The 144,179-nt window shown below is 38.3% G+C and overlaps 2 protein-coding genes across 2 annotated transcripts; one reads left to right on the plus strand and one right to left on the minus strand.

Annotated features, from left to right (window-relative positions):
- The first annotated feature begins 40,500 nt into the window (after positions 1–40,500).
- Positions 40,501–40,911, plus strand: LOC140244108 (bursicon-like). The gene has a single exon (XM_072323752.1). The coding sequence runs from the start codon at positions 40,504–40,506 to the stop codon at positions 40,909–40,911; it is 408 nt and encodes a 135-aa protein (XP_072179853.1). The 5' UTR covers positions 40,501–40,503.
- Positions 40,912–57,524: 16,613 nt separating this feature from the next.
- On the minus strand, positions 57,525–109,991 carry LOC140243775 (alpha-1D adrenergic receptor-like). The gene is made up of 2 exons (XM_072323446.1): positions 109,180–109,991; positions 57,525–57,942 (listed from the first exon to the last, which is right to left on the minus strand). Exons 1-2 carry the CDS (start codon positions 109,989–109,991, stop codon positions 57,525–57,527), a joined length of 1,230 nt encoding a protein of 409 aa, XP_072179547.1.
- Positions 109,992–144,179: the final 34,188 nt, after the last annotated feature.

Genomic DNA, 144,179 nt, shown 5'->3' on the forward strand with positions numbered 1-144,179 from the left:
GTTTCACATCAAGGTTCTATACAATCTAAGAAGTCATATAAAACCATATATAATAAGTATAAAAAGCAAACAATAGTTGAAGAGACAAACACACAGCTGAAGTCAGTTATACATTTTAAAACCAGGTTCTGAAAATAACAGTTAAAGATATAAGTTATTACAGTTATAGTTGAAATAGTTATTAAAACATGGTGCATATACAACCAAAGCCATTGCAATACAAGCTTAAAGGGATGGTACAGTATTGGCGGAGATGAGAATTGGGCTTTTAACTTTTTGCAAGATACCAAGAAAACACTTATGAAATAGTACAGAGCATACCATTTTAAGAGGAATTCAAAGTTTATTTGATGAAAATCGGGTTTTGACTGAAACATCCAAAAACAAAGTAAAACAAAGCGATCGTAATAAAAGATGGGTCCCACACTTTATTTGAGTCGCTCTGTTTTGGATATCTCAGCCATTTCAAACCCAATTTTCATCAAATAAACATTAAATTCCTCATGGAATTACATGCTCTTTCATATTTCATATGAGGTTTCTCATTATCTCACCAAAAAATGTTAGAAACCTGAAATTAGGTCTCAACCAAAACTATACGATCCCTTTAAAAATAATTTACTCTTCTGCGGCAAGAACTTGAATTGACAAACCCTTCATAACAGAAAAATGAAGGTACATTAAAGTCAACAATAATATTTACGCAGAAAAGTCACGAATACAAGATCACACATAGTAACGCCCATCCAAAATCAACGATAAAAAGGTACCATACCACCCATTTCAGCTCTCATGAGCGTAAGCAGCATTAAATTTGTAGACGCATCTTAAAGGGAAAGTAAACCCAAAGAGCAATGTCGATTGAGTGAAAGCAGTAATATTAATAGAACACATCAGTGAAAGTTTGAGGAAAATCGGGCAATCGATGCAAAAGTTATGAATTTTTAAAGTTTTGGTGTTGCAACTGCTGGGTAAGGAGACTACTAGAGGTTATGACGTATGAGTGGACTACAATATAAAGAAAATAAAAAGGGAATTCAATAAAAATTCATTTTTCATGAAAATTACACATTCCATCAACTTGATACTGACATATGTTAGGGGTAGCACTTATTCCCCCTGCTTTCTGAAAGCGGTTAGTCAAGAACTCTTTCATTTTGCTAGAAAAGTGAATTTTTGTGGAATTCCTTTTATATTTTCTTTATATCGTGGTCCTCTCATACGTCATAACCTCTAGTAGTCTCCTCATCCAGCGGTTCCAACACCAAAACTTTAAAAATTCATAACTTTTGCATCGATTGTCCGATTTTCCTCAAACTTTCACTGATGTGTTCTACTAATGTTACTGCTTTTACTCAATCCACATTGCTCTTTGGGTTTGTGTTCCCTTTAAGAACAACGAGGTAAAGTGATCCCTCAAGCACGTAATTCAGATTCTTACCGGAAGGCACACTATATCAACAAAAAAGCAGCATGAAAGCATAGGGCTTTTAGAACCGACACATTGTACAAGAAAAGCAAGATAAAATAATTACTACTGCCACAGTGGACGTTAAGTGGAATCAGTGAAAGTACATTTTCTTATACAAGTTCCATACCTCACCTCCGGCACATCTAAAACAGCTTTTAAGCCATTCAACTTTTGGTTTACGTGGTACTACAGTCAAAGAATCAGAATTAGCTGCTCTTTTATTGAGACCGTACCTAGATGTCAAAAGTTATTTCGATATTATTGCACATTCGGGTGGCGGGCATTAAGCACACGGCTGCATGTAGACGTCTACAAAAATTAGTTCCTTAACTATTTTCAAATGCTTGTAATAAGAAGATTTGTGACATTGGAACTTGATTTGGTCATTCCCATGAACGGTTGGATAATCAGAATTTGATGTATTGATTCGTGTTGCTCTCTTTTGGAAACGATAATAATGAGATCGTTTGCTATGTTGACTCTCTGTAACGACACATCAATCGATCAACCGTGATCAAAGTATTACATAGACACGATAGAAACATGTATCGCTGGCCCCCACCTGCACCCAATCGCAAAACTCCCATATCATGATCTGAGTGCATTATGTACGTGCGTGTGCGTGCGTGCCACCGAGGTTATAGTGTTATCGATACAGTGTCCCGATGATTCAGAGGCAATACGCAATTGACGTTTGTGTATTATTAAAGTGCACAAACATACGAAACTTGAGGAATTTTCCTTCCATAAAAGCCACTTATAATTTCTTTTTTTTTTTCCATCACAGCAGTATCATAGCCATTAAAATAAAGCTAAATATTTCCATGACATGTGTTTTTGCAACAAAAACAAATAAACACAAGTCTTTCCTAACCTGAGAGTCCCCTTTAAGTTGCGATGTTGAAAACAAACACAAAAACAAAACAAAAAAACAAAAAATTGTTGCGGTTCAGCTTTGAGCAACCAAATTAAAGCTGTAGTTATTCCAAAAATGTTTATCATACTTTTGTATGACGCATAATCCACATGGCATGATGATAGCAGGCAGTTTACTGGAAAGAATATGCCAAATCTGGGGAAATGCACAAATCCCGTATTTCTTTCCCAAAGGCGACAGTTGTATGTGTTACGATCTATATTCTTGGATTAATGTTCTCCTTTTGACAGACACTTCCGAAATAATGGTGTAGTTATCAACAGTTTACTGACATCGGCCCTAAGGAGTATAGCGTGGGCAAGGAAGGGAAACATAACATAACCGCGGAGAGCAGCGCCGTGAAGCTGCCCACATAACGACGTTCCACAGGAACGCATGCTGTCAAGCACGTCTTTCTGGAGAAAGAGGGAGAAAACAAAAAAAAACAAAAACGAGGAACGCCAGAACCGGAAACGTAACATTCAAAAAAAAAAAAAAAAAAAAAAAGAAAGAAGAAGAACGTCTGCATCTAAAAGCCAGAGAGACAGTGTGCTTGTGGATTCCGAGAAATATTATATCATAATCATTGCTGCCTTTACGGACATTCTTGTGTGGTGTGTTATCATGGTTATGTGATTCAACTGGTTTAATACTTCGTTATGACCATGTCGAATATGACCATGTCGTCACTGGGTTTCCCTCTCAAGCAAAAGAATATCTCAAACGAATCCTGAACAGTAAAATCGAAGTGCTCTAGTTATTTTCGTGACATCGCCTGTCTTTTAACGATGAAGAGTTGAATCATTAGTCTTGACAGGGCTTACATCTGATGACTGATGCAACAAAATTTGTATCACCATACCCCACTACGCATTCCATGGTCTGGTAAAAACGACAAAGCGCAGATAGAGAATTTGTTCCTTTTCTTCTCCTCCATGTCTGTGAAAAGGAAAGAAAAAAAAAACCTGGTCATTATCGTAATGTGGCGTTTGTTCAAAAGCATTTGTAGCTTTTCTACATGTTTTTTGTTTTGCCAAGAATTTCTTGATGAGGGAAACGCTCATTACTTCTGTAGGTGTACGTTAAAACGTACATCTTACCAGCTTATTATCCGCTGCCATCTACACGGGACAATTGCGAATGTCAATTAAAATGGTAGACATAGCGTTGTATGATGTGCTCATGACGCTGATAACAGTGATGATTACAGCTGAAGACATCTCAACTTTACATATTTCAACAGTTCTTTTCAAAAACATTGAAAAAGAGGCTAGTTTTGATATTTGTGAGCCCAAACTGTGGAAAAGTTTGCTAGCATATTTACGGATATGTTTGCATCAACATAATCTGTAAAGAAAAACTTAAAGACACTCCATTGTCGTGGAACAATATTGGATATCTTTATGTAAAGTTCATAATTTATTATGCGCAATAAATTAAAGTGCAAGTTATTACTGTATAGTTGTTGCGTGATCATGATGGTTCTATTGGTGATACAATGATACTGATGTCATTTCATGAGTCATACTAATGTTCAAGGTGTTTATGGTGCCACTGATGAAATTTCCCAGTCAACTCCCTGGGTCCTTGAGGGTGGTCATAATGGTAGTGGTGATTATCACATTTTAATGAGTGCAACACCAAAGAACAAGGAAGAACAATCGAGACACATTACAAGACGCTTTTGGACGTTCGGCGTTCTCGAGTTTCTCAAGATGATTTTATTTGCCTTTGCAAATAACAGTAGGAAAAAAAACAGTAGGAAAAAAAAAGAAGAAGAACGTCTGCATCTAAAAGCCAGTGCGCTTGTGGATTCCGAGAAATATTATATCATAATCATTGCTGCCTTTATGGACATTCTTGTGTGGTGTGTTATCATGGTTATGTGATTCAACTGGTTTAATACTTCGTTATGACCATGTCGAATATGACCATGTCGTCACTGGGTTTCCCTCTCAAGCAAAAGAATATTTCAAACGAATCCTGAACAGTAAAATCGAAGTGCTCTAGTTATTTTCGTGGCATCGCCTGTCTTTTAACGATGAAGAGTTGAATCATTAGTCTTGACAGGGCTTACATCTGATGACTGATGCAACAAAATTTGTATCGCCATACCCCACTACGCATTCCATGGTCTGGTAAAAACGACAAAGCGCAGATAGAGAATTTGTTCCTTTTCTTCTCCTCCATGTCACTGAAAAGGAAAGAAGAAAATACTTAGTCATTATCGTAATGTGGCGTTTGTCCAAAAGCATTTCTAGCTTTTCCACTTGTTTCTTGTTTTGCCAAGAATTTCTTGATGAGGGAAACGCTCATTACTTCTGTAGGTATACGTTAAAACGTACATCTTATCAGCTTATTATCCGCTGCCATCTACACGGATGTCAATTAAAATGGTAGACATAGCGTTGTATGATGTGTTCATGACGCTGATAACAGTGATGATGACAGCTGAAGACATCTCAACTTTACATATTTCAACAGTTCTTTTCAAAAACATTGAAAAAGAGGCTAGTTTTGATATTTGTGAGCCCAAACTGTGGAAAAGTTTGCTAGCATATTTACGGATATGTTTACATCAACATAATCTTTAAAGAAAAACTTAAAGACACTCCATTGTCGTGTAACAATATTGGATATCTTTATGTACAGTTCATAATTTATTACGCGCAATGAATTAAAGTGCTTACTGTATAGATGTTGCGTGATCATGATGGTTCTATCGGTGATACAATGATACTGATGTCATTTCATGAGTCATACTAATGTTCAAGGTTTTTATGGAGCCACTGATGAAATTTCCCAGTCAACCTCGCTGGGTCCTTGAGGGTGGTCATAATGGTAGTGGTGATTATCACATTTTAATGAGTGCAACACCAAAGAACAAGGAAGAACAATCGAGACACATTACAAGACGCATTTGGACGTTCGGCGTTCTCGAGTTTCTCAAGATGATTTTATTTGCCTTTGCAAATAACAGTAGGAAAAAAAAGTTGTCTAATTATTGCAATCGTTTTGTTGATTGAGTAAAAAAAAAAAAGGTTACGATTTTATAACTTTCGCGCAATTACGATGAGAAAACTCACATATTTCTTTCCACGAATTGTAAACTAATCAAGGATGTTACATCAGTACTGTAGAAAATATCTGTAATATGTTAAATGAAACAAACCATTGGAAATCGGAGAAATCTCTCCACCTGAAGCTTAACAATATATTGTCATATCAATAACAGTCAAGTTTCTTTACAACTCGTCGTAGCTACCATCAACCTTCTTGGCGACCATTTCTTCGCACTCAGCCGGAAAAGGACAGCTGAAACAAGTTCTGCAGTCGAATTCCCGTTTGAAAGCTGGACAGAATCTCTCCTCCAGCTCTTAAGTATTACAGGACGACATAGATTTTAGCAATTATATTACAACCATCACGAAGGCCGACGACCAGTTGAAGTAAATGCCGCAACAGAATAAAAAGGCAAACCCGGTGTTAAAATACAAAGATTTGATTCAATGGTGTGTCAAAGAACACAAATATCAATGTATTCTACAGCAACAGAAATGACAGAAGTTAACGGAGTTTGACAAAGAACGACGACCAGCTGAAATAAGTATTAGAATGTTAGTCTAGTTCCCGTTTGGAAGTCGGACAAAATCTCACCACCTGATGCCAAACAATATTATACCACTAACAGTCAAGTTTCCTTACAACTCGTAGCTACCATCTTTTAATATCATCACAAGCCCCTTTTTACACTTTCACGGATTGCTTCACGGATGACCACGGATCGTCATCCGTGGTGTTCCGGCATGCAAAATATCGATTTTCCTTTCAATGCCGGTGTGAATACAGTCCCAACTGGTTGTCTACACGGACAAGTACGGAAGCTACAAGGACAAGTACGGTGCCTACACGGACAGACAAGGAATGAACGCGGACCACAACGGAAACGATACGGAGCTAACACGGATATCAAGGAAGAGCACGGATGCAACTGGGTCCCTTCGCGGTGTTTACGCGGATATCCCCAAAAAGTTGACACATTACATTTGCTTTTTCTTTTGATACTTTGGGCGACATGCTTCCAGAGCTAAGTAATATGTAACAAGCACACCAGAAAATCTACAGCAGATTACATACGCATCTGCTTGTCGACATCATAAAGGCATATCTCTTTGTTGTAAAATCTCATTTTGCGGGAACATAACAACATAAAAAGCAAAACAAACTAAGACAAATCAACCCCCCCCCAAAAAAAAAAAACAGCAAGAAGATGTGTGTGGGTCACTTGAAGATTCTCATGCGATATAAACCTACTAGAGGAGTCGATTGGCTGTACTGATGGGTGAAGATGTGAGCAAATTTCATTGACTTTCTGAGCTTGTATTGGCAAAATATACACGAATTTCTCATCCCGGATGGAGTCGATGCTAATACGGACGTTCCGATGTCTTCACGGAGGCAACACGGAGTAGCCGGTGCCTACAAGGAAGGAATACGGATGCAACACGGAGTAGACGGTACCGACAAGGAAGAGTTTGTATTGATTTCCATCCGTGATGTCCGGGATGAAAAATTAAGCAAGCTCATTTTTTTTTTTTCGGCGGACATGCCGGATGATCAAGGATAATGTCGGATGACTTCACGAAGTCAACACGGTCATGCCGGAAATAGTACGGATGATCCCTGACCGACGATCCGTGGTCATCCTAGCCTTTTGTCAAGGCCCTCTCGCTGTAATGGGCGAGCGAAGCGAGCCCAGCCGAGCGCGCCAGCGCGAGGGCCTTTTGAGATCTGCTTCACACATTATTATTCATGACACGTGAATTCTTCTGAATACTCATTTTAATGGCTTCCGGTCAACCAATGGAATGGCGCGCTCCCCGCATCCTCAGCCTTGGTGGTCATGCCTGTTCGCATGCATCACTGACCACCCGAGTAGGTCTGCCACGGAACTCTACACACTCTGTGTGTAGAGTTCTGTGAGGTCTGCGGCAGCTGCGTGCTTTCGCTCTATTCAAATCGGGTTCGAGCAGACAGACACGCTGATTGGACCCCGACTTTTGCTCCCGAAATCGGGGAGCAAAAGTCGGTAATTCAAAGGGCTAACAAAAGGATACGAAGCAGATCTCAAAAGGCCCTCGCGCAACCCCACTCAGCTGGGCTCTCTTCACCATACAGCGAGAGGGCCTTGACAAAAGGCTATGGTCATCCGTGATGCAATCCGTGAAAGTGTAAAAGGGGCTAATAGCGACCAATTCTTCGCACTCGGCCGTGAAAAAAAAGAGTTCCGTGTGTGTGTGTGTGTGTGTGTGTGTGTGTGTGTGTGTGTGGTTTATTTTGTATGTGTGTGTGTGTTCCCGAAGACATCATCTCCCGAAACATAATGGCAAAAAGTGAAAACATTTGCATAATTTTCCTTTGGTGCTAGTTTCTGGTTGCGGAAAGTGGGCGAAAAAAAAAATCCGCCTTTACAGTAAAGTCAAAAGGCGAACGCAGATGACATTCTATGGTATGTTGACAACATGAAATCAATTTTTTCTTTGTTTTGTTTCTTTCTCTAAGAATAACAAACAATAAGAACAGTTAACAGGGATCGACAAAAGCGGGATGGACAGCTGAAACAAGTTCTTCAGTCGAATTCCCGTTCGAAAACTGGACGGAATCTCTCCTCCCGCTCTAAAATTTTACAGGACGACATAAATTTTAACAATTATATTGCAACCATGACGAAGGCCGACGACCAGTTGAAGTAAATGCCGCAACAAAGTAAAAAGGTAAACCTGGTATAAAAATACACAGATTTGATTCAATGATGTGTCAAAGAACACAGAAATCAATGTATTCTATGCAGCTACAAAAATGACAGAAGTCAACGGAGTTTAACAAAGAAAGACAACCAGCTGAAATAAGTATAAGAATGTTAGTCTAGTTCCCGTTTGGAAGTCGGACAAAATCTCTCCACCTGAAGCTTAACAATTAATTCGATAACAGTCAAGTTTCCTTACAAGTCGTCGTAGCTACCATCAACCATCTTAGTGACCAATTCTTCGCACTTGGCCGTGAAAGAGAGTTTCGTATTTTACCGAAACCAAGACATCATCTCCTGAAACATAATGGCAAGTGAAAACATTCGCATAATTTTCTTTTTGCGCTAGTTTCTGGTTGCGCAAAGTGGGTGAAAAAAAAAATCCGCCTTTACAGTAAGGTTAAAAGGCGAATGCAGCTGACATTTTTGGTATGTTGACAACATGAAATCAATATCCCTTTTTTAGCATAACAAACAATGAGAACAGTCAGCAGGGATTGACAGCTAAAACAAGTTCTGCAGTCGAATTCCCGTTTGAACGCTGGACAGAATCTCTCCGCCCGCTCTAAAATTTTACAAGACGACATAAATGTTAACAATGATTACAACCACGCGAAGGCCGACGACCAGTTGAAGTAAATGCCGCAACAGAATTAATAGGTAAACACGTTGTTAAAATACAAATATTTGATTCAATGTTGTGTCAAATAACAAAAAAAAAATCAATGTATTCTACAGCAAAAAATATGACAGAAGTTGTCGGAGTTTGACAACGAACGGCGACCATCAAATACGTTTTGCAACGATGGTCAAGTTTTCGTTTGTAAACCGGACAAAATCTCTCCGCCGTGTTTCCTACGCGTAAAGACAAGATAATACAAATTCAATGTCTATCGACTGCGGTCAAGTCTCCTTTCACATCGCCGTAACTACCATTTGCACAAAAGACGGAAAGTCAGCCTGTTATTCACAATTATCTATAGCAGCGAGAATACTTTTTTTTCTCGTGAAAACACAAAACTTCCCATTCATTATCGTACTCGGCATTGCGAATCATATCACCCAGCGGATTAGCTGTAGCCACGCGTTTTGGACGTTGCTCGACGATGGAACAGAGACGGAATTTCGGTGGTACAGTAATGGTAATTCGTCGGGACGATATGCGACGTTTTAGATCACACGGATAACAGGCTTTATGCTGTGACAACTAAAGCTGAACAAAACATAAACTTGAACACGAACGGCATTGAAACGAAGCCATATAGTCAGAACGTCTCCCGACGGTTGAACAATGATTCGTCGGGAACGATATGCGACGTTTTTAACAAAAGAAACGCAAGGCACAATAGAAGCCGAACTTTGAAAATAGCTAGTAAGTCGGGACGAAGAGCGACGATTAGTGAAAGGGAATCCTTTCTCTATCGTCGCTTATCGTCGGGACGAATAAACAAAGGTATGAATAGAAAGTACGTGTATTCATATGCACGGTTGCTTATTCATATGCACGTGACGCCTGTTCATATGCAAATCATCAAACATGCACAATACGACATCGTCGCGACGAAGATATCTCTCTATCAGGTTTTTCTGTGGTGCCTTAGTAAAAGTTATATTTTGGGTTAATAAACAGCTGATAAAAAGTTACGGAGGGTGGAATATTGTGTTAACTTCCGACCAACAGATGTGCATTATCTGTTTCATACAATGTTGACATGTTTCAAATTCCCCGATTGCAATTATCACAATGATTCACAGGTCAGCACAAGCTCCAAGGTAACTGAACGCAAACAATTATGATACACGTACAGGCTATGCTGCTCAGCGCAGACAAGCGATTGCTGGGCCTCTCGTTGGTACTGTATACTAACGCCCTATTTGATTAGTGAGAAGTACAATTTTGAGCATTTGGGCGAAATATATGTAAAGAAGCTTTCGTGACGAGTGAAAACTATCAGATACGTAATTGATAATGATCCACATCGCCATTTTATAATAGCTTTATAACAATGACATATGAAGAGTGTGATCACAAAATGAGTTGACTTCGTCTTTGTTAATTTGAGATATTTTAATTAAAGCTGCTAATTAGCAAATAAACATCATACGAAAATAATCATTTGAGGTTTTTCGTCATAACTTCAAGAATATTCTTTGCAATCAAAACAAGGTGAACTTACTGGAAGGGTTTTAATTTGCTCCACGGGACGCTGGACCTACTTTAGAGTGTCAAAAAATGACGTTTGACCGGTTTTGCGATCGAACTCTTCATAAATACATTCTACATGCTTATCGGCATTTTAATGACATAATACATGCATAAGATGTTATGTGGGCCTATACTAATGTTAAGTAGTGTGTAAGATGAATTATTCATAAAGTAAAACATATGAGTAAATTCGTGGAAAACAACTTAAATAGGTCAACATGAACTCGATTGATATGCTGCTCATGGGATTAGACTATACCTCTCATGAGAAATGTGGAAAAGAAGCTTGAATATGAGGATTTTCTATCAAAGGGCAAAAGAAGATAATTCGTTTTCGTGACTGCAGCACCTCTTCAATTTCAATTAAAATTTTTGATTGCCTTCATATGGATTGCTATACCGGACTGGAATTTGTTAATTTGGTGGCAAGGATTTCTCATGACTGTTTAATATGCATATACTGTACATGACGAGGTTAAACTTGAAACTTTCGTTTCCGCACTAATTCCTTTGAATAACTGGATATAGAACAAAAAGAAGAGAAGAGTTCACCTACTTTGTATTTATTTAGACACCTTGCTGGTCAAAAAGTATCTAGTCAAGCTCACACACAACGGAATTCTTAGGGCTTATCATTAATGATTGGTGAAACACTAACCTTATTTATCTGAATAAACTTGCAAGGCTTATTTACAAAAAAAAAAACCACAAAACCAGATAGATTAAAGAATAATATTGGTACTGAACCAATGAAAAGTTACGAAATACATGTATGGAGAAGTATAGCCAGAATCAATCTTGATCAGATATCAATAACTCAAAAGTTGGTTAATATCCATGAGAGGTAGTCACGGTGACCTACTTATTTTTTTTTAGAAAGTAATATTCTTAAAATTCGACCCTTGTATATTTAATGAAATTATGCTCTTTGATGCACAAAATTATCAAATGTGGACCTCCTAAATTGTTAAAGACTTTTATATGAAAAGTCAAGAAGAATAATAGGAACAGAGCGAGCCGGACAACTCAATTCCTCAAACATGATGAGACACACAGCCTAATTTTGCTCGCGCTTAAAGGGGATGTCTAGTAACCGATCAGTGGGAATCAGTGGGAATGCTGAAGGATGATCGTTCCAATCCTTGTGGGATTCATTTAATAGTACATTATATATCTACTGTGGTGTGAAATTTATTTGCTTCAGAATGGTCTCATATTCAAGTAATGTGCAAATTAATGCCCCGTCACTGACCAGGCACGCTAACCTGGAAACATTAAACTGCACATTACTTGAATATGAGACCATTCTGAAGCAAATAATTTTCACACAACAATCATGACAATAGATATATAATGTATTCTTAAATAAATCCCACAAGGATTGGAACAATCATCCTCCAGCATTCCCACTGACTCCCACTGATCAGTAACTAGCCATCCCCTTTAAGACAGTTTATATTGACTGATGATTGACTGACTGATTTACTTGGTTGTCCACAATTGAAATTCGGTAATTTAATGCAATTAGAAATTTGATTTACAACACATGCGCATGAAATACATTCAAGTTATAGGTCCTATACACACAAAGATATTACGCAAAACTGGAAATGAAACTGGAACACATCGACGTACAATACAACATACACCATCACTAGTAATACATCAAAGGTCCTGTTTATCTTTGGAAAGAGTGATAAAAAATTCAAGATATGACATTTAACATATCTGTATTTTCCTCAATAAACCGTAACTGTAGACGGTTTAGTCTGAAAACATTTTTATTACATCTATTGTTCACAATTTGTATATTTGACAACACTTAACATCGATTTTACCGATTAAAATTTTTACAGTGGTTGTTTCTATCCCAAACTCACAGTTTAGAACTATTCTAAAGCACTAATACTGGGTTTTTGTTTCATCTACAAATGGTAAATTGTGCCTTTAAGGGGAAGTTTACAAATAAAAGAAATACTGCCCATGTTAACGTCTTTTCTTTTCTATAGTTATCCCGCTCATGACAATATCAATCAATATTGGTTTCTGAGATATGAAAAAGAAAGTTAATCTTAAAGGTTTATATGCCCTACTATCCAACGAAAAAAAGAAAAATGAAAAAAAAAAAGGTCAAAATTGTCCACCGATATAATCTAACCTCCGTCGCCTCCCCCCTCCTCCAGGCTATACAAAATATGTAGAATACTTCATTTTAGGACGGAAGATATCCATCGCTGCAGTCAAGTCTACATGAGATCAACGACCGTACGGCATGGTAACAATCGACTCATAACTAATGCATGGATTTGTGTTATTTATTAAAGTGATCATGATAACGATTACTGCGATGCAGTAAGGGGTAAATGGTGTCAAATTTTTGAAGAGGTGACGTTATAATGATACTCAATGTATTCCTGATCATCGTTATTTAGTACCACCACACTCATTCGTTCTCGGCAGATCATTTGTATCAAAGGACCAAAAGGACAGGGACTTGTCGGTTATACCCCTCTTCTTTTCAAAGAAAGGAAGAAAATGATGACGGTATATAATTCATGTGCTTTCTCTATTTCACACCAGCAAGTTGGCTCATGTAAAGCACCTTATTAGGGACCTACTTGGTGACATGAACTCTACTTAAGCACCTGAATGTTCCTTTTCATACCCGTGATCAATTTTCTGATGTTTTCGTTGTCCGTCGTAGCTAACTTAAGCGATGATACTGCATGGATACGGGAGGGGATTGACTAACCATGGACACTGATGGAGTTACTGTTTAGTAGCTCCGTCCGTGGACTGGCATTCGAGTTAACGGAAGTGCGTTATGCGAGTAAAGACATCCACTACCGACCATTATAAAGTGAGAAGTGATAAGTCATGGGAGGAGGTCGTTCGAGACAGAAAAGACTGGTCATAACATGTATGATGAAGTTGTCATACTATTATACGCTATATTACACTTTTTTGTTGTCTGTTACTTCACCTCTTAATCTTGTGAATTCTTATGTTTTTCTTTCCTATTGTGTTTGTTTCTTCACCCCTTCCATTCTACTTATTCTGAGTCTCTCTTTAGCAATCTCTCCATCTAATCGACCTCCCCTAGCTCTCCGCCTCCGTTTTTACTCGCCCAATTTTTTTCAATGCTTCTCTCTCTTTTCTTCATCTTTTTACGCATATCTTTCTATCAACTGAGAGAACTGTAATGTTATAACTATGAATAATGATGCGCATCAGGTTGTAGAATGAAGTTGTCATTATAGTCGTGTTCCACATAATGCGATTATCTTTTTGTTAGACGTACATGATTTTTTTTTCTTCTCCGTACACATGTAGTTGCTGAATCGTTAATTTGGTGTAGAAGTACATCAAACATAATTCAGCCATTGGGCTGCCAAGTTTTTGGAAAAAAAAACACATTTAATTCAGTTCAAATCAATTCAATTCAATTCAATTCAATTCACTTCAGTTCAATTCATTTATAATCAAACTGTTGTATACTCTCTCCGATGTGCTCATAATGTCCTCTCTCGGATAACAAATTCCGTCATCGGTAAGACTAGAAGACATTCAGGGTTGGAAAAAAGAAGAAGAAAGAAGTCGATCATTTATGAGAAACAGATAGGAGTAGAGCTGCCTGCCAGCGGTGAAGGACAATAATGGGAATGTGAATGTCAATTCCTGATGGCTCTTGCAGACATCCCTTGCTTGTCCATGTCGGGACCACGAAAAACCGGGGTTCCTTCACCTTCTTTCCATGAACTCTTCCCTTGCTTTTTTGACAACATCGAGTTGAAGGATGCGTTGAGCTTTCTGGAAGAGAGTCGGAGAAGGGGGTGGGGAGGGAAAAGGGGGAGGGGTGAGAAGAGATATAGGGGTGGTCTTGAGAGCCATGGATGGCGGCATATTGGACCTATTGCGCTGATGACACGGCCAGGCCGGTAAGGAGAGAAGAAAAAGACACATGTGCGAATCCACCCCATTCCTAATGTCATCGCCTATTACCTTTCCCCACCATCCACCCTACGTCATCACTATTTGTTCAATTTATGCAGCGCGACTTGCAGAGAAGGTGCACGTCCCCCGGCGCTATTGGGGCTAAGGTGCTTGTTTTTGCGCCGCCTACTAGCTGTTATCGGACTTACACGGGTTGTAATACAATGTACAAGGAGACTGGTGGCACTTTGAGAATTCACTTCCGTTCTCTTGGATGTCAAACGTCGAGTTGTGTTGACCTGCAGATGCCTACTTGAATGGAAGTTGCTTTTGAATGGCCCGCCGGTCCACATACTATTCCCTCTCCTGCATGTTCGGTTTCCTGCGAAGCAATATCTTTGCGCGTCCGTTGGCAAGGAGATGGCATTGATACAAAATGTTTAATGAAAACTATCGGGTCTTTCTTTAGGTTCATAAAATGTTGCAGATGACGATGCAGAGTCAACGTCAGTTTGAGGTAAAATGAAGCGTCACCGCTGGAGAGGCTTTAATGTTTAATACAACCTTAATGTTGTATTGTGTAATTCCTGATAAAACATGAAAGAAATGTCCATTTAAAACAATCGATTTCTTAGGGTATTCAGAACTTCAGAAAGTTTTACGCCATCTTAAACGCCGTCTGGTCAAAAATCAATAGATGAATGCGCACAAAAACCACGTAAAGATGTCAAAGGCTTGTGCATCTGAAGACCTTTAATCTTTTGAATCCTCTAACATTCTAGCGCACTTAGCAAAATGTTCATTATCATACCTGCATACGGTGTTGGTAAAGAAAAAAAATGTTAAAACACCTGTCTTGCACGTGTCGGTGATGGCCCTACACATTGCAAGGACAGTAAATATTGGTACACATTGACTTTGAACTCCGCAACCTTCCCTTGAGAACTGTTTGGAGCTCCAAGCTCCAACTTGCCGAATAAATGTGATAGAGCAGCACAGTGACACTGAGTACATCCATGGTATTTCTTCTGTAGAAAGATGAGGAAGGAATGTTCCTCCGTAGAATAATCTTCATTTCCCTATTTTTTTTTTTTGCAACAAAACATAACACGGAATAAAACAGGAATTACTTAGTATATCATAGGCATCCATTCGACTGTGCAAAGGATAAATGATAGTTAACAGATAAGGATATACATAAGTATTCACCCCAAATCTTATTGACAGTGTGAATTATAAAGGATTATTACAATTATATAAAGTATTCATAGACATATCATTATGTTATTATTCCTCATCATGTTCGCGTTAACAAATAAAATAATATCACACTGACAGATTAAAAATGGTTTAACAGTCTGATATCAGGGTTCCATGACATACGCTCCTGCGAAAATATTGCTCCCATGAAATATCTGCACGCTATAAGCCAAACAATTCTACCCCTAAACATAACCCCAACCGTAATCCTAATCCTCACATTAAACCGAACCTAAAACCCTATCACAGCCCTTATCCAAACCCTAAGTCCTTGGACAAAGTAAGACTGGAGTATCAATATGTCCCAGGAGCAAATGTCGTGTGACCGATATTGCATAAATGTGGTGCGTCCCTCAAGCAGTGACCTTCTGCAAATTCTGAATTAATGTCTCTTTTCTTTTGTTAAGGAATAGCAATGAAAATCGTGTTTTTCCAATGCATTTCAAATAGTATATCTGTATCATAGAAATTTATATTTGAACATATATGTACATATTTATTATTATTATATATATATATATATACATATTACTAGGTGCTGCAAAAAACATTTCCCACTTTTTATCCTTAATAATAAAAACTATATATCAGACAACACTGACATTGATATTATGAGCAATAGCTGAGAAGTGTACAATTTTATTGGAGGTAATTTAAAAATGAAAGCACAAATCAGTTTCATTACATTCAAGATTTATCTTTAAGTTAGGTCCCAATGAAAACATGTGCTTATTTTGTCATGTGCATGCATTTTACCCTTTACTATGAATTCAGACTAGCAGTGCCCAGGGCAATCCACCATGAATTATTAATAAAGTATTCATGTGCCTTGGAGGAAAAGTCCAGAAGCCTAGTCAGCAGAGCTCTGAAAATATTTTATTCGTGGTATTCATGTCTATTGGTCAGGGTCATTGTGAGGACACACTCACATACACATCCTTGGTTCTTGCGCAAAGTTCCATTTTGTACAGAGGGTTCAAATTTGACCAAAATCTGGAAACTTTACTTTCAAATTAATCATGGATTTAACGAAACTGGTTCATGCTCTCGTATTCAAATTACCTCCAACTAAATTGTACGCTATTCAGCTATTACTCATGTCAATGTCATCTGATGCATAGTTTTCAAACTATTAAGGATCAAAAATGGAATTTTTTTTTTTTTGGTAACACCTAGTACATGCATAACCATGTGCATATGATTATATACATTCATATATATTATATATATGTATATATGACTGTGTGTATGTGAGTGTGTGCTTATGTGCGTGTGCCACCTTTGATAATCCGACCTTTATCCGTCTGCCGTGAAGATCAAGGCAGTGAGAACTAGGACCAATGTGTTTCTGCCCACGTGGTTATCCCCTATTTTGTGTGGGATGCGTATTGAGATGAAGAGGCTTAAAGTCTCAACATCCAACCTGGCCTCCGGCATTGACTGGGAGACTGTAAATAAAGTGTCCGGCACACCAGTCAAGCAAACGAACGCCATCAAGGAATGCCACGGTCATGTGTGGCAATGATGAGAGGGAGGGAGAAAGCTGGAGAAGGAGAGGGGAGATTAAAAACGGAGAGAAAGAGGATGAGGGATGGTGATGAAGGAGAGGAGGATCTGTCTCATCCCCCACACCCATCATGCCCACGCCTTTTAACTATTAGCCTCGTCTAAGCCGCTGCCACTGGACTTACAACGTCATCATAACCTTAAGAAACAGACTAAACCCTCTTTCGAACTCTTTTCGTATTTGTATTGTTTTGATTCAATGTGGTTACCACTTGTTGTGGAAGATTTGATGCTTCTCCAAATTCCCAATAGATGTTTAACCGAAGAATAACCTATACAAGTCCGAATTTCCTGGATGACGTGGTAGAGGCGACGACAGGTGAAACCAATGTACAAAGCTGTCATTGATTTACTTGTTGAGATTACGTCTGTTCGGATTAGCATTTTTGTTTGCGCTGGATTTCACTTCTGTAGGTTCGTATTCTAATTTGTACTTGAGAGCCGCCCCCACCTTATTCTGGATTTATGGAAAAGGTTGATTGCATTCATATCACCACTCACGATTATATCAAATGTTGGCGTTCTTCTGGACTTTCCTGAAACAGGTGTCTCCAGTGACCAAAAATCAATCACTGGAGAGAGTACATCCGCGTTGTATTATTCCATTATTAGTTCTCAATCCATCGTGATCCTGTGACATATACATGCAAACTCCTGAATAGACGAAAAATCATGAGGATGGAACAGCCATCGCTGCGGCAGATGGCATTTATCATTTATCTGAATCCGCGACCACCTTTCACTAAAAGGTGCAACAAGATGATATTGTATTGATGGTGGCATATCCTGTAAGTTTACGGTTACCCTACCCTCTAACCCCCTTTTCCTTTAAAAGAAAGCTAGAGAAAAGAAAAAAATATCGGTAGACAGATATATATGTATTTGCATGGATATGTATAAGTATATATTTATTATATCTATTATGCACATAAGCATCCCCGAAGTGATAGACCCTTGTTTCAGAAGTTATCGAAGAAAACGCAAAGAGTGGTTTGACCCCTCAAACAGATAGTCGCCACGAATTCAGCAGCAGGTAAGATCATCTGCCTCGAGCGACATGAGGGATCCATGCAGCCACTACGCCTGGAATAATGGCGGGTTGGCTGACTGAGATACACACCGTGAAACAACGAGAAAACAGACAAGCGAATGAAGAGAGGAAAAGGAAATAAGATGTGTCAGTAGATTGTTGTGTTCCCCTCACCCCCCCCCCCCGAATGTCCTGAGATATCACTGATATTTCTGCGAGTGAATTGTCCTTGCAGCAGGTGAACTAGAGTTGACATCAGTGGCATCTCCGGACGTCCTTGGAAACATTGAAGAACATCAGCATTGGTCGAAGAGAACTACAAAGTGCGAGTTTGGAAGGATTCACTCTTTCATTCTCTTTAATAGGCAGACTTGAACCCGAAAGTATGAATTGGCTGTATTTTTTGGAGAGTTTTGTTTGCTAGTTGTCGTTTTTATTTGTTTTGTGTGTCATTATACAAATGCAAATTGTTATTACCATTATTATTATCAGTATTATCATTATTATTATTATTATCATTTGCATTATAATTCATTATTATTTCTAAACGTGGTGCTTCGATTGGAAAATCAAAAACAAAAAGAAATATTGTAAACCCAGCCATATGATTTTCTCAAAATCATTCCTTTCTAAGGTGTCAAATCTCTAAGAAATGTTTCCTGTCAGTGAATAAAGCAAGAGAATTAATACTTTATTCATTGTGTATCTTTATATTACTTTGATTTTTCTCTCACTCATCATTCTGTTTTTTTATCATTATCATCTTATTAGTTTTTAGAGTCATTGGCTGCAAAGCTACCACAGAATGCTGGATACTACTGCAAAAAGAAAATTGGAAATAAAGAAATCGTCAAGGCGAGGCGAGATGAGGAATTTAAACCCGTCCAATCGGTCAACTCAGAACACCACAAATATTATAGCCTCATCTAAACTAATCAAGTATCTTGTAGACTGAAAACTGTGAATATTCTGAACACTATATTAATAGAAACAAAAAACAAAATTTCCTGAGTTTTACTTCAAATATGAAGTACTTTTAAATAGTCAACTTTTTGAGGTTTTAATTCCAATAAGTCAGTTTGTAAATAGATTACATTTTATGAATTATGATTTATAATTCATGATATTTTGAGGTCATAATATTTACAGAATTATATATCACTTCAGAGTTTGTTTGTTTTCCATTACCTTATTTGTATTTAAATGTTGTAAATATCTGTTTGAGATGAAATGAATGAAATGAAATAATTTGTAGGTAAGTCTGAAAAAGATTCATACTTTAGGAAGGGTTAAGTCACTATGTGCCCCTCATTAAATTATTGAATTACAGTGATTTCATTTAAAACAGAAATCGCTCTTCACGGTTTGTTCAGAAGATTACAAGCACTTTTCCACAAATCTTTCTTTTCCAAACTCTCTCTCTCTCCCTCCCAGCCTGTCCCTCACTTTTGCTCTCATCTAATGATCAGTTAATATGAACTGATGACTATTATTCGCGCTGATTTTGAGGTAAATTCAAACTGGAGCACGAATTCAGCTTTGAGTATTGGCTGTGAACACGAATTTGGAATTGAATCCGAGTTTGGGATTAATATGTCTGGAACAGACAATCATACAGTCAAAAGCGTCGTTGTGAGTATGTTTATAAGATTAACGTGTACCCATGTTGAATTCAGCATAGAACTAAGCATAATCCAGAGTTTATTGATTGCTGAAGACTTTGCCTATACGTTTAAAATTGACGTTTGATTAGTACTTTATAGTGTACGACAGAGGCTACTTTACTTTATAGATCTTAAAGGGATGGTACGGTTTCGGTTGAGGTGGCTTTTGAGGTTTCCAAAATATTTTGATGATGATGATTTTTTTTTTTGAATTAATGATAAACCTCTTATGAAATAAGACAGAGCATATAATAATTATTTTAAGAGGGATTCATGGTTATTTACATGATGAAAATTGGTTTTGAAATGTCTGAGATATCGAAAACAGAGTAATCCTAATAAAAAGGTGGGACCAACCTTTTATTAGGATCGGTTTGTTTTACTTTGTTTTTGAATATCTCTGCCATTTCAAAACCGATTTTTAGAAAATAAACTTTGGATTCTTATCAGAATTGTATACGTTGAACGTTTCAAAAAAGTAGTTTTTAAATAGGCCTAATAATTTCTTTTTTTTGGCCGAAACAGCTTTCAAAAAGATCAGCCAGACAAACGTATGAATTATTTTGCTTCCTTTACTGAATGTCCTCTTTCGTTCACATTCTTGAGGTAAATTCTGTAGTGGAGACAAGATCAAGCATTTGATTTTCTATTTCCACTGATATTTCATTTCCTCACATGATATTAAGTATCATTTTTATAAAAATATCAAAAATTGAGAAACATGGAGGACTTCTTTCAGTCCTCGAACGCTAGTAGAAGTAGTGTATCAGAAGTCTATTGCAAAATTACAATTAATCTGATAGAAAGTAGATCCGGCTTTGAAAGAAAGATTTTTTCCCCCATTTTTCCCCCTAAATTTCCAAGAGCCCAATTGTTTTTGTGGTGCTCTGTACTCCTCTATCAATGATTTAGGGGCCTGCAGTAACTACAGACTGTATTGGAGAGGGTAGGGGAAACGTGGATGGTGTATAGAAAGGAATACCCTACTTAATCGAGTATAAGTCTTCGTGTCAGCGAGATTTTATAAAAAAATATATATATTTCAATGTGACTTACGCTCGTCAGTCAGCAAGCAAATTCTGCTGCTTACATCTTCGTGTCGTCTACGTCTATATCAATGACAGTTTGGGGTCAAATGGGGAATATAAACGTGGTGATGTGTATTTACATTGGACACCAATGTTTATGAAACAATATCTTTGGTCAGACGCCAGGTACTTTGTGAAAGTCAAGGTCGAAAAAAAAATGCTTAAACTGAAAAAAAAAAAAAGGTTCAAACGTTACCCCAAAAGGATTGGAGAGTTAATTAATGAAGCCCCCCACCCCTTCAAAAAACAGGGAAAAAAACACACACACACAAAAAAACAGATGTGATCGATATGTGCGATGAAAGAGGGAGGTAACCACACAATTGACCATCCATTCTTCCATTGTTTGACGGATTCACATGTTGTTATAAAAAAAAAAAGAATGCTTAAAGTATATAATGCTCCAGGATATAGAAGAAGAAATGATTAGAAAGCAGGGTGCCTACACAATGATGGGAAGGTTGCATTTCTACGTAATTGCGAATATGGAGGCTGAAGATTGTGAAGATCTGATATTCCTAGATCTGATAGTCCTCAAAACGTTTGCGTATATGGCATGGTCATTCGATTAGAAACTTCATGATGAATGATCAGTATCTTCCATGACTCCAAAGAGCATTGGATAAAGAAAAAAAAAATAAGGTCAAGCATGCTTTGTTTTCACCACACCTAGGAAAAACAAAAAACAAATCTTTTCATTATTAGAAATGTGACTCTAGGTAGAACTGAATAAACGCTGATGCAAAAAAACAAAAACAAAAACACCATAACAAACACACATAGAACATTTCACATATTGATCCTTACAGGGATGCAATGGTTTAGGTTAAAATGAGGCCTCAGGTTTCAAACTTTTTGGGAGCTAATAAGAAACCTCTCATGAAATTCGAAAGAGCATACAATTCTAATATGAATTCAAATTTCTAATTTTCATTTGATGAAAATTGGTTTAAAATAGGTGAGATATCCAAGAAAAACTAGGTCCTAATGAAAGGTTGGACCTGCTTTTTACTTTTTTTTTAATATCTCAGGCATTTCAAAATAGATTTTCATCGAATTAACTTCCAATTTTCCTTAGAATTGTATGCTCTTTATTATTTCATAAGTTTTTTTTTTCTACTTTTCTCGTAAAAAGTTAAAATCTAAATCCCACTTTTCAACCAAAACTATGCCATCCTTTTAAAACAATGACGGGTATATTGGTACATCAATATATGCAGGTGAATGAATGGCATATTGTAACATTTGCAAATATAACTCTAAAAAGAGAGTATGTTTTCTTAAGTCTCGTGTTTTTATGTAATTACTTCCAACATTCAAAAGTGCATTATTATGCTTTCTGATACAAAGCGATTGCTCTTTTCCAAGAATATCGTCATTAGCGATCCAGTAATTGTCTTCTGTTGGGTAATTGGTCAAAACGTAAGCACACACACACACACACACACACACACACACGTTCATCTATATTTATTCATACATAATGATGAGTACAGTACGAGGACACTCCAACGCTACAACGGTCCTGTATGGGGAAACATTTGTTAACGAGCATGTTGACTGTCTGAAATTACATTTTCGCTTCATTTGTCCATTTTCTCCGTCTACCTGATCCTAGCTTATAAAATCTGATGTTTAGATATTTAAACTGATTTATAAGGAAACATTGTACGATCTATCATATCTATTTTTTGCGCGTGTAATGCGCTCAATTCGCCATTTGTTTCATTTATTTGTTTTATAATATTCCTACGAATTTTTACATTCAAAATAAAGGCGATGTAATACTTGTTGTTAGGAATTCGTTGCCAAAATCCAACAGACGAGCACAAACAATATTTCAAAATCATCAATCTCTATGAACCTTATGGAAGAAAAAGAGTGGGTGAGGGTCCGGGGTAAGGGGACAGCCCGAAGAACTCGCCGGTCGTGAGACTCATTAACCCTACGCCAAAGCGTGGCGATTGCTGCATCACCAACGCAGCATCACTGAGTCAAAAATAAGCGTGATATTTTGGGATTGCGCTTAGCCGGCTCAAACTCAATTTCGGCCTCGTCGCAAAATTAATGTTTCTTCCCTACTTGTTCTTCTTCTCTCTCTCTCTCTCTTCTAGATCGCGTGGCGTGCCGACTAAAGGAGGGAGGGAGGTTAGGCGAACTTTATTTAATCGATGTAAACACGATTTGATATTGAGTCGCGCGAGATCTTTAATCTTTATAGACAAACCGTGTTCATAAATTTATGAATGATATCCTTTCTTTAACAAGGCAGGGGTTAAGGGGGAGGGGAGGTTGGTAAGCTAATAATTGTATAGCTTAAATCAATAATATCACCCAGGCAGCTCCCGTGATGAAAATTCCAGCTTCAAATTTCATCGTCTTTGTACATTGATGGGCTCGCGTCTCCAACACGGGAATCTAATAGCTCCTATACGTAATTTTCAATAATTCAATAGACAGGAAATGTGCCGCATTAACCTTATGTCATTCAATTTCGGCACAGTTACTTATGACATGATTGTGGGACATGCCATCAATGTTAGGTTACACCAAAATAAAACCCCACATAAAAAGACAAAGAGGAAAAAAAGCGATATTCCTTTGTCAAATGGCTTTCGTGTCATGTTCGTGTCGTCATGTTTTGTTGTGTTTTGTCTGCTACTATGCATCAACCACTTTTGACCGAAAAAAAAAAAATAGGTTTCAGCATACACAAGAATGTAGTTGGCATTGATAAAAAGACACGGTTAGCCAGCACAATTATAGCCTCGTTCTGTCAGGCTTATTATATACCTCCAGATAAAGGACTGTAATTTGAGGAAACAAAATACACTCATTTCAAATGTGTATGTGACGGGAGCTTCTGTAAAACGTTGTCGAGGGTTGGCGTCAGACTCGTTATTAAAATACAATATGATTGCCATCGTGTCTTGTTATGATGTCGACTGATTGTATTTGCTTTCTGTTTTCCGAGCGGTTCCGACAAGGCGTTGAGATCACGAAGAAACGGATGGAGAGAGACCGGATCGACGACAGGGCTTCGTAGAAACAGAGGAATGTTTTGAGAGCGTCTGCTAATTTGGGGTCGCTAAAAGTTCGCAAGGCTAAGTGTGCAAATGAAAGCGCAACAACAAATTTGAGGGGAAAGGGACACCAATGCGGAAAGTAATAAACCAATAAATAGGAGGGGAAAATGATTTAGTGAAATTGGATAGAAATTATGAACACCTGAGTGTCGGAAATCAAAGTTATGTATTGTGACGTTCAGCACAATGTCGAATATGGTGCCGTTATTGTCACTTTGGTGTAAAGTCACTATTGGAACAAATCGAAATACCCTGATACTACTCATGTAAATTATATAGGACTATGTGTGTACTTATAATGAGAATATTGTTATTGACTCTGTATAGTTTGTACACGGACTGTATACGGATAACTATGTTATCAGTATACCTTATGAGAAAGGATTGCTGAGCTTCTTGTTAGATATTCAAAAAAGAGAAATAAGGAGTATCAAGAGAATTTTTCCCGTTAGGTTATTGTAATGTTATTGTAATAATCATGGATTTGGTGCTTTTTGTGTGAACACCAGGTAAGATGATTTCCACATAAGGTGCTCCTTGATTACTAATAGGAATTTAGGTGTGTGTGTGTTTTTTAAATCTCCTTAACGAAATAGTTGGCATTATATGTCATGATTCGAGTCCGATATCGATCGAAGCAACACATTTTTGGTACACTAATTACACAAATCACATTCATGGAGTATTTCTTTATTCATTGTAGGTGAGATCTTGTGTGTGACTACATTTGCATGCGCGTTTGTGTGCGCACAGGTATAATATTTAAGAGTTGGTGCTTCCTGTGCAACGCAAAAGATTCTAAGTCTATCTCACAAGTTGAGCTAATGATAGCCTATTCATTCATTCATTCATTCATTCATTCATTCATTCATTCATTCATTCATTCATTCATTCATCCATCCATCCATTAAAGCTAATGTATCCACCCACTGATCTTTTTTTTTTTATTATAACATTGATTTTTCCAGTATATGCGTCATTATTATGTATGGTACTTATTACTGTTGCATCATCTGTAACAACTTTATTATTATTCAGGTCAATTAAAATGGCTTAAAAGCCCTCTAGTTCATCATTACTGTTGATTTGTAGTGAATATGTATTTATGATTTCGGGTTTGACAAATTCAATATCATTATAATTTCAATATTGTTACAATAATCACATTGTTTTTATTCTATTCCGGATATTGTATTTCTTTTTTTTGTTTTGTTTCACCGTACACAGCTAATAGCTATAGACGAAAGTGTAATTTTGCGTTGAATGTCTTTCAACGAGTTCAATCTGTGAAACTTAAAGGGAAAACTCAACTTCATGTTTAGTTTACCTAAATTCAACGTGAAAACATCAAGCAAACAAACGTTAGAAGTTTCAAGGACAGCCCAAATCACCTTCAGAGATACAACAATGTAAACTCTCACTTTATATGAAAATATAAAGATATATGAATATAAAGATACATGGTTTATAATATCCTGATTATGTAAATGCATGCAGGGGTTATGAATTTACAACTTTGCGACTCGTGTAGCAAAGATGCATATGGTGCACAAGAAGGGCAGCAGTGAATGCGATGTGCCATGATCGAATTGTCTGTTGTCTTCTGTGTGTGGCTTCCATGGTTGTTTGTTATCGTAACAACTTTTTTTTTTCCGGACAAGCCCCCAATTCAGACACGAACTTTTGTAATTTCATAACTACTTGATTGAAGGTTTCATCTTCAAGAAATTTCTTGTACGCCAATTTAAAGAAATAAAACAGGTATGTACACGGTATTTATAATACAGTTTTTCTTGATGTCAAGTTAAACAAGATGTGGAATTACACACATGAAATGTAATTGCTTGACTGCTTGATATTCTTGTGAATGTTTTTGCCTTTTGTGTGTATTTCATGTGTGCGCGCGTAAAAATGAAATAGAACAGAATCTTAGATTTGTTGCATTTTATGAGGATGACCTCATTAGGGCGAACCTGACAAATCTCCTAAGCTGTGGCTCGGTCTATCGTCTTCTTCCCCGATTGTCCCGATGTCAAGTCAATCTGTCATCACCATTATCTCATTAAAATTACTTCTCCATCCCCCCCCCCCCCCCCCCGAGCGTTCTTTTGTTTCCATGGCAACTTTCTAACTCTCAACAGCAACCACAAACGAGCTTGATAAAATGCCGCAAGGGGAAATATTGGCATCTTATATACAGTGCGGTGTTAATGAGGACCGCATGATGAATTATGTGTGTGATGGTCGAACTCGGTCATGAGCAGAATAAGAAGTCCGAATCTGCCTCTGTTATTTCATCGTTTCGGCCCTATTCACTTGGTGACAAGAAAAATACGTGATAAAATACGTTTCCACGAAACGGGACACAGGTAAGGTCATCTTGTGACGCATTATTTACATGGTTTGCGAACATCGCTGCACAAATTGTTGGGGGAACCACGCATGCGCGGAGCAACCTGACGTATTACCTGTGACGTCACGGTAAAGGAACAAGTTCCATTTCACTTAACATTAAGTGGAGCCTAATCGGGGGAAATTGTCGACTCTGCGTTGGGATGGCATGAACTTCGCGCAGGAGTCGCGCACTTTTGAAGCATTCACACATCCAGCAGGGCGACGTGCGTACAAGATGATACGTGAGGTAAATGGAGCGTAATTGAAGTCTTTAAGCCAGCCCTAAGCGCGTCTACTATGATTGGTCAATCACGGTCGTGTCGACACGTAACGTTTCGGTCGTATGAAAAAGTATCATTTCTGTTTTGTGTGGGTTTTTTCAGAGGTTTTCAAACTTTAGCCTCGTTAGTGTAAATTCTGGTCCACTGAAAACAACGTTGTTGTCATTACCACTTCAATTGGAAAGATATAACGGAGAGGAAAAAGTGGTGACCACCTTTACGAGGGAGAGTTTACCTCCACTTCTGGGGGGGGGGGGGAGAGAAGAAGAAGAAGAAAAAAAAAACATCTCCCATTGTGTCAGCTTCAACGAACGGATTTCGCATATTCTGTTTTGTCATATTTTTTTCTTTTTGTGTGAAGACAAGTGTGTTTTTTTTTTGTATGTGTGTTTGTGTGTAATTGTGTCAGCTATAATTATATTTGTAAGATTCATCTGAAGGAGCGTTTCAGCCGAACGGTGATAAGTTCATGTTTTGTGATTCTACACAGATTTTGTGTAAAATTGTACATTTTCATTCTTCCATTTTGTTACTACATCACACATGTAAAACAAGTGCGCTGTTTTGATAGATACACACAGACGAATTCATACATTTGTACACACACACACACACACACACACACACACACACACATATATATATATATATATATATATATATAGTAAATCTTATTTGTGGTTCATCCATGAGCGATGTTTTCTAGGTCGCCAGCAAATTGTGCAAGGATTCGCTCGTGTGCCTTGACAGATATTTAAGTGTTTTAACAGGGATCTTGACCGCCAAACTCACCTGCCACTGGAGGTTGCATATTTCGAATTGATCGGTGACATCGTTTGTGAGTGTGTATGTGTATGTGTGTGTGTGTGTGTGTGTGTGTGTGTGTATGTTTGTGGGTCTGTGTGTCTGTGATCTTGTCGTATTCTCGGAGATCTGAAATCTTATCGCGCCTGTAAATTGTGCTGTTTTGTTTTTGCTCTGCTGACTTTCGGCCGTTCCGAGGTTTAAAGTGGGTCAACTGTGCCTCACGTACTTTCTTCTCTTTTACATGCACCTGCAGTAGCTGGTAGTGGGGTTTTTTTTTCTGCTATACTAGAAGAAAACAACATCTCAACCCTGTTGCTTTATTTCCTCTTTCTTCAGTCCACTATGGTAGCTTTTGACATCAAATAAGAAGATTAAATCCTTTTGTGAATTCTATTAAAGAGGAAATCCACCCTAAGAAATGAATAAAATTTAATTGAAGGAAAAAAATATTCCCTACAGAACTATATAAAAATGACAGAAGTCGGAAGAAAAAGGAAGATATGACATTTTGAAATTTCACATTTGTTCGAAAAACATTTCTTGACCAGTCCTTACGAATATTCATATGAGCGAGTTGATGATGTCATACCCACACAATTTGTCATGTATGTTATATATGATATTCGGAGAACAATCTATATTTTTAGCTAACACAAAGGGAAAGCATGTTCTCGTACCTAGATATACCAAAGTTAACATTTGTCCTTATTCATTTTCGATGGTTTGAAGGCAAATTTCATATTTATACAGCTGAGATTTTTGTAATTTCTATATATGAAATGAATAAGAAGTTGTGAGAGTATGACATCGTCAACTTGCTCATTTGAATATTCATAAGGACTGGTCAAGAAATGTTTTCCGAAAAAAAAAATGTGACATTTCAAAATGTCATATTTTCCTTATTTCTTATCCGATTTAGACATTTTTGTATCGTTCTGAATCGAGTACGGCACATTTTTCTCTCTTTTTTTTTATTAATTTTTTTTTTTGGGTGGATATCCTCTTTAAAGGTTTGCATTACTAAATGTACAAAAGTGTAATTCCATTAGGTCAACAGAGACACATTTTTTATTGTTTTTTTTTTTCATTTGCCGTAAAAACGAATTGATGGTAGAAACATTTCAAAATTTTCCATGTTTCCAACCACATAATTTACGTACCTTTTCCAATATCATTCAAAAAAATACAGCATGACATGTATGTATTTTTAAATGAATTAATGATATGTTTTGAAACTACTATAGGCTAGAAAAGGAATGATCATAATCTCAATCGAGAATTCTATAGATATCGAATAACAAGAACAAAAACAAGAACAAAACTAGACTTGGAATTTGTCAACACTGACAAATTAGGTGATCCGATCTTTTCGAAAATCAATGATTTGTGTCCTGATCCCAATATAGGCATGACCATACAGGTTTCATCTGTGTTTAGGGACATTGGCCGTGTGATGTTTGGATTCTCATTTAGAAAAGGGAGTCAGGTCTGTCATCTTTGGTACCATATTCCGTATACACTATAACGAAGATACAGAATAAAGTATATTTCACCGTTGACCCCACTTTGCACAGCCAAGATAGCATCTGAGCAAAAAGTGATTATTTTGTGAAATGATCCTCGTAACATTGTCTTTCCGTGTGCAAAATATGGAAAAGATAGGACATGTATTCACCAAGATACAGAATGAAACATTTATGAACTTTGACCCTACTTTACATAACCAAGATGGTGTCCGATCAAGTAGTTGTTATTTTATGAAATAATGTACGTGACATGAACTAAACATGTGCAAAATATGGGGGTAATAGGGTATGTTTTTCTTGAGTTATTGCAGAGAAAATTGCAGAAAGAAAGAAATATCTCAATACATCGAAGATAAGTTTGAATTTCAACCCCTTTTTTGACGTGATTCCGACACCGTATGAAAAACAATGGGCACACTTATGATAGAGCAAAGTCTCAGCTACAACATATTAAAATCTGGGAGAAATTCACCGAAGGGTAAGTGGGCTAGTGCTCGATAAAGACAGTCATGTCAATTTTCACATCTATGGGTCTTAATTGCAGCTTGTTTGTTTGTTTTTTGTTTGTTTGTTTGTTTGTTTGTTTTTATTACCATGATAATGTCCTTTGACTTTGCAGTAGGCGTTAGTTCATTTAAGACGCATAATGTATTCTCTTTTCAGATTGTTAGTGTTTGTGTTAGTCATCGCAATGACAAAACTTGAATCTCTCTTAATTTCTTGTTCTGTCCAAAAGAGTCTGCATTTCATTTCATTTCATTTAATGTTTATACGTGGTACAAATCAACAGATCACTTAAAAACATACAAATTTGACACATTTGACACATTTATTTATCATTTATCATGGCTGACTTTACACATGAGAGATAAAGAAAACATCATAACCGAATGCAGATGTTACACAGAAAAAAAAAAAAATCATTTATTACCATGCAGGAGGGTCCTCAGTGATCCAAGCTTAAACTTTGGGGCCTCATTAGATAAACAGAGAAACAAATCTACAGGTTTAAACTATCTAAACTATCGATTTACTAAGCTACACGAAAACAACAAACTTTCACGAAATAAAACATTAATAGACATGTACACGAAAATGAAAATGATTGTCAAAATGGAAGAAAATGAAAAAGAGCAACGGAAAAGCAATAGAAAGACACCTCGTTCACCTTACAGTCGATATCATATACAGGTACAGTCCGACCTCTCCTATCCGGCCTCCATTTATCCGGATCTCTCTTTTATCCGGACGCGATCTCGCCTTGATTTTTTCTTTTCTTTTCAATCTAATAATTAATGGGAAAGGGGGATTTCAAACCACAAACAAAATTTCTACATAAACTCACATGAATTTCATATTATTCCCAACAAAATTAACATACATTCACATAAAATCTTCATCTAAAACAGCATGCATTCGGACACACACTACTCCCACCCCCAATTTTGCGGTGATAGCAAAACAAAAAAACAAACAAACAGTTTCAGTGTACGCTACCTGCACTTGGTTACATGAATTGTATAGCTGCCATCAGGTAATAGGGAACTGCGTGTATTAAACAATGAGTCTCCCATATCCGGCCAAATCCCTCGTCCGGATGAGCGCCGGCCCCGATGTGTCCGGATAGAAGAGGTCGGACTGTAGGTGCGTTCACTCAGTTGCCAGCTATAACAGCTGGGTGACACAACTAAACAGTCATTTACATTTAAAAAAAAAAGTGAAACATTGTATGGGAAGTCTGTATGCAGAAGAGAGAGTAACAAAGGATGAAAGTACTTTTTTGGTCTGTCTGTGCCGTTTATGACGTCTGTTTTTGTATCATTTCTTGATTCTCCTATATATGGAAATTATATGATGCACATCTATATTTTATTGATTGACTGAGAAATCAATATTTTAATAACCACCAATAAATCCTCCAGAAATTGTATTTATCATATTTGGATGGATGATATTGAATTACTCCGCGTGATTTCTTGTCCGTCGTTATAAAGCGATATGGAAACAATAAATTCGTATTGATTTATGTGCCATGCTCGACTAACCAGCGTTGACGGCCTGTCATAAAGACTTACCACAGTTTCCTGTTTACAGAGTTTAGATGCGACTTCTCAGGGGAAAAAAAAAAGAAGAGAAACTTCCCGTAAGATTGTCCTTCGAATCAGATCGAATCAGTTGTCCATAGTTACCAATATGTTAACATACTATCGCTTAAAATGAATGGGTTGTTTATATTTAATTTAAAACTTGAAATTTACCATTGCCTGGTAAAACGAAGATGGCTAAAGTTTGTTCAGTGCTTGTTAAACAAAAACAAAAGGTGAACAGTCCCATGCATTTCTCTACAATGTCAACTTACTTTACTGCGACAAACCGTCATTCATTGATCCAGTCGTCTGCAGGATATTCTATATCGAGTTTGGGAGAGGGACCGGACTCGAAAGTGTAAAAGCATTATACCATTTCACAACTTGCATATGATGGCCTCTTATTCCACATTGTTGCGGTTGCACATGTACAGTATCCGTTGCTCAGAACTCAGGTATGAAAATTCGAAATTCGCTGGTGAATTACTAAAATACTTACATGCCCATTAGATCGATACTCTGCGAAAGAATTCTTGAATTACAAAAAAAAAAAAAATGCTGTTATTATGAATTTTATCCTTTTAAATGTTGTCATTAGGCCTACGTTTTTGTCTTCGCTTTCTTTTAATTATTGGCTCTTTTTTTATTCTTACTTTTCTCGTCTTAATTTCTTTGTATTTTCCCATGGATTTTTTATGAATTTATATAAATGCATATACATTATATATATATATATATATATATATATATATATATATATATATATGAAGACTTTGTTTGCAAAAACCGATAAGTCCATATTTGCCAAATGGAGATATTTGAGATTAAAGGTCAAGAAAAATAAAGAGAATAATAAGAAAATTTTTGCTTCTTTTGACCATAACTTAAAAAATGTACCTTTATATGTAGTGACCAATATATCATTTAAAAGGCATTATTTTGTACTTTATGACAGAGACGGTTCTTCAAAATCTTCAAAAATGGACTTATCGGTTTTTGCAAACAAACTCTTCATATATATATATATATATATATATATATATATATCATTATGAAATAGGCCTGTCCTTTTTAATTATCTATAACCCTCATCATATACGGTCAACTATGGTATACTCAATAGCAGAACATATTGTAATTTTTTTATTATGTTATGATCTGTTAAAGAAAACATGAAAATAAAGTTGAATTATGTATAATTCATCTTTCATTCATAAATACTCTATATTCATCTATAATCCTGTAGGCCTACTTGGCTTTTGATCTGAAGTTTTACATGAAATTACATTAGTTCTTCATTTAAAAAAAAAAATGCACATTAAAATTGGCGGATTAGGCAGCCGGGTGTGAAGAAATTAAACTGTATGAGCCAGGAGCCTATTAAACATATCTGACGTAACCAAAGCAGTCCATGTGACATTGTATACACAATGATTGCAAACTGATATCCCCTGATATCTTAATGCTGTTTGTACTTTCTTTGAACGTCAAAGTTTATAATTGACGCACGAAGTTTCTTGTTGTCAGTGGCTGTGCCAAGATCATCATTTGAAGAGCGCATGATCTGAACCTTGACGTGTTATGGATGTGGGCGTCATGTATTCCGTCGGACATGGATGTATTTTGGCTCGTGCGGGATCTCGTTTATGAGCCAATGATCAATGATAGGCACATCATATCCACGTCATAATTGAGGGGAATGATATATTAGAAGTCTGTCTCGAGCGAGTTTGCGCGCGCGTGCGCGCGCGTGTGTGTGTGTGTGGTAGACCGACGGCCAGTCCTGCTGGCGGCTACTTGTCTTTTCGCGCAACGGAGCTCGTGCAAATTGCAGACCGACTGGCGTATCGTCGTAATGCATGGCGCAGTGACTGATCGTGAGGCATGAAGTGAGAAACCACCAAAAGCGTGGACAATTTGGATGCGCAGAAATTTGTATTTTTTTCCCTCTCGGACTGACACCTCTCACGCGCCATTCCATTTATTATTCAGACGTCACCGTAAAGATCTATCACTTCCGTTTAAGAAAAGGAGAAAAAAAATATAGGTGGGAAGCAACCGAAGGAACAGGTATTACGCGAGCTCAAATCTCATCTAACGTAATCAAAATGCAGACTTGAGAAGCGATCCGAGATTTTGTTTCCAGAAATCGTCTGATTTTGGGCCATCTCTAAGAATTTCTTGTTCAGTGCATGAATTACTCCACGGAGCGGAGTGGCGAGAGCTTTGTTTTTTGGCCGGGGCACTACGGCAGCGGCACTTGATGTGCATCGTCGCAGGAGACTTCGCCCGCGTTAGGTAGTCAAGAATTTGTGTCGACATATTATTACTCAGCGGAGGAGGGGGAGGAGAAAAAAAAAAACAACAACAACACAACACTACTGGGCAAAGAAGTAAGTAGAAAACAAATCACACTTCACAACATGTTTCCTTCAAAAATGTGTTTAGTTAATGGTCCGTACAGTTGTGCGATGCAGTTTATTGGCAGTTGGACTCGGTCCCTCATTAAGACTTAATCGAGTGTGAAATTTTTCCAAAAAGGAGTATTGTGTGTGTGTGTGTGATGTGTGAGTGTGTGTGTGTGTGTGTGTGTGTTTGTGGTAAACGGACGGCAGGAGACGGACCGGCGTTCACCGCACCCGCCGCAAACCGCTACTTCGTACGGTCGTGATGCAAGAAACCCTGTCGAGGAAATTGCTGAGGTTTCCCGACGATTAGTCGCCGGGCGTGGGTCCAAATCAAGATGGTTGTGACATCTTTTACTGCGAAAGTTCGAAACTTAAGGCATAGAGAAAGGGGCGTGTTTATACCTGGAATATTGCTATACATAATAGAAATACGTTCTATTCACTTTTGTTGTTTCTTACTCTGTTTTACATGTAGTTTGACATATCGTGTACTTCTTAATTTTTTAGGAAATATATTATCAAGCATCTCATGATTATTTCTTTTTTATTATTGTGCGTGCATGCTAATATGTGTATGAGTTTCTTTTTTTTTTCCTTTTGGGTGCGTATGTGTGTGTGTGTGTGTGTGTGTGTCTGTCTGTCTGTCTCTCTGTCTGTGTATGTGTTTACCCCCTCGTTCCTCTGCAACGCAATGAACAGACCAGTCAAGACAGTACAAGTAATATACAAAGGAATTCATAAGTTCATAAGTTCATTCTTAAATTCATAAGTTGAAGTAGGTTGACATTTCTACCAGTTCTTTCATTGTTGCATTTTTCTCGCTATAAATGACGAAAGTTTTGGTGTTCATGTTGTTTTTGTTGTTTTAATAAATTGTTAAACAAAGTGAGAAAAGAAAATCAAGACGACAACGCGCAACTTTTATGCTGAACCCGTATACAAATGAGGTTCAATAGCAACACTAAAAGAGTCGCATGTTCACTCGCCGTCAGACTGGTTCGTTTTTTTGACGATCTTCTCTTTTCATCGCGGCAGGATTATCATGTACTGCGCTACTTGATATGTCCATTGAAGAAATCGCAAAGAAGAACAATGTCAGTAATATAAAAAAAAAAAACTAACATCTTAAAATCTGACAGGATTGCTGCTCCATTACTTCAAATGATTTTGATGTGAAACTTGTAATTGTGTACAAGTTTTGTATATGACAATTGATGCGACTCTCTTTTGAATTAGTGCTTACAGTTTTTGTGACAATGTAATGTCGACGATATCAAAATCACGTTGTCGACGTCCCCCCCCCCTCCCCCCTTGAACAGTACACTCAACGAACTATAGTTTTAAACGCTGATGATACAACCCTAAGAATGTGAACCTGGTGTGGAACAGAGATGGTGAGGCTTTTTTTTCACTCACTGTTCATGCTGTTTCTGTGCGACGGAGTTGGCATATTAAGTTTCTCTTTTTTTTTTGCGACCTTATTGATTATTTTCTGGATACTGCGATTATTACAAGTTTGTATCAAATGTGATTGCAAAGGTTGAGCGCAATAGTGGAAAATAAACAGGTAGAGGGAGAGGGAAAAGACTAGAGATAGATAGACAGGAGGAGGAGGAGAACAGGAAGAAGAAGAGACAGATGGACTAAGGTAGGAGGATGCTTACTACCAGACGACACGTACCGACTGGTTATCACGCAAACCTTGCCCTCCCCATTAGTGTCGGCCATGTATGGGCCTTTAGGTGATGAGTTCTCGAATAGCGGTGCCTTGTAGCCCCGCGACGCGAGATGGAGTGATGAATTTATTGGCACAGTCACGGCTAAGCGGGGGTTGATGAATCACATTGCCACTCCGGCAAAATACCATCAAGACGCCGAGACATCGCAATTTCGGATCCACATCAACCTCTCCGCCGTGTCGGCAATCATCGACGACGATAACTGAGATGGGGTTATTACGAGGGAGTTTGTCCGCTACGGTATACGCATTAGCCCTCAGTTCAGAGTACATTAGGCATTAAGGGGTGGCCTTTAAAGCTGGAATGTCTCTTTTCGCATGACGTGTCTGCCTCCAAATTTGAAATTTAATGTAGACGGTACTCGGTCGGAAAAGGAAGAAAAAATGTATGATACCATATTTTCGCTCAGATCTTATACACACTATCGACAGTGCCCGCCCCCCTTATAAGGAAAGAGAGAGAGAGAAAAAAAAAATGAAAGCCCTTGATTCATTATAATTTCTTTCCTTCTCATAAATCCATAAGGCATCTTCCTGTCTCCTTAATGTAGCTATGTGTATCAGATTTCCAAATTTGATACATCACTGCGAGTCAGAGGAAATGTCACAGAAGCCCATCAGGATTAACAGCATTGCAGCTCTGCAGTCTACACCAATTTTCTGTTCCACTTGCACAGAGCAAGATGTGCCCCGACCGAGAATAATCGACATGAAAAGCAATGGACGTCTTGCTCCCTGACTGTTGTTGTTGTTGCTATTGCTGTTGCTGTTGTTGTTGTTGTCGTTGTCGTTGTCGTTGTTGCTGCTGCTGTTGTTGTGGGTTTGTTTGTTTGTTTGTTTGTTTGTTTGTTTGTTTGTTTGTTTGTTTGTTTGTTTGTTTGTTTGTTTGTTTGTTGTTGCCCTGACTGAGGATTGTTCATTTCAGGTCTAGCGTGTCTAGTTCGTGTGCACTTCATGTATATCATGACACTGGATTCACATTCGTGGTGCCACAGATTGTGTAGAGATCGACAGGTAGTCAGAAGCTGTGGAACAGCGTTCTAGATTAATCCGTACTATATACTCAAGAACATTTCAGGCATCTAATCATAGCTTTGTCATCTTTCAGTCGCAGTTAAGTGAAATAAGTCGGGCTGCTGTTTGAAATGTTGTATAATAATGAGAATGGTACATGTATATACAACTCAAGTTTACTATCACTCTTCCTTTCGTAATTTTGCTCGTGTTTAGAAATGCAAGTGTTGCACACTTTATTTCATGAGCGCCATCGCGTATCAAACGGCCAATATCAAGTACATAAATGGAACTTTGTTCTGAATGTTTTCAAAACTTTACTTTGACGAATTAAATCAAGCTTTCCGTCTACTTTGTAAATGATAGAAAAATAAAGTTACTACTCATTAACATATCTAGGAAAGCACATCGCCCGCTGAAATAAAGGAAAATAACGCTATAAGTGCAGATTCCATTTCCAGCACCCATCCCCCCCCCCCGCCCGTCCATACGACCTGAGTAGCATTGTAATTCAAAGAAACAACCCCAAGAAGAAAACTGCGTACATGCCAATGCATGCAGGGATGTCCCATCTAGATAAAATGCCGTTTTTCCTCGGTAACCTTCACGTTATGTTCCTCGTCGTTCTTCTTCCTTCGAGTACATGTCTGCACAACCGATGCTCTTACCGGAAACGGGTATCTCCTGTCGAAATAATTAGCAAACTGCGTGGAGTAACTCTTCCATATAATATCAAACTGCCCTCAGCCCAGAGTAAGACCATGATAAGGAAATGGATACCATGTTATACAATGTTGTATGTGGACAAACTTGCTGATCCACAGAATACTGTTGCCTTTATAGTTATTCACACCTTTATGCCTGAATCTCTTAACCAGAATTTTCAAAAGCCTTGTAATCGCTAAAAAAAAAAAAAAAAGATACGTAACACGTTCTTCGATTGACAACATATTTTTGAAGATTAAAGTTTCTGTTTTCTCTCAAATTGGTAATTGTTCTTGTTATTTTTTTAAGTACTGATTTAATGGTTTTAGACATTTCCATCTAATCATCTATCATAATTTGAGCAGTGTAATTCAGAGGTGCCAATCTAAGGATGCCAAGATTATAATTTTGCCAGCAAAATTTTCTTCGGATTAGCAAATAAGTGATAACCACTGCAGTATGAAGACCCCAACTGGGTCCGTGTTAGCAGAGGAACTGAGGAGGGCGGTATTCACATCCCAGCATGCGCCCTAAGAATTTCAATACTTAGATCGGTTAACTAACATATTCAAATCTATTCTTATGCATTTTTTTTTTTTAATCAAAGGTTGTCCTAACAGCCAGAAAGCCTGCCTCAAGGCTTGCCTAACAAAGCAACAAGTAATGTATGCAGGGTGGATTCCCATTATTGAAGCTGATTCATTAGGAACAGGTTGATGGAAACGCTTGCCACTAAATCAAATATAGGACCCCAGGAAAAGAAAACATTTCAAATTTTACGACATCATTTTAATCAGTTCACTGAGATAACGTGAGGAACAATGTATCCATGTTTCAAGTTTGTAGGGGATTTTACCCCTCCTTAGCAATAAGTGACAAAGCAACTATTGCGGCAAAAAAAAAAAAAAGCACGCTCGAGAATATGAATCATTCAAATCACGTGTCTGCTGTCGCCGTAGGTAGTAAAGGATACCGTGATTTCACAAGTGTCTCCTTATTGAAGGGATGTCAAGTTAAGGTATGTTTTGAGTTTAACCCTTAACACATGTTAGGACTTCTGCCTAGTGGGTAGTTTTTACCAGATTCTGATAGAATGATGAATACACACAGTGCTGGTCTCCCTCGCATGTTAAGCAAAAGGGACAGCGACACTACCATGCCATACCCCTCTCTTCCCCACTGATCCCACCCCACCCCACCCTCCGCCTCCACCATACGCTCCAACCCAGCACGGAGCATTCAGTATAGTAATATATTTCATTCTGGATGTAGATTTACTCATGTCGAAAACTGCCCACTATGCAGCGTATAATCATCAGAAGATTATACTGTGTCCATGAACCGTCTGTTTGGGCATGAATAAATGCGTACGGCAGGTGCACACGGCAAATTGAAGAATTGCTATTGATTGGAAAAGCATAGAATCCTCCCCGTCCTTCATCAATCCGTCTTTCCTTTTTTCGATCTATATAACGAGGAGAAAAAAAAATCCATGAAATGAGCGGCATGCCATATCAAAGGCTCATTTTTCTCTTCTTGAATCTGCACATAATTGGAGATTATTAGATACATAGTGAAGGGAAGAAGAGGAAGAGCAGTTTGAAAGACGTAGAGGTCTAATTCGTGGTGGTGGGGAATGAATGGTTCTGATTTTAGTAACATTTCTATGCAGTGGTGGTATTAATGATATATAATAAATTTCAATGTCTTCGCCTCTCTGCTATAGGGTGACAGGGGGCGTCCTGCGTCAGGACTGGAAGTCCAATTTGTTATTAGAGCGGAGAAATGACAACTTTTGAGCTTAAGTGATTATACTAACATCAATATGTATCGTTCTTGAGGCGTAAAGCTTGCTGCTACGTCTCCACGTGAGAAGGCTATATGTATGGCGAGCTATTGCAAGTCGGCGAACTCCAAGACTGATAACTATATCAATGACAGAAATAGCAGTTTTGATGACGAAGAAAACGACGACGACGACGGAGATGACGATGATGATGATAACAATATTATAACAACTGATACTTAACCTAAATGACTATTCAATCTTGTTACTATTCATTTGGATTTGTGTACCTTGAGTAACCTTGAATCTGAAAAAAGATCATCCTTTTCTGACAACTCTCCTGCCACCATTTTCACAAAATGATGAGGTGCCTTAGAGTGGATCCGAGTCAAGAAGAGTATCCTCAGTAAATAGATAGATAGAGAACATCCATAACCTATCTCTGGTAATCATTGATGCACGAGGCAGGAGTATGACTCAAGGTCTCCCTTTTTAAGATCTCTCTGAACCATATCACAGCACTGTCATAGTAACAGATTAGAATTGTTGTTTAAAGATAATCATCCCTTTCTTGCCCCTCGTAGATTTCACGCATCACGTGCCCGCTTTCCAAAGTATGCCCAGTGGGGAAAGACAAACTAACAAAATCAAATGCCATAAGCAGACGGGGATGATGATATTTCATTGCCAACAATACATATACGAGATATGAATATTGCATGATTCGCGTTGACTCGTTAAGCTTTTAGGCTCATAAATCGGGGCAAATATAGATATGAATATTGGATGAGTGTTTTCAGCTGTCTTCCTTCCTCGTCTCATTCTTTCGCTGTCACTATATTCGTCTATCCATCTTTCTGTCCTTCTTCCGCTCCTTATTCATCTGCTTTCTCCCACTTCCTCCTTCTATTCAACTTTCTTTCTGTTTTATTTTCTCTCTCGGTGTTGTGTATGCCATTGATTCGTGACGAGTTTAAGGGTTCCGTTGTTCTATTTTTTTCAGCACCATGGGTAACCGGTGCTTATTTGATATCGCAATGGTATTTTGGGACAGTGTTGCTGAGGTCATGGTTGTTGCTGGTTCCCTGAATTTTATCTAAAAATGTCCATGCTGTTATTAATGAGCTTGACATCAACGTGACATCTTGACATTAACACTATATTTCAGTATTTCTCGTGACGTTCCGATGAATACAAATGAGAGAAAAACGGAAAGATGGGAAAGAGATAAAGAAAGGGAAATATTAAAGAACGAGGAAGTGAAAGGAAATGTATTTCTTGATTAGAAATTATGTCTCTGTTGACAGTGATTGAGGTTTTGAGCGATGGTAAACGTGGAGTGTTCTGGGTATCGGGACTTTATGATTTAATACGTGACGTACATTTGATAAGGGTTATTAAACGTCGACTTCTCCAGGAAAGAGTATTGCGAGGGCTGCGATGATGGGTATAAGGCGGGAAGTCGACTTAGCAATTTAGTGCAGGCAGGTTATATTCTAGTGAGGAAGATGGTTGTCCCATGATGATTTCTCAGAGCGCATGTATTTCTTTCAATTTCATTCGCAGGTGACCCAGCTGTTGCTCTCAGACCTCTTCGCAGCCCTTCCGCAAGACTGTCCAGAGACCAGAGACTGACCCGCGAACACTCGGTGTCTCTCATCTTCAGCCTGAGACTTCATCACATTCCACTGAAGACAAAGAAAGGAAAGGTCAAAGGTCATAGTAGTCACCATGGTAACGACATCCTTTTCATTCCACCTCCTGACCGTTGTCATCGCGATCCTGTCGCTGACCGCACCGTCGTCCATGGTCGAGGCGGACTGTCGAAGACTGCCCCTGCAGCACAAACTCACGCGGCCCGGCTGCCACCCGGTCACCATCAACTCCAACGGCTGTCGCGGTATGTGCAACAGTTACACGCGGATATCGCCCAACAACTACCTGGAGGTCGAGCGCTCCTGTTCCTGCTGCCAGGAGCTGGGCTTCATGGAACGGACGGAGCGGCTGCACTGTCCGGGTCTCACCCCAAACTACCGCGACGTGAGGTACAGGATACCCAAGCGCTGCTCATGCCGGCCGTGTCGGTCCGTGGCCAGCGTCAGTCGCATACAGAGGCTAGAAGATTTACGACAGGGTTGATCAAGAACTGTTTTTTTGCAACCGTCATCGAGTGGGAAATACATTCCTTGGAACTATTTGCCGGGCACAGAGAGTAAAAAACAATCTCAGACGTATCCTGAGAGCTAATTCATTAAAAAAATATATATATTTATATGAATAATAGAGGAAACATGTGGTGATCCATACACCCTCTACGTACTTATAGTTACCATTTTTGACGATGGGGGATAATGGATTAATCCTGACTGGTAAAAGAAAAAAAAAACCTCAAATGCCTGCTATACACAGAAAAGTACTAGCTATCCGAAGCTCGGCAAATAATGCATAAGGAAAGTACTACCTACCGATAACTCTCAAAGTGTGAAAGTACTATTTCCCAAATGGACGCTGTAACATACTATTTTTTCTTTTCCCCAGAAGACGAGCTGCACTACAGTGCCATAGATATAGTTTTGACGATGCTGGAGTTTGACTTGATGTAGAATAATGTTTTATTTTTTATTTTTCTCTCTTCTGAGACAGGATAAGTGTCTTAAAAGTTTGTCGTGTTTTTGCAAAACTGCAATCATCACAACAACGTATCAACATCGTTTGCTCCTAGCTCCCAATTTCTACATTTAATCAACTTTCGAGGACTAAACTCCGCTGAACTCCGGAGAGCAATAATTCTGTCGAACTGGTATCACGGCACTTTGAGCTAATTCCTCATGTTCTCTTGGTACTTAATATCACGGCCTAAATTACAACAGACGATGAAATGTCAGAGTAGGCTTAAAAAAGGGAATGTAAGCATGCAAAACGAAGATATCAGCGTCAAATATTCAGTCGTGGAATGCTCTATTTTTGTCATGTCTGAATGTAATTAAATCGCACTAAGGTGAGTTCGTCACACTCTAAGCATTAACTTTATCTCGAGCAATGTTATAATTGACTGATTCATGTGCCGATGTATTCAGATTGAACGAACGGACACACCTTCTGTTATGTATGCTTCTGAAAGGCTTACCTGGTTGTCTTTTTTTTTGTCCTTTTTGAATTTTCATTGTCTATTGATAATATTCTTTTTTTGTGTGTGTAGTTCTGGTATCATGAATATCTGTGCCGCTTTTAGCAAAGGTATTCTTTCTCATGTTAATAGAGGGAGAGAACAGCTCTGTATCGATGGGACAATAGCGGTGGTGAATCAAGATTCATGTTTAAAGCAAAATCTATCAGAATGGGAATATTTATAATGGTGTTTTTCCCCTGGGAAGTTCAACTGAGAACTGTTGAGTGTTAGCTGTGCAACGTGATTTTTTAAGGTAGACACGCGGTAGATATCCATATGCAGCGTTTATACATACTCACGTCTAAAGAGCTATCTTCTTGTATTCTATCCGTTTAACATTGTGTAAAGATCTGAGGCCATCTCTGTTACATGTCACGTTACTGAACCAATTATGTGTCCCTGAAATCTGTGACTCATTACTTAAGATCAATGACAGGTAAAAAAAAATGAATAGAACTTATAAATGAGTGTCAATCATCACTCTCTGTTGATAGTATAGACCCAGAGGGGAAAACTTACTTTGTAGTAACGGAAAAGGTAACGAATGACGTTGACTAGCTAATTGCTGACGTCACCAGCCCAAAATGACTTGGGAATGGACAGGAGACAATCATTAACTGTTGTTGTTGTTGTTTTTTTTTTGTTGTTGTTGTTTTGTTTTATTTTTGGCAGATCGGCATTCTCGGGCTCCATGTTTCCCCTCCTCATGGCTAAAACAAAGTTCTCTGGTTGGTCTTAATGCGCGATTTCTATGCGAGGCGCCGGATATGTCCTTCCGCCGGGCTGCGCTCCCCGGTTCATGAAATTCCTCTCGGTGCCTGACTCGTAAAGCACCGGTATTGATCAGGGTAAGGTGCTACAATTTCCGTATTAAACCAGGGGTCACCGATCTTTCCTGAGGCATCCCCGAAACAAAAACGAACAAAAAAGAGAGAGAGAGAAAAAAAAGAAACAAATTTCGCAGATGTGGCGGGAGATTTTCAAATGTCTCTCCCGCTCCTATGCCCTTCCTCGAAGACAGACACGACAGCGCCTAAATCTATTTGTGTATATGACTAGTCGTCACCGGATGTTTGTGGCGTTTTAAAGCCCCAATATCAGGATACATCATCGAGAGCTGACAACAATATAACGTGCGATAGGTAAATTTATTTCACAGGGATGAACTTTATCCATCTATCCCGTGCTTTGGCTGGGCGTGTCCACTTCTTTCCAGTTGACTGAGGATAGAAGTTTGCTCTTGAATCGAATTCTCCCCACATCACTCTCCTACCTGCCCTTCAACAATCATCAAGGGCAACTGTTGTTGCTATGGTATCTGCGGTTACGTCGAAAACAGCAAAGAATTTTTATCAGAGGCCGACTTTGATTTTGTAATCGACTTTGAGGTTTTTCTCCCTTTTTTTCAGTTGACCACTCTCCAGCTGAACACGAACGTATGACTGTTCATTTGCAAAGTAGTATTGGACAGACAGATATGGCAAGTGAAACTAACCGTTTGCTGACATTTGGAATATACTCCTGCAAAATAACTTTTATTTTACGCAAATGCCACAGTAATACTCGCTGACTGGATAGTGCCTAGATATTTCGACAAATCAATCTCTGATACATAAGAACAATATGGTTTGATCCTGTTTCGTATTAGTTAAGTCTCCTACACACACACACACACAAAAAAAAAAAATCTTCACGAAATCACTGCGACTTCACAGGAAAAATACCGATGGTCCTATTCAGTTGTTCCTGAACGAAGAATGCTTGGGGTCAGACCATTATAGTTTGGTGGTACACTAAGTACAGGGACACTTGACCATGGGGACGACAAAACGGCGGGAAATCGATTCTTATCGAGTGACGTGGAGGAGGAGGAAGACAAGAAATTGGGCGCGAAAGCCACACCTGCACCAATTGTTTGTTAAAAAGAGAAATCAAACGCATGAAGGGAGAAGGACTTCGCTTCTTGCGTGGGCTTGAGTTTGTCCCTCTTAAATGTTTGTTATTTTATTCCCGATTTGTTTGTTTGTATTTATCCTATTTTTCGGCCCTGGAAAGTTCAACTGAGAACGGTTAAATGTTAACTGTGCTATTTGAGTTAGCTTTCCTAAAAAGTGCGCTACTTGCACTAAAAGTGCGCGGCATGCACTATCGGCACTTTTTCCCCTGTCACTGCACGGACGTAAAATGTTGTCAGGCCTCGTGTGGTGGCGCAGGGCTCTTACTTTTGCCTTTCCTCATATTTCTCTTTTGTGCCTCAACTCTGACTAATGAACTTGTCTGAGTAGCGTTAAGCCAAGTCCCAAGAGCTGTAAGTAATAAATTATGCACGCTGCGCACCTTAAAAACAAATCTATTAATCACGTCAGTGGAGGGTGAAATTCAGTTCTCCATAATACGAGCACGTGTCATGTAAACTACTGCCAGCGTAAATGTCAACAATTATTATCATTGTGTTTGCTGCTTTTGATTTCCATTCGTCACTTCAAAAACTACATCAGCTCTCAAGATTGGCATTCAAACTTGCAAGTTTCCAGTTGTCAAACCATAATCATAGAGTCTTATACAGAGACTGGGCTGAGTTGTTGTCAATCATTATAGGACTTGTAAACATGGATTCCGAGAGTAACTGGCAAACACCTATCTTGACATTTTGAGTTTAATGATTCCTCCAACCGACACAAGGTGTTAGTCGTCCTTTAACTATTAACTTCATTTACATGGATTCGGATATTGTTGTGTATTATGGTACAAATACGAGTCGCAGTTGATAAGAAGAATATATCAATGGTCATTACACCTCTTCAACATGAATTTGTCTGAATTGTTCTTGTTGTTCAAATGAAATATTGTATCGGGCTTTTACCTGAAAAAATTACGACGACTAGGTTGACAATAACAATTACATTTGTTAGGTTTTTTTTTTCTAAAGTTAGATAATCATGACTATTGCCAGTTTAACTCCATGACAATAAGAAAAAAGAAGATATTGCCGTACCATAGCAGCCCAACGGCACTCATTTCACATACGTATTTGGTGTTGCTTCGAATCTTAATCATAACATCAACCAATTGTTATATTATAGAACGCATGTTCTCTAGAAATTTATTATATGAAAATACTTAAAACTCTTATCTTGTTGTGGTTTTTTGTGAATGTTAATGTGGGTTTTCTTTTTCAAATAGCAAATCTTGATGTTTCAGCAGATATTGTTCATCTAAAAGACAGAAGAGAACGAAATGTTTATTCATTAATTATTTTCATTCCTGCCTGTATTCTTTCCTCTAATGATCCTTTTGTTTTGACTTGTAGTGCAATTGATGGGATTCTTATTTCTACCGCCTAATTGTCCTTCTCCTCCTCTTTATCTCACGTAACTCTCATCTCCGGTATACATCGGAACACCCCCCCCCCCCCCTCCTCCATGACTTTGGACTTAAATGCTGCTGTCGCCGTCTAAAATTTAATCACACATACGCGTGTATACGAAAGAGTTAAAACATACCTATTTGTGATCAAAAAATTATTGGGACGGCCGGTCACACAGTTGGATATATCATGAAAGCATGATAAATACATGTATGTGATAAAAATCATGCCGTCTGGCAAGACTGTGGTGATCAGTTCTCGTTAGTTTTTCAACACTTTTTGCGTTTCATTTATTTATTTATTTATTTATTTATTTATTTATTTATTTATCTATGTATGTATGTATTTATTAATATATTTATTTATTTATTTATTTATTTTTTTATTTATTTATTTATTTATTTATTTATTTATTTATCTATTTATTAGTGTATTTATTTGTTTGTCTATCTATTTGTTTATTTAAGCTTCTATCATCGGTAAGGAAGGTGAGAGGCTGTGAAGACAATTGGGAGCCGAATTATAGCAATGTGAGTTTCAGTTGCTGCGTCTGTTATCATACTGTAATAAACCACCAGCTGCAAAAGCTTCGTATTTATAAAGAAAATGATAATTATGATGAGTATTTTCCAGATATTAACCTATTATGACCGCTTGAGGGCGTGATATATCGAAGCAGGGTACTACAGTAACAAGACAAGGATGCATTTCGTCTTCTTCTTCTTCTCTTTGTTTCACTGTGGTGTAGTTTGATTTCTGTTTGAAAGCAGCTCTCTGACGGCGCCGTAGAGCGTGGGGAAAATCTAGAGTAATATATTATTTATCTTAATTATGCATGTAATAATAATTCATGTACATTTTTCTCTGACTCCAAAGTGACAGGTCATCTCGCTGGTGCCACACTGTAGATAAAGCCCTTATTGTCTGAGTGTGTATTATACTGCCTGTGAAATAATGATTAAAAAAAAAAAGAATGGCTCATTTTTGTTCCATTAGTTATTAAACGTTCTTACAAAATGACTGCAGTGTTTTAGTACTGGATTTTTTCGACTACGTATTCATCAGTCTACGTTTGTGGTCGATGATGATGATGATGATGATGATGATGATGGCAATGATGATGTACGTATTGTTTGTTTGTATGTTGCTTTCTGTTCCCGACGACTCCATATTTGTCGTTGTTGGTGAGAGGTGAACAGAGCAGCAATGGCGAGGATGACGATGACGATTTGAATGGACAGTATGACGAGACGTGATGATGATGATGATGATGATGATGACCATGATGCAGAGCTCATGATGCTGATTGGAAAGATGAAGGTGTACAAGTACAAACTTTTTCAACTCAATTCAGTTTTTATTTTCCACTCATGGAGTGGAACACTCGTCAGCAAAAGGCTGGTTTTCAGAGGGGTCCACACAGGTTAAAGATACAAGCATTAAACATACAGTATTACAATCAGAGGCCTATAACATATCCAAAGAACAGAATGTAAACACCGTAGTAAGCTTGTTTTTAAACACAAAAGAAAAAAATGAAGGAAAAATAACAATACCAAAAACAATACTAAAATACACCATAAAACAAAAACAAGCTGTTAGGGCACGTGATAATGAAATTCTTATACGGAAGAAAAATCAGTATTGCTGATATATCTTGATGAGTGCAAATGAAAAGGGTTTGGTAAACTCTATCGCTTTACCCATCATGCATTCAAATTTATTTTGTATATTTATGCACATCATGACATATTTTAGGTCTTAATGCCTCATAGTTGCCTTGACAATAAACGTTACTTTGCGTCATTCATATGATGACAAACATTGTATCAAGATTCTTACAATCATGAATTAAATGTTCTAACGATGTTCCTAACGTCTGTAATATTATAGTGTTCAGCATATGGACGGCAGTTCAGAATGCGATGAATCTTGACTACAGCCATGGTTGCATTGCATACAGTAAGCAGAAACGTAGAATGTTATAACACACGTGCTAATCCACTTCTTAATACCGATATCTAATGAGAATTGCAAAGACTGTAATATCAAGAATTATGATGATTACAAGGACAAAATAATGTTGGTAACGAGAACAAAGATAGTGCTTTTTGAAGTTGAAGAACGAAATGAAGAAGAAACACAACTTTTCAAAATCCATAATAAATTTGTATAATGAATGAACATACAAAACGGATGTGTAGGTGAAATATCATAATAATAAAATATAATAATATTCTTCTGTGCGGCAAAAGCTTCTGATATATTACATACACAAGTCATGAAGGACTACATAGATTCACGAGTGAAAGAATGAATGCACAGTAGACGCAGGGGGCAAATAAGTATGTGTGTTTAATGGTTTTTTTTAATGAATACGTAAGATTGTTGAAAACATATGAAATGAAGTGCTAAACGGAAAGAAATGACGAATTGAAAGAAATAGTGAAGCATACGCGCGGGAAAAGACATTCGAGAAAATAAGATATAAATGGAAAACAAGAGGAAGGAAAAATGAAAGACTGAAAGAAAGAAAGAAAGAGAGAGAATGAAAAACAAGAGGGAAGAAATGAATGAAAGACTGAAAGAAAGAAAGAAAGAAAGAAAGAAAGAAAGAAAGAAAGAAAGAAAGAGAGGAACACATCATGAAAAAAGGAAAGCAAATAGAATGTGCCTGTCGAACTATGTGAGGGCGCTCTTGCTGTCTTTTGCGTATAGATCATAAAGAATTGAATTTAACGTGTCCAACGTGCAAATTGGTGTTTGTTTGCTTTGTTTAGTCGTTTTACCGTTTTTACTTGGCAGCTGAGAACGGGCTCTCCGACGTAAATCTGCAAAATTGATATTATTATACATGACAACTTGTGGTGGTGGTGGAGGGGGGGGGGGCGGGTGGGAGGAACACAACATTCTTTTTGACTAATTTCGTTTGTTTGGTGAGCCACAAGGCAGACATTTTTATCAGATGTTCTGACAGTGTGAACTAACATTCGGAGAGGGCAGACCTCCGTCAAACAGCTTATTTCCACTCATTTTGTAATATTTCCATCCTATATTATCTTAGTCATACAATCATATCATCTGTACACTAAATTCCTTGATCCCCTCACTACCGATCGATGACACGCATTCACTCCTGCGACAATATTGTTCTAAGGACTTAATGTTACGGTTAGAGTTGTGATAGGGTTTTAGGTTTAAAGGGATGGTACAGTGTCGGTTGAGATGGGGTTTGAGGTTTCCAACGGTCTTTTCTTTTCTTTTTTTTTTGTTCTTATGAATTATTGAGATGATAAGAAATCTCTTTTGAAATATAAAAGAGCATAATGATTCTGAGAGGAATTCAAAGTTTATTTGATGAAAATTGGCTTTGAAATGGCCGAGATATCCAAAACAAAGCAATCCCAATAAAAGTCGGGACCCACCTTTTATCAGGATCGCTTTGTTTGACTTTATTTTTAGATATCTCAACCAGTTCAAAACCGATTTTCATCAAATAAACTTTTAATTAACAAACTCCTCTTAGAATTGTAGGCTTTTTAATATTTCATTAGGTGGTTTCAAATATCTTGCAAAAAGTTAAAAAATGAATTCTCACCTCAGCCAATACTTTACCATCCCCTTAATCATTATTTGATGTGATGATTAAGATTAATGTTAGAGTTATGTTTGTGGATAGATTAAATGTTTGGCTTAGCGTGTAGATATTTCATGGGAGCAATCGTCGCAGGACAAACGTCACGGAACCCTGTCGATCAGCAGCCGTCGCCGCCTTCGCCGTATGTGCTGGCAAACGCACAGCGCAACGGCTCTGAGCGTCGAAGAAGCAAGCGCGCCATCTAGCGTTCACAATAAACACTATCAACGATTTGAAAAACAACAACAACAATAACAAAAACCTTCAGGAAATCAAACCTTTACTACCAAAATTTTATCATCTGTTCTTTGTGTCATCATCAACTTTTTTTTTAAAGAGTCATCCAAATCCATTCCTAACTTTATTATCATCATTACTATGATGATGATGATGATGATAATGATTATTATTATTATTATTATTAGTAGTAGTAGTAGTAGTAGTAGTAGTAGTAGTAGTAGTAGTAGTAGTAGCATTGTCATTTTATTTTTTATAGTTATGATGCAAAAAGACGGACAAATAAACAAACCAACGCATGCAAAAACATGGGATTTCATGCAACCATGGACTGCATTGACTGGTCTCTAATAGTTGTAATGATTTAAAGAAACCTAAAGGCGATATGGTAGGAGTGCATATTACTTTTTTTCTTTGCATTGAAAAAAAAAGTATTCGAGAGTCACTTTCATTGTAGATAGATTATGATGAATTATGTTTTAAATGTATTAAGATTTGAAATCAAATATTAAAGGATCGTATAGTTTCCGTTGAGACCTAACTTCAGGTTTCTAACAGTTTTTGGTGAGATAATTGAGAAACCTCTTATGAAATATAAAAGAGCATGTAATTCCAAGAGGGAATCAAGGTGTTTGATGAAAACTGGTTTTGAAATAGCTGAGATATCCAAAACATAGCAATCCTAACAAAAGATGGGATTCACCTTTTAATAGGATCGCTTTGTTTTACTTTACTTTTGGATGTCTCAGCATATCTCAGTTCCTCTTAGAATGGCATGCTCTGTATTATTTCACAAGTGTTTTCTTGGTATCTCGCAGAAAGTTAAAAGCCAATCCTCATCTCCACCAATACCCTACCATCCCTTTAAACACGACGATTTAGGGATTAGCAGTTCTAATATTCAAATAAGAACCTATACATTTTGTTTGCCTTAAAGATAATAAAAAGTTTTGGTACCTCAAAAGTTTCCCTGAATTTCCGTGTTTCAGGTCAAAGTATCTATCATATAACTAAACACTGTGAGACTTACTCGCCCCAAAGTGCTCTCATTTCTTAGTAATCATGCAATTAACTGCGACCAGCAGCCCCATACGCATAGCGTAATGGGGCTTCGCATTGTAGCATTCAGGATCATGACAGATTTAGTATCGCGGGTAAATATCAACTTAAAATCCACAAAATTCTTCAATTTGAAGACTTACCAATTAAGTTGAAGTCTTGAAAACAGGCTTCGGGCAACGTTTGGTTCTGCCAATAGTCCCTTTCTGTTCGAATTGATGACTGAATGTGACTCTGTCGAGAGGACCTTGGGAGAGCTACATACACTGATTATTACGACCAGCGCATACGCACACATCACATGCGAACAAATTTCAAATCCATGAACGGATAAGATGTTTGTGTGCGCATGCGCTGGCCGTCAATTCAGTGTAGCTCTCCCAAGGTCCTCTCGACCGAGTCTCATTCAGTCATCAATTCGAACAGAAAGGGACTATTGGCAAAACCAAACGTTGCCCAAAGCCTGTTTTCAATACTTCAACTTAACTGGTAAGTCTTCAAATTGAAGAAATTTTTGGATTTTAAGTTGATATTTACCCGCGATACTAAATCTGTCATGATCCTGTAAGCTACAATGCGAAGCCCCATTTAGCAATGCGTATGGGGCTGCTGGTCGCAGTTAGCTACACAGTATGCGTATGGGGCTGCACGCTGCTGGTCGCAGTTATCTCGCCCAATACGTGTACTTACTACCTCGCCGCCGCCGTACGGCGGCGGCTCTGGTACGAAACCATTATTGAATGATTACTAAGACATGAGAGCACTTTGGGGCGAGTAAGTCTCACAGTGTTAGTTATATGAAAGGTACTTTAACCTGAAACACAAACTAAGACAAGGAAATTCAGGGAAACTTTTGAGGTAATACCAAAACTTTATATTATCTTTAAGTTGTTTATTCTATCATTTATTAATCTATATGTATGCCAGGTTATAGCTTAGAGGTTCATTCTGCCCTCAACGATTTGATTCTAAGACATTGGCTTTGTTCGGAAAGCTGTTAGTGCCGGTGGTGAGTTCCTTGCGGTGTATTGTACAAAGTCAGTCAATGACTGGAACGCTCCTTGTTCAACAGCGCCCCCTTGTGTATCCAATTCACCAGGCACTGAGTCTGACACTGACTTACAGAGTTTGATCGTGAAACGAGTTTATTGAACGCAATTTTTATTAATATGAGATATTTGCAATAAAAGCTGCTAAAAAAACAAATAAAATAATCAAGAAACATGGGATATTTTACTTATAATTCAAGAAACGTTCCTTGTTATGTAAACAGTGAGATATGAATGGAATTTCTTTTTGTCTATGGATTATGAAAATGGCTATAGGCCTACATACTTTGAAATTTGAAAATGAAAATAAATAAATGAAATGTTTGAAAATGACGCTGAACACGTTTTGCGATCGAACTTTTCACTTGCTTTTAGTTGTTTACTTGTTGTTTTTGCTGTTTTTTGTTTGTTTTTCCTTTGTTCTGGCTTTCCTTTGTTATCATTATTTGTATTATAATGATAATGTTATAACGAATATGGCTACTGTTATTATTGTTATAATTACTACTGTTATTATCATTATTTCAATTCAATTCAATATTGGTTAAAATTTGAAATCCGTCTGTCATTTTAGATCTATCAACTCTGTATGTCCTGTCATAGTGTTATAGGTTCCCACGACATGCTAAGCGGTTTTATTGTGAATTCAGTCAGTTCGCATGGATAACGAGTAGTATTCCACATTTCATTCACAGATATGTAAAGAAAAAATACATGTATCGTATAGCCTAATCGATATAGCTTGAGCTGCGTAATGGCCCTCTATTCAATACGTACCGTCCTTGAGAATCTCTACTTTCTTGCTACATAAACAATAAGCACAAGTGGAAAGGAAATCAAAATAGAACGTGTGAATCTGGGGATGAAATATTGCTTACATTATTCATCGGAATTACCATATCACATAATCAGAATTATACGTACATATCCCCATTAATGAATTATGTATAATAGTTATGTATGTATGTATGTATGTATATATATATATATTTATCTATATTCATATACATATCCATATTACCCATATTTCTGCATTCATCGAACAAAAGTTATACTAAATATACACGTGTATTTCAGGTAAATTTTCCTTCAGGGCAGAAGTTTCGTATACTGAATAGCATGACACTGCATGTGCAGTGTCTCTTTCTCTCTCTCTCTCTCTCTCCCCTCCCTCTTCGTTAAAGAAACTTATACTTAATACTGAAGAAAATGAAGATGAAAGGCAGTAGGGATCATTTATGTGCATATTATGGTGTTTATTTACATACTTTATTAGACGTGACTGCAAAACTGAATCATCATTACACAAATTGAATTGTTCTACTGTTGATTATTCAGGCAGCAAGCAAAGCAACAGCGGAACTTACATCGAGATCAGAGTAGACATTGAACATTTATTGTCAGTTTATTCGGGTCTTGTTATCGAAAATAAAAGACAGACGACGAATGGCATACTCATACCACACAATACAATCAAGCTTTCAAATGAAATAATGCAACATGCAAGGATGGCGGGATTACGAACAAGAGATATTCAAACATCACGTTTTTTGTTTGTATTTTTTCTAAGACAATAACAAACCTGAAATTGTTGGGAAGAAATGTCATGTGTACAAGGTATGTGGTAACTCTCGCTTCATTATTTTTCATTCAGCTGATATCAGAGAAAGGCAAGGAGGAATGTAACCACAGTATTAATACGGATTGTCATCGAGTTGACAGTCATGCGACTATAGAGGGCGTCATTACTATCTCATCTCCGTTATACCAGGCCACAGAACTCTTGTGTGTAAGAGTTCTGTGTACCAGGCCTTAAAAAATAGAAGCCACCAAAACCTGAGCGATTAGGACTGGGTGGCGCCCGCTACATCCTCTTCGGAAGTTTCGATTCCCAGCTGACATTTAGTACATGACATTGACCAATCGATGCAACCTAGGGAAACTGTTTGCTTCGCTCTTTATCTGTGTAAGCCCGGCATAAATATAGATAATCGTATTCATTGGAAGTGCTTCACCCTGTGTGACACCCATTTACAGTTATACGTTTTACAAAGAGGCAGCGCATTGCAAGTCCACTGAAAGGATGTGGCCAAAGTTTTTTTGTGGAAGGCGATCATTTAAAAACAAATACCACTTTCAAGAGGCAATAAAATACAAGTTCAAGGCGTTAAGCTGTGGCAGCTGCAGTCCATTTGGACTTTTGTGCAACACTTGCGCCGCTTTGAGCATTTGTTTTTTTTCTTAATCGTAATAATACTGCTTCTTTGTTGATCATCATCACGCAAACGCTAACATTAGCTATACAGTACTGCAATCGAGAGAGGTCTAACGATGGTCTTACCAATTGCTTACAGCGTATAAACAGGCCAGTTATTCGATGAGCACTGGAATATGATGTACAACTTTTTTCCCATAAAAAAAAACAAACTGCCGTGGTCTGGCCTAAGACATCACTGAGATAACAAACACACGCACAATCAAAAAGACATGATAATCTGCATACATATCAAAAGCTCATTCGATTGTCACTATCAAAATGATGTTGCCGTGTTTAACACTCTGCTCATAGAAACAATATCTACAGCGTCGTTACTTAATTACTATTTTCGCATTCATGTTACTTTACTGACAAGTCACATTTCTATATCTATTTCACTCCATGCATTTAGTCATTCATTAATTCATTTATATCTTTATTTATCTACTTACGTATTCATTTATTCATTCATTTTGAGACTCGAGTGTTGTTTGTTCGTGACAAAGATTCATGCTCAACATGCTCAAGCGGCTTGCGAGCGCAAGTTTGGGCTGATGAGACCCAATGCAATGGCACGTTGGAGGCATGGGATTTGTGACACTTTGTACAACATAACTATCACATACAAATTTGCCGTCCCATTGTCAGTGGGTCACGTGACTTGGTTCAATGCTTGTTAATCTGGAAGCCCTCATTGTTTAAGGTACAATCAGCAAAGAACACCATAAGACACGCACATTCGTGCGGGTGTAATGGAAGTATTGCGTGGGCGAGTTTCCCGTTCCACCCAACATCGGATGTCAACAAGGAATATTACTTGGGGGGGGGGGGGGGGGGGGGGGTTAAGGGTATACTGTAGTTCAATATTCTACCAGTGTATTCGCATCACACAATTGAACGCTTGATTACTGAATACAATACACTATAAATTGTTGTGGTCGTTGTTGTTTGTTCTGTCTATCGCTGTAGATCGCAACTGCACTGACATAGGCCCTATATAGTTCCGTCATTAAAAGCATGATTTCAAAACAAAGTAACACACAATTTACAATCACTTTCATTGCAGCAAGGAATGACAATTATCCTCCGCACAAAAAAAGAATTTACTACACATCAAACTTACATCACCTTAAGTATCGTTGTGCATTTCACTTTTCAAATTTTGCATCAATTCTACGAATTTTAGAAGAAAGGAATATAAAGACAACAGTTTGATAAGTGAATATCACAAAATTTGTACAACGCTTTATACAGACACGCGAGAGAACGACACACGAATGCTTTGGTCCTCAAATGGAAAATAAATATCATTACTGTACCAATGCTCACGAACAAATCAGAGTTGAGAAAACCACAAACTCACTCTCATACACATCACACTTGCTCAAGGCCAGATTTACATGACTATTATAAAGATCGACATACGGCGAATTTACATGATCATACGCACGGAACCTTGGATATTTTCCCATGAGGAGACAATCAATGCCTATTCAAACGCTAAACAAGGTTCACTTTTTGATGCACGTCTGTAAATTTAGGCACGTGTATTACGTGAGTTTAAATCAATTCAATTCACATCAACTTCTGTTGCTCATATGTTTGTATATTGCTTGTCATACTTTTACTGTACTCTTTTTTTTTTGCATGAATTTACGGTGAATAAATAAATCAAATCAAATCAAACTCAATTCTAATATTACTGTCATTTAACTATGAGATAAAATCAATCAACTATAGTGTTTCTATGGCATGATGTTGTATGGGACTATAAAGCTCGGAAGTAGAACTATGTCTGTATGCTGTGTTAATCATTAACTAATCATAACCGTCATACTTATCAGAATGCAGTTGTCATGACGAGTTTTATCTACCACAGATCATGGAAGAAACGCGAAGGAAAGAACAATAGGTAATTAATTTCGCAGTGATGACGACTGGAAGACATTTAAAAACAAAACTTATCAAGGTATAATATTAATGACATAGACTAATTACAACAATTTCGATTGCTTTAGAACGAGGTAGGATGGGATCATTATTCAGAAGGAAGAATTAATACCCTGATCGGGAGGAGCAGGTCAGCGTCAATTCTTTAATGGCATTTCTAAACGAGACTTAATGGCAGGTCTCCTGTGTTTGACAAATCGAATTTGTGCATACGATGGGATTATTCGCAAAGTTGAGGTGGAAAAGTCGAATTTTAATACATTGTTTTCTTTCTTTTTAAACAAGAATGTATCACTGCCCGATTATTTAACGGGATTCCCACAAGTACACAGGGCCCTTCCTGATACCTCTTAGGGATAAAACTATAAACATCACAAAAAGGGCTTTCTCAACGTATTGCATTCGGGACCAGGGTATACCATGCATCACATTGGTGTGCAATCAACACATGTTAGAAACACCCGGGTTTGTTTTTTATGTGAAATGGATAGGAGAATAGAATTGAACTGTAAAACCTTGACTTCGAAATATTTGTCAGCTGTCAAAATTGAAACACGTTCGGTAAACATCCGCTCCAGTCTAGATCGACATTACCTCACCCCCCCCCCCATACATATGAGTATACTAAAAGAGTGAGGCGTGCGTCGCATCACACAGTAGTCACACACACGTACACACACCATCGCACCCAACACACGCGGGCACACACATTTATACATTACAAAATCCAGACCTCACGTCGGAATACGAAACAACAACAAAAAAGAGATACTTCATTACAATTCTGAAACATGTATAAATAAAGACAATATTAAAAAACACTCGAGTACACAAAAAAAAAGAGGCAAGTTTTGTGGAAGGGAAAGTGAAGATGAATAATGGCGCTCATTTCAAAGAAATGACAACGTTGCATTAAATCTGGCACTTTTACCAATCAGCCTTTTCATTTTCTCGTCTTAATCTGTTATTAGTATATGAGGAGATATAATTCGTACTCAATTGTCCGTATGTCCGTATTTTCCATTATCATAACATTATTCCGGCTTGTCTGTTGTTGTTCTTGTTGTTGCTGTGGTTTTTCAGAGGTAACTGCTCATAAAGAAGACTGGGACAGCGTTTTCAAAGTATACTTGTACTCCGGTATTTGTTCTTTCTTTTTTTTTTCTGTGAACAACAGCTCACCACTCTGTCCTCATAAGAACGAGTGAATGTGGTGCCAACAATTGCCTGTAGATTCTCTCGCGGACCTCGGCGACCGTTCTGCGATTTAAGTACACATTCAAAAACGTAGCGAAATTTACATCAAAGTTCACACGAATGTCTGACTCCATACCTCGATCCATGTGCCAATTTTTTCCTGGCTTAAAGGCCGACGAAAAAAGAGGGTCTTTTAGGAAAGACATCAACGTTTTTTGCTCTTTACGTTCTGTTATCATTTGACATTGAGTGATGGTGTAAGTCACTTTGAACGAATTCAGTCGGCTGGTGTCTATTCTGGTTTGGTTTAATTTGATAGTGTAGCCGTTGTAGTCTCTGCATGGCCGAGTCTCGGGCTAGGTCGAGGACAAAAATCGCGTTAAACGCCGACCTTCATTTTGTTAGGTCGACTCGTCGATTGCTTCAATCGATGTCGGATTAGAATGATTATGTCTCTGTTCGGATTGTTTCGCGCATTGCTGTCCTTTTTTTTTCGGCTCCTCCGTATTTCTCTGCTTTCAGGAGTTGATCAGTACAGCGACTGCCGACTTTGCAGTGTTGATGCAAGCTCTGCTTCTAGTGCTAGATGTGGACTTACTGCAATGCTGACGTTTAACACCTGCACAGTTTCATAGTACATTTAGTACTCGCATCCCCAGCGTCATTGGTCTTTCTGGCCAGCGTCCTACCAACGAATATTGCTCCTTGCGAGAAAGAGTAGAATATTCGACTTCTTGGAACGAGATCTGCTGCTCGCAGCAACTTGGTTGATTCATTTTTACTAAACTCCATCCTTTTTTAAAGAAGAAGATCAAGGGATGAAGGTGGTCTCACATTGCGTAGGACGTCGATCTGCAGGTTTTGCACGGTTTCACTGCCTTTTGAGACGCGCGCTTGACGAACTCCGAGGCCTCCGGAATGTCCGCGCACCGGCACGACAGAATGCAGCGGAAGACGCGCTTGAAATACGGGTGCTTGGTGGCGTAGATGATGGGGTTGATACATGAGTTGCAAAAGACGATGGCCGCCGCGTAGGGCACGAAGGGGTCGCTATCGTCGTAGAGCAAGCAGACGCTGTAGGGAGTGAGACAGAGCAAGAACGCGCAGACGACGTAGAAGAGATTCTTGGTGATCTCCACCTGCCGCCGGAGCTGGCGCCCTTTCAGCGTTGTCGCCCGACTCGAGCCCACACGCTGCGGATTGTTGTTGCTTCCGTTTGCCTTGGTCGACGGGCTTTTACATGAGTTTCTGGAAGGGGAAAAACGGAAGAAAATACAGCGACGTTTAGTGAAGAGAAAAAATAAACGATGCATGCGTTATATGTGTATGGACTAAATTGCACTAATAAAATCACTTCGCTGACCTTCCAGCGACCCAACGTACACATAGGCCAGTTTTATAGACTGTGTAACAACGCTCAGTCAGTGTTTGTGGAGAAATTGATATTCGCTATGCGTTCTTTATGGTATGCGTATCAGTCAACACGGTGATATTAAAAGAATCGGACAAGTCCCTCTGATTTTCAATAAATCTGCGTCGTGCTCAGCAGACGAGCCAGGTTTTTTTTTTTAATCATTATTACTATCATCATTGGGAAAACTGAGCCACATTTTCTTTATTAGGAAAAACGAGATGGTAAAATGAAAACCATGAGAGGAACAATCATGTCAGGTCGAATAACTGGACGTGATGTCATCGTGATTCCTCCACAATTTGTGTCCTCGCCAAGTCGTACCCCCATCTGGGAGATTTTTCGATTGCTAAATGGCCCCCAAAGGGCATCATGGATCGTTGACTACATACTGCCTTCCGCATTTCATCACCATCAAATATCAATGAACCCCGAGGCAAAATAATGGCGTACATTGCAGAGGGGGAAAGGGATGCTGGTATTTTGGTCAGACACGAAAGAGAGAGCGAACGAACAGGAAAAGAAGAGAAAAGGCATTGGGAAAAGTATGAAACAAACAAAAGCAAACAGGCAACCTAAATCGGCCAGGTGATAAGCACTGAATGATCGGATAGATAACCGAGAGCTTTATATAGCGTTTTAACATTCCTTCATATTTCTATTATGCCTGAGCGTTTAATGTCCACTTCACAGCAGGTAAAAAGGTTGAGAAGCTCAAGAAGGGCATTTGCTGAAATGAATTATCTCGGGGTTGAATGTTGACGTATTATTATCATTTGTCGCGCGAGGCTGTCTAATTGAATCACAGATAAGTGAGCACAGGACGCGCGCGACGTATTATGTCATCCTATACTATGCATCTAGCGCTAAAGCAAAAGGAATAGTGCAATTATCACTTCGGAGGAACACTTGAGATAAGTTTGGGGCGATAACGCGGCAGTGTGACCTATTTTGGGGGGCTGCTTCCGGCAATGTTTGACCCTTGGTGTTTCAGCAATGCTCTTTAGATAGGAAGTCATTTTACTTTGGCGTCAAATTGTGATTTGAAAGCTCCTCATCCGCCCCACCTCCCCCCTTCCTTCCCATATCCAGTTGCAAGAGGATGTCTCCAAAATGCAAAGAGAAATTAGTGTTAAGTAACCTTGAACTTTTGAAAGCCTTTGAGAACAGCGTTTGTACCTCCTTGGTTCTGTTTCCCCTTCCCCCAATGGCCTCCCGCTCCGTTGCATCAAAACTACGGTTATGGTACATTTACTATTACCATAGAGCTACAACGCGTCATAACTCCATGATGATACTACATTATATCTGTATCTACATATAGCACCGTTATCTACCGATGCCGGCCATATGCACGGTAGAATAGATGGCATCGTATGGCATATTGGCATCGTACAGCTAATGGCTGACTCTCTATCAAGCACTATGAATGGTAAACGCTCACCACTTGATTGGCACGAGATATTAAAAAAAAAAAAACACGAAAAATGGTTGAATTACAGATGTTCAAATCCTTGAGCAGGTTGCCAAGTTGTCACCTTCAGGAAAACCACAGACCTGTGTACAAACCCCCTTCTCTGTCTCTCAAAACAAGAGAACAAAAAAATGTGTCTTTCGGTGTCAGCATTACTGAAAAGAACTTCAAACTGGATTTTCCCCCTTCAAGGTAATGATAATAATACGCTACAATACCGTACATCGAAACTAGGGGCACAGCCAACTCGATTTCCAGAACGCTATTTGAGCTATACGGGTATGAAAGTCATCATAAATTGTCAACAAAATGTTTTGTTATTTGCCAAGAGTACAAGGACGGACACACACTCGCGCGCGCACGCGCACATAAGGAAAGAAATTATAATATCATTGACGGTAAGATCATGTCGTAGCCTGGCCGTATGTATTTGGTACAGTCACGACAACACGTACGTGTTTAAAGGCATAATATACCATTTGCACACGAAACAAAAACCCAGCATTAGTACTTTAAAATAGTTCTAAAATGTGAGTTAGGGATAGAAACAACCACTGTAAAAATCTGAATCCTTATAATCGATGTTACGTATTGTTAAATACTCAAAATGTGAACAATAGGTATAATAAAAAAGTTTCCAGACTAAACCGTCTACAGTTATGGTTGAATGACAAAAATACTGATATCTTCTTTTATTTTAGGCTTTATTGCGAAAATTTTATATGGTAGAATGTTTTTGTGATACAACAGACCTACACTTATGCATCAAATGTGATATCTTGAAAATTTTTCAAATCACTGCTCCCAAAGGTAAACTGGACCTTTAAATTTCACTCAATGCATTACAAATGCGGATGTGTGGAATATCACAGTATCTTGGAAAAGTAGGGGGAACTCTCGAACCACGCCCCATGTGAAATCGGGTTATGCCACTATATATTAAACTGTGACACCGATATTTTATAATCACAAAAAGAGCGCATTCAATTTACGCACATTTTCTTTATTATCACTATTATTAACATAGTGGCGTAGGCTTACTGCAAGAAGCCCCAAGGAGGGGAGAATATCGTCGAGTTTACTATAGGAATGGATTATCTCAAGCAAAGAATCATTTAAATTGGTAAACGACTGGAAGTAAGGCAATGACTAGCGCACGTCGGAGACAGTGAGATGAGCTCAAGCATTTATCTTGTCACATTGTACCTTCAGTCGCATTGATAATGCGACATGTCTCACTCAAAGTCGCTCCTGCGGTGTGCCTTCTGGATGTCATGTTAGTCGTAAAGCTAAAAAAAAAGAACGAGACAAGAGCACAGTCAGACAGACAGGGGAGCAAGGCTAGCACCATACTCGCAACAAAGCCGGTGTTGTTCGAGGACTGTTAACACTTAGCCCCTGCGAGGGAAAAGGTTCGAGTTCAGCGTAACTTTTTATTCTCCACAAAATCCCCATCCCCCCCCCCCCCCAAAAAAAAAGATACACACACACGCACATCAGGAGCAATGCACATTATTTCATGTACGTGGTGTTCAATGTTGTTGGCAGACGGTAACTTCGGCATTATATTGGGTGCAATCAGCCATTTACCAATATTCCTAGCAATACACGCCCCCGTAATTTTCGCAATTATTCAGGAGACACACCTTAAAAGCAGTTAATCAAGGACAAAGAATTTGGAGCTTGAATATGAAGTAAAAACAACAGAGACACATCAGAGAGAAACATTAACAAGGACGAAGAAGACAGGGGAACACAATTATGGAAGAGCGACAGATTGTATTTGAGCAAACAATGTGATGAAACTGGAACTAAGAAGCTAACGGCTGTGGGAGGAGCGTAGCCATGATAAATCCTCTTTTCGTCGCTATAGTAACTGAAGAAACAGACATCTGGGAGAGAGATGAGAAATAAGTGGATATTGTGGATGAAGCGAAAGATAGAGCAGGCGAAACACAAGGGTGATCTGTAAATAGAATCATATAAAGGCCAGTGAAAGAGAAAGGGATAGAAAGAGAAGGAGTGAGAAATGTATGCGACACTCAATGGAAACATGGAAAAAGACACATTAAGTTGTAGAACTGTACTATTGCAAACAATGCATACTGCACGCGCAATCAAGCGATCACTGTCTTCCAACGTTATTTTTTCATTCCATAAAGGAGCGATTTGCAGTGCGCTTCTGACTCTTCCCCTACAGAATGTAAGTGCAGGGTTGTACAACCAGGGAGGTGGTTTCCACCTCCTTCCTATGGGGTTGTCTGTATATACCGCGGGACCCGAATGTTATAAAATGTCCTTCTGACTATACAAGTATTATGACGTGTGACTGTCTGTGTCTCATCGGATGTGCAAGTGTTGTGTATCGTATTCAGGAAGGATTGACTGATCAATCCCACGGTACAGTTTCAGCTATTTTCAGGAGTCAAGATTACGGCGATGTCAAGGGCTCCAATCGGACATGCGGTCTAAATGCATGATTGTGCAATCGCCTCCGAAGCCGAAGTGTTCAGGTTCACATCCTATATGATAAATTTACACGCTGAACATAATAAATATGAACCAATAAAAGGTGGGATCTACCTTTTATCACGAACACTGTTTTACTTTGTTTTTGGATAGCTCAGCCATTTCAGAACCGATTGAGGGACATTACTTAGCTGCTGCTGCCTCATAAGCAAGAAGAAGAACCGATTTTCATCAAATAAACTTTGAATACCTCATAGAATCGTATGCTCTTTAATATGCCATTTAAGTGGTTTCTACTCATCTCGCTTTAAAACTTCAAATCCAAATCCCCCATCTTGACTAATACTATACCATCCCTTTCAAGATATTCACCTCCAGACATGTGCTTTATGTACATGTTACAGGTATCGGGGTCTCCTACGACATTCAAGAACAAAACGAGAACATTAACCAGGTGTACTTTTTTTCTGGCAGTTTTCCAACACATTCAACGACCTTTGGTCACTCTAAGGCTTCTACCTGGACACGAAAGAAACAGGATCTACCTATTCGACCTTCACTAAAAATCTTATAATGATCAATTAAGTTATTCAGAACATGCAACACCGCACGTATGGTACTTCAGCGAATGATACCTGTTTCGACAACTTGGCACTAATTGAGTTTCGAATAGTGAAATAGAATGATTGAGCACCTAATGGACGGCGGCAACATTGAATCCAACATGAGTTTGATCCTTGTGGTCATACAACTGCAGGGGAGCGATAATGCTGTAGTCTGTTCTTTGCGTGTTCAGTTTTAGTTTTATGCCACTTGAGATGAAAAATCAACACATGATAATGGCGGAACTCGGAAACAAACGATCAACGACAAGTTACAGGTCATCCAAGCTATCTTTTTCTCACCTCGCCAACACGTTCAGGCTGGACCTGCAGCAGTACATGTAATTGCGGTATTGCAAACCAGGGAGGTGGGGCACCGGGCAGCCAACCTCCCTGACAGTATACTTTTCACACGGGAAGCGGTAGTGAAGTATAGCTGATACTAATCTCACCATGGAGTTTATATAAAGCAGTTGTACCACCATGATCCCTCACCCAGCAGTCCGTCGATCAAATGTACCGTAAGGCAAGTGCTACATAACCGCTTGCCCGATTTCCCGAGGCAAGTGAAAATCAAAGTCGAGCAAGTGTTTTGGAAAATGAGAAAAAAATGATTGCCAGAATTGGGCAAGGTAAAAAGTTATTTCATCCCCCCCCCCTTCCACAAACCCACAAAGGCCACCATACAGAAGCCAAAACATAACGATCGTTCAGTGATGCAAAACACATTGAATTTCAACAACTTTCCAACACTTACCCGAAGAAGCCCTATATAATGCAATTCAACACAGGCACTTGATTGAACCATGGAGGTAGACTCCATGATTGAACCAAGTTTTGTTACTTTGTTCAGTGTGTTTAATGTGGTGTTTTTTTTTTTTGTTTGTTTTTTTTTTTACGTGGGAATCAACGTGTGCTGTTTATTCAACAGACTTGCCTTTTATCAAGTCCTGACTTACAAGTGAGTTTCTAACTCACTTTCATATATTTTTTGGACTTTCTTTTCGGGCAAGTAAAATTTAGACATGCTCGGGCAAGCGCGTAAAAAAAAAAAAAAAAAAAAAAAAAAGTGGTTACGTAGCACCCTGCAGGCATGGCAAGTGACTGAAAATAATATATCTGATAGTTTGCTGTGTCCAGGTCTGTGTTTGCTGATTTTCCTCTCCACGCGGAAAGTCAAGGGTATACTATCGACGCCATGGAAAAATATAACGATGCGGTTGACAAATATAGGCGATTATTCTCAGAATGTGGTAGGGTAATTGGAGCCTTGGTTCGTTAAAAAATATCGCTGCTAATGAGGTGGTTATATGCCATGGTTATGGAGAAGTTATTAACTCACAGCAATAAACTTATCTCCATATATACCGACTTACACCTGTGCTAGTGTCTATGACTATTTTATTATAACTATTCCGCCCTCCCCTTCAAATTACTCTATGTGCAGATCATGTGTCATGTTTGTCCTTGCCCAAATATAAGTTACACTATTTCATAAAAATGCCTCCCAAACAAAAAGTTCCAATTGACAGCCAAGGTTTACATTTCGCACGTATATGCAAATGTTGTGTTTATCTTATTGTATTTTATACTTTTGATCGGAATGAAATAAAATGAAATAAAATGAGAAGGTTCGAGCCTCGGCTGGCATCGTTCACTGGTGTCAAAACCTGCCTATGAGCCCTGTGGTAATCAGAAAATTACTCATTTAATTATGCTATCTTAACTCATAAAACTGTTCTGAGAAGATAACGAGAACTAGGTAACAAGATTATTAACACCTCCTCCCCCCCCCCCCCATTTAGAAAAAGAAAGTCACCCACTTACCCTATTTTAAATTGATAACATGTGGGTAATAAGACACAAATAATTATGTATTTACAACACATAAAAAGTCGCGGTTGTGTAGCCTTTCTCTTTAATTTCAATTAGTAATATTTGATACGACCGCTATACTTTACAGAAGAAAATCTGAAATAGAGAGAGAGAGAGAAAAAAAAGAGGAAATTTCTTATTTCATATACAGTTCGCCTCCAACAGACTGAAAATCGTAAATCAACATGTTTTGAACAAATAGATCATGAATGGAAAAAGAAAAATATGCCAAATGGCTGCCATTTTTTATTCTTTCCAAAAAGAATACGCTTTTTATACAGAGTAACGGGAAGGAGTCTTTCATAACATATGTAAAAGGAAGAAAAAGGACGTAACTGTGCCGCAATCAGGATAATAAGGACCCAACATATTAATTGCCAATGATCAATATTTGATCACAATATTTTTATCATTGTTCGCGGTGTGACGTACAAGCCCAATTACAGACCCGGTCATGGAACAGTAAGTATACTCTGAGAGAAATTGGAATATTAGCGCCCACTGCCCGATTGATCGTGGGAATTTTGACGACAACTGAGTCGTAAATTTGTGCTGAAAAGGACGGAATAAATTACTGAAATTTCTGCAAACATGACACAGACAAAAAGTGCTAAAAGCAAAACTAAATTCACACACATATACACACATCTGCCGACACATATTTAGGAACATAGGGCTAACAGCACATTGAAGTGGTTATTATAATTAATTTCTTCTTCTCTTTTGCGGTGATAAAACTGAAAAAAAAAATCATCGATGTATGGTCGGTTCTGAGAAATAATCATCATTGTCCAATTTTGAGATATTTCTCAAAAGTTCACTTGGGTCTTAGGTTACTGGGTCAGCCTCTCTCGTCATTAGTTTTCCCATAGACAGGGAAACGCTAATCCATATTCAATTAAATAAACAGAATGACAGCGGTTTCATCTCAAGTCGGACATAAGATCTAGAAGTTCTGGCAGTTTCCCACGTCATCACGCAACAGCGAAACTGGTTACAACCATTTACAACCACGCGTGCAATATAAGACGGCGTAATAATGATATCAATATTGTCAGGGGGGAAAAAATGTTTCGTCCTAAGATTCTGCAACCATTTCCTTCCCTCTCTCATTATGTCATCATAATCACTCCGTGAACTTTTGAGGCGATTGCTACAAATCAATTCTTTACCGTTCAAATTGTTTCATGAACAAGAATACAATCCTACAAACCTTACAATAAGCGTTTTTTTTAAATATATACTAATGTATAATTTTGACTAATAACCTAAAAGTTCAAGAAAATAACATGCGAAAAAAGTTGATATTCTGTAAATATTTTACTCCATCCATCGTGTTAGATTTCACTGATCCGTTGGTTTCATTTTTACACTCTTGATGAAAGCCAATTGTAACGTGTAGTGGAGTAACAGATTTCGCTGGAATATTACGTTTGGTACCGTTCTGTGCCAATGAATCAAAATGTCCATAGATTTTACTATAGTACAAAATGATGTACCTATACATGGACAAGAAACTGATGTGGCATGCTACGGAGAATCGCTAACGTTTGACAGATCTCGAAGTGAAAGGTTGCTGCAGGTCACTGTTACATTTTGGTCAGACTCTACATATCCTGAGGTTTTTGCGGAGTCTCAGGACTTGCAAGGAGATGCAATGCAGCTTCTTACCTCACGTATGTAATTGTTGTTGTTGTTGTTTTTTGTGTTTTTACTTCTCGAAAGGGGGCTTAGTCTTGGCTCTTGTTGATGTACCTCGTCACGGTGCTTTGTTTTTTCGTCATGATGAACTTCAAAGCCCCTTGGCTCATCTCGAGGTGTTACCTTCTTGCAGCACGTACCTGCGTCTGAGGCTGGTCTCAGGGTCCGCCCACAACGCGGCATCGTCTTCAAAAATTCGCATCGGCGAATCCGGATTCGGTCTGCTTTCGTAGCGTGTGAAAACCGCGAAAAGCAAATACGAAACCTCCCTGTTTGCTCCGCGACACGCGGGGATGAGCATGGTCCCGTCATTAATTATCATCTAGGTTTAGCATGGCTAACCTTGCACGTTCACACTGACACCACCCCACCCCCCCCCCGCCATTCCAATAACATCCATTTCTCTTTATCTCCTCCTATATCTCCCTGTTCCTCTTTTCTTTCCAGCCACTAAGCACTATTATGAATTTATGAATCCGTCTGTCTCATCTTCCCTTCCATCTATCTTTCTGTCCATCTATCTATCAATCCATCTTTCCATCTATATTCAATTCAATTCAAACTTTTATATAGCAGTCATCTCCGTCTTTCACCTTATCTATCCCATCTATTCTTCTTCTCTTTATAATGTGAATGAATGTATAGGGCTAATCATATATGTTTATCTGTCTACCAATCAACCTGTCTATTCATTTAATATTCCCAATGACAAATAATTTGACAGACTAATACGAAGTATACGATCTTTTTTTTTTTCAATCTGGCTTCATCAAAAGCAGTTACTGTTTATATAAAGCTCTCATTAAAAAAAGGCAACAGTTAATTACTGGTACGAAAGCTACGAAAGCTGAGTTTGAATAATGAGCTACTTCAATTCCAATTTGACGACAGTCCAAGCATCTGCAGTAAGTCCTTTTACATTTACTTGCAGCAGATGTCATCATCTATACTTTTCAAGCGCATGACATTTTTTATGTATTATACTTTGTTTTTATGGACTGCTCTTTTTCTAGAGCAAACTTTGACAATGGTAAAATAGAAATATAAACACAGGGTGCATGACGTGAAATGAAAAGCTACTCCAAGTCCAAGATGGAGTACAATTATGCAATATAATGGCAGTAGCTTCATTTAATTGAGTGAAGATGTTAAAGTCACGTGATTTTAGGGCTCCCAGATTTTACAGACAGTCACATTGATCACAGACACGCAGGCATTACCATAAACTAGACGAGGCGGTGTCTCCTTTGGGCTTACACAAAAATCTTTACCGAATATGCTTTTACTTAAAAATACAGTCAACCTCGCTCGACTTATACAATATAAAATCGACACATGTTTATTTCACTCCGGGGGAATATTGTGTTGATGTTGTTGTTGTTGTTTGTTTGTTTGTTTGTTTGGTTTTTTTTTTTTGCTTTTTTTTTTCTTGAACTGAGCGAGTTCGGCTTAGGCGAGTTTGACTGTAGTATAGAAGAAAGAATGAATCTCATACTTCACATCAGATTTTTGTGTAAAGACTTAGGATAGGTCGGCATTGGTGACATTCATTTATGAGGAAGAGGCTTAATTTGACAAACAGTCAACCAAAATCACTGCGACTTTCAAACTATTTCAGATATAATGAAGCAGGGGGAGAGTTTCAAAGGGATTACATCATATCGCTCCATCTGATTTGCATGTGTGATTGCGACTAATCCCATATTTTGAAACTACGTATTTTGTAATCTATACAGTATTTTCCAAACGTACTATCCGTTTGGTTGAATCTACCTTTTTAGTCTATTTTTTTTTTTTACATTTCAAATCACTTTATAAGTTCATCAACAGAGAAGTTTTTCGAGTTAAGCATTATAAATACTGAAGGAAATCTTTTTGGTTGTTTGTTGTCAGTTTTAGATTGTGGCTGATTTGTTGTTCTTGACTTTTCGCATGAAGATATTTTAATCCAATTATCGAACGTAATCTGGGATTGAGATTCTATTTCTTTCTCGCTCTTCTCTTTGATGACGTGAGTTGATTTAAGTTCAGTCGAGAAGAAAAAAGAGTCTTGGCTAGAATTAAAATCAAAGACATTGTACGAACAAAACGGGACTCATTTGTTGCTCCACTTTCACTTATCTAATTTGTTCTCTGAATTTCAAGACTTCATTGACCCTCCATCACAATTCAAACAAAAATTTCACGCAAAAAAAAAGAAAGATTGCCATAATAACCTCTTATTACATTATGAATCCGAAACGTTTCATAACGCTGCCGATTCCGGCGAATCTTAGTTATACGTCACTGTTATAATAGCTCTTCATTTCCTGCAAATTGGTGGCTAAAGGTTATAAAAATAACAAGATTGTTGTTGTGATGCATTGGCGCAGAATAATAGAAACCTGGGCTTATTTTAACGTTTTCTTCCTTATTTGACGCTTTTACTGCATTATGATGTATATATTTGGACAATTCGAGACTATTTGGTAGCAGTTCTTGGTAAAGGGTGGTTTTGCTGTGTTACCATTCACAATGCAGTTCATGTGTCAGTGGGTAACTAAAGTATCTCTATAACAATTCGAGACTCAGTTTACAACAAGCGTTCCTTGCAGACGTGCATGCACGCTAACTTACAAGCTCATATATCTTTTTCTTTTATTTCATAATTGCCGGTCCCAAAAGTGTATAATTATACATATTGATTTGTGGAAAACTGTATTGTTTTTAACCTGTACTTTGTTTACTACTGTATCAAACTTTTCTCCTATCGCATTTTATAGCCCACAAGCGTGGCGGAATTGAAATGGACATTCAATTCGTTCGTTCCAGTCTATGAAAGCAAACCCCCGCGAGCGCGAGCGCACACACACACACACACACACACACGCACACAATTACACACGCTCATGTACAATTTACATACTCACTCACTACCACCACGGAGGTCACCTCCCTGCTACAACATGCCTACCCGTACTCAAAATGGCAGCATATTACTCAAATAATGGGAGAGCTTTTATTTCTTTTCACAAGATTCGTGAGAGAGATTCGACTCAAGAGCTGGTCTTCGGTTTTACAAAAACGTAAGTAATTCCTTTAAACATTAAAACCTCTTTAATTGTACCATAATCATCTTTTGTCTATAAACAGTGACAATGTCCAGGCTGACCCAGGTTTTTCACTTTCATCTATCAAGCGAGATCTTGGTATTCCCGGGGTAATGATATTTACACAGCTCTGTGGTTAAGTATTATAGTAGTGAGCAACAGACTACCCTGGACAAAGACAGTAATAGATTGCTGGTTCACGGAACTGTCGAGTTTTCAGAGTTATTTACTTTGATCTTAACATCGAGCGTTGCTTGCGACGCAATTTTGCCCTCATCGCCGCCTCGTCAACAACAACGATTTGTTCACAACTACCAAATGACAATAGTATATGATAAGTGTTGATAATGATGATGATAATGATAATAATGTGATCATGTGACGACTGTTCACTCATCAGGGTAGCCCCTTGATAGGGGGCATTTCTTTTCAAGAGCTTCGCGCCATGCACGACCATTACCCATCTTGTACATCTGGGTCACGAAGGACATAAATTAGAGCTAACAACTTCTCCTGTGGTGTTTTTTCACAATGTGCCTGGGACTCGACTCCGGGGCCTCCTTTCTAAGAGCTCAGACGAGCCTGATCCACTCTACCGATGAGCTCAAATTCATTATGCACGTTATTACAGTCATTGCATCAGTGACTAAGACGGAATAACAAGATGATCAATATGAAATGTGCAGCAGTCAAACCGATTCGCAAGAGTGAATGCAACAAAACAATCCTCGATAGGGAAAAAAAAACCATCGAAGAACGAAATATTTAAAAAATTCTTGCAATGAACAACATATACGATATATGCAAACAGAACTGAAGCATGAACTTGTCAATCACCCCAACAATGCACTATGTGGGTGTGTGGTGAGATCAATAACCTTCAAAATTGGCACCGAATCATCTTCGACACTTGTCTTTATTGGCACCAAGACGCACGAACAATGATGAAATGTTAGTCTTGACCATTAAAGAAAAAGTACTGCAATATGCCAGCCTCCAGTACTTAGTAGTTTCGCGTCCAGTGCTTATACGAGCATGACAGTGTAAAGGCATATAAAGGAACAAAACGAAAAGTAAAACTGTCAACAATTTCTTCTCATTGTTTTGGTTAATAATCGAGAGTAGAGAAATACATTGAAAACACCAAAGAACAATGCACCATCAAACTTTCTCCAAGTATCAATCAAATGTAGTCGTAGGTCGATGTCCTTCATTTATTATTAGCATTTAACTAACTTTCTTTCTTTTTTTCAAGATTTCACGACGACACCTAACGGGCATTGCAACTCCTGGTGAATTTGAGCTTTGGATCTTAAAGCTATGAAATCTTCAGCAGTATTACACTGTTTAAGAAAATGCAATCTTCATGCATAATGCATCATGCTTTCTTTTATTTCGGGTGGTCACATTTCATTATCAAGCTCTAAATACAGTGACCTCCAATGCAACACCCAACGTTAGCTTATTTAAAGGAGACCTCCGGATGATTTTCAAATTTTTACATTTGAACATATATAAATTAGTTATACTGGGTACAGAGTTTGAGGATTTATAATGATTGGGATGAAAAATAAGAATGTTTTCAAAGTTTATAACAAATCGCAATGAACAAGGATGATGACATGGCAGCCTCACCATAAGAATGCATGAGATGTGGCTCAAGGAAGCAGCACAAAAGAAGAAGGCATGCATAGATTACACACAGGTGAGCTTGCAAGCAGGCGGTATTGTAATGGAATGACACTGCTACATTTCTGAGATATATGAGGCTCCTATGTCATTATCTTTGTTCAGTGTAATTTGTTTAAGGTTTTTGAAAGTACTGTTTCTCTGCTCAAGAACCACAATAAATTCTACAAATCTATACATGAAGCTGTTGATTTATGTACTACATGATGTGAAATTATGAAAATCGTCCGGAATGCCCCTTTAATTATCCATGTGATAGGCGATTACGGCATCTCCTGGTTTTCCTACATTTTGTTTCCCCTTTCAATTTCCCTCTTTTCGTTTCTTTTCTTTTCTATAAACATTGTGTAAATAGCTACGTTCATTTGTCAAAGAAATTATGTAATGCTTGATAAAAATTTTGTTTCATTTTGTTAAATGAAGACAAATGTAAAAAAAAAAAAAAACAGAAAAAAACAACAACTGAAATCCTACCTGTGCATGCCAAGAACAACCGCTCGGCGATCAGTATACGTTCTTGTAATACAGTTGTAACAATAGATTACCTTTCACCATACAGGCACTCAATTCCAATTTTCCGGCAATTTTTATCTTTGTGCGTTTGTTTCGGCATTTTCTCTTGCGATCTTCTTATTAATTTTTGATGAGTTTGCGCGCGCGCTCAAGTGTGTGTGTGTGTGTGTGTGTCCGTAAAAAAATATGTCAAGGATACAATGGGATGCAACAATTTCAGGTTTTTGGCCTTCGGGGCTTTTTTTTTTTTGTTTTGTTTTGTTTAATTTCCCCATTGGCATTTGTACAAATAATGGGAAAAACTTAATTGATTGAACGACAAGTTAACAGTGATAATTAAACTTACTCATAACATATAAGCAGATGAATGAAATAACGTATATTATTCGTGTAAACATTTACGTATTTCGGGGTAGGCCTATTAAGAGGAGGAGACCGTCATCATAGAGAAGCAGTGCATGCGCTTGACTGGGATCACGGCCTCGCAGTATCCATGTATATAGTGTACAAGGAAATTCGAAAGTCTAATTGGATCTGAAGCAGCAAGGGCAGGAAAAAAAAAAAACGTTTCAGCCTCTAGTTAAACCGTCATGTATAAGAGTAATTTTCACGCCTCAAGGTTAATAGAGGACGATAATGAGACATGAAATAAGACTGCAAAGTCTGTAAGTTTCGACAGCAAGTAGGGGCCTACTCTCACTGATAACGCTATTAAAAAAAAAAAAAAAAACAAGAAAAGGGTGAAGCAATGGCTGCATACTTTTTGTCCCACTAACATAAACAAGTAAAATTAAATCTAAACCACATCAAAACTTAGCATGATAAATCACAAAGACAAATCAATCAAACCAACAAAGAAACCAAAACCTGGTCGCTACTATAGGATGCACCTGGACTGCACTTCATAAAAAGTTGTCAATGTAGCAATTCTTCCTGTAAATGACCAGTGTCATTGTAATGACAAGAATCCAGCTTCCTGACTGGCTGGTGCTACAAAAAGTTAGAGCAAACATTGTTGTCTTCACATCGTTACCTATAAGTACCATTATTGATCGTTTTAGGTTTCGTCAGGGTTCGTAAACAGTTGCTATCATGTTCGCAAACAGTTGCAATCAAGTTCGCAAACAGTTTTCATTGCCGCAAACAGTTTTTTTTTTTGTAACATCTTTTCACACTTTTCTTGTGGCAACTTGTCGCCAAGCAAGCCCTACATTTTTGAAGATCAAGATTTCTTTGCGACAATGAAATCCGTTGGCGAATATGATTTCAGCTGTTTGCAGATTTGATGGCAACTGTTTATGAACCCTGACGAGTCCAAAAATTCGGTGAAAAAAAATTGTTAGGTTTGCCACATTCGCCGCTCAGTGGGATATACGCCCTTAAGTGTATAATCCAGACGAAGTTTCATGTGTAGTCGTCGTAACTCGTATACTGATGAGACGATGTCACTATAGGGCTCACACGGGTAAATAATTCCCCATAGAGACGTGTGTTAAAATTCAAATGTCAAAAAATTCTGTAAAATAGCTGGGAGAAATGAGGTGTTTCATCTTCACCAACCTGAATAAGTGAGATATACCCTTTCATCCATCAAATTTCCAGGGTGGGTTCTTCTGCTCTAATTCTGTCCAAGGGTCCGCAAAGCCAGACTACGAGTTTTTGTCACTCAAAAAATCACCTATTTTCCGTACACGTACCCAATGAAATATAGTCCCCTCAAATTCCATCAGAGAAGCTTTCATCTTCCAACCAAAATGCAGTTTGTAGAGGAATTCCTACTCAATGTCTACAGCTATTCAGTTTTTTGCCAAACTACATCACTGATTTTTAATTAATTTTTTTTCTTCATTTATTTTGGTATCTTTGGTACGTTTTGTGAAGGGGTCTGGGACAGTCCATTTCATTTACAGGTGTGAGCCCTATTGTGTGATTACTCCGACAGTTTAGACTCCCCCCCCCCCCCCCCCATTGATCGGTATGATCGATAATGAGCGCTAACCTACAATCACACTCGTCATTATCGTCAGAACAGGTGATGTGAGAAAGCCGAAAGAAGAGTGCGCGCTGATTCGCGAACAAGTCGAGCAGCTGGGGAAAGGAAGAAAAAGGTAACAACAACCAACAAACAGAAATAAGAGTGTTGGACAGCAGTGAGTGACGAGAAGTAAATGAGCTGGGGGCCTTAGGAGGAAGAGGGTCCGAAGAAATTTTGGTTCGTCAAATTTCCACGCAGTGTAATAGATAGAATATTGCGAGGGAAATCTCCGCAATATTTGTTTCGTCACGCTCATGTTGGCGATTGGTTGGTGTCGTATTAATTGCTAAGGGAAAGTCGACGCACCAGCTAAGGTCTCCAGTTGGTCGGGTAGCACAGCGATGGTGTTATAATGTGAGTACAATGCATTGCAAAGGATGTAGGGCTATGGAATCCTTCCTTTCGTCTCCCTGTTTGCACCCCTTCTTCTCCTCCTTCATTACAAGGACGCAAACTCATATCCTTCCAGGGTTTTTTTTTTCCGTCCCCTTTCGCAGATGACAGAGGAATGTATACCAAATGACGCATTTGCTGGTAATTGGAGAACTTATCATTACACTCATGGAGGACAACACTCTCAGAAGAAAGAAAAAGATTTCACACAACTGGGGAGAAATAATACAAAGGAAGCGTAGAAGTGTTAATCTGAATTCGTAAAGCACCGTTAATGAATGAGCCCCTTCCTGTTCAACAGATCCATTCTCACAAAATTTCAGCCAAACGAAAGACAATTTTTTTTTTTTGCATTTTTTTTCTTTATTGTTCCTGGCGTTGAATACTATATTTGTAACTATTGTCACGACCAGAAAAACGGTCGGCAAAGGGCAATGTGTTTCCGCCGTTTAATTGAGTGACGTAATTCAATTAAACTAATCTGGACGTCGATGTGTCTTTTTGAGTGGCACGCAAAGATAGCCGAGTATCTTCCGGTATCACCGCAATAATTAGAACGCACGGAGAGAGACACAGTGCGCACTCAAGTCAGAAGAGATTTTGGCGCGAATTGAAGCAGAGGCCTGTAGCTTGGAATTATGGTGTATTGAAACTCTGATGAAACAAAAAAAAAAAAACCCAAACAAACAAACAAAACAAAACAAAACGCTGTTACCGCTGCTTTCATCATGCATTGTCAATGTATTTCATTCATGCAGTTTTTCTTTGTTGTCATAATCTCCTTCGGTATTATTCAAAATAAATAATTCATGTCCTTTTCATAAAGTCGCTGCTGTATTGTGTTACTATCATACAGAGTAGTGTGTGTGTGTGGAGGGGGGGGGGTGCGCGTGCGTTTGCGTTGAGCATGAGTTGATTATTGAGTATGTGTGTGTGACTTTAAACTAAAAATATAACATAACAAAACATAACCATATCTTTTTTTCAGTATCCACGCAGTGCAATTTAATAAGCACGAAAACCATAACTATAAACGGCATAACTTTAAACGGCATAACTATAAACCGCATAACTATAAACTGCATCAGCAAGTTTACTATACCTCCGAGATATGGTGGCGCCTCATGTAGGACAGTGTTGGAGATGCCTCTTTCTCCGCTCGAAAATCTCATTTTTGAAGGAAAGCAAGAGAAGGGTGTAGATATGAGTTCAGAAGGCAGGCAAAAAAAAAAAAAAAAAAAAAAAACACAACCTCATGTGATACCATGTTTTCGATTTGTTTGTTTGTTTTTTCGTTTACGTGAAATGTTATTGCTACTGAGAATGCATGCATAAAGGGGGGGGGGTCAATTAAGATAAACAGGAAGTAAACAGATCTGATGCCAATTTCTGAAAGTGCACAAGTAAAAAAAAAAAAAAGTACAAGATAAGTGACCGTTTGAGGAAGGACAACATCTTACATGGCGGCATCTTACATGGATTGATTACACGGAAATCAAAGATCATGCTTCATGGTCATCTATTCTTCCAAATACTGAACCGGATTTAATTCACTCACAATAGTATTCGTTGTTTTACACAGTGTTCTTATTTTAACATCACAGTATCAATGAAATGGGACGAACAGAGAAGATTATAGGGGTACCAGCCTTCTTTTTTCTTTTTTCTTTTTTTTTTTTTTTGTGAGCAGAGAGTCCGCTGGAGTGACATGAACTTGTGAACATTTTTACAATTCCTCAGCGTGTGTTTGGACAGTTGCGTTGTAGGGGGTAACGAATATACCATACTCAATGAAAACGCGAAATCGCGAGGGCGCGCATTCCATAATGTGTATTAGGAAGGTATATTACACGTAAAAGAAGTCATGAATATCCACAGCAAAGTATTGGTCTATTTGATTGAGCGCGTTCAAATATAATGGTATTGTTGGCAAAAACCTCACAGACGTAAGCTCACTGATGCCAACAGGCAAGAAATCGTTGTGTCTATAGGCGAAATATATATGGTCATACAGAAACTCAACAACGTCCGTTATTTCTCATAGCGAAACCCAGTATTCAGTTTCATCGATGGTTTCCCACGTGCGCTCCAATGTATATTGCTCTATTAAAATGATGTCATAGGGTTTGCAGCATACGTGGAAAATAAGATTGTCATTCAATAATTCAGTACACGATTACAGCGTTCAACTAGATATGGTCAGAGCAGGCCTACCTCCCTGGTCAGAGCAAGAACGTACTACGAGAACTCGCCTAGATATAATAATACCTCCTAATTGGTCAGAGCAGGAAGGATCGACGGGGAAAGACCTCATCTCCATGGATACAGAGAGGCTGCAGAGAGGACAACATACATCACCACATCTTGGGCACAGTGTATGTGATATGCAATATGAATAATTCATGAGCTTCCGTCACACAAAAAGGTTCACATTTCAATTCAATTCAATTCAAAGTTTATTTCATTTTTCGACAAAACATATAAGTTACACTTCTTTTGACAACAGAGAATAAGGTAAACAGAACATTATGTATCGAAGAGAATGTAAAACAATGGAGGAGGACCTTAAAGTAATTATACATTGTGGTTCAAGGTTTCAAGGGGTGTTTTTTTCAAGGTTTTCAACTTTTCAAAGTGCTACCGGATGAACGACAACAAACACTGTCCTATACCCTCGTTTTGTCATCGCATCCGTATACAGTTAAACTCGCCTAAGTCGACATCGCATATGTCGAATAATCGCGCAAGTCGATGATTTTAAAAAGTCCCGATTTTTCCCCATTGACTTACGTGTATTAATTCACTCACAAGTCGAATTTTGTAAGTCGAATACTCTTTCACGGAAAAACCATTAAATTCACTGTGCCTTAGTCGAATAAGATTTTATTGTGCAATAAATCACTGTCAAAATCACGAGACGCCAGTTTTTGTTTACATAAGAACTAGCCCGACCAGACAGGTGACAAAAAATGATCCAAAGTATCAAAATTCAAAGCGATCGCATGCAATTGCTGAACTCTCTTCGTGTTTGGAGGTCCGCTGGTCCAGCCCTGTCGCGCTAGCGCTACGTACGTACAGCGACTGGGCTGTGTAATAGCGGGGAGGTGGTCTTCCACCTCCCTGGTAATAGTTGTACGTACAGCGACTGGGCTGTGTATAGTCTGTGTATGTTTGCAGTCTGCGCTCTGCAGTGGATGGATGAAGCTGCTGAGCTTTCAAAGCGGAAAGTAGGGGGAAAGTTACCGGCACGGGTAAATCAGAATTACACCTCTACACGCATTTCAAGCCACGGTATGGTTAACTGGAATCAACCACTGATCACTGCTCAAATATCGTTCATATTCACTTCCCCATGGTTTAACAAGGGTGTAAAGTAATCGGACCTGTGCCAATACTAATGCACTGTCCATGCAAAGTTAGCCGCGGCCCTGCCGGGCGACCCGTGCTGCGGCACACCACCTCTCCATCTAGCTCTCGGCCCTGCTGGTAGACAACATACAGGTGTTGTACATGTACATTGTGTGGTGTAACTGTTGTTAAGTCGATTTTTTCCACTTACGCACAAGTCGAAAATCGCCTAAGTCGATGTGTTTTGCTCAGTCCCGAGAAGATCGACTTATGCGAGTTTAACTGTATGTATATATACACAAACGGGTATCAATGATGTTAGATCCTTCCTTCAACAAGTAGGCCTAATACAGCAAATCATGATTATGTGAACAAAAATAAAACGACAATGGTGGAGTGTACCGGAAGAAAGAATTACATCAAATTTTGCTGAGTTTTCGGGGCAACTGCGATGCAGAACGAGGGAGGTGTGAACCGACTCTCAAATCCGCGGAAGGAGATATCCTCGGTGGTATCACCAAGGAGTAACCCCTTGTGGTACGGACCTACCAGGGAGGTGGGCTTCATGATGTCATTATGGACAACAATATATAGAAAATATGAAGAAAATTTAACATTTCAACTTTTCTAGCAATATGAAAGAACACGTTGCTTACCTCTTTCAGAAAGCAGAGGGAATGATATTACCCTAACATGTGTCAGTACTTAGCATGTCAATGATCTGCGTACTTTCCATGAAAAAATGAAATTTTGTGGAATTCTCCATTATATTTTCTTTATATATTTTTTTCTGTTATGAGTGCAAATTTATATTTGGATTTTGGTTTCCATTAAATGAAAGTGTCACAGTCACATTCGTTTCAGTCATACTGTCTATCAAATTCACCTTGAACACAGGTCTTCTCACAGTCATTGTCGAGCGCATGCAAGCACACCCCATGCACCGTGACCTCACAATTCGATTAACCCCCGTCACCTGAACAACATGATCACTATAAATCCGCGATTCACGAGCGCACCTTTTTTTTTTCGGGTACCATTAAGGTAACAGATTCGTGACCGAATTGATTCACATTGTACAGGAAGGTGGGGATACTATCCTACATTATATAATGCAGAATATGGTCGCTTCTGATTACGGTGACAGGTGTATGCTGCGGCGCGTAAACTTGACACAAGACTGTTTTGATTTTTCATCTTGTTTCCAAGGAGATTCTACAATTCTGAAGGATGGATTGACATGAGAATCATTTATGACAATCGGGGGGGGGGGGATGATGCGAGGAAAGCTTCTGTCATCTGGAATAGGTATTTGGCAACATTTTGAAACGGATTTCCAGTAATTGCGCGAGGAAATTGAGACAAACGCAGCAGTATGTGAAAAGTGACAATGTGGATACAACCGTCCGAACGATGTGAGACATATCACTGTGTATTGCGGGTAAGAACATACCCCGCTCTCGAACGTAACTGCTAAATCTGTTGCACACATGAAGAATGTAATTTAACAATTTAAAGACTATGAACTTCTCACATAATGTACGGAAAAAAAAAAACTTGCTACATCATGAAAAACACTGAAAGATGTTTCATCTCATCAGCGTCCTGCTTATTCATTCCTATGAATATACTATAGTTCTTGCTACTTTAACTATGCTTCTCATTTTTATAGAATCAACATTTTTAGTGGGGATGACACTTATATTACATCAATATTCTAATCAATATCAATGAAACTTCATTCACTGTGATGATTCATGTCAAAGACGCAACGAAATGACTTTCTTAAAAGTATTTTCTTCATTTGCTGTAACGTAATGGATGTTCGGCGACATTTATAGTGACGACGAACTTAGGGCGTTACCTTCATTTTCGGCAAAGGCGATTATTTCATGCTCACCCACCCATGACCTGCCTGTGCAAACTTTTCCCCATAGCATGGCCGGCAAAACCAGCTGGATTTCCTTCGCTTGAAATGTAAAGCATGCAACTACAAATTGTATCCCTTTGAGATAACCTGTTAAACGCAGGAGCCTGCTCTTGAGAGCAACTGCCGCTGCATCCAAGTGCGCCACTTGATCTGAAGAAAGAACGAACGGTTGAGAGAGGAAAAAAGTGAGAATACAATATAATGGCCATTATTCGACCAGATGAGTTTCACATTGCTTTCTTCCTACCAATAAACACGGGCAAAAATTTGTCGCAGCTCTGGAGGAGAGTTGATAGCAAGTTCTCACGGCTCTCTGGCCCAAAGTTCTATGGGGAGTGAAATTTGAAACGAAGAATTGTGTTCACATGTCTGGGTCGAAAGGGTGCACGCAAACACGCCAGAGGCCTGTTTACCCAAAAAACATAGGGGAGAAAGCGTTGCTTTTTTTCGCCGTAACAGCGCCGCTGAATCATGCGCACCTAACTTCTTCGCTCAGCAACGGCAGAAATATTCATAGTATACGAAGGTGGAACAGACGCAGTAGAGTTGTACCCCGTGAAACAAAATACAGTATCAAAAGAGGCATTACGATGTATACGCAAAAGATTTACAAAACACACACACATATATACACATTCATACACACGAGCAGGTCTGCGTGACGTGAAATTTACAGCATTCACATATTTCATACAACAACTTTGTCAAAAGTATATTCGTTCTACAAAATTCACCTGGGTTTCTTTTTTCCTTACGTGTGCATTGATTAGGGCATATCTATAACTAAGTAATATAGATCAAGTTGAGTGTTTACAGACACAAGTATTCACAATCGCTCAAACTTAATATCATAGATACACACCAAAATGGATGACGAAAACATCGACCATTTCAATTTATCCGATGCTGAGAGTTTTTTGTTTTTGTTTTCTTTTTTTCTTGGTCTCCACTCGTCATGATCGGAGGTGGGGTATCTTGTTCACTTTCTTTTAGCTCCCAGCACGGATGTAAGGCTGGGGACAGAGTGTTACTGTAAAGCAAGATATTTTCGCGGCATGGAATTTTTGCGAATTACTCCTGGCATTGAATACATACATATTTTGATTTCGCGAATCTTGGCTCTCGCGAAATTCGTGAAATCAAAATGCACGCGAACATTTCTGGAGTGGAGATAAACTATACCAAGGAGCTTCAAACACGAAACTCCTTGACTATACCAGGGAGGGTCACCTCCCTGACTATACACAGCCCTGTCGCTATATCGCACTGTCGGGCTAGCCTGATGAGAAAGAGTGAAATTGTACAAGCAAAGCAAAGAAAATTTGATCAAAATCGGATAAAAATTAGGACATACGACATTGTGAAGTTTCGTCTTTTTGCACGAGAACAGTTCTCGAACAGTCAATATAAATATGCTTATAGTAAGTTTATGTCATCGTCTCACAACTTGCCATATAATTTGTACATAAAGTCTTGAGATTTTTAGGTTTATGTTTTGTCTTTTTTGTTGTTGTTGTTCAAACGCGATTAGGACACAGTCTCAAATCCTAATGTATATCTGACTTATCATTATTTTGAAGTTTAAAGGGTGTGTACAGTTCTGGTCGAGGTGAGGATTTAGCTTTTAACATTTTGCGAGATATTCAGAAACCACTCTATGAGATGTCAAAGAGCATGCAGTTCTAAGGGGTATCAAAAGTTTATTCGATGAAAATCGGTTTTGAAATGGCTGAGATATCCAAAAACAAGGTGAAACAAAGAGATGATAATAAAGTTGTGGCATGTCGCCTCTTATTATCAGCACTTTTTTGACATCTCAGCCATTTGAAAACCAGTTTTCATCAAATAAACGTTGAATCCTTCTTAAAATTACATGTTCTTTCATATTTCATAAGAGGCTTTTCATTATCTCACTTAGGAATGTTGAAAACATGAATCCCCACCTCAACCAGTACTGTACAGTCCCTTTAATATTCAGCCAGGAATAACGTAACATTTTACACTTATATGGCAGAAAAAAATAGACTTTTTTCTTTGTCTACTGTCAATGGAAAATAATGTGAGGTGATGACTTCATAATCTCGCTTATTTGCATAATTGTTCATAATTATTAACTTTTCGAGAACTGTTATTGTAAAAGAAAAAATAGCGAATATTTGAAATTTCGTAACTCCTTAATGTTACTCCGATTTTGATCTAATTTTCATGGTTGTGCTTGTAACATTTTACTCTTTCTTCTCAGACTATTACTTGTAACTGGCCTGGAATTCCCCTTCAATGCATGGTGCTACAGCGCCATGGATGACGCGACGCCGCGCTGTGATGCTCGCGTACGTTCGGTCACGACCCACTTCTGGCTTAATCATTGAAAGTCGAAAGCCATCAACGAAATTACGACATTTCATGTACGCGTGCTTCTTTTATCTCCATGCTTCTTATCTATCCAATTCTCACGACCGAGGTCCCACTCATTCACACGTTGATGTTTTAATTACAGGAATATCGAGAGTGGAGTCCTTTATCGCTCCGTTATCGCATCCAAGACGCTCTGCGTCTACTTTGCAAATTAGCTAATGGAATAACTTGTCCGGCTATATCTGCACGCTCGACCACTCGTCAAGAAGGTAAGATGTCCTCTGATTTTTTTTTTTTTTTATTGCATCCATTTTGCGACCGTCTGTCAGACGCGTGGACCAGCTAGAATGGACAACAGCTCACTAGAATGTTGTCTGATGATACAACCATGGAGCTAGTAGTGTATAGCTCCATGGTACGATTTTGAGGACGCCACTTTTATATACCTGACACGTCATGACCGAACTGGAACGTGACCATTTCAAACGAGTTGCACAAAGCCAAGAACTTGTCTCTTTTTTTTTTTTCTTTTTTTTTTCAAACCAGCACCAGTTCCTGCAGTAGACAGTGCTCGTTACGTTAATTGCAAATGTTTCTTCCAGACAAGCATGCGGGCAATTATTATGCTGCTCTTTAATTACGTTCAATGGCCCATCCCTTGCTGGCGCTTGACTGGAGGTTGGGGGTATTTCATTTTTGTTTCACCCCAGACCAAAACGCATCATAAAAATCATGATAATGGTGATACGAAAGCCATGCCAAGACGAATGAGACATGGTAAAGTCGTCAGCCATGATCTTCTGCTAATCTGACGACAAGATAGATGGCTTTAACACATAACTGTCTTTTCTTTGAGAACGAAAAATGTACACGTGCACATCTCGGCAGCGATGGAAAAAATCCCTTGCTTGTCTCAGTCTTCCACCTCCCTGGTCGGAGTATGGATTATCAGGGAGTTGGGAAGAGACCTCTCTTCCCACCTCCCTGGGAATATTGAGCATTGTGTTTTACGGCGCTACAAGGAGTTGCGTAGCTCCTAGTCTTTTGACAAAGGCCCTCTCGCTTTCGTCTGGGCTCTCTTCACCCATACAGCGAGAGGAACTTGACAAAAGACTACATTGTACGTAGCTCTCCATGTTGGTACCTGCGTCTTGAGCCAAAACTATATACTCGCTTGGAATAAAAAAAAAAAAAAAAAAAATATTTAAAGCGATGATAAAATCATTTGAAGTAACATATACTGTCCGGAAAAGGGTTATAAGCGGTCAGGTTTCTCCAGAAGATCGCGGGTATACGTGCATCACCATACGTAAGTACAGCAATCAATCATGAAATGATATTACCCTCACGGCTCTTAAATATCATATCCGAAGCAAATATTTTCGGAGGTTTTTTTCCTACTCCTTTGTCTCTTCCCTTACAGGAAACCAAAACCCAAAGAGAAATGTGGATTGAGTGAAAGTAGCAACATTAGTAGAACACATAAGTGAAAGTTTGAGGAAAATCGTACAATCGATGCAAAAGTTATGAATTTTTAAAGTTTTGGTGTTGGAACCACTGGATGAGGAGACTACTAGAGTTCATGACGTCATGTGTAGACAACAATGTAAAGAAAATATAACGGGAATTCCACAAAAATTCATTTTTCATGAAAAATACACATTCCATAAACTTATTCATTTTTCATGAAAATTACACATTCCATAAACTTGATACTGACACATGTTATATAAGGGTAGTAATTATTCCCCCTTCTTTCTGAAAGCGGTTAGTCAAGTGCTCTTTCATTATGCTAGAAAAGTGAAATCATGTCGAATTTTCTTTTATTTTTCTTTATAATTGTTGTCCACAATCATTGACGAGTATGTCATAAACTCAGGTAGTCTCCTCATCCAGCGGTACCAACACCAAAACTTTAAAAATTCATATCTTTTGCATCGACTGTCCGATTTTCCTCAAACTTTCACTGATATTGAATGTTGCTGCTTTCACTCAATCCACATTTCTCTTTGGGTTTTGGTTTCCTTAAAATCTTTTAGAACTGCACTCACTGACCAGGGAGGTGAATCTTACTCTGTAGCTACCAATAGAAATATGCTCAGCCCGTGATCTCTTTAAAAGAATGAAATCAGATTGAAAACGTAATCATGTAATTCTGCACTACGTACCGGCCAACCTGATGCATCTTGGGACAATGCTAACAAGATTTATAATACAGGTACATTTTTTGTGAAAGGAAGGAGCATTAAATTTAATATTTCTGGCGTTAGAAATTTGATATCTTGCAGAGAAATTGCGGGTCAAAAATTGTAACATATCTGAGTCTCCTTGTTCATCAAAACGTAAAGTTCATGCATCTGTAGCCTTTTCAATTTATTATATTTATAATTATTATATTTCGATGTATGTAGAATATGAAGATTATTGCTTCTATTGTTTGTATGCTGATATTCATTGTGAAATTACAATAAATGAAATGAAATTTATATATAGGAAAACAAATGTAAATGCACCTGTAACAACTGATTCAACTATTCAAAAATTCGACTATTGTTTTGCACTGTACGGTTTCGTCAGCATGATAAAAAACTATACAGCGCATTGCTAAATGTAAGATGTTTCGGACAATCTCAGATATATGTGAATTCTTACATGGGACATTTATTTCCCACGCGGCAAGATTATCTGACAAAGGTGGAGGATGACCACTCAGTACTGCAAAAGGACCCAAAAAGACATCAATGAAAATTAACTAGAAATACAGTGAAGTCTAGACAAGATAAAGAATACAAAATAAACTAACACAACGTACAATGGAATGAAATGAGATCAAAAGTCAAAAGTCAAAATGAAATATAACTATATCAGCTATGGAAGGCCGAGAAATATCGCTGTATGGATGTGTTAATTCTTTATATGGGAATGAATGTGTGTAGGTGTGTACCACTATAGTATTTGCGTGTGTACATTTTGTTGACTGCTTAGATTTGACAATGCTTGAAAAGGAATACTCTATTTATATGCGAACCTGGTATCAATGAATTCATACAGTAATTCTTTTCGTTACAATATGATCAAAAAATTTATGTAAATTTGGGCTGTGGAAGTCGTTTTTTTTTTTTTTTATTCAAAGAAATATCATTCTCATTGCTGCGCACACTGTATTCTTTGACAAGGGGTTTGTATATTGTTTCGTAAATTGACACATTAAATGAAAAGTATAGAGATAAATGGGAATTGATATAGATATCGAAAAAAAAAGAAGTTTGTAGACTAGGATTGTGTGGCGGCTTGTTTTTCCCTTTCTTCATATGTGAATTTCCTTCTTCTCTGTCACTTTCGATTTTACATAATTATTTCCTGCCGTTCTTTCCGCTTCCTTTTTGGAGGTATACTCGTTTATCTTTTATTATCATAAATTCGAGTTCTCCTCCTCTCCCCTTCTCTTCCAGCGGTCTTCATACAATCACAACTACTAATACTAATATTATTCATCATTAGCCCGTCACTTTCTTTTTCGTTTCTTTTACTGCTTCTCCACCATCTCCCTTTTCAACTCCTCCTTATCTTCCTCTCTTCTCTGATTTCGAAACTCCTCATCATTAATAGTCTTCAACATTCAAGTAAACTACAGTATTCGATTTTGTATACATGAGATTTGATCAGGGAATAAGAGCGAAAGCATCCACCTCCAACATCCTTCGTTTGGCGTCAGTGAGTGGGAGTTTCATCGTATCCCCTATCATTAATTGCCTGCGTTAACTCTTTTAATTGCCTGCATTAACTCTTTTTCATAATGGAGATTGTGTACGAAGATGCGAGTATGCTATTTGTCGAACAACTGAGAGTAAATGCCGCTAAAATTTGTCTTTCTCCTACACGTCTTGAAAAAAGATACCCTCGGCACAACGCGTTATGGATCTTTTATTATTGCTTTCGGTATTGTCGGGGATATTTTTCGGATCATATTATACACTATAGTAATCGACGCCGAAACAAACCGCTCCTCCGTGGGGCGTGGGAACCTCTCTAGCATGCGTTCTGTTTTGCCCATATTACATTCAAGTTTGCATAAGTAAGTAATTGTTGTCATGTACGGCAAGCCTCCGGCAAACATTTGTTAAAAAAAGGCTGGAATTAAAACGTGAATGACTATATGTGAGTAAATTGTTAATTCAATAAGGTTGGGCGGGTTGTGGGTCACACTTCATATGGAATTATACGGTTTTATGTCAAGAAAGTTAAAAAAAAAAAACGAAACAAAACACACACACACAAAAAAAAACACACCAAAGAACCGAAATGGTTTGTATAAGTTTGAGCTCGTATACCATCACATCCCAGAATCAGATATAAAGGTTTCACAACTGACACAAGCAAGGTGTCAGGTGGGAGGTGAGGTGACTCAGTCGGTGACTCTGTTGCCTCTCCATCGAATGGCTCGGGGTAGGGTGCGGGTTCGAATCCCTTGTGCAGTGAGTGTTCATTGTGTGTTATCATGACACTGCCTTCTCCTCCAGTAGAGGCAAGTCACTCTGTCCACCGAACAGGACATAAAGCGGAGGTCCCGCGAATAGAGAGAGTCACAACCCATGAACAAAGGTCCTGCTTCATTCATCGCAAAGAGCAGAGTGCAAAACCCGGTGAATTGGTCCGCAACGAGGACACAGAAACGAATCCCATGGAAAACCTCTAGGTGCAGCTGAATATGGGCTATCCAGTCATCAGATTAAAGAAAAATGAAAATAACAACAGCAACGCCTGTGGGGGGGGGGGGGGGAAGAGGCTTTGTTTCGCATATTGCGTCAACTTAACTGTCCAGTTCGTGATTCTCCCTTGAAGGGGATTTGGCTTTTCCTGAGGCGGCAGTACGAATATGAGAAATAGTGTGGAGGGAATTTGCGGGAATTCACGGGGTTTTGAAAGTATGAGCACGATTACAATATTACAGTGCAAAATTAATTGCCTAAGTTTGTCAAATTTACTTTATGCGACGTCAAATGCGTGATAAGACGATGAAAACCCAAAAATTGTCAACATCAAGGCGGCCATGTCTTACTCATCAATCACTTAGTCACTGAATTTATAACGTGGAGGGCTTACGCCATAGCTCGTCCTTCCACCCTTACCCCTACATGCGCGTCTCGCCAGCCGCCCAGCAAACACTGAAAATCAACACCCCGCTGCTGGTCTTCGCTATCTATTCGTAGTTCCAGGCTTCTCGAAACTGCTCGATTACTGGTACACTGGGACACTTCAAGGCCTTCGATGCTCAAAGGCAAAAAAAAAAATAAATAAATAAATAAAAATGTGTCAATCGTTTGTGGCGTGAAGGCGAGAAATCCGCTTGTGATGGCGACGGGGAAAAGTAAAGATGAGAAGTTATGCCCGCCTGGACACCTAGGGTTAATCGTAGCAATTCAATGAACAGCATGACTCTGGCGAGAAAGGTGGTGCAACCAGCGCGAGCAGCGCGGCGGTGGGAATCCGCGCGTCACGACCACCAACTCGTCTCAACCCCTCTTTGTTCGCGCCTTCGCCGATTTCAGTCGACGCATTGAACGCGAGCTCATTAATTAATTAAATTAATTAATTAATTTAATACGGATGACTCATAGACCGTTGATAGCTCGCCTGCTAAGATGACGGAGGGTGAAAAATTGTTAGTTTTGAAATGAATATTGATTTTATCGGGTGAGGGAATACCTCGCTTGAGCAGTAATTGGATGCTGTCCCGTCTTAAGTCTGGACGTCCTCGGTCCGCGATGACATATCCTAGATCGGCAGGATGTCCATCAATTTCACTGCCATTTCGCCAAGTGCCACGGGAATCCCATTTTCCACTAGACTGGCAAGGGCATGCCGTGTTATTGTGATTGCGTTAAAAACCCAATGAGGCATAAGCGTCTTCCAATAGATGATGTGGTTACTTTGGAAGGCGTTATTAATAGAAGAAATGACTGTGATGAACCAAGGAGTATGCCAATATCGGCGTAAGCCACCAAAATACCCGGTTTAAAGCTGATGGTGTGTTTATATGTGTTTGTGGGGGGGGGGGTGTATAAGGTTTAATTTTCAGGATCAACTGCGACGAACTAATTTCAGCAGAAGAACAAAGGAGGTCAGTTTGATCACGTGATCTTTACCTCTCTGTCTCCAGAACGAAGGCATCTTCAACTCTTGGTCTCTCAATAATACGCAACGTAAATAACGCCTCAATGAAGTTTGAAATAACGCATTATTACATTAAATAACGCATTACTATACATGGCGTGTTCAAGTGTTGTCTTTGCCGAAAATGGGTAGTAACGTTGTTTCTTATCATCATTTATTTTGAATACGTTATACACAATCATATTAGCTCATATGTGGAAAGCATTGGCTGCACACACACACACACAAAAAAAAAAAAATATCTAATCACGAACAAAGTACATAGCTGGTAGCAGGTAGAGAAAAAAATAATATCCGGTCTGACAAAAGTTAGTTTCACAAAACGCTTCATCACAACTTCGCGTTACCTGAAGAATTCATCGCAATTGCGCTGATATCTATATCGATAAATGGTTCATGATAATCAGGATGCCCTCGAATCAGGAGGGCGCGATGTGGTACTGACAGTGGTAACATCATAAATACTCGTAAGTAAATGCATATATATTATATATATCATATAGATATTATCATTGTGTTATAGATGATGCTGACATAGTACCATACGCTTTAATAATCATCTTGAGAGCATAATAGAATAGTGACGAATGATGACAAGGGATGTCGACTAAAGGATGTCAGCTGGATCAGTTGATATGCGAGGCTTTCAACATTTATTCTTCTTCAACTTTTTGCCTGTACACAAACCTTTGAAAATGTATCATACCATTTCTTTTATATCTATTTATTATAGTTCTTATTATATATATATATATATATATATATATATATATATGCATGATATGGTGGCAGGTACATGTAACGTTTTATCAGTGGGTAGCTTGAAAGCGAATCTCTAAGCCTACATTGGATTTTGTTGTTTTTACATCATTATTTAATTTCTTTTTCGAATCGTGGTTCTTGCACTTACTCACTTGACCTTCCAGAGGGCAACTGGAACGAGCAACCTTCAACCATCCTCCCCCTCCCCACCCCCTTAAAAAAGAAAAGAAAAAAAAGATGAATAAAATGAAAAAAAAAGACAAAGCGCATGGAGAAATTTGCAGTGCAATGTTACGTAAGCACTGACAATTCGTGCTCGCTGTTGACCAGCTCATGACAAAGCAAAGTTTCACAATCCTTGTGAATCCGTCCATTTCCTGTTACTTATTAATCGTTAATCGCCGAGTCATTTGCATGTCGAAAGTCGACCTTTTTATCATGATATAGAAAGAGGCCGTGTGTGAGTAATTGTTATTTCCAGTCTTTATTGAAACAAGACGCGCTTACGTGTGGCTCTTTGTTCCATGAATTTATTATGTTTTAAAAATGAACATTAAAAACCAAAATGAATGAATGAAGGACTGACTGAATGAATGAATGAATGAATGAATGAATGAATGAATGAATGAATGAATGAATGAATGGATGGATGAATGAATGAGTGAGTGAGTGAAAACCTCATGGTTTTGGTGAGGACCCTTTACAGATTTTTTTTTTTTTCGTCTTCAATCAATTTACGGAGCCCTCATGTATTACACTTCTGTTTGCTCCATGTAACAGACAAACGGTACTTCGCTTTGAAATCATGGACCATTTACCAGGGAGTTCTTCCCATCTCCCTGCAGTTACTCATCACTGCTATTATCCAAAAGTTCTGCAAGATCACTTTACGCGAATTATGATTATCGTGTTTCTCTTTGGCTTTAATTTTGGAAACAATAAATTGAAACTAAATTGACTCCCGGTTGAGAGTGCCAGTTTGTACATGGTTTGCATCATGATTTCTTGACACCTGCACGCCAGCACATCTCTTTCTCGTATTAAACAATCATCAAAACAGTTCTTATTTATGTGAATTTGTTTTACAATACTGTATGTAACATAAATGCTCCATTTGGTGAACGTTCTAACCTTATTCTGACAGATGTAAAATTAATGTGTATGTATTATGATATAAACATTTCTGATATTATTATATTCATCCACTTTTTTTTTAATATCCCACCTGTATATCCTGTAATATTGTTTGTTGTTTAGGTGATTATTCCTCTATTGCAATATCAGTTATAAATACACTATATTTATTATCCACTCTTTGTGCAACGTTGTTCCGAAGGCCAGAGCTAAATTTCACTTTCATTTTAGCTGTACTGTACATAAGTGTATTTAGATTTTCGTATTTTAATGTTCCGATTCTAATTTTTAATTTGTTTAAATTGGTGTGTAATGTATTTCAGGCATGCAGACAAGCATGGGTACCTTTTTTGTACCTCTAGACATGCTAGACATGTTGTTTTAATTGGTCTGAATAAATACGATACAATACAATACAATACAATACAATACAATACAATAAAATACAATACAATACAATAGGAGGAAGGTCTATTCATCCATCAAGCCCTAGAGATTGTACAACAGAGAAGTCATTTACAATTCCCCCGAAGGAAGCGGCTGTAACCTTACCTTTAGTGGTGTCTTCCGTCGCAGTGTTCTCTGCTTGACTGATATTGATTGATTGTACGGCTTTATTAATCATTCCTTTACTTTCAAGATTTTCGGGTCTTTGGGGATTTTTCTTTTCCCCATCTGCGCGTAGGAAGGAAGTGCACACCTTCGCCTAGTGAGGCAGCAGTAACTGCTACCATCGTTTTTCTCGCTATCTCATAAAAAATTCTGCACTCATTAAAGTACAGTCATGTGCATGAAGTGGAATTGAAGGTCTCTCATACGCAAATCACTGTATATGTATAGAAATGTGAATGGCCGCCCCAGTGCAGTTTTTACGTATCGGTATACTTCAGAGATATTGTAAATTTTCGTTTTTCTTATATCAAACAATGATATTATTTGCTTATAGGAAAATGAAATCAAATGATTTATTCCAAAAATGTAACAATCAGGCTGACATTATATCATCAAATCAAATGATTTATTCCAAAAATGTAACAAGCAGGCTGACATTATATCATCTTACAGCAATCTTTTTTCATTGGTTTTCACTTCCTATTCAGTCTTTGTAATAATCTATATTTTACAATCGAATTCAAATTTAGTGGTCCCCAAAGTAAAAATCACTGAGTCACAGTAAGATTTCGTTACGAAGAAACTCGTTGAAATGAAGCTTTACTGTGATGTTCCATAGATTCAGTGCAGTCATAAAGGTCGGGCATATGTGTTATAGGAGTGCCTAAATTGTATATTCAGTTTCACAAACAGCGTGTAGTTTCGGTCAGTCACAACAACATAATTATAACGTTATAGTTTGATAAAATGGTGTTATTAATGCCTTTTCTTCTCTTGGTTTGGTTGTGGTCGATAGCTTTGTAAACGGCAACTCCCTGTCCTTATACCAGATCATAGTTCATTTACTTGCAGTACATAATTACAAATTTGATGCAATAGATTATAATTCATGTGAACACTCATTGTTACATCGTAAATATAAGCCCTTTATACATATTATATTGATAAATAAATAAATGAATGAATAAATATAAATAAAGAGAGAGAGAGACTGAGGGAGAGAGAGGGGGAGAGACTTCAATACAGTAAAGATGGTGAGGTTTTCTGTGCAGTTTAGAAAACTTTTAAGGCGATGACATCATCAAATCTCTCATTTGTATGTTTGGTCGTGGTTTATTATTGACCGTGTTTCGTTTGAGGATATGCACACACACACACACGCACACACACACAAAAAATGTAGAATCCCTTCCTCTTTTATCATTGTAAGTCTGATTTCAACCCGAGCATGGAGTGGCGTTTCACTTCAAAGCAAACATTCGTCATCATCGGCGAGGGGGACCAAATCCTCACGAGGATATCGACTTCAGAAGAAACGTAAATGTGAGCAAACATTCCACTGACTATAATGAGATGGCATTTATTCCATTTGTTTCAAAGAATCCATCGGTAGCACGTCTCTGGACAGAGACAAGTCCTGAATAGTGGAGTTATCGAATCTTGATTTTTTTTTTCTTGAGATTACTGAACAGTAATGTCAGAAGCAACCACATGATAAGTATATATGATATTGACTGGCCTTGAGGGAGATACCAGAAAATATTGCCCAAACTAAAAGAATATTGCCCGAGTCGAATTATTTACACTTTACAAAGTATCATAATTAATATAGCTTCAAATATCTTCCTATTAAAATTTTTATTCACGAAGTATCCTCTGTGACCTGATATTAAGAACATAACAATTAAGGTGTGAGTTTCTTCAATTTGTCTCCCTCTACAAATTAAATTGTTCATTAATTAAATTGCTGATCTGATAATCTGAATAATATCTTTCTTTCATTTAGCATAACAATTGTGCCCTTCACACAAAGAATGTCAGGTCGTGTTGCAATAACGTAAAGCAATGACAATACACGAAGCCTAAATATAAATGTGGATTGAGCATGTTGAGTGAAGGCAGCAATACAAGAAAAGCACATCAATGAAAGTTTGAGGAAAAATCGGACAATCCTTTCAAATGTTATGATTTTTGAAAGTTTTTGTGATGTCATCGCTGGTCAAGAAGACTACTATCGTTCAAGACGTCATCATGGACAACGATACAACGAAAATACATGGAGAATTCCATGAAATTTCATGCTACTTTTTTTTTTTACATTTGCATTATGTTGCTCCAACCACCAAAAAGTCGCCAGGCATGGAATTTTTGTTTAGGGCAGATTCTGAAAGAGTCAACTCTGTAAGCTTTGAAATGACATTATTCAATACATGGACTTCCCCAACCCATCTTCACAAAGGAAAGAAAGTACACACTCTGAAAATGATTGCATACTGATAAAAGAGGCTATGAATTTCAGAGTCTATTCAAGCGCTTAAAGCCACCAGCAGTGCTCTGTGCAGTGAATGGAACAAAGAGTGGAATATAAAACTCCCTAGCAACCACTATGGAGGAATTATCAGACTAAACTGACAATTTACAAAGTCATGACATACATCTATTTAGGACTGATACTATGTGTTAGTTCAATGGCATAATCCTTTCAAAATGTATTGGAGTAGAAAGTAAAGGGTTTTTCGCTCCTCCCAATCAGTTTAACTTGAGGACGCTTACGTCAGGCCGAAAAAAAGAAAAAAAAAAACATAAATAGAAATGTTCGGGAAAATCGGCAAAAATCATACTATATCTTAATACCATAATCATATATCACATAATACTTAAGGCAACCATACAGTACTTTGAATATTTGCTTTAAAGTCCGTGGGATTCAGAATTCATAGATCTTAGCCCACTATGCTTTACTCCGCATTATGCCCTCCCCCCCCCCCCCCCCCCCCCCCCGTGGCTTGGGTATAACTATGTAGGCCAACTCACGCACAAAGTAATACATTATACAAAGGTAGGTTAAAGAAACGTGTGATGAAGTACTCATTCTATTTTTGTTTTCATGTACATTTTGTCTGGTTTTGGGTTTTTTTTTTTTTGCACTGTGTGAACCTATTTGCAATATTTCAATATTCTTAACAAAGTGTATTAAGTATACTTTCTACTCGTTACCGTATCACTTTGGTTCTTGCTCATTGTTTTGTACACTTTGGTAACGTGATTAATTCGGGCTTACATTTGATTATTTCTTACGGCTCTTGTCTTTTATATCTTTTATATTCACTTTTTACTTATGTAGATATCACAACTTGTTTGTTTCTGCAGGTTCATTTACTTTTTCTTTTGTTGCTGTTGTATGTGATTTTTATTTGCAATGGTATGTGATATTTCTAACAAGGCTCACTTGAAAAGCAGGCCCTTGGGCCCCGAACGTAACTATACACCCTGTTCATTTTTTTTTTTTCAAAAAAAAAGAACCCTGATTAAATAGATAATTAAATAAATAGATAAATAAATACATACATACATACATACGTATACATACATAAATACATAAAAATAAATAAATACATAAATCAATTAAATAGTTAATTGATTAATTAATTATTTGATTAATTAAGTATAATAAATAAAATAAGCATTTGAAAGTTTTCTTCAATTTTCCCAAGCTCAGTGGTACATGTGCCTCAAGGCGAATGGTTGGTTTGGACAGCTGCGGAGATGATTGTGTTGCATATTGTAAACTAGCATCAAGTGGATTTACATTATTCTTCTCGTTTCCATGGCATCACATCAAATAATGTAACTTGAAACAATGATAGGAGGTATGTATTACATCGACAACGATTAACTGAAACTGGCTCATTATATCAACTTCTTTTGTCCATCACCTGTGTCTACGTGCTGTTGTCATTGGATCAAAACACTGTACGAGTTCCTGCGAGTGTTGCGTGTAAAAACAAAAACTGGCACACCGGTATAATGAAGCACGAAACAAGAACACTTAAGAAGCATTATTATTCGAAGGTAAACCGCATAGAATCGAAGTATCGAACTTGTGTTGTTTTTGTCTTTTTTTTTTTCGTGGAAAGCAAGAGAAACCATGACTTCTTGAATCTTCTTCATTTTCATCAAGGCCTATGAAGTGGAAACACTTCTCCATCTTCGTATTAGTTTTTTTTTTTTCATTGTGAAATGTAGAGCAAGGTTAAACAAACAAAACGGAGAAAGTTTCACTGAAATCAGACCAAAAAATGAGGAAGCTTGGAACTCCGGACTTTCGCATCTTGTCACGTATCAGCGTGATTAATCGCTCACCGTCACACGCACAGGTCGCACAACTCGAACACCTGGTCAAGTTACTGGCGTTACCTTAATTAAACAAACTACACAACTACATGGTAGAAAATGAGAGCGAGAGAGAGGGAGCGTCATGAAATCTTAAAGTTTCGATTGTTTCACGAAACAGGGATGTTAGCATCGACCACACGTACAGGTAAGATGCGGTGATGATGTCATAAACCTCTGGCTCTTTTCTCCCAGTATAGTCCCACTGACCTTAAACGAGACTTCACATATTTTTTTTTTCGCTGCTTTTGATGTATAAAAGAAGATTTTGCAATCCTTCGCATAAGAATATTTCTGGCACCCTGGCACAACAGCAGGCATTTGCACATTTGCAAATATAATATACGAAGAAGAGACGTTACATTACAAGAAAAACGAATAATAATAACACGTTGTGGGTACATCGCGTGTCATCGCGATGAGCAAAAATTAGAAGCATCTTCATATTGCATCTTTTACTTCCCACACATTTTTTGTTTGTTTTAGGGGGTTTGATTTTCTTCCAGGTATAAGGGAGAGAAACAGACCCAAAGTTAATATTGACACGACTTCTTGCTCACTTTAAAGATGTCATCCCTAACTGAATAAGAGTCTCCTTGGTGTATCAAGTACTCCGTTTGCTGTGGTTCACCTGGTCTGCCTGCATTTGGCTGCATTGTTACCTGTAAAAAGTTTGATGTCAAGCGCAATTTGCTCTTTGTTTCATTATGACACGGTCACTCGCAAAAAGAAAAAAAAATGGTCGATAGATATTCCATTGTCATGTCAATTTTATTCGTGAGGAATTCTGCTAGTGGGTACTACGTGGTAGCGTACCCGCTTCCTTTTATAAAATTTTATTTAAAGATGACATGTGGCATTAGATTGGCGTGATTTGATAATCTATCATGGGCAAAGAGGTGAGAAAGATTTCCCGCTCAAACCATCTCAAAGCTTCGCGCAGAAAGGAAAAAAGGTAAGTTATTTCTTATTATCATTACGTTTTTGTTCTTTCTTTAACTTCTTATGAAGTTTTTCTACATCTTGTATTCAAGTCTTCTGAAGTAATATAATCTTTCTCCGTATTTATAATGCGGAATTTCATATGTCCTGATTCTCTATCTTTTTGCCAGTTTATCTCTTTCGGTCATTTGTTTATCCTATATCATTTGAATTTTTAGTTGACATTATTCCCTTTAATTCGCACCTGCAAATGTGTCGCAATGACTGTTTCGTGAACACACGAGACATTTCGAAATTCTGAAACATTTTGTTTTTTCGATCCTGTCATGAATTGTGTCCAATAATGAAACTTTCACCATTCTGTCAGAATTTACTCCATTATACCCCAATCAGTCAAATTGTTGAGTTTCTTACACAGGATGGGGAAGTTTGTGAGCTTGTGCCTTGTAAAAACAAACGGGCAAAGAAGCAATGAAGCATAAAGGGATAAATAGGAAGGCAATTTATTTCTGGGGTTATTAACATGAGGATATGGGGCTTACGTGCCCATACAACTGTTTTCAATACACTCCTCCAATAACAGTTGTTTGGCTCAATACTCGATCATGACCGTGGGAAATAATCTGGTAGGCCTAAAGGTCTATCTGTCTGTCTTCTTACTTTCTATCTTTATCTCTCCACTCTCCTCTCCCTCTCTCTCTCTCTCTCTCTCCCTCTCCTCTTGTTTGTATCAGTTTGCATCCATCATTAGTCTTTCACCCTGCAATTCCGAGGTTTCCGAGGTTTTAGAGGTCCAACGACCTCTGCTTTGTTTTATATTCCATATTATTTCATCATATATTTTGCGATTCATTTTGCGTTATGTATTTTCTTTGTCAAACTGGTCAAATAATGTGATGGTGTAATGCATAATTTATATTTTGTTGTACCTTTTGTTGGATGTCGGATGGAAAATAAATGAATCTGAACTGAACTGAACATTATCATCATGAAAGATTACGACAACCCGGAGAGGGGAGTCAAAGCTGTCACTCTACTGTCAGAATGTGACGAAGGGAACGTTCTCTCGACAGAGCTGCGCAGAGTGAAATTGTGATAGATGATAAATTTGTGCCTCTATGAATTCCACGTAGAACAAATCGTCATTATTAACAACTACGTTGAATAGTCGCAAGTAGAGCATGGACCTAAAACCATGACTACATAGGTCCACGGTAAAAATAAACACATAAACACGTACACACAAAGCAATCGTCAAAGGACTGAAAGAACAGAGTTGCATAATAGGCCTGATCATCATTTTCAGCTTACGAGGAAAAAAAAAAAACACAAAATTAAAGCCGTTCACATGATATTGATCTCATCATGTCAAACATTAAAGACCATTGTCATATGTATTGAATGTGTTTGATATATTTTTGCTATATTTTATGTATTTTCCATTGAGAAGTATGAAAATAAAATTGAAATGAAATGAAAAGAAATTAAATGAAATGAACAGCTCGAATTATTGCTCAAGAACTTCCCGGACAATCTCTGATTAACAAAATCACTGGAGTAACTGGAATTACTTAATAAAGGCAATATCTGATGACAACTTAAAGGGGATGGCTAGTAACTGATCAGTGGGAATCAGTGGAAATGCTGGAGAATGATTGCTCCAATCCTTGTGGGATTCATTTAAGAGTATATATTTATTGTTGAGTGAAAATTATTTGCTTCAGAATGGTCTCATATTTAAGTATTGACCGGGCGATCGTTAACGGCCCGTTAACGATCGCCCCGTCACTATATACAGGCATGCTAACCTGGAAACATTAAACTGCTTATTACTTGAATATGAGACCATTCTGCAGCAAATAATTTTCACACAACAATAGATATATCATGTACTCTTAAAATGAATCCCACATGGATTGGAATAATCATCCCCAGCGTTCCCACTGATTCCCACTGATCAGTTAGTAGCCATCCCCTGTAAGATACGTACTAACTCAAGCTTTTCTTTAAGAAAAAAAAAATATTTCGATACGTTTCATTATTAAAAGGAAATAGCCAAATATGGTCTTGCTGCTCTAAGCATACGGTCTAGTGTAATCGTTAAATCATGGAGTTAATCATCAAAGCTTTTATAGCTGGGAAAGCAATTAATTTCGACATTACTCATAGTATTATCATTAAAATGCACCTGCCGCGAGAGCATAAAAAGATGATAGTCTCGCATCAAGACAGCTATAGCATGTATTTCATTTAGCTGAAGTAATGCGACTTATCATCCGTGCTGGGGTCTTCGAGCTGCGTAATGAGCCGTGCGACTGGAGCCTATTTGCACTTGTGTTTTTAGAGACTTTTTGCATCTCTAATTCATCATTTTGTCCATCAACTACTAGACAGCGTAAAGCAGATGGCAAGGACCAGATTTAGTTTGCTTTGTTCTGGCGGGTTTTGCTGCTTCTGTATTATTTTTTGTTTTATTTTGTTTTTTGTTTTTGTTTTTGTTTTTTGGTTTGCTGGCTTGCTTTTAGCATCATACATATACCAGCGAATAGAAACTCGTGCCTAATATAACCATCCTCTTACCTGATGGCCGTTTCATAGGGTTTGGAAATGGAAGAAGGCTAGCGCAGAAATTGACTCACTGTTAGTTGGTATCAAGAGCTTCATGAGGATGATGATTCATTCATACGCACAGCATTCGATTAATTAAACTTGAAAATGACATGTTCGCACGATATCATTGCATGCAGTCATGTAGGGGGAAGCAAGTAATTCAGAACACAGAAGTAATCAGTTACGGATGAGAAGTGCAACAGTGTTTAGCAGTGATCGTTCGCGTGCCCATTTTCTATTTTGCACCCTTTGTATACAGCGAAGTGACGGAAATACACCAACTGCTACACCCGTTCGCTCTGCCTCGCGCATCATTGCAGCTTCCAGCTTTGAATACCCCAGCCAGAATGAGACGAAATAAAAGGGAGTATGTAATTCCATGCAGTCTGTAGTGACTCACCGCGTCCAAACCAATTGTACAATGGACGATGATTATCACAATCACACATGGAATGTCTAATAGGGGGAACAACGAGCAACCCCACTTCACAACAGACTTTCGAATACACTCGCGGAACGGCTACAATAGTAAATCTGTTTCCCAAGCCAGGTGAAGGAAGGGGATTGAAAAAGAAGGAAACACACGACGTGAACGTGTCTAGTACCTCGTTCGCATAATCATTTTAATCGCTGATGAGAGAATACACATAGGCTACGTGTATCAAACAACTGAAGAGTTTGTTTGCAAAAACCGATAAGTCCATTTTTGAAGATTTTGAAGTACGGTCTCTGTCATAAAGTACAAAATAATACCTTTTAAATGATATATTGGTCACTACATATAAAGGTATATTTTTGAAGTTATTGTCAAAAGAAGCAAGACTTTTCTTATTATTCTCTTTATTTTTCTTGACCTTTAATCGCAAATATCTCCATTTTACAAATATGGACTTATCGGTTTTTGCAAACAAACTCTTCAACTATACCCCTCCCCCCTGTTGACTGTTTTATTGGTTAAGCTAATTGGAAACCAAAATTATTGGTTTCAAAGATGGCATCATACTTCAAAATAAAATCGAAAACAAAATAGTACAGAACTAGGGATGATCGATTGCATAAAACTTTTCAAATATAATCACACATATTGGTCATCATAAAAAAAAGGTAGAGAAAAATCAGAGCAAAATTAAAAACTTACTTGCTAAATAACACGGATAATGTATATAGCAGACTGACTGATAAAACAGTCTAATGAGAGCTAAAGTCTGCAGGTAATTTCGTCGGGGGGGGGGGGCGGAAGCGTGGAAGATATTCTCCAATTATGAGCAGGACCGTTATATTTGTTGTAACATTAATATTCACTTACAGTAGCCACATATGAGGAAAATTACCAGATACAGTACAAACTTACATCTCTCTCTCTCTCTCTCTCTCTCTTTCTCTGATGATTTAACTATATTTGTATATAAGACGGGAAAGTCTTGCAGTCGCATTGTTGTCGTAGTTTTGCTAGGTTTTATTCACCATTTATCTGTGGAGAAAAAGGAAGGGGATTAAAAAAAAAACGCCAAAAAAAAAAATAACAAAATAGTGCCTGAATGTGTTCCCCTCCCGTCGAGCACTTGAATACATGAATAGGTTTGTGGCCACGGGGGCCGATTTTACGCTTCCCTTATATTCCATCCAGTTCATTTAGCAGTCTACAGTACATGAACTGTGCAAACAAAGGGCTGGCTAAAAACGAAACGGGAGGAGGTGAATGTGAGGGGAAGAAAATGGTGAAAGGCGCGCTTTTGTTCAAATTCCTCGCAGGATTTTCTTTTTTCCCCATCGAAAAGTGAGCGAGGATTCAAAGAAAGAAGCGATCAATGTAAAAACTTGCGCATTGGCATCAAAGTGTAGCTATTTTCTCTTTCCATTTATTTCTTCTATTAGTGGTTATCAATGGCAAAATTATGATGTCAACGTCCGATAATTTCACGCTGAACCACTGCGTTGGCTTGGTTTCGTTGTCCGCATGATCCGATTATGTCGCCAGCAACAATTCAATGATATTAAGTCTCGATTCTAGATTATAAGCGACCTGCCGAATCCGCCTCGCATTGTCTGGAATAAAAGCTAAATTAAAAGCCCAAATATACTGCGTCTGTCTGAACAACGAAGGGGGTATCACACCTCCTTGGTCTGACACAGTAGTTAGAACATGCTGCCTCAACGATACAGGGCTGACCATGGCACGGTAACGTTATTGTCGGTGAATGACGTCTTCAGATGCTGTGCTTATTGCCCACGGGAATGCGGAGCTTGCTGTATAAAGCCCCCGATGACTTTGGAATTATATGGATGGAATAATGTTTACATAAGTAGAACATTTCTGGGTTTTGTTCTCATCTTTGTTTTGGGGTTATTCTAATGACAACTGCCTCAGATATGAAGAAAATACTAGCCATAACCTGCTCCTATTAGTATAAGTCCTCTGGACCTACACTATTGCAAGATCCCAAAGTTGGGAGAAGTTATAAGTATAACTAACGAGCCGTCTATACACCATTCGATCAGGGAGGTGGGGCACCTCCCTGATTCCATTTAGATCCAAGAGTGACTGTCCAATCTCTCCCCCATCCCCCCCCCCCCAAAAAAAGAATCTAATTTCATTACTTTATCAAGATGTTGCTAATAGAATCTGAATACTGTATTTAGTCTGCTTGTGACGAGAGGTGCAGTCGAGATGCACTCTTCGTGGTCTGGAGGCCGTGTGAATTACAATAAGCACCCCAATACTGTGAGGGTTCACTTCCGATTTTTTGCACACCGGCGGATCCACATCGATGAATTTAGCGGGTAGTCGTTGAACTCGAACTCGAGGGTCATAGATATTTCCGAATCCTTTTCATCTTCGCAACCCGATATCCTATTTGACCTTGCTCGAATCCTATTGAAACCAGTTTTTCTACGGGATACTGGTAATAATCGAAGCCTCGATACATGACACACTCAGTTAACGTGACCAGTGGATCAAAATAATACAGATACCTGTTCAAAAAAACAGAACAGTACACCTCAGATCAGCTGTACAGGAGAGTGGAAGGTATCGTAAGGTATAGATTACATTAACTCGCACTTTTCGGCCAAGATTGTGTCGATTATCACCGGTGACAATCTCGTAACAAAACATTGACAAAAGACTCGAACAAAATCAAAAGGTAATGGAGAAGATCAAGACATTAGATGTAAAGCTGAGAGTAGTCCAAAGTCGACGGTGTCCCATGATTGTCTCGGTTTAATGTGCCCGTTACGTCACTCTCAGTCATTTTGGAGAAGAAAATAAAAATAATATAATGAAACGAAATGAAAAGAAGAGAGAGAAAATTAACATCTTCTGATGTGCACGTTCATAGAGTGACAAAACATCTATGATATGCATATATCTTAATCAAAGATGACAACAATGTATCTGCCGAGGTGCTGTTAACTTTGTGAAGAACAATATGACATAACAAACAAAAACATTTCTACGCAGACGACGATGCATGGTCAGGGGAATGTATCAAGATGATAAGCTTCTACGAAAAAAAAAAAGTGATACGAAGAAACATGAGATTCTACTCCGCTTCACTTGCCCTAGGCGTTTCCCTGGCGATCGTTTCGGCACAAATATGTCAGGACAATGGCAGAGAATGTGACATTCCTCCCTTTTTTCTGATGTATATGTATTATCTCATTCGAGACTCCATCAATCTTACCACGCACGCAAGATATGCATCGTTTTAAAAGGAAGATAAAACTTTTTTTAAATGAGTTATATACAAAACAACAACATAAGCTTTTTTTTTTTTTTGGAGTACAATCAAGGGAAGATTTCATCTCCAGGAAAATGTTTAGGAGGCTCTAGAGAAATATGGAGGAAAACTTACACAAGGTTTAAACAGAAATGAGCTAAATTTGACTTCAAATCTTCGAACACATCTCTCTTTGAAAGGTGTGGTCAGTTTGTCAAACCAGGTCAAAAGAAGGAGGTGGAATTCATTTCCCTGGTTGCGCTATACTCGTAATCCTTCATTGAGTAAAGAGTCCCTTCTTTTATGCATTCTTGAAAGCAATTAAGCCGTGTCAATGGTTAATAATGTTTATCATATCAATTAGAAAACATTCTTCAACATTTTCGTCATGCTTTTTAAGTGGAGAGAAAATTAATCTATCTGCACTTAAGTGTATACTATTACAGTTTAGAGGTGGGGATGTCAGGTTGGTTTTTTTTATATATATAATTGATTAGTTTGTGTGCTATAAATGATGGTTCGCAAAAGATCTTACCGGGAAGCTCAGGGTTAGCGAGTACTTCTTGATCCTATTATTAGTATCACACTGAAGTGGCATCAAGAATACGTACGGTCAATAACTACTTCCGATGTTGCCAGCTTTTGATACTTAGTATCAGTGTATAACATAGCTAAATACATGTTACATCTCTTTAAAAAAAAAATGCTAAAAAATGAAAAATAAAAATAGACAAGTTACGTTCATAATACACGTCGTCAACTTCAAGGCCACCCTCGAATGTTAATGACGTTGCTGGCTTGACACAAGGCTACGTCATCGTCATAACTATGATAGTTTTGCTATTCAAAATCATGATGATAACTAAAAACGATTACACAGTAGACCCTATGATCATGGGGCTGCAGTAGCTGCATGGCATGATATCGGTCTAAATAATCTTGTAGAGTTGGGGGGGGGGGGGAACAGGGAGGTCGCTCGGTCAAACTGATAACGACACGACGAGGTGTGGACGACAAAAATCACAAACAATCACTGATGGCATTTATAGTGTCCATATTTAGTCCTGCTAACGAGAATAATGACCAGTCAATTGTCTAAATATGTAAATGGCAAAGTGACTGACCATCGGGTGGTCTATAGTCGTGAGCGCCACCATGTGCGGTTTCTTCTGTCTAGGAAAACCTCACTCCATGATAACGTTTGTCTTGAGCAAGAGAGAGTAAAGGACCTATACAATGCAAGTGTTGACTTGTGTTGACTTTAATATCATACCCTGATCATCACTTATGTGGCCAAATGCACGGTAAAGTTTCCAGAAAATAAGTGGAATGCAGGGAACAATCTTCATAAGCAAAGTCTGAATAGGAAGACGGCCCTACGCTATTTATAGGAAGATGAATGAAATATATCAGAGTGAAGACATGAAGCTCACATTTGTGTGCAAAATATTTGTAAACCTACTGCATCCAACGTCTAGAACAACACTGATCTTTGTCTAGAATATCAGCAAATAAAAATTTACTGCAAATCGTTAAAAGAAAAACAAGAAAAAAAAAATCCTTGTAAGAAAACAAGCAAGAAAACCCAAGGGTATCTTACGAAGGCAAAAGGCATACATATTGGACCTTGAAGGTCATATCTATGATCATTAAGGTCGTAAAGATATATGTTTGGGATAGTCATTTATGGGACAATATTGACTCTATTTCTATCGCAGACCACCCTTGATCCCCCTTGTATTAAATTTAAGGTTGCTGCGGCAGGGTGTGTCAGCTTCATTATTATAGCTTAACGCCATATTGCGTCATTTGTAATCATAAGGATAAGATTGTAATGTGGGGATAAGGCCTATCTGAGTTTATGTTAGATAACGAACTTCTCTCATCGATATGTTCCTACTCACAGGAACGCGGCGATTGAGAGCCCGCGGGGAAAAGTACATGAATCGTCTGCCCATTTTGAAGAAAAAAGGCGTGGGGGTGAACAAACTAACAATTTCGTCTGCTAACCAAAGCAGTCAAGACACAGCCCACCCACATTCTCCCGTCCGCACCCCTAGCTCTGCACCCCTATGCATAATATGTCTGTAACTGTGTCCTATGACATTCATATTGTCATCATTCCCTTTGTACGTACATCACAATTGACCCTATTTCTTCAAATCAGGCATGCAATCAACGATACAGCAGTATTGTACTATTCAATGCGGTGAGTTAGTCATTGTTTCAATATTCTATGAGACATAAATCATAAATGGGGATTTAAAGATTACATGATGTTAATTTCGTGTCCAATTTCAGTCCTCATCTCTCCCTCCCTCAATCTCTGTATATCTATCTATCTATCTATCTAATCATCTATCTGTCTATCTATCTAGTCATCTATCTGTCTATCTATCTATCTACCTATCTAATTATCCATCTAGCTATCTGTCTATCTATCTATCTATCTATCTATCTATCTAATCATCTATCTGTCTATCTATCTAGTCATCTATCTGTCTATCTATCTATCAACCTATCTAATTATCCATCTATCTATCTATCTATCTATCTATCTAATTTTGTGACATGTATCCTATATTCTTTACCTGGTCGAATAAATAATAATAATTATTATTATTATAATTATTATCTATCTATCTATCTATCTATCTATCTATTTATCTAATTATCTATCTTTCTAATTATCTATCTATCTATCTATCTATCTATCTATCTATCTATCTCATTATCTATCTATCTCATTATCTACCTAGCTATTATATATCTGTCTGTCAATCTGTCTATCTATGTTCCTCCATTTTTATCTTCATAGCAGAAGCAGATATTTTTGAGACAGATGACATGAATTATCATCGTCGGTTTTCCCGTCTCCATTTGGTTTCGAAATCTTCCTCCCATGGCGACTTGGAATTTGTACACAGAACCTCCTTCGAATAAATCAAAAAACAATGGCTCCAGACAGTAAAGGAGTTACCAGAATCGCCGCATCACGCGCCGAAGGGAGCGGGTATTTAAAAGCAGCTGGGAGCATTTAACAGCGGATTTCATTGCCCCGTATATCAAGTAAAAGATATAATGAAAACGAAAAGATTTAATGAGGGACCGGAAAAGGAAGGGGATTCCGTGAGGATCAATTTGTTTTCGAGTTACGTAACATGAACAGGTTATTTTGTCCCTACATAATCGTTTCATGACGAGTCTGACCCAAGGTATACAGGAAGGTTTCGAGAGCAAGTAACAGAGGTATAAGGACCTGAGACCAGGGAGGCCTTGTAAAGCAAACGGTCCACGTTCACTGTCCACTTCGGCAGAGGTTGGAGGTGGAGAAAACTTTCATCCTCACCCGTTAAATGGATGGATTAGTTTTGGTTGAGATCATAAAGTGATTGCTTGAGATTGTCATCAGGTTTCCAACTTTTTTTTTGGAGACATAATGAGAAACCTCTTATGAAATATGAAAGGGCATACAATTCTAAGAGAAATTCACAATCTATGTGATGAAAATTGATTTTGAAATGGCTGAGATATCCATAAACAAAGAGGTGCTAGTAAAGGTTGAGACCCAGCTTTTATTAGGCCCACTTTGTTTTACTATGTTTTTGGATATGTCAGCTATTGCAAACCAATTTTCTTCAAAGAAACTTTTAATTACCATTTGAATTGTACGTTCTTTAAATTAATATTTGATACGTTATTTCTAATTATCTCGTAAAAAGTTCAAATCGGAATTCCCCATCTCTACCAAAACTACCATCCCTATAGAGCGAAATGCATAGTGTTTTAGCGGTTGCCCACTAATCTATTCTGCTTATCAAAGCAGTATTTCCAACTCGGAGGTTTAGACGTGATTCGTGAGCTAAACATCTGTCACAGACACACACAAAATAAGAGAGGAAAAATCGGAACTTGTTACTCAGCTGGAACTGACATTATGTAGGACCTATGTCAAGTTACGCTATATGAAGTCAATGCCACACGACACCCCTACCCTAGCCCCACTCGACAAGAAAAAAAGGCAACTCAATTTGCACTTGTCACTTCTTTGTGGGAGAGAGAAACGCGATAACGAACGAGTGGGGATGCCCTATGTAACTTGGTATGAACGCTTGGAAATTCTACCTACAATGACAGAAAATGTTATCAAAAGATGCGATTCCAGGACTTTTTTTTTTTCGCTTTAAAGGGGAAGGCTAGTAACTGATCAGTGGGAATCAGTGGAAATGCTGGGAGATGATTGTGACAATCCTTATGGGATTCATTCAAGAGTTCATTGTATATCTATTGTTGTGTGAAAATGATTTGCTTTAGAACGGTCTCATATTCAAGTAATGTGCAGATTAATGCTCCGTCACTGACCAGGGACGCTAACCTGGAAGCATTAAACTGCACATTACTTGAATATGAGACCATTCTGAAGCAAATCATTTTCACACAACAATAGATATACAATGAACTCTTGAATGAATCCCATAAGGATTGCCACAATCATCTCCCAGCATTTTCACTGATTCCCACTGATCAGTTACTAGCCTTCCCCTTTAAACTACGGAATTGAGATCGCATGTCATCGTCTCATCGCGTAACAAAGGGGGTCCTCTTTTCCAGCAGAGCGGTTCGCCTAACATGGGAATAATGGTCCCAAACGGACAACCTTGACACTATTGGATAATGACTATAGGGTTACGTGTGTTTGACGGGTATATAAACTTTCTCCCGTTTTACCAATCTGGGTCTGTCAGACAAAGAGATGCCAGGATTAAAAAAACCAAATAAACAAAAACAGACAGTTATATGTAATGACTGACAGAAGGGATATCAGCTGTTTAGTGGAAATGAAGAGGCGGTGGGTCCAGCAAAGGAATCAAATAGGCCCTACATTGGATTAACCCGATCAGGGCCAGCAGCAAAATCCGGAGCGTGCGCAACAGCAGTGGTAAACTTGAGACAAAGGCATGAATGGGTTAAATGACTCTGTCTGACATATTATTTTTTTTCCAAAGAGTTCATAGACACATCACGTGTAATCAGCAATCATTCGATAATGCCAAATTTCTTGCGAAGCTCTTTCGGTTTTAGCAATCCTACCCCACTTATGTTAGAGAGTTATGTCGTTGGATAGTCATTTTATGAGGCCTCCATCCATTTCAAGCTTAAAGGGAAGATAAACCCCAAGAGCAATGTGGATTGAGTGAAAGCAGCAACATTAGTAGAACATATCAGTGAAAGTTTGAAGAAAATCGCACAATCGATGCAAAAGTTATGAATTTTTAAAGTTTTGGTGTTGGAACCGCTGGATGAGGAGACTACTAGAGGTTATGACGTATGAGTGGACAACAATACTAAGAAAATATAAAGAAAATTCTACAAAAATCAATTTTTCATGAAAATTACAAATTCCATCAACTTGATATTGACATATGTTAAGGGTAGCAATTATTCCCCCTGCTTTCTGAAAGAGGTTGGTCCATTGCTCTTTCATGATTCTAGAAAAGTGAATTTTTGTTGAATTTCCTTTATATTTTCTTTGTATTGTTGTCCACTCATACGTCATATCCTCTAGTAGTCTCCTCATCCAGCGGTTCCAACACCAAAACTTTAAAAATTCATAACTTTTGCATCGATTGTCCGATTTTCCTCAAACTTTCACTGATGTGTTCTACTAATGTTGCTGCTTTCACTCAATCCACATTGCTCTTGGGGTTTATCTTCCCTTTAATCGCTTATGATGGTGGTCTCCTGCATTCCTTGATCTCTGTTGTTTACTGAAAAAAATACTGTATATCTTATTTTATGTTTCTGTGTATCTACATTGCTCAATGCAATCACCTATGTGTATCTATTTACTGTTATCGATTTATTTCACTGCACCTGTTATTCTTTGTTCTTTGTGCTTTTTGAAGTTTGTATTCAAATTGCATCTGATTGAATGCAGAAATAAAATCAAGCAAACAAACTTGCCCCATAAATAGAATGTTCACATTGCACAGCGCTTATCGATACTTTTATTTCCGTGCAGTACTCTGAAAAAAAAAAGGGTAGGACCTACGTTCAAAGTTGTACCATATACCAGGAAGAATCAAAATCATGAGCAAAATAATTTTAATCCATATTCCCCTGAATCACAAAAGCAGTTAAATGTAAATCAATCATATTGCACTGTTGCACCATGCACCATCAACAGTCTCGGCAGGATGTTGATAATCTAGTTTTACAGGACAACTGATTTGAGTGGCTTTTCATAATGGTTATGCAGACATGCACAATCACCTGACGGCTTGGACTGAAATTTCATCGACCCTAAACTTTGCCATACTCAATCAAAAGATGATTAAAACATGCATGTAAAACAAACAGACAAACAAGTAAAAAAAAATAACAACAAAGTAATATCTCAGTGCAACACCGATACATTTTTTCTAAAACCAATGTGAATGCGGTAGAAGACAATATAACTGTGATTCGTAAGATAAGGATTACACAAAGGACCCCACCCCCCCCCTCCATCCCCCTCCCCGGGGGGGAGGGGGGGGGATGAATCTGGACTACCTCGAAACCCCTCCTGCGTGCCAGCAACTTCTTTGTGTTCAGCTGTTGCGCAGCGAAAGCTTGACGGCTTCAGAAAAAAAACAGCAGGAGTTGCTCATTTGAATAGCAGACACATAAAAGATACATAACATTATAATTATGTGTGTGTGTGTGTGTGTGTGTGTGTGTGTGTGCTTGTTTGTGTGAAGGTGTGCCTGCATGTGTTGTGTGCGTGTGTGATTGTGTGTGTGTGTGTGTGTATGTGCGTTGTGTCATGTTCGTTGTGTCATGTTCAATCTGCTACAAATAAAGTTTGGACTTTTTCGAAGTTCTTGTTGAATCTATGTGCTGCCCTCTACAGCTCCGAGCGCTACAACATAATTTGAGATGTCACAATTGTGCGGCCTAATAAAAACATTTTTTTTTTTTCTTCCATAGGTAACAGAAAGAACAGTAGATCAGACTTTCTAAGAAGCTAGGAAAAATAGTATTTGCCTGCAATGTATTTCAGCAACAAGTAAAAGGAATGATTACCTTTTTGATTCAGAATTTTATTCTCAGATTTTTCTCAGATTTTTGCACAGTGCAATTGGTTTGAGAGATTAAAAAAAAAAATCGTTGGACTTATGGTCCGTGGTACTTGTGAAGTTTCTACCTGTAGAGAAGGTACAACGAGGAATCAACCCAAGTTGAAAGATTTCTTGATCTGCGTTTGAAACACATTATTATCTGATCATTTCCCTCTTTAATTCCCGAGTGTGCATTTTCACTAATCCCCCTCCCAGTCTCACAAATCGAGTATTGGGGGAGAAATGTTCCCTCTGAAATAGGACTCTATGACATTTGCAGTTGCAGTTGAGTTGATGGTGTGATGGTGTTGACTGATGATGATGATGATGATGAGGTCTATACTATGATAAGGAACACTTTGCTTTGCTACTCACTTTTGGAAGTTGGGGACCGAGGTATCGATGACCGAGGAGGACAGCTCACCGTCCATGCTGCTGGGGCTCGATACCGACGATGATAACATAGACTTGAGATGGTGCCTGAGGTGGAGGAAGATCTTGATGTAGCAGACGATGATGATAACCAGGGGGATTGGGTAGCAACCGAGCGCCTGCAGGATGTCGTAGTAGTTCGACAGCGGGTGGTTGGACTTCTGACTGCAGGTGCTGTACTTGGCGTTGTAACCGAGTTCGCCGAGGCCGGCGAGGGCGGGGATGACGCAGAGAGAGAAGGGGATCAACCAGCTGAGCGCGATCCAGATCGCCATCTTCTGCACGGTGAATATCGCCTGGTAGCTCTGCAACCGCTTGGTGATGAGGATCCAGCGGTTGAGCGCGATTGAGGCCAGGGTGTACATGCTGCACCCCACACAGGTGAAGAGGATCCCAGCGGCCGCACTGCACATCCACTCGGGCAGCGGCCAGCCGTCCTTCGCGAGGAGAGCCACGGCGTTCCACGCGAGCACCAGGGATGTTAGGAGATCGGCCACGGCGAGGTTCACCACAAACACGTTCGTGATCGTCCGCAGTTTCCGCGAGAACATGACAGCCATAATTACCAGGGAATTACCCACTGTCCCCAAGATGCAGGCTAGGATAAACATCGAAGCCACGATCGCCCGCTGTGTGTAATCCGTGAAACGGAACATGTCTCCATCGTTCTCTTTGCCCGATGGCGAGGCGAGTATTGTCGGTCCCTCAGACATCGATGCACTTAATGGGACTGCTGTAGCACTTAAATTTGCCATGATTTCCCCCTCAACAAAAAGCGAAAATTTCTACTTGAATGAAAAAAACAAACAAATTGATTGACGTATACAACGTGTAACGTTTATGAATCCTTCATATCATCCATAAGAGAAGTTAGCATACATCCATACGACGACACACGACCCGTTACGATGCAATGCGCATGCGGTCGACACACCAAATCTGTTGTGACGATAATAAGCGAGCGCGAGTGAACCTGTTAGATGAGCCAGCGCCCGCCCCTTACCAATTTAGAACTCGTTAGGTCAAAACAACACGAGGCAGACTTTGGTGACAAAATTAATGACAAACGAGTGACAAACTCGGATGTTTCACCTTTGACCTTGACCCCGCCGATTTCAGGAAGAGAGCGTCTCGTCTGACAGACACCTCTCTTCAACTCGTCCTCCTCCTCTCAAAAGAAGTACGACGATACAAGAAGATGACAGGGCCAGGGAGGGGTGGAAAAAAATGAAGTCACACGAGCGTTCGATATTCCAACAGTCCAATTTCAATCCGAATTCCGACGGGAATATTCCTCTACTGCCGAGTGAAGTTATTTCCCTTTCTTGTTGATCCGAGTTTCAAACTTCCGTCCATTCCAAAGAGTCGAGTCATACAATCATAAGTCAACCTTCATGGACATCGATTCTCGACGTACTTTCACTTTTTCCCTGTTTGTATTTATTCCTTGCTTCTCGAATGCGAGAGCGAATACGAGGGAAACCAATTGCTGGTCGTCGGGGTTGAAGAAGTTTGACAAAACAACCGCGCTATACCTTGAGTTACAACTCCCACCTGGTCTTTTGGAGATCAGTTTACGCATATGATAACAATGATGCCACGTTGAAACTATTCCAAACGATTTCCTTTGACAAGGGTTCTCTCCCAGGGCACTTTCACATCATCTGTCCTCCAATTGACTGCCAAGTGTTTATTCCAGTGATATCCAAGTCTTTACGCACTTGAAGAGAGCAATATAGCACGGAGTCTCTCATTCGCTGATGAAACTGTACCACTACCATTGGTAGTGCGGGCGGAGCTCTGTTTTCGCGTGTGCGGAGCTTTAGCGTCCGATTTCGCTGTGCGCATCATAACAGATTTGATGAAGTGAGAAGCGTGAGCAAATAATTGTTCGCGTGTGTTCTTAGCGTGCACTCACATCTGTGCTTCCAGTACTGTCTCACCGCACGTGAGCGCACGTACGTACGGTGTCAGACCATGGTGTTTAGTGGGAGGTGGGGACAAAGGGTGGTGCTCTAGAGTGCTGCCATCAACGTGCATTCACGAACACAGTGAAACCATAGATTTACTTCTACAAAAGAAAGAAGTCACCTCAGCTCTTGCAATGTCTTGGGAGCACCAATACCAGGAAACGTGTCTAGAGAATCTTAAACTGAAGTTTATGGTTTCTCCGAACATCGAGTTCGTGATTCATCTTAGAATATTTGAGGACATCGTGTTGCTGGCAAAATGGAGACAATCGAATAAAAGACGCGACAGAAGGTAAAGTGCTATTTGTTCAAGCACGTCTTTCGTCAGAATGTGGGAGCATATGTGGCAGAAATTGGATTTTTCTGTCTCGAGAGATGGCATCTGCCGCGTGTTGAATAATAATAAATCCCTTGTCCCAATGTTGTCTGCATTCGAATATATCGTGTTTAGGGGCCGTGGGAGGAGTTTCGTCGTCAAGCACCTATTAAAATGGATGATAAATATGATGACCTACAACATATTATTTCCTTGACAATGGCCCCACAATATCTTTCAAAGGGTGTAGTCTATCGTAGACACTTGTCGCTTTGTGATTGTGAGAATAGACTGCTTTGCTAGAATGGCTACGTCTATTTCTAATGGTCTTTCCTCTTTCTATATCCATCTTTTATTCTATTGTTTCACGCGGGAGGAGGGATTGTACAAATTGGACAAATAATGACATGAATTGAGCGCATGATATTTTGCCGTTGGCGGACTTTCATGATTTGTTTTGTTTTGTTTCTAACGATGACGACTCCTTTCTAGAAAAGTCGAGATCACTTTCACCAATTAATCTACAAATTTTCTTTCCCTCCCGCGATATCCAGTGGATAATGTTATCATTGTTATTTTGACGTTGCTGTTGTTGTTATTGATTTTATTTCAACATTACATTACTATCATTATGATTATCATTATTGCCTTAAAACATGACTTTGATTTTAACTATCACCAATATCAGTAATCATTCGGCATTTCCAAAATAAATAGCTTATACAACAAAATCATGTTAAAGCAAAGTACTTGCCTAGCATCCCCAGCATACTAAGACGCTGATTTAAAGGTATTGTCTACAAATCGGGAGCATTGATTAAAAAAATTTTCAAGATATCACATTTGATGCATATGTGTTGGTCAGTTGTATCACAAACATCCTACAATATAAAAATTTCACAATAAACCTTAAAATGATTTTAAAAAAAGAGATATCACAATTTTTCTCAATAAACCATAACTGTAGACAATTTTATCATAGCCATTGTACACATTTTGCATATTCATCAATACTTAACATTGACTATGCTGGTTAACATTTTGACATTGGTCGTTTCTATCCCTAATTGAGATTTTAGAACTATTTTGAAGCTCTGAACCTGGGCGTGGTTTATGTTTCATCTGCAAATGGTGAATAATGCAATTTATTATCCTGAATAATATGATGATACTGAAATTATCCTTCATCATATTCTTCCCTCATTCTTTGCTGACGTCAACACGAATGAATAGTCAAAGAGGAACTATCTATATGCGGGAGGCAAAAAGTTTCGGGTAACAATTAACAGCTTAATGTTAAGTACATTTACTCTTGTTGACCCATGATGTTATCAAATTAGAGTGCATCGTACAAGGTTTATGGGGCAAGGGGAATTTGAGGACAATACCAGAGCAAGTGAGTGGATAATAAAAAGTAATGAGGCTGCTTTTCAAGTTAAAGAGAAAAGGAAGTTATGTGGCCAGAAGTGCCCACAAGGGATTCTTCGTTAAGGAGAATTGAAACAAAAAATCTTTCGTTTGTGGGAAGTCGAACCAGACTCCTTTTTAGCGGGGTAAATATCTACAATCCTTACAATCTCTATTCAAGGGGTATTTGTTGGAATGGCGAACTCCACAAGTTGAACAGACAAAAAAAAAATGGAGGAAAAAAAAATCATCGAACAAATAAACGCCTTGTGAGAAAAACCAACAGTGTGTCACGCTCCAGCAAACCTATCGTAGCCATAAAGCATTCTTCTTCCTTTTTTTCTGCGTGGTTCCTGCGAACTCTCTTTTAGGCCCTCTTTCACGTTGCGTTGTAATTGTGGAAACTTTGCTATAGTTTTGACTTTGGAACCATTGGACAATTGAAGAAAGAAGGAAGCAAATTACTGCGTCAGTCGAAGCAAGATTTATGGAGTTTGGGTCAGGGTTGGCTGGCAAGAAAAAGAAAGCAACAACATTGCCAGGAGAAAGAAAGGAAAACACTGTTTAAGAATATTTTAGGTATGCTCTTCGGTTCTACATTGTTTCCATCGAGTTAGGGGAGGATTTACTCAAAAAACATACGTGGCTAAAGTCAATGCATGAAATATTTGTATAATATCCAGTGAGGTTTGAGGAAAATCTGGCAATCCGTTCAAAAGTAATGAAACTTACAAGTTTCCATCGATTCATTGCAATGGTTTGTGAAGAGACAGTATAGTCTCTCGGAACGATATCAAGAAAAGTGAATTCCTCGTGATAGCTCCTTTCTCTATACTGGTAAAAAGCATTAAATGAAACCAAAACCCAAAGAGCAATGTGGATTGTGTGACAGCAGCAACATTAGAAGAACATGCACATTAGTGAAAGTTTGAGGAAAATCGGACACTCGATGCAAAAGGTATGAATTTTTAAAGTTTTGGTGTTGTAATGACTGGATAAGGAGACTACTTCAGTTCATAACGTCATGTGTGGACAACAATATAAAGAAAATATAAAGAGAATTCCACAAAAGAAAATATTTTCCGAAAAAAATTACACATTCCATCAACTTGATAATGACATATGTTAAAGGTAGTAATTATTCCCCTGCCATCTAAAAGCGGTTTGTCAAGTGCTTTTTCATTCCGCTATAGAAAAGTGAAAGAATTTTAAATTTTCTTTATATTTTCTTTATATTGTTGGTCACACAATGATGTCATAAACTCAAGTAGTCTCCTTATCCATTGGTTCCAACACCAAAACTTTTGCATCGATTGTTCGATTTTCCTCAAACTTTCACTTATGTGCTCTACTAATGGTGCTGCTTTCACTCAATCGACATTTCTCTTTGGATTTTGGTTTCCTTTAATTTGATTTAGGTCCACCAGGACGAAGGGATACTATTTGTATGACTAATAACAAACGTCAGCACTGAGACAGTGCGTACTTTCATGAATTAGATTTATGTAGGATTATCTGTATGTATATTGTATATATGTATATATATATATATATATATATATATATATATATATATATATATATATATATATATATATATATAGTTGAGACAATGTAAATAACAGAAGATGTCGCATGAAACCGGCAGAGTTGTGAAGCTTTCGACCGTGGTCTTCCTCAGCTTTAATATCTGTTTGTGAAACGAATTATATGTTTTTGAGAATAACAAATCTGGAGTCATAAACACAATATATCAAATATAAGTTGAGCATGAGTTGATAGTTACATGGCATACTTGGCAATATTTTTGGCACTTTGCAACACATTCAACGATGTGTAACTGTAAATAAGTATATAGTGAGTATATGTAGCATACAAACATATCATACAATAAAAATTATCAAACATATATCATAAATAAACTAAATAAAATAATTACCTGCTAAGCAGACGTTTTAGTTGCCTGGATGTCTTGTGGCTGTCTTGTGGCGGGATGTGAGTGATCATGTGATGTTGGGGGAAGGTTTGTGTGCGGTGGTGCATGTCAGGCAGGAGTGGGGTTTCATGCGACATCTTCTGTTATCTACATTGTCTCAACTATAATTTCATCTAAGATGACAGAGGCGTACGGTAGGAATATCAGCATCATCACACACTATATATATATATATATATATATATATGTAACATTGTGGTTTTTGTCAAAACAAAGAGAAAGAAAGATTTCTAAGAATCAAAAATTAAAACAAAAAGTAACATAGAAATACATTTTCTGGAAAATGAGTCACCCTGCGTCATTCAGGAAGTCCAATCCTTCCGGTCACATTCTCCACTTTTACTTGCCAAATTTGGGCATAATGTCCACTCTCTGCCCTCCTTGGGTCAAGCTATGACCTCATGGCCAGACATAGCCCTCCACCCAAACAAAGTGGCAGTAAAAGTGACGTAGGACTGTGCGTCGGTGGATTGGAATTTAAAGTTAAAATATATCTTTGGGAAGGGTCCTAAACCCAATAAATAGCGAAGTTTTCCTCTCCTCACTTCATATTGGAATCTTTGACAACGAAGAAGCAGCAAGATATTTTGAAGCAGAGCGAGTGATCGGGAGTCAGCTATCTTTGTCTCCGGCAGGGGTAAGTTATCTTCTTTGTCAAGCTTAAACTGTGAAGTCTAGTTCGAGTCTAGTATGTTGTCCAGATAGTGTTAGGATTATCTATGAGCTGCTACTTGCGCTATAGATCAGTGATAACATTGTTGCTATTTCAAATAGAGTTGAAATAGGGATCCTCTGTTATGTTGAACAGAGTGATGCGAATGTGCATGGGCACATCATGAGATTTCATTGTCGTTCATATATATCTGACTTCTGAAATGTATGGCTCAAACCTGCCTCAGACTCAGATTGGTTGATATGACAATGTTTATCGGTTATCAAGCTCCTACATTATGTGAGTGGACGTTGAGTTAAGTTGAGATGACAAATAGGAAGAACTTGTTAGAAAAGCTGGTTAAAAGATAGACTTGACAATTTGAAGATGTATGTTCATTGCTGCTTTCACAACATCTTGATTAGCTGACATTGTGTGTGTGACGACATTGTGGAGTAAACACTCGTGAATGTAATGTTCTAGTCATATTGGAGTATGCACTGGCTAGGAACCCCCCCCCCCCCTCTCTCTCTCTCTCTCTCTCTCTCTCCTTCTTCTTCATTCTTCCCCTAATTCCTTTTCCTATTTCCATATCTTGCCTATTGAAGATGATAGGAGTGTTTAACCATGGTTTAACGGTATAAGGTCCAGTATTGAATGTATACTGTTGGTTCTTTGAGCAAACAGAATCTTGCTTTATTGTGTTGAGTTGTATAAGAGAATATTTGGATATCAATATCTGTTATTGCTGATTGAGTTGCAATCATTGTAAATTCTTTATATGTGATGTCTGTTAATTACATTTGCTAATCATTCTGCTTTAGATGCATTATTCTGATATAATGTGACTACCTGCTCAAGTTAGTTAGCAAGACATCGATGAATTCAAGAGCAGTGTAGAACAATTCATTGTAGCAAGAAACACTGTGACGTCAAGATTCTAGAAAACAGAGCAAATTCACTTTAACCTAGTGAGCGGACTTCGGACAGAAGGTCATTCAATCCTCTCTGGTCAGTGAGAGAGCATTCTTGACACATTTACGACCTACGAGCTTTCACATGGAAACACCTGTTAGAGAACAGTAGAGCTACAGTTAAGCCAATGCAAACGCTTTCACATTGGAATCTGTGCCAGAACTTCTGACTAACTTTAGAGAGAAACCTAATGCGAATTAGAGATTCGCTATTGTAAATATGTAAGCGCAAAGGAATAGCTATAATCACGCGACTGAAACGATTACTCAATGAGTATAGCATGAATTATCAGAAGTAACCATTCACTGTTGGAATGAAATGTCAATAATCAATGACTATGTGCCAATTACAAGTTGCAGAAATTATGCTAATGAATGTCGATACAGAATGTATAACGATGCAATGACGCAACAAAGCATAACGAATAAGAGTGAACACATCTGAATTATAAGAATGTGTATGCTATATTAATGTCAAATATTCATTCATGTATTCAATGACAATACAATGTACTCAATATCCCTTGTACATAATGTTTACATCTTTCAGGGTTTGGGTTCAGTTGACGATCAGAACCTGCGAATAATAAAGAACACCCGTAACCAACACTGCGAGTCCCGGCTCCATTTGTTGTCGTTACAAAAAAATTGGCGTCACGGACAGGATTCGTAGTTCACTGGTCATCGACAGCCCCCTCGCCGGAGACATGATGGAGAAATCAGCAGAAATCGAGGTGTTGAACGGAAGTAAGCTGAAGACGGAACGGGTGGAAGAACGGTCATGTTCATGGTCTCTGGCCGTGTCTATTCAACTGTAAGGAAGCAAGCGTTCAGTCGCAGTTGTTGAGGAGTGGGATGCCTCAACATTACCAAATGGACTCGTTCTCCTACCTACTTTCGTAAGGGTGCCCTCCTCGGGAAGAGCTCCTGTCCAGATGGTAAACTTCAGCAACAGCGACATCCAGCTTCAAGGACGCCGACTGGTCTTCTGGAACTATCTTCAGGCAATCCCTATTCATCTGGCGAGTGTAATGCTGTTTTGAGAGGATACATGTGGTTCCTCCTCTGGCCTCAATTGGATATTGAGGATGATGCCCAGATGCGATGACGGAGAACCTGGAGATAGCTTAGGAGCCCTGACGTCCCCAGAGCAGTCGTGTATAGGTGACAACCCGGACGTCAACTACCGGAACGACAGCGATCGCGTGCCTGTGGCGGATGACGGCGAAGCAGTCATCATGAGGGAGGACGACCTCCCTGCTTTGGAAAAAGCAGGGGAGCGCCCAGAGGATGGACCAGAGTCAGCTCCACTCCCAAGGCGCTCGGCTAGGCTGCAGGGAAAGCCGCCGCCAACCGTCACTGAGGAGATTCTCGCAGATGTTAGCAAGTCGCACTTGCTACTACTTACTCTACTTTCGGGTAGAAATTAAGTGTCTCATTAATTGATATTAAATAATTATGTTTATTGGTATGTTGTCAGGGATGCCAACATGAAGCAGGGGAGAATGTAACATTGTGGTTTTTGTCAAAACAAAGAGAAAGAAAGATTTCTAAGAATCAAAAATTAAAACAAAAAGTAACATAGAAATACATTTTCTGGAAAATGAGTCACCCTGCGTCATTCAGGAAGTCCAATCCTTCCGGTCACATTCTCCACTTTTACTTGCCAAATTTGGGCATAATGTCCACTCTCTGCCCTCCTTGGGTCAAGCTATGACCTCATGGCCAGACATAGCCCTCCACCCAAACAAAGTGGCAGTAAAAGTGACGTAGGACTGTGCGTCGGTGGATTGGAATTTAAAGTTAAAATATATCTTTGGGAAGGGTCCTAAACCCAATAAATAGCGAAGTTTTCCTCTCCTCACTTCATATTGGAATCTTTGACAACGAAGAAGCAGCAAGATATTTTGAAGCAGAGCGAGTGATCGGGAGTCAGCTATCTTTGTCTCCGGCAGGGGTAAGTTATCTTCTTTGTCAAGCTTAAACTGTGAAGTCTAGTTCGAGTCTAGTATGTTGTCCAGATAGTGTTAGGATTATCTATGAGCTGCTACTTGCGCTATAGATCAGTGATAACATTGTTGCTATTTCAAATAGAGTTGAAATAGGGATCCTCTGTTATGTTGAACAGAGTGATGCGAATGTGCATGGGCACATCATGAGATTTCATTGTCGTTCATATATATCTGACTTCTGAAATGTATGGCTCAAACCTGCCTCAGACTCAGATTGGTTGATATGACAATGTTTATCGGTTATCAAGCTCCTACATTATGTGAGTGGACGTTGAGTTAAGTTGAGATGACAAATAGGAAGAACTTGTTAGAAAAGCTGGTTAAAAGATAGACTTGACAATTTGAAGATGTATGTTCATTGCTGCTTTCACAACATCTTGATTAGCTGACATTGTGTGTGTGACGACATTGTGGAGTAAACACTCGTGAATGTAATGTTCTAGTCATATTGGAGTATGCACTGGCTAGGAACCCCCCCCCCCCCCTCTCTCTCTCTCTCTCTCTCTCTCTCCTTCTTCTTCATTCTTCCCCTAATTCCTTTTCCTATTTCCATATCTTGCCTATTGAAGATGATAGGAGTGTTTAACCATGGTTTAACGGTATAAGGTCCAGTATTGAATGTATACTGTTGGTTCTTTGAGCAAACAGAATCTTGCTTTATTGTGTTGAGTTGTATAAGAGAATATTTGGATATCAATATCTGTTATTGCTGATTGAGTTGCAATCATTGTAAATTCTTTATATGTGATGTCTGTTAATTACATTTGCTAATCATTCTGCTTTAGATGCATTATTCTGATATAATGTGACTACCTGCTCAAGTTAGTTAGCAAGACATCGATGAATTCAAGAGCAGTGTAGAACAATTCATTGTAGCAAGAAACACTGTGACGTCAAGATTCTAGAAAACAGAGCAAATTCACTTTAACCTAGTGAGCGGACTTCGGACAGAAGGTCATTCAATCCTCTCTGGTCAGTGAGAGAGCATTCTTGACACATTTACGACCTACGAGCTTTCACATGGAAACACCTGTTAGAGAACAGTAGAGCTACAGTTAAGCCAATGCAAACGCTTTCACATTGGAATCTGTGCCAGAACTTCTGACTAACTTTAGAGAGAAACCTAATGCGAATTAGAGATTCGCTATTGTAAATATGTAAGCGCAAAGGAATAGCTATAATCACGCGACTGAAACGATTACTCAATGAGTATAGCATGAATTATCAGAAGTAACCATTCACTGTTGGAATGAAATGTCAATAATCAATGACTATGTGCCAATTACAAGTTGCAGAAATTATGCTAATGAATGTCGATACAGAATGTATAACGATGCAATGACGCAACAAAGCATAACGAATAAGAGTGAACACATCTGAATTATAAGAATGTGTATGCTATATTAATGTCAAATATTCATTCATGTATTCAATGACAATACAATGTACTCAATATCCCTTGTACATAATGTTTACATCTTTCAGGGTTTGGGTTCAGTTGACGATCAGAACCTGCGAATAATAAAGAACACCCGTAACCAACACTGCGAGTCCCGGCTCCATTTGTTGTCGTTACATATATATATATATATATATATATATATATATATATATATATATATTATGTTTCCTTTAAATCTTCCCACTGCTGTGACTTCATGAATTATTTCCGCCTTTTAATCAAATGATAACAGCACATGGATTTTACCAAAACATTCATAATTCATATATTTTGAACAGGTCACTCTATTTTCTTGAAATATTACTGACGTGTTCTACAGATATGTTTTCATTCATTGAATCGACGTATATTATGTTCGGGGTAAATTCGTCTCTCAAGAAAAGTTTATATATATTCTTTTCTGAACTTAATATATATCTTATTTGCTAATTTGACAGCACTAAGTGTATAACTCATCTCTAGCGTTATCTCTTTCTCTCACTGTCTCCCTACACATACTTACGCAAACATAAACACAAAAACGCACACTCACACAAATTCACTCGCGAGAGAAAGAGGCAGAATGGGAGATTCATGCGTTGAAATATAACGTCATGTTTTTTCCCCTTTGTCTGTCTTCCATTTAGCACCCGCATAGCAGATGTATAGATGAATCAGTATCATAGTTGGATGCTGTGATTGTAACCAAAAGTGTCCTTACGTCCAATATTGCCTCTCGAAAATGGTCTTAAAAGAAGAAAAAAAAAAAATCATTAGACTCCGGAACGATCATGAGGAATTTTGTAAAACATTCTCGTCAGTAAACAATTCCCTACTGGAAAGAACACAGTGTCCCACAGTGTGTTCACAGGGTGTTCATAATAGTCGACTATGTGAAAACGGTCGAATTTGCAGTGTGAAGATGATTTGACACTGTGGTGTGGTATTTGGCAGAGTGTTCATATAATAATGCTTTGTTTCACACTGTGAAATGACGACTCACATAGTGTTCACACTGTTGAGACGCTCGAATTTAACAGTGTGAATAGATTTCACACTGTGGTTCTCACACTGTGGAACCAGGGAGGTGGCCCACCTCCCTGGAGGAACATTGTGTTCTTTCCAGCAGGGTTAAACAACAGGAGAACGGAAGAAAAGAAGAAGGAGGAGGTAGAGGAGGAGAAGAAGATGGAAAGACCAAGAAAAAACAAAAAGCAAAGAAAATCTGCCATGATGAATGAATTAGGAGCCCATGCAACAGCCCACAAGCCGTCCACTAGTCTTTGCCAAGGCTGCAAAATGATGTAAGGGAAACAAATGAGTCACGGGCAATTTCTCTCGACGCCTGCCTGACTGTCCCGCGAGCGAGAAAGTTGCCGAATGTGTTTCGCTTCACTCCAACCACGAAATTGAAGTGACCTTTTCGACAAATATTTGCGCTTTCTATTCCATTTCAATCTCTGTTGTTGTTCATGTTGTGGATTTACTATTGCTGCTTTCCAAAAGATCTGCGGTAAGCTGAGTCCTCTGTCATGACCATGGCCAATTACGACTGTTTTTGTTTGCTCTGTTACTCGTAACCGTTGCAGGTGAATCAAAGAGGATAGAAAATAGAAAGAGTCTTGTCAAATCGGCTAAAATTTAAGCATGAAGCAAAAGACTATGATTAAGTCTTTCATAGAGATCATTCAAATTTAACTTTTGGTGGACTAATTTCTTTTTGCACTTTCTTCCGCTGCAATATGTCGGTTGAATACAATTCAAATTTATTTTTATGTTGTTGTTTTTTTTTCGATAAAAAAGAGCATTACTTCACTTTCCTTTGTTACAGGGAATAATGTAAACAAGACAACGTAAAATGAAGAGAGTATACAACAACAGTGAAAAATCAAAGTAGTGATATATTGTAATGAATAATCAAAGCGAGGTGAACAATATGTAATGTACGAAACATGGCATGCGTCAAATAGCGTGCAAAGTATTTCAACATGAAAATTGTCCATTCGTTACAGATGTACAAAAGAGCAGTAATAATCAGCACAAAAAGAAAGTAAACACTTTTTCGAGGTCATATTTTCATAGAAGATTTTTATGAAAATCAATGTATTATATATCATATTAAAGGTAATTTAATTGGCTATTAAGCTAATAGGTTAGTAAAAAAAAAGAAGAAAACGTTACACATGAGTGAGCACATTCGTTTTTGTCCTCTAAGGCACAAAATTAAAAATTGCAAAAATTGACATGTTCTCTTTCATTTGCAAATGCCCTTCACGATAACATTGACAACAAAAAAAAAACAGTTTAACACGAGAGACATAAATGAAATGGGAAAATAAGTTATTGTTCTCTTTATCTCTTTATAACCTCTAAGAAAAACAAAGTGGGAAACTAAAGGGGAAAAATAAGAATTTTCTGTCAAGTCAAACTTCAAATGACATAGGGAATAATAAGCATAAAGATGATTAAATGAACAGAATTTCTTTATTTCTTTCAATCTAGTGATTTAATAATCCATGTGACAATTTCAAGAACCAAACATTATTTACAATTTTCTAAAAAGTTTCTAAAAGTTCAAATTTCTACCATTTTGTTAAGTATTACTTCTTCTCATATTTCATTTGAATTTAGATTTGACATAAGATGCTTTATTTTCCTCCATTATTTTTAGCGTTCATTGTTCTTTTGGGTTTAAAGGTATCATATGTAGAGACCAAAAGTTTATTTTTGCAACTTAATTCCTGTTTCTTTTCGTATGATTTGTTGTTTGTTCTTATTGTTCTATGGAAGAGCACATACCCATGAATGACAACTTGTGCAGTTTTGCAATTTTTACTTTTGTGCCCTGGAAGAGAAAAACAATGGTGTTCACTCATGTGTAAAGTTTCCCTTTTTGTTGACCTACCCGGTTGATAGCCAATCAAATTACCTTCAATATGGTATACAACACATTAGCTTTCAGCAAAACACTTTATGAGAAATCTAAACTTGAAAAAGCGTTTACTTTCTTTCTTTCTTTTTTTTTTTTTTTTTTTTGCTGAGTGTAGTTTGCACATTTAATGCGTCAGCTCAGTCTTAAGTCGTTTCTATTCTATTCTATCCACTGTTCGTGTAAAAGAGTAGCCAACAGCAGCATGAAAGGTGGCGCAGTAAACGATTATTCAATTAGGATATAATGCAAACAAGCGATCGGGGGACGGGGTACCTACTTCCTGTAAGCCTAAGCGCCTGTCAAAATTGTGCAGTAAACTATTTTCTTTTCCAACCAACAATCCGTGAATCTTTATTTGGCATTTATAACGAGGGGCTCATTAGCGGCTTAATTTACGCGGAAACTTTCCACATTCGACACTTTTTCGCCGATCGCACGCCTGGCATTGCCTGAGCGTGGAAGAGGCCTGTCGTCTGCTCATCAACACGGGAACCGATACGGAATTGACCAATCAAGGAGCCGATTGAGTTGCAGCTCCTTGGCGATGAGATCACCTTTAATAGACTTCTTTTTTTTTTTTTACTTGGATTGAGGAGAGAAGTTAAAGTAGTCGGCCGAGACAAACTCAAAATAGCCCGGTGATTGAAAACGGTTACCTGTCTTTAGCAAATTACGCTCGATGTCACTTTGTCATTATTTCCTATAAACGTTTAATCTGCTTGTGTTTTGTCTGTATATTGTTGGTATCGTTTTCATCGTTTATCTTTCTCTTCTTGTCCACTTAAAATGTGTTTCGTTTGTCTCATTTCAGTGTCGTGTTTAAACGAGATTACCTTCGTTTCGAAGCCCAGCCTTGGAGTTGTAGTTTGGAACAGGGAGGTGAGACTCACCTCCCTGTTCGGAACAACTGCTGTGCAGTTTGTTCTCGTTGCGTGCAGGTGCGTGCACGAACCTATGGAAGGAAAGTCGCCCAAGGGGGATTTTTTTTTTTCAAAAGCTTCGATAAGATCATATATAAATACAAATGTCAATTGGTCATATTTGTACAATTATTAATCTAATGGCAATTCTGCATGGGTTTAAATTTGAATACCGCTCATGTAAAGTACCCGTCATTGCGCACGAGGGTATATACATAATTATACAAGTGGTTACAAAAATTAAACATTTAAAGCTTATGAAATTACTGATGCTTATACATACAGGATAAAGAAAAAGAAAGAATATTAGGCAGACAGCAATATACCTTTGGCACCCCTTGGACATAAAACCTATAAAATTATGAAACGTTATGTTAGACGAGTTTAAGGACAAATAAACAACAATACCGTGTCATATCCAAGCTGACTTTGATACATACATTGTGTATAATTTAGAGTAAAGTCTACGTTTAGTAAGAATAGGCCTGAAATAGAAAGGGTTACACAGTTTTACTGCTATACTTGTTTTCACAAATCAGTGATGTCAGTATACACAGCAATGACATATATTACGTGCAAATTACATCGAGTGATAAGCCACATAATACACTATTCAGTAAAACGTCATATGCGAACTCTATGTCACTGGCTCTTTTATTTTACGTTTAATTTTGTTGGGCCAATTATATCGAGACTTCTTTAATCCTATATACCATTTCGCAGATTAACACATTTCACCTTGCGCGTGTAATGAAGCCAACTTGAATAATGGGTGTAGATTTGCACTGTAAATGGGTGTAATTAATTAAACTTTTACAGTTTACCTAATTCATGAAATCTTCAGACTGTAGTCTTTGGATGTGTAGGAAATTCAAAAAAAAAACAACAAAACGCAGTAAATCTACAGCTGAGTTTTGATATGGTAGCAGCCTGAATATGTTCATATTCAGGTATAAGGAACGAATTCGAAGTTCTCTCCCTAGTCACGGTAAAGGGACACTTTAAGATACAAATCTCAAATTGAGTCTCGCAGCAGGGGTTTTGGTGATACTTTTGTCAATTTTCTATTTAGTGAGCCTTTCACCGACTGTCTGTTCAATACTTTTCTCCGTGGCCATTGTCCGAATATTCCCGAGTGGATATGTGAATTTGGATTAGGATTCCTACAGGCTCTGAGTAAATAGATCAAGGTTTACGATTTCTGCGATTCTTCGCATTGCATTCAACACTAAGACTTTTTTCTCTCCATATTTGAACTAGATTGTCGTTTTCTTGTTCTTCTTCCTCTGCTTCTTCTTCTTCTTCTTCTTCTTCTTCTTCTTCTTCTTCTTCTTCTTCTTCTTCTTCTAAATATCATACTTCTACATTTCCTTCCTGCTCCTCCTCCTTAGCGATTTCCATTTTCTTACTTTTTTGTTTCCTCTTCATCTTGTACATTTTTCCTTCCTCCTCATAATGATTTTCAATTCAATTCAATTCGTTTTATTTTCATACTTCTCATTTATGAACATTACAACAGAAACCAGACAAGTTCTTTTACCCTGTGAACAATGTGCAGAAAACAAACAATATACATGGTGATAACACAGTAATTACATGTTATGATAACTGGTCAAAATCGAAATCGAAATGGGGTTGATCAAAGAGAAGTATGACGGGACCTACATGAAAGCTAGCTTGTTTGGCTGTAAGCCCCGAGTAATCAGTGTTTGTGAAAAAGAAACGGAGAACGGATAGAAGAAGATAAGACCAGAATGACGATGTAAGGTTGCCAAATTTTATGTGATAAAAAAGAAGAAGAAAAGGAAGAAGAAAAAACAAACAAACAAACTATACTTTAATATGAACTTACTGTGACTTACTTTTCTTTTCTTCTTCTTCTTCTCCTTCTCATTCTTTTCTTCCTTTTCTTCTTCATCTTCTCATCGCTCTTTTCGTTCTTCTTCTTTTCCTTTTTTATCCTGTGTTGCATTGTGAAAAAAAAATCCTTGTCAAAGTTTATTGACCCCTTCATTTTTGTGTCTTCCACTTTCATAAAGTTTCAAGAAGCTCTCCTTCAGACTAAAAAATATCATGTTTTGCAAGTGACATATCATGGAACGTCTCTTGTAACTAGATACGGAAAAACACTCGAGAAATTGCACGATGATGCAGTCGTCACGTTAGCCTGTAAATGAATAGACGATTTCTTCTTCTCTGCTCGAGCTCTGTTTCACTGAAAAACATGTATATAACATCATACAAGAGATGAGCGTTCATGTGAAAGACCACACTGAATGATCCATATTGTGACGGGATTGAAATGTACTTGACGGCGGTCAACTGTGCGGTCGCTCGATGCTCACATTACATTGAATGATATGGATATTCATGAGTAGATTAAGACTGTTTTTTTTTTTATTGTTTTGCACCGTTTTTCATTTGCGTAGATGAAATAAAGCAATTCCGTCTGTACATTTGAAATGAGCAATCCTTGGATACGGCTCTGTATGGGGAATCATGTACTACGTTTTCTGACGCATACCACTCGTTTTGTTCTTGCCAGTCGTATGATCCATATTGTTTACTGCAAAATAAAATACAATGAGAGAAAGAAAAATGGATGTTTCAGTCTATTCTGGGTAATACTTCACCGATCAGAGCCATTTTTACTCCCAGAGACGAGTATTTCGCTTTACACAAAATAGCAAGCTGGAAGTATCAGTATAGGTAGGCTACTTGGTCACTAATAGAACTGCATTGTGTAGTTTCCATATAGGATGCGGGAATACGACGGAAATTGGACAGTAACACCTTGAACTACACATAGGTCGTCTGTATGCCACTAAACTATTCAGTAATCATACAGTGCTCATCCGATAATCGGAAACGGCTTTTAGCGGGAACCCCGCCTATATACAGTACGACGAAATGTTGTGCAACAAATCTTTTTCGTTCAATTTTCAAAAGAGCAGATGATTATGTGATTGCTGATTATTTGTACTCGTAGTCGACTTATTCTCTCTTTTGATCGTGTAGAGTGCTTAGAAACATTTTCGTCTATAAATTTTCCATATAATATTATTTTTATTTTTATCATTATTATTATTATTATTATTATCATTATTATAATTATTATTATTATCATTATTATTATTATTATTATTATTATTATTATTATTATTATTATTATTATTATTATTATTAATTGATATTATCATAAGAGATTACAAACTACCTGAACAGAATCAAAATTTTCTTAATTACCACTATCACTCGCTTTCAAGGCAATAATATCACTGACATTTTGTGTTCCTCAACACAACGGTTATTTCCTAGTCTTTCTCGGTTGGATTAATTGACTGCTAAGTGCACAATCTCAATCAGTGCATCTGCTATTCATATAACTGTCTCATGCGTGCGAAAGCTCACAGTTCAGTTCAGGCCAGTGTAATCTGTGTGTCAGCTTTTTCCTTTTGCGTTGTCTTTACCTGTTGCCTTGGTTGCCGTGTGTTTGTGGCGTTATGGTTTATTATTGCTATATACCCCATACCATGGAGCTGCTAATGTTAGTAGCTCCATGCCCATATACTATAGTTTCGATTTGCACCGGTCAATATTGCGGGCATTATTTCACTGCAGAAAAGTTTGTCTTTCAACTATTCCCGATTAAGCGGAGATCACTGTACCTGTTGATCGCACGGTCAGTGTGGGGTAGACAGAATTATCACTCTGCATGCCTCCTCCACGAAGGACATTGAAGCATATCGAAGGCATTATGTTTTCGAGTTGTCCGTCCATCTACAGTATTCGTCTTACTTCCCGTTATTGGGATTTATCAAAAACCTTTCTAGAAGGTTTTCTTGGAACAGTACCTGGTTCAGGTTTATGCTACATGAGGAATGTTGTGCAGCTTAGACTGCTGTCAAATTCCCCAAGATCAAAAGTCAAAGGCCACTCAAGTTGATAACACACGGTACATTTGCACAGACACACTAACACAAAATTGCACACTCGCACAGATGTCATCTACAGCTGTATCTATCTCCAGTTGGGAATGTGGTGACGTGTATAGTTAACGGAGAGAGAGGGTAGAAATAAAATGAAAGTTATTTGATAGTGACGATTAGTCAAGATTAAAGGTTACTGTAAGGTGGCTGAAACTGTGCTATTTTCTGCTAAAAGTTCATTTTTCGAAAGTCTGATTCGATTGTCACCCGGGGATAAGGATAGAATGAACAAATAGTTGAACAAATGAAAGGTCAAATATCAAGGTCTAATATGTAGGTCTAAGGTCACTAAAACTGAGCTTTATTGCCATTTCCGGCCACAAAATTCCACTCTGTAATCCAAACAATTATGATACTAGTCTTGGAATTGGGAAGCATGTCTTTGTGCAAAGAATAACGACTCTTTTTACACACAGACTTGTGATTTCATGTATTAACATTAACTTGTGATTTCATGTATAGGGGCCCATGTACTTCATTCCATGCAGGAATTTTCTGAACTGTAGGACACAATGGAAAAGGAAAAAAATCGTATCGATGCTATATAAGGACAGAGATGGAAAAAAAAGATGAATATTCTCTGCCAAAAATAACGAAATTAATCCGTGCAATATAGGGAGCGCACAATCGAGGAAAGGAACTCGCCAAGGCACGTGATAATAATGTTCTAACACTTAAAAAGATATCGGCTTCGCTTCCGCGTATCCAATAGTTACGATAATAGAAAGAATACCCACCGAAGGCTTGGAGAGAAAGAGAAACAGTGTAATTGTAGAAATGTTTACTTCTTCAAAATGGATAGGCAAGAGGAAGCCGGCTTTCTTAAAGGTAGGGGAATACCTTTTACGGACCTCCCTAAATGCAGCAAAACATTAAATATGAACCTCAGGAGACTTGTTTAGGCCACTGCTTAGAAATTTGGAAGTCAACAGTTATCTACAATTTGAATAATGCACAAAACACTTAACTTCTCAGTAGTTCTGTGTGTCAGCCACACTTAAGCATTTTTGTTGCAGTCTTCTGTATTTTTTATCTATAAACACAAATCTAAAAGTGTAAGAGCTGATGTAATGACATTTTGTGTGGCAATATAGAAATGTTTGTAAGTTTTGATCAACTTTCTTCACAAAATATGATGGACACACATGCAGTGCATGGGTCTGCAAAGGTAGCCTACTAATGTACTGGAAATTACGGTGAGCCCGACCAAAATTCAATTCAAAATCTAACGGTCAATAAAAATGTACTAAATGTTACCTTCCACTTTCAATACTTTATGGGAGTTTCTAAAATGATACTCTCTTCAACGTACCACTGTATTTACACAACTCTTCATTTAAGGCGTGCAAATGGGATTCCCTACCATTAACACACACATGAGTACTGTACTATGATGGACACACATGCAGTGCATGGGTCTGCAAAGGTAGCCTACTAATGTACTGGAAATTACGGTGAGCCCGACCAAAATTCAATTCAAAATCTAACGGTCAATAAAAATGTACTAAATGTTACCTTCCACTTTCAATACTTTATGGGAGTTTCTAAAATGATACTCTCTTCAACGTACCACTGTATTTACACAACTCTTCATTTAAGGCGTGCAAATGGGATTCCCTACCATTAACATACACATGAGTACTGTACTAGTGTCCTTGCAGGTGGAAAGTGATCCAATTCAGACACAATTCGAAGAGAATAAATAGTGGAGGATTTCAGTGCAACATAATAATGGGGGTGTTATGGATCAGCCACGCTGAACTTTAAAGGGGGTATTTGAGCATGGAGCTACAACATCATGATTTGAGTGAGTGACGACACGGTTAGGAGCAAAGATATGAGGGGTCTGTCAAATGTTCACCTCCTTTTCTCCCTCACCAGAGCAATGGTAAACACCACCCCTCTATCAAGTCGTGTTCCCTGTTTTGTTGGGCGCGATGAAGTGGTAGAAGGAATGTGAACAAAATAGTTGGAATCTTTTTCTCGCCGTGTCCTGACATATGTCTGACCTTTGTAGCAGCCATGAAAAGGAGTAGAGAAAGAGAATATAAAGAGATGAAGAGGAAAGAGAGAGAGGCAGAGAGATGGGGGAGAAGCAAGAACAGAAATGAAATCCTGCAAAAACAAAGTCATGGTGTTCAGAGCATGTTATGTACTACACTCTTCCCACACTTTTCCCACCAAGAATACAACTGCGATATACACATCGATAACAGATCCCCGCGGTCACCAATCGGTGGGAGATGAAGATTCCGACGTCTCCATGGCAACGTGTACCAAGTGGAACCATCACCTGGTGTTTTCGTGTGACTGCAGCCTACGGTGGGACTTTACACAGGTAGTCCTCCTTCCAGGCTTTTTTGCTGCTTCATGCAGAAATAGTGCCACCATCGACACTTGACGACGTATGACCAAGAGATAGTTCACTAAATCATTACGTTATACGCACAAGGACAGTATGAGACATGGCAATGTTATTCGTTTTTTCCCGTTAACATTGGACAAGTAACTCATCTTTGAAAATAAAAGGAACACTCACAGTTCAGTTTAGGCCAGTGTAATCTGTTTGTCAGCCTTTTCCTTTTACGTTGTATCCCAATGACTATCCATTGATAGATCTTAAGTCGCCTGAAGAAAGTCTACACATATCTCTGAACAATAGTTGACCCCTTTTCAGGGAACAGTTTTGTTCTTTAATCGCTCCTCAAGCCTTCAAAGCAACTTGAAGAGCACTTAAACGGTACTTGTGATTAAATCACGGGGTATTTTCAAATCGGATTAAACCCATACAGGTGAATATGTGGTTGTATGGCTATATAGGTGGATCACACCTCAATCGGGAGAAAGTGGAACTACAACGATTTCTTTTTGTCATTGATATCTGTTCAAACATTCTTCGTCTTCTTCTTTTTTCCTGGCGTTTTGTGAAGAAGATTGAATGGCGACCATGGTATTTCCTCAAGGTGAAAAGCCACTCCGTGTCCAAGTCGATTTAGATAAGAGTAAAATTCAACCGTATAGTCATATCTTATCTCTACTGAATATAAGAATTATGCATTATGACGTAATTGTTCAAATTCAAAGATGCAAATTAGATGAGGTAATGTGGAGTCTTGATTTATCATTGACATATAATAGGTTTAAAGCCTACACAGAAGTGATCACTATAGGTTTACTTTTGCGAAAGGAAACAAAAAAAAAAAAAAAATCAGAACGTAGCCTTCGCATTAAAGTTTCAAATGTAAAAGGTCTGTACAACACCAAACGTAATGTTGAAATATGAGGTCGATTTGATTGTAGTGTCGAACTTACCGACAGAAGACATGATTTCTATAAAACACCACGATGGGAGACCTGAGAGGCGATAATACGTGGTCATCTCACGAGACCGGACACCCCACGAGTCATACGGCCCACGAGTTCGACACTGAAAAAAGGTCTATGAGTCATACAACCCAAGCGTCATACAATGATACAACCCTCGAGATCGATCGACACTAGCCAAATAAGGCCCATGAGTCCGACAGTAGGCAAACAAGGCCCACGAGTCCGACACCAGAGGCAAAAAGATCCGTGAGACTGACAATACATCGAGGGGTTACTGTGTCGGACTATAATGGACCTTATTTGCCTATAATAGTGTCGGGCTATATGACTCGTAGGCTGTACACTGCTGTATGACACATGGGTTTCGAACTCATTTAATCTTGCACAAATTTTAAAGTGTATAAGGATAAGATTGTTTGGTGAAAAAATTGAAACTATTGGCATGTTTAAGATTTCACAGCTCTCTTATATTAGGATCCATTTCAGTGCCATTTGCAGTGTTCTGACGGTTGGTACGGACAAAACTGCTTTATGGAAATGTGGAACTTCAAGATCCCATAGCTCTGTTATTTTAGGGGCCATTTTGATGGCATTTCTAGTTTTTATGCGATATGCTTGTACAAAAAGTCAGGGTGAGTAATCCCATTATGGAGGGTGTTTCATTTTGAAAAATGTCATCGTAACGCGTCGTTAGATATCATTAAGTTTGGTAAAGATGAGTGACTGTATTCTTTCTGATCTCTTTCTAATACAGGGTCTGTACTCCAATTGCTTTCCTTTATGATATGACATCCAATCGTGTCTGGCTATTAAAGCGTATCTCCCTTCACAGATTCCTGTCCTGATTCTGCAGGACACCGAGTCGATTGTCTGCAATTGAATACGCCAATGAGAGTCGCAACGGATCGCTGTTTTCTTTTAGGTTCCCACATGTGATTTGCCAGGCATGGCCTAAAATATCTTGGAAGTTAAACGTTGTGCTTTCTTCAATAATGAATTACCTGATGTGTGCCATATACTTCTCTATACAAAATTTACTACGGTAAGAATCCGTCCTTGATTCTCCCATGGACCCTATAGCCGTAAGATCCCATGATTCTCCGGATAGCTAGCTGTCCTTTGCCTATATAGTTTTCCTAGTTTTGATTTAAAATTCTTTTTTTAATCTGTTTTGTTTTCTCCTTTTTCTCCTTCTTCTCCTTCCACCTGCAACGCCGATTCGAATTGCCTCCTTTCATCTCTTCCCCATCCCCTAAAAGAGTGGCCTTATACCATGGTCCATGCTCATATTTAATACTCCCACCCATTCACGGGACTCCTCTAGATGACGTGCAAACGAGCCCTAACTACCTGTTCACGCACCTAGATCCGATGATGGGGTAATCGTCGGGACCAAGAAAGGAAAGAACGTGAAAAGGAAGGTAGCATGCGTGTCCCCATCGTACTAGCATTCCACTTTCCTTTACAGGTTCATACCCCCCCCCCCCCCCCACACACACACACACACTTCCTCTTCAAGAAGCGTGAAGATAGTGGGTTTTTAGCAGAAGGAGCTGGGCTATTTGTAGAGCTGACGACTGATGCCAATGTGAGATCTGCCATTTGTGATACCCTTTTTTTCTGAGATTAGTCACGCCCTGATCGCATCTGAGGAAGGCGGTTGCCTTTTCATGCAATCTTTCTCATCTCTTTCTGGGTTTTTTTCTTTCTTTCTTTTTCTGTCTGTCTGCCTTTTTTTTTTTAATCTTTCTTTCGTTTTTTCTCTCTCTCTCTTTACCTTTCCCCTTACGTATTTCCCACAAAATCTTGCCACAGAAGAGTGTCTTTTTAATTGTAGTACTGATTAGTACAATGACCATTTGCCATCAAACATCAATCATGTTTTGTTGAAGCTTACTAGTATGTGATGCAAAGTTTTAAAATATTATGTTCTCATGTAAGCGTTATGTATATTGCTTTGTATTACTTTATATGGAAATGAAATCATTTGAATTTGAATTTGAAACATTGTTAAATTCTATATGAACAGGTGATGGAGTATCTTTCCAATCTCTTCCAGGGCAGTTATATGACAGAGGACAAAAGGGAAAGATGAATATCCACTTTTTGAACAACAATACCGATAGATGTGTCAATCATGGATTATGATTTATACAGGGCTCGACACTATAACTTTTCTCTATGATGGCCTGTTTGGGCCAGTAAAATCGCTGAATTTGAAATTTTGGTGACCCGAAAAAAACAAATGTTTTGGCCCAGATGTAAAAGGAAACATGACAATCCATTTTGAATCAGTGTTGCGAAATCGGGCCACCAAAAGATATCTTTTTTGAAAATTTCGGGTGGCCTGACATGAATTTCTAGTGGCCCCGGCCATCTGGCCAATGCTTATGTCGAAACCGCATTATTCGAACTTGTAATTGATTTGTATGTTTGTTTCATTTTTAATTGCCAATGTTCATGCGGTATTATTATCTGTAACGCGCCTAAAAAATTTTGCAATGGGCTCTTTACAAATCTTTCATGAAATTGTAATCATGATTATTATTGTTATTATTATTAGTAGTATTATTTGGTTGTTGTTGTTATTATTATCATTATTATTATTATTACTAATACTATTATCATTTTCATTGTCATTATTATCATCATTGCTGTTGCTGTTATTGTAATTATCATTATCATCATTATTATTAGAGAAATATATTCTCTTTTATTACAATTAAATTTTAAGTTTGTCAAATTTCAGCGTTATAGCGACCTTTAGCAATGTTCTTGATCAAACAATGGACACATTAACAGCTGCCTGAGGTTTCATGCAGAATTGTCAAGTCACGTGACAAGTACGAAGGTTCTTCCTCGGGTATTGACCCTCGCCTCTCTTCGACCCTAATTAAGAAGTTACCTTCGAATATGAGGGGCACGGTTCGTCGTTCCAGATTGAGTCTCCTGACAAGCCTGTTGCTTCCACATCTGAATGCAGCTGATAGAATACTTTGCCAACCTCCCCGCCCCCCTCGGAAACACTTGTAATTACTCAACAGCCATTTCGTCCTAAGATACGTCGTACAACACCTGACCCCGAAACGATACTTAAAGAATCATATCCTTTCTTTCTTTTTCGGTCACAAAGTCCGTGCTGAATTGGGAAGACCTGGATACGATTCAAGCTCGAAACAGTTCAAGTACATCTGTCGACAAAACGGATAAACGCTAATTCCACTTCCTTTTGGATTTTACGAATTCGATTCAACGATTCCAGGGATGGAAAAAAAATGGAGGTGAGAAGACGTCGATTGCAATTACATCGATCCTGACAGGAACAAAGGAACTAATGGTGACAAGATAATATTGCTGACGCCGTCTACTCCTATTTGTCTTTTGGCCTTTGTCTATCGCATAACGTCACTTTTCCTCCTTATTCTCTCGAGAGTGTATGATGGACAGGATCCCCTCTTTGTCCGGCTGCCAGAGGACAGTGTGGGACCACTCAGATGGTGGTCTTTCTTTAATATCATCGTCATTTTAATCATTATCATTATAATCATTTTATTATTATCGTTATTATTATTATTATTGTTATTGTTCTTATTATCATCAATATTTTTATCATGAATAATATCAATACTGTTATCATCATTATTATTATTATTATCATTATCATTGCAATCATTATTATTATTGTTATTATTATTATTATTATTATCATCATCATCATCATCATCATCATTATCACTATCATTATTATTTTAAATAACATTATTACTGTTATTATTGTTATCATTACCATCACTATTTTTGCTTTTTTTTAGTCTGATTTTTTGAAGGATGTTTGTTTGCTTGCTTGCTTTGCTTTAGCGTAGTTTTTCCCCTTTTTTTTTCTTTGTTAAGATTGACTCTGACAAATCAGGTGAAATATTACAATATTACATCATTGCAATCTAACGAAATACAGCTTGGCCGTCAACAATATATTTCTTAAATATATATTTCGATGACTTAGCAACTATACTGTATTATCATCCCTTGCGAAATCTCATAATTCCTACAGATCAGCATACCTCCATAGTTCCTTTGTTACGTATTAGGACGCGGCTTGTAATTTACTTCTGAACTAAACGACTTTTAAAATGAAATGTAAACCTGTGTAAGCCTGTGTGTATGTGCAAAACAAAAATAAAAAATTGGAAGACTCAGTGGGCGATGACACTATATCATCTCATGCAAAATGATTATGTGTAATACTATGTGCACGTTATTACCGCACCGGAAAATGTTTCTCCGATTGCACTTTCACTGCCCGGTTTGTTCATCCTTTCACGTGAACTGTACAGTACTGGTTGAGGTGGGGATTCATGTTTATAACATTCCGAAATGAGAAAGAAGGGTTCAACGTTTATTTGATGAAAATCGGTTTTCAAATGGCTGGGATAGCAAAAAAGCGATAACAATAAAAGGCGACAGGCCACGTTTTTTATTAGGATCTCTTTGTTTCACGTTGTTTGTTTGTTTGTTTTTTGATATCTCAGTCATTTCAAAACCGATTTTCACCAAATAAACTTTAGAATTGTATGCTCTTTGACATTTCATAAAGTGGTTTCTGAATATCTCGCAAAACGTTCAGCTAAATCCTCACCTCAACCAGAACTGTATACAATACCTTTCAGTTGTTCAAGAAGACTGACTGCGACGCTGCTCAATAAGGTGATTTTCAGATTGATACGGTATAATATAGCAAAGAAAAAATGGTGGGTAATTTCTTAATCATCATCGGACGTACAACAGGAGACTAACTTAATTTCGAAATCTCAAAGAATTTTACAAAATACTAATACTATCACTACTTAAGCTAGGTTATGTTATGGCCTATAAAAAAAAAACAATCAAACACTAATTCTGTTTGACGGAATTGAATCAAACATGTAAATATCCCATATGGACTATTGTATTCTAGAGGTTCAGTTGCTTCAGCTATGACATTAAGCTACGCTTATGCTGTAGCCCCTCTGTATTATTTATTGTTGTATGTTTTGTTGTACTTTTGCTGTACATTGCACACAGGCAATGAACAAGAAAATACTCTGCGAACAACTTATATTTATGTTTGTACATGAATGTGTATATGTACAATGATGATACAGAAACCAATAAATCAAATCAAATGACTGATCTTACATCCGTTGCATGCTCATAAAAGTTGATTACTCATCAACCAAGACATCGTTGAAAATATATCTCAAAGTTCATTTCTCAAAGTTGAAGAGACTACTAGAGGTTATGACGTATGAGTGGACAACATTATAAAGAAAATATAAAGGGAATTCCACAAAGATTAATTTTTAATGAAAATTACATATTCCATCAACTTGATACTGACATATGTTAAGGGCAGCAATTATTCCTCTTGCTTTCTGAAAGGGTTAGTCAAGTGCTCTTTCATTATGCTAGAAAAGTGAATTTTTGTGGAATTCCCTTTTATATTTTCTTTATATTGTTGTCCACTCATACGTCATAACCTGTAGTAGTCTCCTCATCCAGCGGTTCCAAAACCAAATTTAAAAATTCATAACTTTAGGATCGATTGTCCGATTTTCCTCAAACTTTCACTCATCTGTTCTACGAATTTTGCTGCCTTCACTCAATCCACATTGCTCTTTGGGTTTGGGTTCCCTTTAACTGCAAAAGGAGATGAATAATTATATTTTTAGTCAGGTAGGCCTGCAAAATGATAAATTATAACTCAAAACAAAAACAACATTATAAATAGACTTAAGTTAATCTTGCATTTAGAATAATAAACATAAATAAATATCAGTAAAACACCTCCTACAGAAAGTGCAGGTGGCTGCCATATTAAGCATAACTTCAAGGAATTAAAGGACAAGTTCACCTTTATATACATGTGGCATGATTGAATGCAGCAATAATATTAGAACACATCAGTGAAAGTTTGGGGAATATCGGACAATTCATTCACAAGTTATGAATTTTATTAAGTGTCTGCGCAGTCACTGCTGAATGAGAAGACTACAGTGTATGATATCACATATAAAGAGAATTTCACACATTTTTATTTTTTGAAAAAAGTGCACATTTCCTCGACTAGTCGCTGACGTACAAGGGTGATATTATTCTCGCTGCCTTCTGAAAGAGGCAAGTCAAGCGTTCTTCTATTATGCAAGAAAAGTGAAAATATGTTGAATTTTCTCTATGTTTTCTTTATATCGTTGTACACATATGACATCACAGGTTCTCATCCAGCAGTGACTGAGCAGAAACTTCACGAATTCATAACTTTTGAACGGATTCTCCGATTTTCCCCAAACTTTCACAGATATATTGCTGCATTCACTCATTCCACATGTCTATGAAGGTGGACTTGTCCTTTAAGCACAAGAGGGTTGTATGATTAATAAATGCTGCTTGCGGTTCTAAATTGTATACTTTTGTCATGATGTCATAGGATCAACTTTGAAAGTTTATCATGAAGCTTGTACTATGCTGTTTAATTCATTTCTACTCTCTTTATCACGAGCAACTTGAAGATTGGAACGAATTCCTCCTGTAAGTTGCCATGAGTGCAAAGGTAAACGCAACAGGTAACAGAATTAATTCACTTCATCGGTTTCAGAAGTCCCCGATGAAGACAACAGAACGAAACGGAAAAGGAGATATCGTCTGATTACAGAGCTACAAACTTGGGCTGCCCCGATTTCTCTGGTAGAGCGATTTTAGATGACATCGACTGATGATGGATCGTTAGCTTCAATGCAACTTGTCACGATCTCATTCGTATGTCCGGTGGTACGGACAGACAAGCGGGTCATAATCTATCCGCCATGTCGTTAGGGTTTTCTGAAGGTAGTGGGAAGGAGAAAAAGGAAAGTGAAACGTGTGTGTCTGTACGAGAGAGACAGACAGATATATAGAGAGAGAGGGAAAGAGGGAGAGGAGAGACAAAGAGAGGGAGGGAAAAAAAAGAAATTTGGTGGTTTGAGACTAATATCGTAAAATGCTGGTTTTACTTCCTCTTCGCAGGGCAATTTTCAATATACAGTAACTATGGAGGTGTTGTATACCTCCATGCTATATGACCAAGATGGTACATGTACCGCGCACCATGATACCTCCTTGATAAAATTATCATCAAAGCCCTTATCATTTTTCTTCTACAGTCCATTAAGTCGTCCACGCCAGTCTGTTCTAGCGTTTATTTAATGATGATTGTTTTCAGCCTTTGTTTCTTCAAACTATTTCAGTGAATAAGAACGATCCACTGTGACTTCTTTGATGCACAACCGAGGCACACCGAAAGATGACATAATAAACCGATGAACTAAAATCTCTAAAATGACACATCGCACAGGTGTTGGCTGCGTGTAGACAATTTTCATAATTTCACACCATGTAGGCCTAGTACATAAATCAACAGCTGCTCCATGTATAGACTTATGGAATTTATTGTGGCCCCTTAGCAGAGAAACCAATAATCTGAAAATCTTAAAGGAGACCTCCGGATGATTTTCAGATTTTTACATTTGAACAACTATAAATTAGTTATACCGAGTACAGAGTTTCAGAATTTACAGTGATTGGGTTGAGGAATAAGAATGTTTTCAAAATTTGCAACAAATGTTTAAGATTTTTTAGAGTATTGTTTCTCTGCTCAAGGACCACAATAAATTCCACAAATCTATACACGGAGCAGTCGATTTGTACTACACAACGTGAAAATATGAAAATCGCCTGGAATGCCCCTTTAAACAAATTACACTGAGCAGTGTTGATGACATAGGAGCCTCACATATTTCAGAAATGTAGCAGTGTAATTCTATTACAATACCGCTTGCTTGACATGTTCACCTTGTAGAATCTATGCATGCCTTCTTCTTTTGTTCTGCTTCCTTGAGCCCCAACTGATGCATTCCTATGGTGAGGTTGCCATGTACTCATCCTTGTTCATTGCAATTTGTTACAAATTCTGAAAACATTATAATTCCTCATCCCAGTCACTGTAAATTCTGAACCTCTGTACTCAGTATAACTTATTCATGGTTGTTCAAATGTAGAAGTCTGAAAATCTTCCGGAGGTCTCCTTTAACATCAAGAGCTAGACCTGTGTAAACATCATAGCGATGGTTTAGGAAGTGGGATGTTCGTCTCACGTGTGAGTTGCTATCAGGGAGGTGGAAGACTGAGTTTCTTTTCCACCTCCCTGTTGATAGTCTTGGATGAGGTCATAGCGTAGACGGATATCAATCAGATTTTGATATCATTCGATGACTTGTCTTGGCGCGTCGGTACGCCGTAGATATGATAAACTATTTATAAACAATGAGCAAGCAGTTACAGAAGACACCGCGCAAGATAAGTCAATTCAATTGTTCCACTGAAGTTATCCTGTTTGCTGTCTAACATCAGATGAGCCACGGATTGTGACTAATACAGGATGATGTGTGTATATATAGCTTTATCCAAACAAACATGTATGTATCAAAATCGTATCATTTTATATTACATTATTTGAATTATTTGATATCATTTCCTTGCTATTTAATCAGATTGTGTTGATTACTTTGTATCAAAGCTTTTGTGGCTTTTCTGTAGAGCACACGTCCTGCTACATATTTTCTTTTATTTAACGTTTCTTAATCCCCTACAAATAATTGGATAAAGGTATATATATGGAATAGATAAGATGTTTTACAATGGAAGGTACTTTGGAAGAAGCAGACAAGAATAATCAGGAAAACAGCAGGAAAAAATGATTGATCCTGAAATATTTCCGATGCTACCTCATTGCAAGCTTTGACACTGCGAAGACGCTGTTGCTGTTTTATTTTTGTTCTGCTTTAAGAAGACAAGTGATTGTCTGAAATGCTAGAAATTGTTAACACAGTGAGAGTGATGGTGGTAGACGACCGCGTTGCTAGGGGCAACAAGCATATAACTTCATATTATCGTCTGTCTATGTGCAGATGCGTCATCCTGATGATAATTTCCAGTCGGGAGTTATCTAGCGCACCTGTTGTCTTCTGTTTAAATCCATTGAATAGATCAGAGCTTGCTGGATGGAGTCTGACTCAGGAGCCGTTGTGGATACCTTTTTTCTAAAGATGTGAAAGCATCTTTACGATGATCTAGAGGAGAAGGTTGTCCTATACGAGGAAACCAGAGTTTATTTTGTGGACGACATAAAATCAACCCGATCCCTCCAACAGCAAAATTCCCCTCTCTGTTGCTGTCTACCTTCACCGCGGAAAACCCCTTCCGCCCTGCTGCGTGCGCCCGATTAATGTCAATGCATGCTGTCTTCACTGCAGCGGACGTGAACTCAGCACTTGGTGGTCAAAGGTCATGCCTTCGGGGAGCCCTTGACCCCTCATAACTATAAAGAGAACACAGAGTGCGCGCCGGAACGACACACGAACAAACCTGATCGTTGTTCCCATCATTTGCTCGCTGATGAGCGCCGAGGGAGCAAACGAATCATTCCTCATCAGACGTCGCGTCCGAACTTTTTATTGATGAATATGTTTGTTCACACATCGTTTTCTTTCGGTTTACAGCGCAGCTCATATCGACGAGAGAACCGAATCTTTGATTGAGCAGTTTACTGTTATACTGAGTAGCAGATGCAGCTCTGCGTCTACGGTGATTTGTTGCCATTGGCTAAAAGTGTTTTTGTTATTGTTACTGAGTACCAAGCGTAATAGTGGTAGTAGTAGCATTGATATCAGTCTTGATTGCCGTGCGGTAATGAAATAAAGATGATAGTCATAATGGTAGTAATGATAATGATAATGCGGTGATAATAATAATAATAATGACAATATTTCAAATAAAACTATGTCGTTGTCACTCATGTCTTCGATAATAAATTTTCATAGTTATTTCCACTGATATCATTATTTCTTTTTCAACATCTTGAAAAGTCGGCAAGAGTAAGCACATTATTTTCAGTCGGCACTTCTCGATACATAGCAAAGTTGTTTTTTTATTTTTTTGTGAAGGGTTTAAAGTATAGAAAGACGATTTCCTGAATACTAAAAGTGCTTATTTGCAAATCGAAAGGAATCCTCGATGTTTGATCCCGTCCTTGCTTCCCCGCCAACTCTTGTGCTCTTTGTTTAGGCTTCCAACACATGCCTCACGAGGAAAGAAAAGACGTTTTATGCAGGCAAGATGGGTTCGTGACGGAGGGGGACGGGGTATCGTTGCTGGTCACTGAATGCACAGTTTGCATACATCAGAACTGCCAACTCCCCTAAAACTTATGCGGTGGAACTGCAATGTGTATAAATAGTTATTTAGTGAAAGAACGCAAACTCAAATGGTATGGACACACAGTGAGATCAACAGGACTGGTCAAAACAATCTTACAAGGCACAGTTAGAGGAAAGGGGTGTTGTTCGTTATTCCGAAGGTTCGTTAATCCGAAACACACAAATTCCCTATACCTAGAGGTTCGTTAATCCGAAAATGAAAAAGGGTTCGTTAATCCGAACATTTGTGGCGTTATTCCGAACGTTCGTTATACCGAAGGTTCGTTAATCCGAAAATGAAATAGGGTTCGCTATTCCGAAGGCTAGTTTATCCGAAAATGAAATAGGGTTCGTTATTCCGAAGAAGAGACAATAGGGTTCGTAATATTCCGAAGGTTCGTTAATCCGAAAAGAAAATAGGGTTCGTTATTCCGAAGGTTCGTTGATCCGAAAATAAAATAGGTTCCGTAACGAACCTTCGGAATAACGAGCTTTGTTTTATTTTCGGATTAATGAACCTTCGGAATAACAAACCTTCGGACTAAAGAACCTTCGGAATAACGACCCTCCGGAATAACGAACTGTAACCAGAGGAAAGAGGGCAATAGGAAGACCAAAGAAGAGATGGGAGGACAACGTACGAGACTGGACAGGCCTAAGATTGAGCATGGAGGTCTCTTCTACCTCCATGGATTGAGAGAGGTACAAAGGAAGACAGAGGAGAGGGAGGGCTGTGGAGAGGAAACTGGCTGCGAAGTCTTCCGTACGTGGCGCCCCAACGGTATCATTGACTATGGGATTTGTACATGTAAAGATGTAATCTGTATGATGATTAATGTGATGATGATTAAGTTAATAATAACTATGAGGTGATGACATCATCAGCTTATTAATTTGTATATTCATATTAACTGTGAAGGAATTGTTTGTGAATAATCGCGAAACTGCACCATTTTATAATTTCCCTAATTTATTCATTCGATTTTGATGATATTTTAACTCTCGTTGTGTGTTTATCAATTTCCTTTCAGAATTTCATACTAACTTTAGCTGGTACGGAAATGCTCTTTCAGCGTTTAGCGTCAATTCTAGACTGGATTCCGTTTTTCTTTTCTTTTTTTGCACAATATCAGATTCGCTGGTACAACATCGTATAACAATAATACTTCAGAAAGGTACACTAATATTTTTTTAACCTTTTTAATGACGTTCAACATTGTCATAGAGTTATTTTACGACATGAATTTTCACATAGCTACGCTAGGCTACTGCACTTCAACAAAGGATGCTGTTGCTGAGAGTTTCATGAATGGGCCTGTTTTGTAACGTAATCTTCCTTGTCGTCAAGATGATTTCTTCTTCAAGGCTTTGCAAGCTGACGTAATTGCAGGACAAACGTTGAAACAAACTTCCTCCAAAAACATGCACATTAGTGTGTAATCCACTCACCCCTGACGGGGGTCCTGCTGCATCTTTTTTACTCGCTGGAGTTTTTTTTTTTTTTTTTTTCCTTGGTGGTCCATCGCTCTCATGTCAGGAATGTGATCGGAAGTGACATATTAATGACTTTTCAAATGTCTGCTACGAACCCATTTGCCAAAAAGCTGTTACGTAACCTTGTCCCCCAACCCCTTTCCCGTCCCAGCCCCACTCTCGACCGCATCACGTGGCAGCGGTCAAATATGGGGTGGGGGGGGGGGGGTGTCCCCCTCCCCGTCCCTGGTGCAAGTGAGGAGGTGTGCTCTTTTGCTTTTATATTTGTATTACTCATATTATTTGGCAAAATTCTTAGTAAGATTAGTTTCTGCACCAGTCGCTGGACGAGAGATGCTTAGAGTATGAGATATAATGCACGTCTATATGGAGAGAGCCCGTACAATTTTCTCCATATCCCTCTCTCTCGCAAGAAGAAAAAAAAAAATGAACAAGAACAGAAATATCTGAGCCCATTGCAGCAGACATTTTGGACCTGTAGAATTAAAGGGATAGTAGAGTATTGGTTGAGGTGAAGAATTAGCATTTAACTTTTTGAGAGATACTTTTCGAAACCACTGGATGCAATTCTAAAAAGAACTTAAAGTTTATCGATGAAAATCGGTTGTGCAATGACTGAGATATCCAAACACAAAGTAAAACAAACGATCCTTGTATAAGATGGGTCCCACCTTTTATTAGGATCGCTTTGTTTTGGATATCGCAGCCATTTCAAACCTAATTTTCATCAAATAAACTTTTAATTCTTCTTAGAAACGTATGCTCTTTCATATTTCATAAAAGATTTCTCACTTTTTTTTTAAAAAATCATCATAAAAAAAAACAATGGTTATCACAAGCCTCATCTCATCCAAAACTATATCATCCCTTTGAGTAAGGATATCTCCTTGGGAAGTCTTGAGAAAAGATCAAGCAAAATGCCGACGATGCCGTTTTGATGACTGTCATGAGGAAACTATTTTTATAGATGTCAGTATCCCACCTTCGCCGAACAGCGACTTCTCCATATTCATTATGTTTGATCAAGGAGCTATTACAGTAATAGCTCCTTGGTTTGATTATTAAAATTTTCGGTTTTGCAATGGCAATTGAAACTTTGGAAACAAAGGAAAACAACTTTCATATGACGGGGGATGGGGGATTGTGAAGTTTTCATGCGGAGATTAGACCACAAATAGCCCATAGCTCAATTCAAAACGTCAACGCTTTATGTTTACAAAAAATAGAAATGAAGTTAAAAAAAAAAAA

This window comes from Diadema setosum, chromosome 20 (genome assembly GCF_964275005.1).
Source record: "Diadema setosum chromosome 20, eeDiaSeto1, whole genome shotgun sequence".
In the NCBI taxonomy this organism is placed as follows: domain Eukaryota; kingdom Metazoa; phylum Echinodermata; class Echinoidea; order Diadematoida; family Diadematidae; genus Diadema; species Diadema setosum.

Coding starts and splice junctions, on each gene's coding strand:
- LOC140243775 (XM_072323446.1), bottom strand. CDS start 109,991: ATGGCAAATTTAAGTGCTACAGCAGTCCCATTAAGTGCATCGATGTCT. Junction 57,943..109,179: donor TCGGTCCCCAACTTCCAAAA/GTGAGTAGCAAA, acceptor TTCCCCTTCCAG/AAACTCATGTAAAAGCCCGT.
- LOC140244108 (XM_072323752.1), top strand. CDS start 40,504: ATGGTAACGACATCCTTTTCATTCCACCTCCTGACCGTTGTCATCGCG.